The sequence below is a fragment of the Cyrtonyx montezumae genome, unplaced genomic scaffold (genome assembly GCF_038088225.1).
Source record: "Cyrtonyx montezumae isolate F1298 unplaced genomic scaffold, pur_monq_1.0 scaffold_17, whole genome shotgun sequence".
Taxonomy (NCBI): Eukaryota; Metazoa; Chordata; class Aves; order Galliformes; family Odontophoridae; genus Cyrtonyx; species Cyrtonyx montezumae.
Window position 1 is genome coordinate 17,080,219 of NW_027071903.1, and position 126,576 is coordinate 17,206,794.

Here is a 126,576-nt window from a genome sequence, read left to right on the forward strand (position 1 = left end):
GGAGTCTCAACAAAAGATCCCGGTTCATCCACACTGGTCTTTTTCTCCTCCGGCTTGACTTACGGGACTCCGGGACTGCCTGCTCCTGTGCCTTTAAGATTTCCATCTTGAGGAGCATCCAGGCTTCCTGGACCCCTTTACCCCTCAGGAGCAAGTCCCAAGGGACTCTTGCAACAAGTGTCCTGAACAGGTCAAAGTCTGCCCTCTGGAAGTCCAAGGTAATAGTTTTGCTAGTCACCCTCTTGACGTCACCCAGAATAGCAAACTCCACCATTTCATGGTCACTCTGGCCAAGACAATCTCCAACCTTCACATCCCCTACTAGTCCTTCCCTGTTAGTGAAAAGTAGGTCAAGCAAGGCATCTCCCCTGGTAGGCTCTTGCACCAGCTGTGTCAGGAAGCAATCATCCACACATTCTAGAAATCTCAAGGACTGCTTCCTCTGCGCAGTATTGTATTTCCAGCATATATCAGGGAAGTTGAAGTCCCCCATGAGAACGAGTGCTGGCCATCGTGCAACATCTACGAGTTGTTTATAGAACACCTCGTCTATTTCTTCATCCTGACTAGGTGGTCTATAACAGACCCCCACCATGATGTCACTCCTAAAGACTATCCCCCTGATCCTTATCCATAGACACTCTACTTTGTCATTTCCAACCACTAGCTCTTCAACATCAAAACACTCTCTGATATAGAGAGCTATGCCACCACCCTTTCTTCCCTGTCTATCCCTTCTGAAGAGCTTGTAGCCATCAATCCCAGTATTCCAGTCATGGGAGAGGTCCCACCATGTTTCTGTAATAGCCACAAGGTCATAGTTAGCCTGCCTCACAATGGCTTCAAGCTCTTCTTGTTTATTGCTCATGCTGCGTGCATTGGTATAGATGCACTTCAGCTGAGATATCTGCCTCGCCCCTTTCTCCAGCACAGCCTCCTTAGGCTCTTTACTGGTGAGCCCTGTTTTATCCCCTTCCCCCGTCACAGCTAGTTTAAAGCTCTCTCAATGAGTCCAGCTAGCTCCTGTGCTAGGATTCGTTTCCCCCTTTGGGATAGGTGCGCCCCATCAACAGATAACAGGCCAGGAGCCAAGTAAACTGTCCCATGGTCAAAAAACCCAAAGTGTCTATCTCTACACCAACCTCTCAGCCAGTTATTCATCACCTGTGTTTTCCTAGCCCATTCTGTGTCCTTCACCGCCCCAGAAGGTATGGAAGCAAACACCACTTGTGCTCCCACCCCTTTGAACTAATCGCCCTAATCCCCTGAAATCTCTTTTCATAGTTTGCAGACTTCTCTGAGATATTTCATTGCAGTCTGCCTGAACTACGAGTAATGGGTAGTAGTCGGTGGGGCGTATCAAGTCTGGGAGTCTTCTAGTAATGTCCCTGATCCGAGCCCCAGGGAGACAGCACACTTCCCTGCGGTTTGGGTCTGGTCTGCAAATGGGGCCCTCAGTTCCCTTTAGAAGGGAGCCACCCACTATGATCACCTTCCTTTCTTTCTTAGTAGCAGCAGTCTCAATGCACGGAGGTGACTGCCTTGCCATTGGTGACCTCCTGCGGGAATCTTCCTGCACTTCACCCCTTATCACCTCTTCAACTTCCAATGCTGCAAATCTATTGCTTAGGGGTATCTGGGGACACTGGGGAGGCAGAGGGGGAGATTGCCCACAGTACCGAGCAGGGACTCTCTGCCAGCCCTCCCTATCCCTCAGATATCCCCCTTCTGCCCTACGGGGACAGGTCAGGGAGTCCACCACCAACTGTGGGGGATCTCCCTGGTACCTTTCTCTCTGGCACTCTAGGGAGTTACTCCACCAGTCAATCTCCCGCTCACAGTCCCTGATGACCCTCAGTCTCTCAACCTCCTCCTTCAATTCAACCACCATGCTAAGCAGATCTTCCACCTGCTCACACCTTGCACAGGAGAACTGCTTAGCACCCTCATCTAGTAGTAGCAGGCTCTGGCACTCCTTGCAACCAGAGACCTGTGTAGCCACACTTCTAGGCAGACCTTCTGTCTGGGTCGCCACAGCCTTCTTAAGGCAAGCCCTCTGTCTTGTAGAGACCATGGCACAAAAAAAAATAAAAACAAGGAAATGAAAAAAATTGAAAGTAAATAAATAAATAATAGTTTATAATAATATGTATATAGATATGAATTGTAATGTGATACTTCGCTGCCCTCCCTGAGCCCTTCAGGGATATACCCCTTCAGCCCTATTCAGCTGAGGGGTGTGGGCGAGGGCGCTGAAACCCTGGCAACGCCTATGCCTCGTTAACGCCTACCTCGTTAACACCTGTGCCTCGTTAACGCTTCGTTAACCTCTCGCGAGAACAGCCGTTGGGACTGCCTGCTCTCACTCGGTTCCCGAGAGACTGGAACCTCCCGAAAACCCGCCCTGTACCTCAATCAGCCACTGCAGCTCCGGCTGTGCCGACTTCAAAGCAGTTGATCACGGCCCCTAGTGTGCAGCACACAGCCCGTGCTAAATCACAGTGCTCCCAGGACAGAGAAGGCAGCTCCCCAGCTTCCTTCCAGGCCTGAACAGAGCCAGCATGGCTTCCTGCTGCTTGTTTATTTACTTATTTACCACTTTAAAAAGCTCATGGTTGAGCAGGGCAGAAAGAAATGCGTTCTGCTTGGTGCTTCTCTGAAAGTCTGATTGGCAAACAAAAAGCCCTGGCTTCGGTTCCTGGGATTTGGGCTTTTTGTTGATGTGCAGCCAACCTTTTCGGCCTGGGGACTGTCGTTTTCCAAGAAGAAATGATTCTTGAACCCCCAAAGTCTCACTGAGGAATACCTTGTTTGCTCCCCAGATATTGTCCTCTTAAAAGGCAACAGCACCGTAACTGTGTGAGCTGGGATGGGACGCAGCCCCCTGGATGGTAGCAGCACACCAGCACAGTCAGATGGGGAAACCCAGGTCAGCTCACAGGGTGCAGACAGCGTGCCCAAACCAGATGGGGTTTCCCTGCCTATAGGGAATGAAAGTGGAGATTTGTGGATGTTCTGCTGGTTTAAGATGGATGGGGGAACCCCAAGCCTTGCTAAATATAGTTTATATCTAGCTGTGCTTCAGGGCTGTCCTCTCATATGCATGTCTTTTGTGATGGGAAACCTGAGGTTGAAGCAGCTTCAAAGTACTCCATTTCTAAAGATTGCCTGGATTTTTCAAGATGAGTTTTGTTTTCTTGCCCCATTCTCTTTGCCAGTTTTGTTCTGTCCAGAGGCGTTTTCTTCACGAGCTGGGATCAGAGGGGTGTTTTCTCTCCAACCTAACTCCTGATCTCTTTTTGGATTTCTGTCTTCCTTTCACAGGAGCAGTTTCTAAACCACCCTTATCTTGCTCCACTGGAAAAAATCCTGGCTTTCCTATATCTGCTGTACAAAAGCTGCAGACAGCCAGGGGAACATTACAGCCAGCAGACTGCCCTGGATAGCTGTCAAAAAGCTGCTGCTCCTCTGCTCTCATCCATGTGGGAGAAGGGTTATCATCTGCCTGTGCGAGCAGTTAGATCCTCTAAAAGACTTTGCAGCAGATATTTGGTTTTTTTTTAATAACCATCTTTCAAAGGAGAAAAAAAATAACAATAATGGAGAAAGCCAAGAAGCAGTTTGTTCAGGTCATGGCTTTTGCTGTTCAGGTTGGCGTGTCTGGTGTAGTGCTCTCATCCTGCGTGATGGAGGATGCAGCTGTGAGCTCTGATAACCCCATGAGTGCTCGCAGAGCAGGTGGGAGCATGGAAAGAGGCACTGACAGGTTCCTTTGTATGAACTGTTCCTCCTTCTGAGCTGTTCTGGTTTTTCTCTTTAGCTCTGTAGCCGGATGAGGGGATGCAAGGAATGTGTGTGGGGTGTGGGGGGGGAGGAATTCTGCTCCTCTCTGCAGTTCAGCATTACTGAAATGGAAGCGTATGTTTGTGCAGATGAAAAATACAGAAAGTCCCTGTAGCTGCAGGTTTCCGAGGTTCACAAGGCCGCTGGGTTTTGGTAGAAACCCATCAGATGAAATGTCTGCTCCCTGCAGTTTCAGTTCATCTGATCTGTGTGGGATGATGCCAGATTCACTGTGGGCTGCGAGAAGCACCGGGGTGTATTTGCAAAGGGGAGAAATAGTGACAGCCACTTCTCTGCCTGTCCCCAGCTGCAGTAGGATTCAAGAAGCAGGTGAATTACTCTGTTTGCCCTCAAAGCAATCCGCTCGGACGTTGCTGAACTAAAGAGAAGCAATCCTTGCTGTTGAGATGGCTGAAAACCAAAGTTCAGAGGCTGTCAGCTTTCCGTGTGTCGGTCTGTCTAGCTTGGGTGACCTGTGACCAGTGACAGCAGTGCCAGGACAGCCACAGCCCCTCCAGCTTTCAGACACGGCTGTACTGGGAACCAGTTGACACCTGCACTGGGAACCAGCAGTATAAAGAGCAGTCCCAGTACAGGCTGGCCTGCATCCCACCAGCTGTACCCCAAGCGCTGTTCAGTACCCATAGCATAGAAATATAGTTGGGTTCCCCTAGGCATGATGCTAAATGTTAGATGCTTGAAGGTTGTGTTTTGTTTTTGTTTTTAGTACGTAATCACAGTTTTTATATAGACATTTCTAAACAACCTGTTCCTTCCATTCTGAGTAGCTGCTCTTCTAATCTTAGCGTCACAATAAGTGGTGCTGCCCTCCTGTAATCTTTTTGTTTGTTTCTATGGCTGCCCTATATAAACAGCTTGATTTCTTCTTGTGAATAAGCAAATCAGAGGTTAACATTGGATATGTGACCTGAGCTGTGAGCAAAGGAAGCACTGACTATGGCAGGGTGGTTTCTGAGGTTGTAGGAGTAGGAATCTAAATCAATAGCTTTTAGCAGCCTCATAAATGTTTCGTTTGTTTTCCTCAGTCCAGCGTTATGGAGCTTTGATACTGGAATAAATATAAGCTCTTAAATTAGCGTTGTCCCTGAGCTGGCTGTGGATGGTAGAAACCATTTCCTCATAATGCATTTGGATCAGCAATGGCATTTTCCCTCCCGTTGTGGAGCCCTGATTGCACACCGCCTCCCATCACAAGTGAAACGAGCTTGGCAGCCTCAGCACAGGCTGCAGGATTGCTGCTGAGGAACGTGCAGAAGCCTGGAGAGACCCTTTCCCTGCACTGTGACACAGCCCTGAGGAATGAGCGATGTCTCGGGAGCACCAACCTCAATAATTCATGGCGGCCAGGGGGAAGGAGAGATATCTTTGCAAATATTTGTCCAATACGGGCTCTTTGGAGGCTCTGGAAAACTGAGGGGGGGTAGGAACATGTGAGCAGAGCATGATTCAGGCTGCTTATCTGGCCATCAGCCTCCGCTTGAGGTCATTGGGCTGCGGAGCGTGGGAGGGCTGTGCTGCTCCGGGTCTCGGTGAGGTCAGTGAGCCAGAGCTCAGCATGGGGCTGGGGATCAGTCCTGCTTTGCCCTTATCCCCTGCGTTGTCAGATGCCCTCTGCCGGGTGCCTGGGCTCATTTCTCACAAAAGGGAATTAAAGGGGTGGCATCGGGTTGGCAGGTGATGTGAAAAATCTAACTCCTCAGTTATATCTCAGGGTTGGTTTTTCTTCAAGGCTCATTTTTCAAACCTTGGGACAGTCATAATATATATAAGCCAATAGCAATTGCATTTCCTAAACCTGCAATAATCTCCATGAGAAACTTGATTTCTGCTGAGCCCAGAGCAGACCAGTGCTTTATCCTGGATGAAATGCTCTCTTAATGCTTTTTTCTAAGGAAAAATAACTGTTCTGCAGTTTGCCAATACCCTCTAGAGACACTGAGACGATTTACCACCAAGCTTGGGTTTTTATTGCCTCATATTGTTGCTCCATTGCTGAAACCAAAGGGCAGAGTTTCCTCCCCTCTTGTCTGCCCTGCTGGGTCACCTTTCAGGAGGACGCGTGGGGGGGTGCTGCCAGTCAGGGGGCAGGAGCATTGCTGCGGCTTCAGGTTTGGGGTCCACTGACAGCGTGTGAGGGTTGGATAGCAAACATTCTGGTGCTGGCTCAGTGCCTCGCATTGCTAAGAATGAGAGAATAATGGCTTTTCTGCTTGTTTCTCTGCAGCTGACAGATCTGTCATCATGTCAGTCAGCATCCATGAGATCCGCAAATCCCGGACGAGCACGGGCTCCATGAACATCCTGCTTTTCCACAAAGCTTCCCACCCAGACTGCGTCTTGTCCCACCTGAACACCCTCCGGAAGCACTGCATGTTCACCAACGTCACCCATTGGGCAGGAAACAGGTAGTTCCCATGTCACCGTGCAGTGCTGGCTGCCTCCAGCAGGTACTTCGAAGCCATGTTTAGCAACGGCCTCCGGGAGAGCTTGGATGACGAGGTGAATTTCCACGACAGCCTCCATCCAGAGGTGCTGGAGCTGCTGCTGGACTTTGCTTATTCCTCTCGGATCATCATCAGTGAGGAAAATGCGGAGTCCCTCCTGGAGGCTGGAGACATGTTGCAGTTCCACGATGTCTGAGACGCGGCAGCCGAGTTCCTGGAGAAGAACCTGTACCCTTCCAACTTCCTGGGCATGATGCTGCTCTCAGATGCCCATCAGTGCCGGCGGCTCTATGAGCTGTCCTGGAGGATGTGCATGGTCAACTTTGAGACCGTTCACAAGAGCGAAGACTTCAACAACCTTTCCATGGACACTCTGTTGGACCTAATCTCCAGTGACGAGTTGGAGATTGAGGATGAGGAAAAGGTCTTTAAGGCCGTCCTTCAGTGGGTGAAGTATGATTTGGATGAGCGGAAGGCCTATCTGCCAGAGCTCCTGAGGAATGTCCGCTTGGCCTTGCTTCCTTCTGAATGCCTCAAGGAAGCCTTGGCTTGTGAGGACCTAATCATGGTGGATGAAAGGAACAAGCTTGTCCTGGATGAAGCCATTCAGTGCAAGAAGAAGATCCTCCAAAATGATGGGATTGTCACCAGTCCCTGTGCCAGGCCTCGCAAAGCTGGCCACACCTTGCTCATCCTGGGAGGACAGATCTTCACGTGTGACAAGATCTACCAAGTGGATCAAAAAGCAAAGGAAATTATCCCCAAAGCAGACTTACCAAGCCCATGGAAAGAGTTCAGTGCCTGTGCCATTGGCTGCCATTGTACATCTGCCATTGTACATCTGCCATTGTACATCACTGGCGGCAGAGGCTCCGAGAATGGAGTCTCCAAAGATATGTGGGTTTATGACACTGTTCACGAGGAATGGTCAAAAGCTGCCCCCATGTTGATAGCACGGTTTGGGCATGGCTCAGCCGAGCTGGAGAACTGCCTGTGCATGGTCGGTGGACACGTTGTGCCATGCTTTGGCCTCGGGAAATAAACTCTATGTGGTGGGTGGTTACTTTGGGACTCAGAGGTGCAAAATGCTGGACTGCTACAACCCTATGTCAGACGCGTGGAACTGTATCATGACGGTGCCTTATTCACTCATCCCCACAGCCTTTGTCAGCACCTGGAAGCACTTGCAGTCATGAGAGGCGGGGCTCGAGGGCTTGTTTTCAGGAGCTCAGTAAGGTAGGGGTGTCCTCTAAAATTACAGCTTACTGTTTTGCCTCAAATGCATCTCCACACCCCACGCTGAAACCACAGGCTGCAGTATGCTCCCCTTTTATGAGAAAGCTGCGTTTAAAGGCAGGAGGGACAGAGCACCAGAAGAGAATAGTCAGCTCTGTGATACTGGAGGTCTTGCTAGCTCTGTGTTCAGGATGGTCCCCTCTGCATCTTATGAGATGCATCCTCATTGGTGATTGTGAGGAGGCTGCAGCCCTTCTGCATTCATTCTGAGCTACCTGGGTGTGCCAGCATCACCCATCAGAGTGTGGGTGGGGAGGGAGGGCAGAGCCCACAGGTGCTCTCATGGATACGACAACAGAATACACCCTCTCTCCATTTTGTGTAAGCGATTGTGGTATCTACAAGTAAAAGCACTTAAATTTGAGAGTGAGGAGATAGCACAGCAACTGGAAAACATCTCAGTAGTTTGATATTTTTGCTGGTTATCTGGGTGGTCGCTTTGGAGCTGATGAAGATGCAGGCAAGTGACCCTTAGAATGCTGGGGAATCTTGCATCTCTTTTTAAGTTCTCCATTTTCATTTCAGTGGGCAGCAGAAGCTGAGAAGCTGTGGTGCATTTGATGGTTCTGGTGTTTATTTAACATCCAAACTGTTGCTTGTTATATCAGTACTTCTGAGACTTCTGTGTGAGACCTGAGTGGGAGGGAAAGGGGTTTTGTAACCAGAAGAAAAACGTGTTTATTGGTGTTTAGGGGTGTATGGGAATAAGAAGATCAGTGTCCTGTATAATTCCAATGCTCTTGTTCTCACGTGCTCAGGAAAGGTACTATTCCAGCACAACTGGAAGAGGGCAGTTTGTTCCTCTTTTCCTCCCCAGTGGGATGTTTTGTTGCCATTCTGGTTACCATTTTTGTCCCATTTGCACATTTTCAGCAATCCGTACCAAGATATAGATGGCCAGGAATGGGTCAGAGTATCTTACTTTGCACTGTAAAAACAAATGCCAACCGAGAGCAAAGTTATCTTCTCAGGAGGTCTGTAACACCTCTGCTAGTTCTGCCCACAGGTTTGTGGGTGCCAGCAATGCATGCAGCCCTGCTGTGGTGGTTGGAGGTTGCCTCCCAGTGAGCTGCAGGAGCTGGGAAACCCTCACCCATGGGGCAGGATCAGAAAGCCTCAATTAATGTTTTCCTTGGAAAGTGAGACTGTGGGGAGGGGAATTCTTCCATATCTTCATCAAAATCCACTCAGTGATACAGGGAAGAAAGAATGCTGCCCAAAGCCTCTGACACCCAGCAGGTGAAGTTCCCAAAGTGCTCTGTTTCCCAGTGATCTCTCTGATGGCAGCTGGGAAGCCATGGGGAGCTCCTGGCACCTCCACCAGGTTTTTGCCCAACATAACCACCTGTTTGTCTCTGGTGGAAAAAGCACGCAGGGTGTTATTTATAACGGGCTTTGATTTGCAGAATGCCTGGCTTCGGCATGGGCTGCACCACAGTGAGGGCATGGCGACAGTGGAAAGGGCTAAAATGAGATTTCCAAGAGCTTTCCCAGCACTAGGAGATAATGGCCTTTCCAAATTCTCCTCCTCAGGTGTTGCCTAGCATCTGTCACAGTGGCTCAGTAATCAATTTAATTAACTGCTGCTCAGCTATTAAATATCGCAGCAAAGAGTGTGAGGACTCCATCATTTTCAATGTGGGCCAATGGGGCCCCCCTGCAAGAGCTGCCTTGGAGCTGAAAATTCATTTCCTTTGGTAGCAGATGTGTCTGAATATTAAAGCTCAACACCAGCCCCACTGCTTGGAGTGAGAATGGGGAACAGCTTGAGGTGAGCAGTTGATTCTTCAGCCACTGGATAAAAACCAGTTCCCCAAAACACAGTGCTTGTACTTTCTTCTCCTACATTTTTCCTCTGTGCCCTGTTTGGATTGGGGTTAGCTCCCACAATGGGAGAGCCTCTGCTGCGCTACCTGCTATGGGATTCTAATTTGGGAAGGGGTACCCAGAAGGCAGGTGGGCACTTTGTCCCTAAGTGCTCCAGGTGCTCGTGCACTTTGGGAGCAGGCAGCCACTGCTAATCCAGAGGAGAATGTTCCTCAGCTGGGGAAGGCATAAAGCAGCTCAGCTGGAAGCGTGTCCCTTGAGGCTCAGCCTCCAAACCTCCTGGAGCCAAGGGCAGCCTGCTGCTGGTGCACCTTTGGGCAGAGCTCCCAGTGCCCCTGCCAACCATGCAGCATGACATCAACACGGTGCTCGCTGCCAGCTGTAATTCCAGGGATCAAGCATGATTAGTGGCATAAAATGTGAAATCCTGGCCTCCTCCCACGTGTGGCTGCAGAGCTGGTGAGGGTGACTGCGGTGATGGTGTGAAATGGAGGAGCTGCACTGGTGCTGATGGGACCTGCTCAGATGTGTCCACTAATTGCAGACATCACCTGGCCTCTGGAGGCAGGAAGCTTGAGTAGAGGGTGTTACATTCAGGCTTAGCTGAGGGGAGGGCTGGCCCAGCCAGCTTCAGTGTTCCCCCAGGAATTAGGGCACGATGAGGCAAATGATTGCAAATGGGGAATGCAATACTGAGCACTCTGCTAATAATGGCTCTCTGTGTTTACAAACACAAGCAAAGCCAGGCCAGGAGCTTGGGGTGTGATGTTGGGTGGTGTAGTGATGTTCTAAATGAACAGCTGTGACAGCTGAAGGGGACAGCACTGCACCTCCCAAGAGGTGATTTGGGGCAATACCAGGAGCAGGTTCTGCAAGCTTATGTCTCCAAATTAGATGTGGCTTCTACAAACTGTTCTGTATGACAGCCTCATTTCCATGGGATGAGGTCACTGATGGGCTGGGGACTGGCTCCCTGGTGCTAAATCCCCAAACCAGGAGCCAACACTGCTCCTGTACAGGTGATGTGGTGACATCGGTCCCCAACACCTCCTGCCTGCCCTGGCTGAAGCAGCATCATTGAATGAGTGCTGGTTTTGTTCTGGCAATGAAAAGCTGAATTTTGGTCCCAAAGTGCCTGTGAGGATTGCAGCAACCTGCCAGGCCCGGCACTACGTTCTGGTACTGCCAGGCTGCGGTCACAATAAACATCGGATCTGTTCAATGACTCTTTTCCTGATTATTTAATTACAGTGGAGATAACAAAGCTTTTATGAGCACGGGCTTGGCTTTTCCTTCCTGGGTCAGCTCACGCCGTGCAAGAAGCCGCAGCCTTTTGCTGCCACGCTTGCAGCTGGCCACCTTGCCTTGCTAAGCCATGGATGCCTGCAGTAGCATTCAGGACAGCCCAAAAACCTGAAGATAGTCTCCCTGCTCCTAGCCTGTTTGCTGCTGAATTGGATGCTAGAAACCTGTTAGAACCTTGCTGTTATTGCCCAAAGTCACAGCTGGTTTCTGTCAGTGGCTCCTAGGGAATGCCGTTTGCATGCATGTAACAGCGAGGCAGGCTGAGCAGGGAGGGCAGTTCTGCTGCTGTTTGTCTCTGGAGCCAGTTTATCAGGCAGCGTTGGAAGGGAGTGGCTGGCCTGGGGAGGAAAGGCAATGAAAATCAGGCTTTTCCAAACCTGGGCAGATGGAAATATGTGCAGTGTGCGCTCAGCCTCAAACTGTGCTAATCAGCTCCTTGGAAATCACAGTCATACGGATGGTTTTGGAGGAGCTATAAGATTGCTGTTGGCAATGCCTGTGGAAGCATTTTTTATAGGGAAAAGGGGCTGGGTGTCAGGGGACCCCAGTAGCTGCCAACACGCAAAACCTGTTCTGTGCATGGCAACAGCTCTGCTCCCAACACAGCAGTTAACTCCTTTTTTTCTTTCCCTCCTCAGATGCCGGCATCACATCCACATCCCCTGCCTTGCTGCTGGAGCTGACACAGCCACTGAGTCCTCTCCTGTTCCCCACACAGGGTGCCGGGAGCCTCTGACATCCCTTCCAGCACCACAGGGGCACAAAGGACCACTTGGCTGGTGGATACTGGTGGCTCGATGTGAGCAAGAAGATGGAGGATGTAAACCAGGCTGTGTCCACCAGAGTTACTTCACAGGAGGGGGGAGGGGAACGGGATTAAGAGATTTTAATATTTTTTTTTATAGCAGTGAGCTTGCCATTGGCGATACCTGCTGTCTGGGTGACATGGAAGCACTTTTATAGGGAAAAGGGGCTGGGGAAGTGGGGGAAAGGGAAAGGCTGAGCCCAGCACTCAGCACCTGGCTCTCCAGCCGCATTGCGGAGACTGCAGCTGCCGAAATACTGAAGCGTGGGAGCTACGCACAGCTGCCAGCAGCACCCAGCGCCTCAGTGGGATGGGGCAGGTGCCTTTGGTTTTGCACTGTGGATCTTTTTTGGTGTTTTCCCTCCTTCCCGGTGCTGGGCCCGAGGCCAGGCTGCTCCCCGCATACATCTGCCAGGCTGCATGCTGCCAAAATGCCAGCACCACGGCAAGATGCTTTGCCAGATAAAAACTGCTGCCTGCCTGGAGCGGGGCCTCTGCTTCCCCTCCGTGTGCTCTCCCAGCAGTGTGTGGGTGAGGGTGTAATTAGCAAACGAGCAGGAGCATAGGCCTCGCTGCGTGGTGGGGCCTAGTCGGGCCTGCGGAGCAAGCAAGGCCTCTCGCCTCCTTTCCCACAACGCGAGGCCAAAGGGAAGAGGCAGCACAGGGCTGGCACAAAGTTGGGCCTCTGTGCCCCACGTTTGGGTGATCTCTGCACTTAGGGTCACACGCAGAGCTGCCAGCTCCCGGCTGGCCCGGTTCATCCCGCTGCAGACACCCCGGCCTGCCTTTCTCCCCAGGTGAGGCAATGCACTGCCAGACATCACTGCTGCTTCCAACAGCAAAGGCCTTTTATATAGGGGCAGCACTTACCCTTCGCTGCTGGCAGGAGAACACTTTGTGCACAGCCCTTCTGCAGCACTCTCAGTGACACTTACATTTTGTAGGGTTTTTGTTGTTGCTGGTTTTTTCTTCTTCAGCTGCCTGCAAACTTTAATAAAAATGATGATCTGGGAAACCATTCATCTGGGAAACAGCTCCTCCATGTGCTGCTATCCCTGTCCCAGAGGAGCTGCTCCGAAAGGATTCAGGCTCCAGATGGGAAACATGACAGCATTGCTGCAGGGCAGCTACTGGCACAGCAGGACCTTGCAAATTAGTATTTTCTACTTTTCTAACAGTGGATGCAACAACCAGAAAGCAAAGCTTTCAATGGGCAGCACGCACAGCGACTCAGAGGGGTTTGGAACCTGAATTTCAAAGCCGAGACCAGGAACACAGCCCCCTGCTCCTAAAACAGAGTGGGAACACTGTCAGTGGCCCCAAGCTGCAGAAATGAGTGCAAGGCTCCACAGAAAAAGCTCATTAACGAGCTCATTGGAAAACTAATTCACAGCCAGAAATTACTGTTGGATGAGCAGGGGAATGAAAAATAGCGGCAGTGTGCGAATGAAATCCCTTTCAGTTCTGTTGATTAACGTTTCATACAGGACGCTGGAACAGCAGCAACCTGTTGCTAAGGAATTACATGCAATGCAAAATACAAAGGTCTCTCACCAGCAGCAAAGTAAAAGGGGAGTGGGAAATGAACAGAGACGGAACAACGCAAAGCTGCAGCCAGCTCAGGCCAGTTTTTTAAACTGAGAAGAATAGGAAGAAATTTTAAAATGTAAATTCTAAAGATTGTTCTTCTGTCTTCTCAGTAGGTAAGGCTCAGTTTGGTGGCGTTCAGGGGCTCTGTGTTCCCACTGCTGCAGTGAAGTGCCCACATGCCATGGTCAGCCCTTTCTGGGGGTGATTCAGGTCCCAGAGCAGCCAGGAGTCCAGCCCAGAGATGACCACCGCATGCAGGGATCCGGCTCTTGCCCAGCTGCCTTTCAGCGCCACTCTGGAGCTGGGATTTGGTTCCCAAAGCATTTGGAGAAGAGCAGAGGGAAAAGCAGGGAGCAGGAGCTGGGTGCAGACCTCTCCCAGGCCCCTAGGCCAGGTCCCAGACCTCCTTCCCCAGTGACAGACCTTCCCCAGAGACAACAAGCCAAGGCTCCTATCTCTTATTTAAATGAGATTCAGTGCCTCGTTGGCTTTTAAATACGTGTTTTCTGAGCAAGACCCCAGCTGCCCTTGAAATAATACTGTTGTGCAACGAATCCCTGCGGGGAATTATCATCTGAGCTCATTTGCTCTTTTTCACTGGAGTCAATTAAAAGCAGAGTAGCTGGTGATTTAATACCTCCGGTGTCTGAGGAAGCCCCACATCCATACAGAGGTTGGCTCTGGCATTTTGCTGGCCTTTTAGACACATTCTTGGAATGGATAAATATTTTTTCCAGCCAGCCAATGTGGTCTCAGTTTCACCCATGTCTGTACAGAGCATTGAAGTCCTGTGTCCTTGGCCTTCTTCCCCTGCACGTTAATTAATTAATGCCCAGCATCGTGCATCCTCCCCGGCATTATTCCCAGGGCAAGCTATTCTCCATTCCCCATACACCTTCTCCCTTCACATAAACCCAAAGCACTTCAGCCTCTGAAGGGGGTTGAAGCTCCCATAAGTTGCAGTTATATTTCCAGGAGCAGCAGGTACCATTGCCATCAATTCCCTGCAACCAATGGGGAATTTTAAACGGGGTGAATCCCTCTTGTTCCAGTGCCACGCACTGGATGTGGCTGCTGGAGGCTCCCAGTGAGTGAAGGCAGAGCCTGGTTTGTTTGTCCCGTTACAGTTTCCCTCTTTCTTTCCACATCATGACCTCCTTATTTAATGTCATCGTCTGCTGTGCAAAACCATCAGCGCTGTTCGCAACGGTGTGACCTACTTTATCATTATTTTTGCTGACTTCCTAACCGACATCGCAAGCTTGGAGCCCACCCAAGCCATTCAGCATTTCTCATCTAAACAACAAATCCAATCAAGCAGAAGAAAGCCTGGCTTTCATGCTGTCAGTGCCTGCACATCTCACTTCCCCTCCTCGGCGTGCGCTGCACCGCCAGCGTCTGCATCTCACACAGGGAACCTTCTGCACACACCCACACCCGCCTCCAGATGCTGCTGGGGAGTGGGCTCCAGAGCACGGATCGTGGCTCTCCTGCGTGTCCTTGTGTTCCTCCTGACATCCCCTGTCCAGAGCAAACACTGTAGGATCCTCCTGCTCTCAAAGAGCGAGTGCCGTCAATTCCTGGCAGTGTGGGGCAGGTGCTGCTCCTGCAGCGAGACATAAATTCCAGTTATCCTCTTCTGGGTCACTGGAGGAACTGCAGAGCAGACACATGCACTCAGACGGGTGGATGCTTCCCAGGGCCTGTGGGTCCAGCCCCCTCCTCTGCCCATGCTGCTCCCTGCAGGGCTAGGGCCCTCCCGAGCTCACTGGGGTTTCCCACAGGGCTCTGCTAATGACTCAGTGCTCTAATTAAACTCCTGTCTAATTAGGCTCATCAGCCTGGATGGGAAGGTGCACCTGGTAGGAATCGGCAGTTTGGTGAAAGGAAGGCACAGGGATGGGCACTGGCAGCCATGTCCAGCAAAGGCTTCGTCTCTGGTCTCAGTATCTGTACTGCTCTTTATTTTTGCATGCATAGATTAAAAAAGTCAAAGCAACATCTTTTGGATCAGCACTTGAGTATTATCTTCCCCTTAATTGAAACGCGTTCCAACCCTAAACAAATCAACAGCTTGCAGTGTTTAACATCCTTCTAATTAACAAAACCCAGGTGCCTTCAATGGCAAAGCTAACTCATCCCTTTACCATTCAGGGGGTGACAGAAACCGCATTGCTAAGAGGGTGTGCAGCCACCACCTGCCGGCTGTCCCGGTGCTAGCAGCCTGCCTGGGAGATGAAGTGGCCGAGATAATGGCCGTGACACTTCCTCTTCTTGTTCAAGGATGAAAGAGAGTGGCTGGGAGAAAAAGAGCTGAGCATCACTGCGACCCTTCAGCAGAAGGTAAATCTTCAAAGAGGAGAAAATTAATGGGTCCAATGGGTGCGTGGAGGAGCCCTGGTGATAAAAGTCATGCAAACCTTTGATTACAGGAAGGGCTGCACTTATTCCTTCGCCCCCTTGTGCAACAAAGTCAACAGCAGGAATACCAGAGGGGTGGGAGGAAACCAGGCAGAAAACTCAGACTTAAAATCAAATTTATTTAGAGGAAAAATGACTTTACAAGAGGTTGATGCCGATAACTAAAAAGAAAGATAAATAAAAGCTCGTTGCAAAACCTAATGGTTTCTGGCAAGTTACAGAAAAACGGAGGAATTTTACAGTCAATAACCTGCTCAACGTTTTACATAATTACAAATAAACATACAGCAATTAGGTTTTACCCTCTTTTTTAAAAAAAATTCCTTTTTACCTTTTTTTTCCTTTTTTTTTTTCTTTAAAAATAAAAACAAAACTTTCTTGGGTTCCACATGAAAATGCAAAGCATTATATTTTTCTCTCTTTTTTTTTTTTTTTTCCCTAAGAAACAAACCAAAAGCAGAGGTATATTGGGTTGTTGTAATACACCTCCTGACACTCCGGGAATTACTCAAGTGCATTCTGTATTAGTACAATACCGTAGGCGAGCTGAACTGGACGTAACTTGTCTCCTTGAGTCACTGTTTCATATCGACAGAACAGTAAAATACTTGACAGCATGGAAACGATTGATACCTATAGATGGCTTAAATACACACAAAGCTCAGAGCTGTATGCCAAGCTGTGACCGTCATCCTGCCCCACCGCCCCCCAAGCGAAGGAAGCAGAATATATTTGGGCAAAGCATCAGTGATCAGTGAGACGTGTGTGGAAGGAAAGGCAGTGACCCCCAGAATGCAGGTGGGCCGTGAGCCAGCGCTGTGCTTCCCGTGACCCAGGAGCCAGAGGTGTCTCCAGTTCAGCTCGCCTATCTTTAAAGCTTTGCTGCATCGTCAGATCAAGAACTCATTGCTGATCGCTGCCCCTTCTGACGCAAGAGTTAGGAGCAGTAGGGGAGGGGGTTATTTTTTCTTTAAAAGGGTGCTTTAAATTTTGTCCAACTCTCAAACCTGGCCAGCAGGCAGAATAACTTCCGGAGTTCTGGTTAACGACGAATGGTTTGTGGGATTTAAGCAGATGCTCTCTCCTGTGCCCCCTGCCCATTCCTCCCTTGCTCCGTGCCTGACACCCTACACAGCCTCCTTGGTGTTCAGCCCCTGATGAACCTCTCCAGACCCGGTGGCAACAGGCAGGACTGGGTTTTGAGATATCCTCATACAGCAAGGCAGGTGCAAAGACTTCAGGCTCTACGGATGCTCTTGCCTTTGGGAGGCCATACAAACCTGCTCAGGCTCATGGCACTGAGGAAGAGGAGGAGGAGGGTGGTGGCGTGGGACCATCAGAAGCCAACTGCTCCACTCCTGGTGCCTGCACCTAAGTGCCATGGTGCGAAGCCAGGGGGCTTTGTGGGCAAATGACTGCTGGGCTCTCCCACGGGGAAAGGCCTCACCCTGCCTGCACTGGGACCGTAGTCACATTCACACTCACTTTGGTCTAATAACGATAAAAAACACGTGGCCCTTTGTCCCCTCCCAGAACAAGAGCAGGCTGGTGCTGGGAACACTGCTCTGTGCTGTTCAGGCCGTGCTGGGCATGCAGAAGGGAAAGCAATTACACAGCTGATTGTCTCCATGTAACCGAACTGAAAAGTGACACAACCAGTTCCATTAAAGTTTCCTACAACTGCACAGAGCCTTCTGAAGAGTGGCTGTAAATACAGTCTTACTCTTGAGAGCATGAGCATGTCAATGAAGAAGGACTGGACTGACATTCAAATGGCAGTGCTGTTCTGAAAATGAACAAACTCAGTAAAGCTCTCCGTAAACATAAGATCACAAGATTTGTAAGGGTTATTGTTGGAACTGGTCACAGGCTGTCACTGGAAGAGTTTTATGCCAGTGGGAGTAGAACACTGATTTTACACGAGTGAGTATTTTGAAGGACCTCTCTCTCAGCTTGGGATACAGTGGGATACAAGCACAGAGGGCAGTTAGGAGGTAAGGCAGACAGAGCCAAGCACAACATACAGGTAAGGCAGGTAGGGCAGGGCAGGTGAGGCAGGCAGGCAGGACAGGGAAGTCCCCTGGATCCCCTGAGTACCACCTTCTGGCAATGCACTCAACTGTCTGCCCACCTCCAACCATTCTGTCTTGCTTCACTTCCTCACTTTTCAAACTTCTACTAGAACAGTGGTTTCTGAAAATACTTTCATCTTATCGAAGCAGGGGAAGGTGGGATGCTATCTGTGGAACAAAGCAGGCCTAAAAAGAATGCAGCTGTCCATTTTTATTCTAACAAATATAAAAAATGGCATTTTCTACTCAGTGCAGTTATTTTCATTGCTTAAACATTAAGTTAACTCCCGTGTGCTAGATTGACCAGGACCCTTACACTTTTCCACTGTCACTGCCATCCCAGACCAGCTTGGCCAGCTTTCCTGGTGGTATCAGACCCCATATGCTGAGTGGCAGTTTCCTGAGGCCTCACATAGAGTGCAAAATGCTTGTAACAGTGAGATATCTAAGATATTTATCTGCTTACCTATGGCTGTGGTACATACTTGCTGTGTTAACTGCACATCAGATTAGGTATCTTCCTTGAAAGTTCTGGTAAAACCTCACAAAGCAGCTCTGCAGTTAGGGAAGTACTTTGGCTTGTGCAATGCTGGAGGTCTAGGGTTAAATAAGAACAGACTTTCATAATGATCCTTTTTGATCTCAGCACATTAGAGAATGGCTCTCATTAGGCACGTTCAAGAACAGGTTAGACCACCATCTGCCACTGGTGCTATCGACAGTGCTGAACTCTCTTTAGTGTTGATGATCTATCTCTTTCAGGCCTGTATTTCTGTGACAATTTAAGGGTTTCACTGCATAATGAAGAATAGTTCAACTGGACACTTGTGAGGACAACAGCCCAACAAGTCTGTATTAACTCTTGAGGAAAATAACCATATGTCTTAATTGAAATTTCTTAAGCAGTCTAAAACATCTCTTTTCCAAGTGACTTTGATGAAGATTCAACAGAAGAATTTGTTAAATGTTGTTGTTTACATGAAGCAGCAACTCTCATAATCTTGGCCAGGATACGCAAAATATATAAAAACTATGCAAAGGTTTTGGTCTTGAGGCATCCCAGGAGGAAAAAAAAAAGAAACAAAAAAAAAATCCCACCTACTTTTAAAGGCACATCTGTAAAGAGGAGGTAATATTCTCGGGTGTGGGGATTTAAGGATGTTGAACCTTGCTATAATGTATAAAGGAACTTTCCTTGTTAATCAGTATGTAGGTATTACTTGGCCGGAGTTATTTGGAGCTATTAATTGGTATAATGTTCCACCTTACCTTGCACTATTTTACATAGATAATGTGATAATGACTCTCAAATTAACTGTGTTTCTAAACTAGAGTCCAATTTTTTTTCACAGTAATTTTTGAAGTCTGTCAGTCTGATCAGGTAATAGTTTGCTAAGCACTGCAATCCAGATAGTGCAAAAAAAGGAAATGCTGACATCTAAAATCATGGATGATGTAGCACTGCAGTTTCCTACAGGTTTTAGTGCTACAGAGACAAAAGAGGAGAAGGAAGATGGAATTATGCAATTCCTTTTTTAACACCAAGCTCTTAATTGCTTTGGCTGAGCAAATGCAAACACTACTTTATTTAAAGCCTCTTCTGAAGACTTACCTTATGCAGGACATCAAACAAAGTACCACTTAACACTATCAAGTTTTGTTTCTGTGGATTAGGCTCAAAGTTGAAAGAAGTAAAAGATGACTGCAGTTTTCAGGGAGTTCTGAAGCCTGTAGTTTGTCAGTAAGCAGTCCAAACTACTGGTGCCTACTGTTTTTTGATTGCCCAACCTCTATGGATCTGGCACTGGATGAAATGAGCATTCAATAGCTCAGTCAACCTGATCCTTACATCTGCTTTTCTGCTTGATGCTGGATCTCACTGGGTTATTCAGATCAACAAGTTGAAACACCAGTTCAGGTGACCACTGCATGCAGTAGAGCATTTATCTGCAATGGCTGTAGGGAGAGAAAAGCACCTTCTGGACACAGGTAGCCTCACAATTCAATTAATAGAGTACTGTTTCTGTCAGTAACAGGCCACAGGCGTCATCCTGACTTTGCAAGGCCTGAGGCTTGTCAGGATTGCCTTATCCGAACTTGTCTCAACCTTCCCAGAGCTGTGCCTTGGCTTGTTTATCTGTGAAAGCAATTTTTATAATGAGTAGAAATTTCAGGCATAAAATGGACTTATAGGCCACTGAAGAAAACCCAAGCTGCTAAGTTTGTTAGCAAACATAAAAATACTCCTAAGAAAGCAAGAAAGAGTAAGGAAAAAGACACCATCAACATCACACCACCCTAATAAAGATGGATGACCCAGGGAATGCTGACAGATGGCATTATTTCCTGTCTACTCTCACTGCCAGCGACTCTTAGATCCAGAAGATCAGTGCAAGTGTGAGCAAAACATCTAAGAAAAAGGGGCAGATAGCAGGAGGTACATGTATATGAATTTCACCTTATTGTTTTTTTTTCCCTGAAGTAGTGTAGTAGCATTCTTTTCTCTCCTTTCATTTCTCCTCTCCTTCTCTCGTTTTTCCTTTTCCCCCATAACAATTAGATCTAGACTAATAATAATTAATACATTAGACTGTTAAAATTTACATTATACTAACAGTAATTTCATGATTTTTCATATAAGGGAGGTCACGTTTTTGATTACCACAAACCTTGGATTATAACATGAATCCAATTAGAAATGACCAGCATGCAGAAGTTATAAGCTGACAATGACATTACCAGATGGAATTCCAGCAATGTGTCCAAGTGCTGCTCGCACTGTTTGAAAACTCACCTCTGCCATGCTCAGCAGCAACTTTGTGGATTAACAACAAGCGCCCACTACAGATCCTGTGGCTCTTGCACATCTAATGAAACAGTCCTGCTGACATCCTTACTGTCCTGTTTTTGGACAAGGAACTAGAACATAGGAAAGGGTCCAAAGAAACAATCTGGAGAGACCATGTCTGGAAGAATTCAATGGTTATATGATTCTGCTACTAAATGATATGACAAATTCACTTTTTTGGTTCTCAGGTATCTAAATCCAGCATTTCAAGTGGAAAGGGTGAGTCTGCAATAGGATAGGGCTTGCAAGGGCAAAGTCAAAATATTTCCAGAATGATACAATATAAAATGGGATAATTAGAATCAGGTGGTATAGTTAAGAACCTGCCTACATTGCAGTAAGTTAATGTGTTTGAAATATTTGCTTTGAGGGAAGAGGGAAATGTCAGTTTTGCAAGATACTGTATGGTGCATTCACTTACATTACCTCAGCGCAATGTCTGTACAGACCCAGAGTGCATACTCTTTAGGCTTGACCTGGTTCAGTACAGATCAAGTACATAATAATAACAATAAAAAGATAAGTGGAATTCACTATGACACTGCTGTGGAGTCATGTTATTCTTAATAGTGGGAGGGATGTCTTCTTAAAAGGCCGTGTTAAACATGTCTCTTCAGAAATACAAATTCTGTGCTTGTATCCTTTCACCAAGTGTCCAAGAAAGCATGAAGGTGAGCAGGCAAACATGCTAAGCATTGCTCTGTTTAGTGTGCTCCAAATCTAGCATCAGCCTTGTGTGTGCATAGAGCCATATTTAAATCTTACCATGCCCGTTTGAGTAACATAACTGCCGACAGCATTGTAGTCTCTTCACATTTAATGGCAAAGGGGTTACCATTTCAATTCATCCAATGCAAGAGCACAGGAAACATCCAAGCCTGTACAGAGGACTTCATGGAAAATTACTGGCAAATGGTAAAAAAATAAACCTTGCTTAGAAATTGTTCTGCCCATTCGCTGCATAGGAAGAAACAGTAAGTGAAGAGTTTTTATATCCTTACAGTGGTTGTTTGGTATACTGAATTAATTCCATATCTTTTTTTATTATGACTTTTTTTATAAATGTTTTGCACTAGAGAAGAAAATAAATACAAAGATAAAATGTTGCCTGAAAACTACATGCCACTTAGTAACTTCATAATGTGAATGCTAAATAATGTCTGGTCAAACAAAGCATGATTTAATGCAAATTTTATGAACACAACGTAACAAGAGGCATGCAACACACTGTATTGTGGTCCACAATGCATACTGCTTGTTCAGCAAAGTGCTGAAAATCTGCATCCCTTTGTGTTTGTTGATGAATTAGTTCCTGGTGAGCATGCAGGCAAACAATAAAAAGGCATTGACAAATTGCAGGATATAGTTACCATGCATACAAAATACCTGTGTAGTTGCATAGAAAGGTAACACAAAAGTAAACATGGAAGTGAAACAGTCCCAAATGTCATTCTGTTTATATAAAATGACACGTTCCCTAAACTTGAATAAAAAAAAGAAGCCCTCATGAAAAGCAAATGTCAACACTGTTCTGATGACAGTGAAACCAGTAAACATGCTCATAAGACCAAACTGGCAAAAACGTATGGTAATGATGGCTTAACTTTCAGAAACATCTATGTGGTCTCCATGATCAAGCAGCACGGTAGCAATGCTTCAAAATGTAGTTATGGAGCATGAAAATATAATACAAATATAATACAAAACCTGTTACCATCAATGTATTTTAAAGACTCATATCAATCTCTGTATTTCAGTATTCAGTAGGAGGCATCAGCAGAGAGCACACCGAAATGTACATAATGAGGAGCTGATTTGGGGGTAAAAAAAGAAATTCCATCTTTTCAAAATAGAGTATGAATGAGTGTTAACTGTTAATGAGTTAAGCATAAACTTTTGACCAGTATTCTGCGAACAAGTAGCACAGCTGTAACTTATTTTCTTTCTTATCTGTTAAATGGGATGCCTTCCCTGCAGAGAGAGCTGCTGAATATTTAGGAAAACAAAACTCCTAAAACATAACAAGAAAGAATGAGGCAAATGAAAAATCATACTAATATGAAGAAAATTATCAAAACCTAGTATACAGAATGCTACCATTGAGACTAGCATGCTGGCCAACTGTAATTAAAGATGTGGATTTCCAGTCTTAGTTGCTGATAGAAAATACTTGCTCTGTAGAGATGGCTTTTTTGTTTGAAATTTCTTTTTGAAATTGACTCAAGGAAATACTTGTAGCTTCTCTTTTCATCTGTAGAATTTATTTCTTGTTTTGAGTGACTCACAGAAACTCTTGTTCTTGTGCATTGTCATAATGAAATTGCAAAATTAATTTGTCACAGTAGATTATTTTCAAATGCAGATTGGCTATGTTCTGATCTCACCTAATCAGAATACTTGGCCTGTTTGTTTTTTTCTCTTGCAGGCAAAACAGTTTCCTTCTTCTCTACATGGGATTCTATTACCCTGCTTATATAAAACACTAATTATTCTATTACCCTGCTTATATAAAACACTAATGTAGATCTTGGATTCATAGTATTAATCAACCTAAAATCAACCTACACTTTAAATACTGATGAACTCCCTAAACATTTTGAAAGAATGATCACTGTTTTTCAACAGTTTAAGGCTGCCAGAATGCTTTGGAGCAGAGACAGATATGATTCTGAAAGCAGACTATGTCAACCAAGTTCAAGAATATGCCTATGCATAGCATTCCAGGTCAGGTTTTTTCCAAACATAACTGTATTTTTCCACTCATAAGTATTCTATCGGGTAGAGCTGCTGTGTTCTGCCTTTCTGAAAGTATTGCTAAGAAGCATGCATGAAATAAGAAGTACATAACTCTTCCATGCATTCAACAGTTTTGTTTTGTTCTGAAAACACAATAGCCACGAAGAACCAGCTGCATGAGAATAAAAAAAAAGGCTGGATAAAAATTAGTGCAGTTTAAGAAGTCTTCTGATAAAGAAGAAAAAATATTTTCTAAATTGTTAAATAATTGTATTGTCCTTTCAAGAGCTTTTATAAAGACTCTATCAGTGAATGAGTTTACAAGGGAAGTGGAAATGGAGCAAAGAAAGATCAATGCTGTCAGCATCTGCAGACTAGCCTGGTTTTGTATCTGCCCCAAGAGAGTACCTCCCTTTCACTTGATCCAGCAAGAATTTATTTAAGAGCAGAACGTGTATCTAATAAGTCTAAAATGAAGAGAAAAAAAATGCATGCAACATTATCCTGTATAAATTTGTTACAAATTCCATCATTTTTTTCAATTAGTCGTGCTGCTTTTTTGGCTGTCAATAAAACAGGGGCTGTAAGCCATTTCAACACTGAGTTTCTGTGGACGCATTTTCTTGTCTAGCCTTCTGTTCTTCTGTTGCACTGCCAAATGCTACTACTAAGTTAGTTACACTAGTGGCATGTCCAGGTCTGTTTAATCTGTCCTTTATAGACTTGGCTTTCCGAGAGTGGCTGTGCAAACTCTTTGATCGTACTGATGGGAATCCAGAAGTCCTCTCTGGCTTTACTGACAACAAATTCTCTGTCTGAGTTTTGACAGTGGCAGGCATAGAGGCATAAGAGGCACTAATAGCTGCTTCACCAACATCACTGTCGTCGTCTGTGTCCATTTGTAACTGTTTCTGCTCTGCTTGCCTTTCTGCTTCAGAGATAATACCTGGGTATTCTGGAGGACGTTCTTGAGCAAGTTGCTGCTCAACTTCATATTTCCACTCTGTGGCCCACTGCTCAATTGTAGAAGGGCACACCTGATCCATGACGGTACTATATTCTGTTGTCCAGTTGTTTACCCCTCCAACCAGCTTCCCACCCTGTGCAAATATAAAGCTCCTTGACTTCGTCATAGTGGTTTGACAAGCACTGAACGTTTCAGGAGGAAAATAGCGCATTGCTTTAGATTTGTCCAAGGGATAAGAGATAGTTGCTTCTAACTTTGTCCGTTCGACTTTTAACTGAGTGTTCTGAAAATCTGATCTTGGTACTGACTGTCTGTTCATAATAACATCCATCTGGTTTAAACTTTGAGGAGCCTTTTCATCTTTCTTGAGAATTCCTTGGTTTTCATCCCCCAAACCACTTGAACCAGAATGGGGACTGGAAATATTCTGTGCAATGTCTAATGCAGATCTACTGTAATCTGCTGGGGTGACGACATTAGAACTAGAAGTATAATGGAGACCAGTATGGTGCTCTGGAACCAGCATCCTTGGGTCTGCTCCATCTTCTTTTGTACAGACAGAATGGGCTTTTTTACGTGATCCTATGGCTGGTGACATTGGAGTGCTGCTGTCATCATATGCTAACTCATCACCACCAATATGGTATCTATACATGCTGTAGCCATCAGAGCTGTTGACACTGCTTTGCCTTAGGAGATATGCAGCATCACATTCAGATGAAGCCCGTGAACGTGTATACGTTAGCTCAGATTTATCAATACCTGACAGCTTCTCAAGAGCATTCACCATCCGACCAGACAGTTCTTCTAACTGAGAGAGTCGAAGGTCAACTGTTTGAAGAGAAGCTTTCATAAAATGTTCTCTTTCATTCACTTCTTCTAGTCTCATTGACATATTTTCAACTCTGTTGGGTATAAAAGAGGAAGCATAATACACACAGTGGGGTGGTGCAGTAACCTGTTATGGGCACTAGCTACTAATTTCTTAATTTCTTTTCTTACAGCAGAAATTTGTGCTATAACTCATTACTTGTTCCTGTTCATAGCACAGTGCTTGTGCATTTCCCTTTATCTGTGCTTTCCTCACACCATATTAGAGGGCTATCTGAACTTTGCCTTTATTTACATGCCTTGACAGTACAAGAGTTGCAGCCCTTTGGGAGAGCCCACTTTTAAATTCCAATCTGAGTGTGCTACCTACTTCACATTCAGTTGTCCTCTTTCACTGTAGGGCACCAATTAATTATATCAAAAAAACTTTCTAAAGGCACATTCACAGGATGACTTAAAATAGCATCAAGGCATGTCGTAAAACACGTTTTGTGGCCGTATGAGCACAGCACATGCTACTGTTTATGGGATTACTTTATTTCTTGAAATACCTTCCAATTAAGTATCAGAGTAGAGGGGAGCAGAAGTATTTTTTTCCTTTTTTTTCATCATTTAGTTCATAATGGAATTGATGATACTAGAAGAATGCATATCAAAGCCAGGCATTAGGATGTGACTTAGAGAACATACAGTACTAAATAACTGTGGAAATTAAATTAACATTTTTTTGCTCTCACGCATAAAAGATGATGAAGCATTTGGAGCAAGAGCCATGAGAATTATGCAAATGTGGTTTGTGGCTACAAGACCATAGTGAATCAGTGAGGCTTACCAACCGTGCTTTATTCTCTGATACAATACCTAGGATTTTGACAAATTGCCATGGATAGTGTAATAGAAATGAGTTGATAACGTGTAGCAGATTTCATTTATTTCTCTGTTCTCAAGCCTCACATATAATATTGCAAGATGTTTACTGCTTCCCTTCAACAGGAAGATATTTATCTGTTATGAAATTAAATGGCTTATGGGCCAACCTTGTAAGAAATGTTAAAAGGAAGTGAGATATATACATAGAGAGAGAGAGAGGTTCATACTTTAAAAAAAAATACTGTGAGGAAGATTAAGGCAAAAGTGTTCAAGCTATGTACTGTTTCCATTACAAGGAGAATTATTCATGATTTCAAGGAGGTCATAAGAGACCTCATCCCCTGAATTACTCATGGCTACAACCAGAACAGGCAGAGCCTTCGGGAACAGTCCTGCCAAATGATACGATACAAAGGTCCTGCTGCCATTGTAACTGTTTGATTTCACATCAATATGCAAACATTATCTAGTCCTCAGAGTATTTGCACTTGACTATTCCCTGTCTTTTAGATGAGGAAGTTCACACAGAAAAACTCAATGACTTGTTCAAAGCTTCCAAGAGACTATGTGGCAGAGGTTCAAATATGGCACTTCTGAGTGCTGGACTGTAGTCCAAACCGTAGGTATAAGTGAAGAACTCCTAGTACTTTTGTCATTAAGCTCCACCACGTTTATTAGATTGAATGAGCTGCTGGAATCTCAAAATGTACTATTTTGCTCAAGGAGATAAGCAGCATAATTGTGATCTTAGCTGAGTGAGAGGGAAAAAATCACCCTGAACAAAAATGTTCTTACTGAGCAACGACATCAAAAAGCTTGCTTTTGTGAGAGATGCATTTGCACTGACATTTACCTGGACTCAGATTATCTTCCAAAATTGTTGTGGTTTTCTTAAAGGTCTGAAGCCTTTTGTACTTATGGTGAACTCTGGTTGTAATGAGGGACAAAAAAAGCAATATATTGATCCAGACAAGCTTTTTTTTTTTTTTAGTAGGTACCTTTCAGAGGTAACTCTGATGCGTTCATCATTAGATGATTGCTGCTCATCCTCTTTTTCCTGAAAGTATTCTTCTACACACTGCTCTTCAAACTCATACAGCTTTTTTAGCTCTTCATCATTTAGAAATAACTCTGTGAAACAGAAGAAAATGTGAGTTTCCTTTTTCTGAATTTCTGTCAGTCAATTTAAATCCGATTTAGTGGGCTATTTCAGACAGATGGATACTGCAGATACAATTGTACTCCTACACTAAAGGAACATATGATTTTGTAAATAGGGAATTAGCCAAAATGGCCATGGCTCTGAAAGCAACTTGGCTGTCCTTTTTCTTCTATGACCATCCACATTGTGCTGTATTTTCTCACAGACCTTAGAACTTTCGAACGGTAGTGCTACATCTTGAACAAACTGAGCAGATCTTACCTGGTAAGAAAACCTTTGCCAGCTTGATTGTTCCTTAATTCAAATATTGCTATAAAGCATGCTGGTTGTAGGCAATAGATAATCTGATATAACAGTTTCCCAGACATTCTTTGGCTAGGACATTAAAAAACTTCAGTAAAGAAAATCCAAGGGAAACATAAGCTCTTGGAAACATTTTATCCTTGATTTGGATTTTTCTCTTTTTATCTGTAGGAACTATTACATTTACTTTTTTTTTTCCCTCATTTTTCTTTTCCTCTTTTAAAACCAAAAGCATATCGTACAAAAATATAAGTACTTACAGGATATATTTCCTGTGAAATGTAGAAATACAGGAATAATTGTGAGCATCTGATTATCTCAGTGAGGTATGTAATGAAAATAGTAATAATTCCAGAGAATGTTAGCAGTAGAATGCTTACATCCTCATACTTCTCCTGTGAAATGACAGATAGGCCCTATAACATGGAGAAATGAAAGCGGGGATACTCTTAGACATAGGTTGCTCACAATCACAAGGTTGAACCTACAGATGACATTTGAAACTGTGGCTTCCTCTTTTCAGATTCCTATTTGCCTCTTCAAATGTATGAACTTCACAAGCAGTTGTTGAAAATGGAGTAAGTGAATGCCATGTCATTATTTAAAAGAAAGCATTCATTAGCAGTACAGCATCACACATTCTTAAGAGCCTAAGGAGGTCAACAGCTGTTAATCTGATATAAAATTTGTCTCATACTTCTGCAAATACACCAGACCAGAAACATGAAGAAAATTAATACTCCAACATTGGGAAAGCTACTCCTTTCTGCTAACATGCACAAAGAGCTGTATATAGAGAAGATTCACTGCATACTCAGTCCCCTGTCACGTTCATCCTGGTCTCCTTCACGCTTCTTGCAGCGACAGCAGACTCGCTTGATGATTATGTAGAGGTGGCTGAAGATTATCATTGGTGGAGGAAGAACAGGTCTGTCATGGAATGTCATGATCAGTTGGTACCGCTGGAACTTCCACACTTGGTTGGATATTGATTTTACTTCAAAGAAGGTATTGCTGAAAGAGAATAGCTAAATTTGTTTAGGCCTCTAAGTTTACTTAACATTTAACAAGAACTACATTGAAAAAAGAAGCAGCTATCTAACAGTATGAGGCCACACAACTACTTTGGTTCAGCTCTTTGTTGATGCAGCTGAACTTGAACTAATGATTAAGCAAAAATCATTTTGCTGCTCCGTTTGAGGGCAGCAAAGTAGGTGCTCTGCATCCCATATGCACCACCCAAAAGAGTCCTCCTCTTAGATTATTTGCTTCTACTATATAAAGCACTTTAGCTGTCAGTTAAAATAAGTTTGCACAATTTATGAATCAGATAACTTGTAATTTGGAGCTTAGTTATAAAGTATTTCTATTAATACATACTCATCTTTGATATTATACAAAGAATTAAATCCATGGAAGATATTTTGTATGCTAAATCTAGAAGAATGACATCTTTTTATTGTAACTTGCTAATCAGCTTTACCTACAGAGAAAACTTCTCAAGTTTTCACAAAATGTCCTAAATTTAAACTTCGTTCATTCAAACTTCTAATTTGAAAATGGTGGCAACTAACTCTATTAAAAGGAGCTGTTTGTGGGAGTTACAGCTTCATCAGTTCTACATCAGAATGACTTTTACTCTAAAGAAATTCTATTAGCAATTCAGTGGATATGAAGAAACAGAGAACTGTATTCAGTCCAGAGTGTATGGGAACTGTTGAATCACGGCCTGAACCACTGAACACCTGAGGTGAGCACTGAGTCAGCTGCAGGAGCACAGGTGAAGACAATGCACTTGTGTGACTGGAAGGGGTGGAATCTGGCTCCACCTCTCCTAGACCCTATTTAAGGGCTGACCACCACTGGGGAAGGATCTCTTTCTGGATATTCCTCCTTTGTGAAGTTTCTCCTGGTGAACCTTGGTCCTCAGAGGCAGTTGAGCATTTCTCTTTATGTTAGGAGTCTCTTTTCCAACTTGATGATCTTCTTAAATTGTACCATCAATAAAATACCTCAGCTGAAAATACCATTTGGTATTATTTATTTTGTTAGTTTTATACCTTATAGGAGACAACAATATTCAGTGTTAGAAATGCAAACTAAGAAAACTTGGAAGCTCTGTGTTTTAGATGATGTTTTTCAAGCTATTTTAAAATATGCTAGGGTAGTTCACTTCTATGATGATGATATTGACACTCTGTCTTTTTATCTTTCCTGTTTATTTCTTTTCTAGTTTTTCATGCTTTAAAATATCTATATTCACAGAACCAGTTAAAATACTTCTTCCAAAAATGGAGACATCTTGAGTGCACAGAGCACTCAAGTTTCTTTTTGCTAAGAATTCATGAGATTACTTACACTGATAAATGACAAACTGACTTCATTCTGTGTCTCCTGCACAGCAAGAATTCCTCAGCTACATTTCACCCCCTTGCAAGCAAGCTGGGATAGCAAGAGTTAATGTTATGACCTACTTCTCAAACTGCTGATTCCTTCATCTCTTCAGCCAATAATAGTTACCACTGTAAGATGCTTCCCCTTCCCCCTAGCAATGTGACTGGCATTTGGGTACTTTAAAATTCATGACCTTTTCAGCTAAATACATCAAATGAAAGACAGGCTTTGTGAGCTGTAGCTTTCTGGGCACAAAATGAACTATTTTTGTGGTTACTATGCTCATTACTTATGCCAGCGAGCGCTGAAACACTGCATATTTATGGGATCAGAACAGAGTCACCTGCTTTTCTCAATAGGTGTTTTGGGAAAATTTGACTAGCAAGGAGATACCTTAATTTTTCCTATTTTTATTTTCCAGTTCCTAGGTCATTATAGGAGATGCATACAACATAACGATTGTGTATAGCTGTTGTCAGAAAGTATGAGCAGTAGAAATGCATTTAGTTTTACTCCAGAGAAATCTAAGCATGTATCTGTGGAATAACATTATGAATTTGTGCAGTTGCATGTTGGTTGCATTGGCCACACATGCAGCCATAGGTCCTGGTAAAATGTAGACATCTTTTCTCTTGGTTTAAGGTAATGTTTCTCCTTTCCTGGGAGATAAAGGATCTCTGCAAGGCCTTTGTTTCGTTTTTCTAAATTAAGAGCAAAGTAAGAAGGAAAAAAAAGGAAAAGAAGCCAGATGATTGCATTGATGCAGTGGAAACATCTCTTACTTTTGATGTTCATATTTTCATTCTGCCAATCTACAGTAGAATCATGTTTGCTGGTGCTTGCAAGAGTTCTATCACATATAGAGTTTTAGTGGATTCAGTTTTCACCTTTTTGGAACAATCTTGAGGCCTGTCAATATCCATTAGATCCTAATTGTAGATAGTCATATTCTCTCCTATCCATCACTGCAACTGCTGGCATATCTGTACTAACTTTTCTTCTGCTCTTTCCCAGTGTATAAACAATTCCAAATATTTGCTAGTCATATTCATAGGGAAATTGAGTGTGAATGCAAACCCATGCAAAATCAGTTGATGGACTCCCTTGGAAACTTTATCTTGACAATAAGAAATTAGTGCATGATCATTTACATACTTGAAGACTGCAATCAGCAGGTTTACCAGCAGGATGTTTGCTACCAAGAGGTAACAGGCCATGATAGCAGGAGTGAGCCAGGCCCCTGGTATGCATGGAGGAAGACGTTTACCATCCTCATCATAAAGATTGTCCCCACAAGGAGCTGAAGAAAAAACAGGAAAGGTATTTAAATTTCCTGACACTTGAGAACAGACTCACTTAATGATGACACACATGTAAAGTTTAACAAACCAAACAAATTTTGTCAGTTTATTTCCAGTGGCAAGTATGTATAATTTCTAGATCAAATTCTGCTTCTAACTACATCATGCAAAAATAATTTCACATAATAGTGAACAGTTACATAGCTTGAGGTTTAATGTACAACGTAGCTTCCTCCCCAAATTCGTGTTTTTTTTTCTCACAGTAACAGTATAGGACAAGATTGTAATGTACATATGTATATTTTAATAACAGCATTTTAACAACATCTCTGACTAAACTTGTGTTCATAATTTTCCAAATACATAAATGGATTTATTTAGTGGTCCAAGATTGCTGATCATCAGAACTGAGTGTTTCAGTAGGCCTTAACTACCCTAAACAGCTTTGCCTGAGGTCTACACCTACAAGACCTACACATATCTGTTCTTTCCCCAGCTGCATCAGGTGTGCAAGCATCAGCTTGTCTTCCTCGATGGACTTTGGACCTATACTTTCTCCTGGATCTTCTTTTGTTCAGCTCTGTCTTTTCTTGCTGCAACCTGAACTCCCTAGACAGGCCTTGGATTATGACGTGCCTTGTCTTGTTAGCAATTAGCAGCCATCCCTGAGAGATCCAGTGGCCCTGTGGAGGGCATCGCTCACCGTTAAGTCCCTGCTCTCATCCTTAGGGCCAGCTCTGTTCTTGTTGCGTCCTGGCAGATCAGAGTGGCAAATCTGCCCTGAATATCAAGTACTTCTACATAGACAGAAACTGTCCATGATTTCTGTTTGTTTGTTTGTTTTTTTAAAGAGAGTGTAATGTTTTCCCTTGAAAAACTGTCATAAAGTTGTATGGAATTAACTTGCTCCTGCGTAGAAAACCTAAGTTTCTGATCTTTTTTATACCAACTTTCTTTATTTTTCACAATCATAGCTTTGTCTTAAGGAGAGTATAAAAGGGGAGTCAAATGAATCATAATATTACTCATGTGGACCAATGAAAGTAATGCTAAAAAACCCCATTAATGTAATATCTAGATAATCAAAGGGAATTATTTATGACACAACAATCATGCATGATAATTTTAAAAAATTATTACCTTACTGGCAATCAACTAGAAACAAATCATATTAAAACAGTTTTCCTCTTCTTTTTAGATGAAACTATTTTGGTAAAAAGCAGCTTGCACGTGAATATCGGATGAACCCTATAATTAAAGTGTCTACTGAACATACAGTATCTAGCGAAGAAAAAGGTTAATGAACGTATTCAGCTAAACGAGATAATCAGCTCCCCAAATAGACTTACGATTGATTTCCATGGCATAGACTGAATTGCATTCCAATGGAACGAAATAAAAAAGGAAGCAGGGAGAGAAAGAAAACAATAGAATAAAACAGGGGAAAGAAACAACAAAAACAAAAAGGAAAGAACCAAGCAAACAAGAAAGATGATTAAAAATACAGTTTTGCTGCCAAGAAAGTATAAACAACTCAAATGTCAGGACAGTGGAGACATATAGTTAGAAAGAATGTTTTTTTAAAACTGCATGGTATTCTGCAACTTCCTTTTCATTTTGTGTTCCCCAAATGTTACACGTGGCAGCAAATTCATGACATTAAAATAAACCACAAAATGCTGATGGCAGATGATTGTTTAAATATACAAGATATTTCAGGCAACTAAACAAAACTAGAACAAACACAAAACAACTTAAAGTTACCAGATGAAATAATTCCATCAGCTATTATGGAAACTTTTCTCACGTTTCATTTTTTATTATTATTATTTTAAGGACCATCTTAGCTTTGAGTCCTCTAGCTGTTTATGTTGGATAGCTAAGATACTATTAATAGTCATGATACTGATGTCACTAGAGTACGATATCACTAAAGCTCATTTCGATGGCAGTATGGGTACTTGCTCCCCAGCCCCTAAATAGTGATTATAAAAAGAATCACAACATTGAAAGACACTCAGCTAGGCTTCTCTATTGTTTGAAAATATGTTGCTGTTCATAAGTTCATAAGTTCATAAGGTTGGAAAGGACCTATAAGATCATCTAGTCCAACCATCCTCCTATCACTATCTCTACCCAACTACTAAATTAAACCCTTTAGCACCTCATCTAAACGCTTCTTGAACAGCGCTAGGGATGGTGCCTCAACCACCTCCCTAGGCAGGCCATTCCAGTGCCTGACCACTCTTTCAGAAAAGAAATGCTTCCTCAGGTCTAATCTAAATCTTCCCCGGCGCAACTTGTGGCCATTCCCTCTCGTCCTGTCGTTATTTATCAGGGAGAAGAGGCCCACCCCCTCCTCACCACAACCCCCCTTCAGGAAGTGGTAGAGTGCAATAAGGTCTCCTCTGAGCCTCCTCTTCTCCAGACTAAACAATCCCAGCTCCCTCAGCCGCTCCTCATAAGACTTGTGCTCCAGACCTCTCACCAGTTTTGTTGCCCTTCTCTGAACACGCTCCAGGGCCTCAATGTCCTTCTTGTAGTGAGGGGCCCAAAACTGAACACAGTACTCAAGGTGCGGCCGTACCAGAGCTGAGTACAGGGGGATGATCACCTCCCTGCTCCTGCTGGCTACACTATTTCTAATACAGGCCAGGATGCTGTTGGCCTTCTTGGCCACCTGGGCACACTGCCGGCTCATGTTGAGCCGAGCATCAACCAACACCCCCAGGTCCTTTTCCTCTCTACATTCTTCAAGCCATTCTGCCCCAAGCCTATAGCATTGCATGGGGTTATTGTGGCCAAAGTGCAGGACCCGGCACTTGGTCTTATTGAACCTCATCCCATTGAGCTCAGCCCAGCTGTTCAGCCTATCCAAATCCCTCTGAAGGGCCTCCCTACCCTCAGGCAGTTTGACACATCCTCCCAACTTGGTGTCATCTGCAAACTTACTGAGGGTACACTCAATTCCCTCGTCTAGGTCATCAATAAAGATATTAAACAAGATGGGCCCCAAAACTGACCCTTGGGGGACACCACTCATAACAGGACGCCAGCTGGACTTAACTCCATTAACCAGTGAACCAGTTGAAGAACACTAACGTGTTGATCATGGACATCTTCTGAATGGAGTGAACCAGACTGAAGGCAGCATTAGGAAAAGTGTTACCAGTAAGTGGAGGGAGGAAGTTATTCACCTCTGCTCTACCTTTGTGAAACCATATCCATACTAGCTTGCTTGAGTCCCCCAGTACAAATCTTATAAGAACATACTGGAGAGTGGCCAGCGAAAGGTCACAAAGAATTTTAAGGTGATCGGAGGAACTGACAAATGAGGTAAGACTGGGAGCTGGGATAATTTAGCCTAGAGAAATGAGGAGAGATTTTACCAATGTGAGATTGCACCTGACAATGGAAGAAAGTAAAGAAGAGCCAAATTCTTCTCACTGGTATTCATTAAAAGGAAAAATGGTAATAAGCACAGATAGAAAGAGGAAATTATATATAAACCAGGATGTACAGAGAGGTTGAGCACTCTTCATCCTTCAAGATAAGCAATACCTGACTTGGTAGCTCTCAAGGAACTACAGTGTTCCCTGCTCTGAGCAAGGAAATTGGACAATCTTTGGATGATCTCTGAAGGTGCTTTCTAACCCTTTCTAACCTCATGAATTCTGTGATCTTCATCTTTAGGTAGTATCTTGCCCCCTGGGAAATCCCAATGATCAAAATTCAACTACTTCATTTCTGGTGAAAAATTTGAGGTTGCTGTCGCGATGTGCTTACAGAAAGCCATGAACAACAACAGAAAAAATATGAAATGAAAATCTGTTATTGAAAACAAAAAGAACTTCAGAAGTCAGTGAATGGACTCCTAGACAGGAAAATTACAGAGTAACCTTAAAGGATTCTAGTATATATAACAAGTAGAATATATATATACTATAACAAGTAGAACTCCCTTCACGGCCACATCTATCCAACAACAACATGCATTTCAAAATTGGATTATGCTCAAATTACTAACATAACAAAGCTTCTGACATGGGAAAAAGGTTAGAGGAGCAAGTAGCTGAAATGGAGTGGTATAACTGGAAATGCTTTCACATTTCTTGCCAGAGATCTTTTACACTTCTGAAAAAGGGTTTCTAATGCAAAGGAGGTAAACTTGAGAGAGTTTGGGGATGTGTCATGTAACAGTCATCAGTGTTGCTGAATTTTGACTGATAAAGAGATCAAATTGTCTACACTGGCAAGTGTTTTTTGTTCAATGTGAAGAGAGACCTGAATGCACGTTACAATGAACACAAAGAACATCCTGTGTACACTGTTCAGAATATAAGCATCTTGTTGAAACAGCACGTACACAATGCTGGAATAGCAGCTTATGTTGTTTCAGATAAAGTGTAAAGTGTGTAATGCACATGAAAGCCCAGCTGCATGTCTGTACAAATTTCAAACACTAACACAAAACTACCAGTAATATGACAGTGTTCAGCTCCTCAAAAACAGATATTTTTTTAAGTATGTAGCTTTTGTACATAAAATGCTATTTCTACACCCAAAGCTAATCAAGCTGTCTTTTTTTGTTTTCGTTTTTCTTCTTTCATAGACATAGAAAATAAGAGCATGATTGATTTGTGAAGCTGAAACATTTCTGGAAAAGTAGATACATCAAAAAATTCCTCAGCCTCTGAAGTTTGTCACAAGAAAACCCTCATATGGACAACAATATAATCATAAAGACAAAAACAGTCTAATTCCAAATTAAAAGCAAACATTAATTTGGAGCTGATCATCTGCCTCATAAACAGGAAACAGAATCTTACTATGAATTCTACTCTTACGGTCTATCTGGTCTGCGAACACCTCTCCATAGATCATCCAGTAGGGCATGTAGAAGATGTTGCGAGCTAGTCTCCAAGAAGGTTCCTCATCTGGGTGCAGGATTGCTTGGCGTGCTACTCCAAAACTCATCAGAACCACAAGCATGATGACCACAAAGTAGAGCATGTCAATCATCTGCACAAAGAGACCATACAAATGTTCTTATCATCACCAGTAAGTGCAGTGACATCATCATACCTGTTTGCCAGAGTGCAGCAAAGCGAACAAGAAAATATCAGACATTTTCCTGAGTAATTTTCCTGATATTAGTCTTCAAATTTAACTGCTGCTCATGAATTAAACATATATAAAAATGCAGGAAGAAATCATTTAAAGTGATAATGAATTTATATTTTTATAAAAGTCTTTAAATGGTAAAAAAGTTGTCACCCTTTCTCTCTTTTGTATCAAGTGCACATTGCTCTGCTTTCAGCTCAGATTTTCTGTAGTGATAAAGAGATAGGGATCATTTCCAGTCCACAACTGATGTTTCTGTTAATGACATTGATGTATCGACAATCTTACACCACTATGACTATGAGAAGCAGAAGACAGGAAAAATGAAAATGCTTACAAATTAGTCAAGAAATAATAACTGAAATAACTATCTCCTTCTCGAATATCCTACTTATGTTTTGAAACAGTATTCTATCTCATGTGTGCACAAGATTCATATGGCAATTCTTTCACAGCCTTTAATCAGTCTTAGATGGAAAAAAAATCTTTCAAAACTATTACTTAAAACCATAATTGAATTTAGTTTCCCATTTAGTTCTGAAACACATAATTTACTAACCATCTTTCCAATCATCATGACGTAAGGTCCCAAATATTTGTTCACACCAAAGATATCTAGTACTCTAATGTACCAGAAAATTATATCCACACAGTAAATTACTCTTCCATATCCCATGTAAGGCTGGTTCTGTAGGCGAAGAATTGCTCCTATCATAAATACTGAAATAGCCACCAGGTCAGTAATATTCCAGTATTCCTGGAGCCAAACTTTCACTTTTTGACTCAGCTTTCCAGGCTCTGACATTAGAATCTGAAATAAAAAATAACAAAGACAAAATTAGGAAAAATGTGAATTTACCCAGCAAACAAAGGCTTTAAGGTATGAGAATGGGTTATAAATGAAAATCCCTGCAGTGACAGCCCTTTTGGGACTTCGTGGTTATGAGAATCATAGAATCATACTATAGTTATCTTCTCTTTTGCATGACTTTTTAACCCTCTGCACAAATCCATGTCATAATTACCTCTAAGAAAGAACTTCTATGTGATATAAGTATGACCAGACTTTACCTCTCTTACTTTCTCTAAAGCCAGCGTGACAATGTAGGAGATGACAATCCATTCCTGGACAGATGGCCACCGTTCCATCCGCACCAAGATGATGTAGTTAAATAGCATCAAGTAACCCAGGTATGATATCTATAGAGAAGAAATCCTTTAGAGACCTTTGTAACATTCATATGAACACATAGGCTATGCATGACAGATTCAGGTGCTGAAGACCTACTTGTGAAAGGAAAAAGCTTTTATTCTCTGAAGAAAGTGTGCTTACTGCAATGCTCTTGGTACTTGTATGGGAACTGTTGAATCACGGCCTGAACCACTGAACGATCACCTGAGGTGAGCACTGAGTCAGCTGCAGGAGCATGGGTGAAGGCAATTCACCTGCATGACCAGAAGGGGTGGAGTCTGGCTCCACCTCTCCCAGACCCCATTTAAGGACTGACCACCACTAGGGAAAGATGTCTTGTTGGAGATTCCTCCTGTGTGGGGTTTCAGGCAAGCCTCAACCATCAGTGTCAGGTGAGCCTTTCCTGATTTACTGGTTGTCTTTATACCATCTGGATAAGCCATACAAAAATAGACTGTCCATCTTCATTATTTCGTGTGGGTACTATTCTTTAGGGGTATTCATCCCACAGTACTATAGCTGTCATGCAAACTGGTACAGTCCATGGGCCTCCAGCACCTTGGTATGATTCAAGCAGCTACTTATTAGTTGAGATAAGCAGTATAATGACAAAATATTCTAAATCAGGCCCTTTTTTCCTGGGTCATTTTGAACATACTACAATAGAACTTCTTTACTCCATGAAATCATACATAATACTTCTATTTGAAATTCAGTAGGAATTTTTATTTTGAATTATTATCACTGACATCAGAAAACTAGATAACTATTCAGTGTTCTAAAACAAAAAAATCTACATAAGCACATACTGTATACCACAAGTTCTAACTTAGCATAAAGGGCACACAAAATTCATAAGCAGTAGCATGAATATTTCTTTATTATAAAAATGGATACATTTCTGGATGTGCTAAACAGAAAATGAGATTATTGTAGTTTAGATTGCTTTTACTTACTTATTTAAATAGGAGAAAAAAATTATCAAGCCTTGGGGATCTGTGCTTCCATCCAGATTGCACTTGACAGAGTGAATAGCAAGCTCTGATACTGCAGCATTGTTTGTTGGGTCCTAAAGCACATTTCAAAGCAGAACAGGATCCAGAAGCCTTTAGAAAGCAAGAGGATCTAGTCTAGCTTGAACTGAGGGACTGAACCATGCAGCCGCCTTTAAAAGGTGTGTAAGAGCTTTAGGAGGTGACAGCATAAGCTACAGTTATTGGTTCTGTTTTGCTATGTATTTTTCTGTAAGTTAAGAGAGTACTTTACTCATCACATTCCAGGAAAATCACTGTTATTTACGTTTTATGTGGTTATGTTTTATGTAGTTTATATTTTTACATTGCTATTGAAGTTTTAATTTCCTCAGGCATGAGAAAAGCAATCACTATCAGTTTAATCATCATGACTTACTGTGTAGAACCAAAATTTGACAATAGGAGCATTATAGAATTCATAGATCTTTGTTCCAATTGGAAGGCTGTTTTGTTTTTTATTTCCATTCTCTTCATCCCCTTTTCGGGAACCTGTATCCACGTTTGCATCCTAGAAGACCACAGTTGTCAGTTTACACCAATATGCAACATTAAAAACAGTAGCTTTTCTTATTTACAATCCCAACCATTAACTACCAAATGCTTCCTCTGGTCAACAGACCTCCTGTTGACGTTTTAAAATTACAAAAGCTATCAACTACAATAAATCTATGCAAATATACAGATAATTTATGTGCCCCAGAAGTCAACCTATATAGTCCTCACTGAACCAGTTCAGATTTTATCCATTGTGACCTCCAGCACAGAAAAGTTAGAAAACCTAGCACTCTTGAAGTGTTAAGACTTCCTGATGAACTTCAGTACTGACCACATTTTCCTCCTCCTTTTCTTTGCCTTCTTCATTTTCTCGTGATGTCTGGTAAGAATAATCATCATAACTGCGAAACTCTAGGAAAAGGATGGTTGGAGGGAAAAGAATCCCCATTATAACCTGTACAACAAGAAAGAATTCAACTCAGAATGCAATATTTATTTAAACTTACAGATTGATTATCAGATTTGCCTTTTTATTAAATCTTTTCTTTGGCACAGCATTCAAGGTTCTCTGCATCTCCAAGCCAACAAAAAAAAAAAAAAAGAATGTGTGGTAGTTAAGAAGCATCATCAATAATCTGTTATTCTGGAAGGCGTTCTATTTCCATGAATACACCACGTGTACGAAACTGTGCTCCAGAATTAGAGTTGATGACAGAAATTCCATGGAATGATACAGTGGCAGCTGAAGCAGTATGTCAGGTTTCTCACTGAACTTTACAATTACTTTAGTCAACTACTTTTTTTTTTTTAACTAAGAAAAATTTAAAACAAAAACAAACAAAAAAAAACTCTTGTGAAAGAATAAGCTTTGGAGATAGCACCCAGAGAGTTCTACTATATGAGAATGCAGAGATGTAAAAACACAGGCATAGGTACAGAGAAAGAGTTGAAGAGAGGAATGTGGGTAACCAAACTAGAACTTTAGAAGGTTGATTAATGCTTTAGAGATCAGTGAACAGATTTAGAAAGCATTATGATGCAATCTGAAAGGCAGGACATGGGACTAAATATCTTAAATGAGCTTCCCTGGGAGGTAGGGGAAAGTGGAAAGAAGTTAAAAATGACAGAGTGTGCAACACGTATGTCAGCAACCCTGGGAGCGTGTCCTAGGAAGGTAGGCATGGCACTCTATCTTAATGTGGAATAAAGGAAATAAGGAGGCAAGACTAACACTGGCATGACAGATCTTCAGTATGACAGCAGTTACATTCTTTGACAAAGAAGAGTATATCCACCTACAAACACTGCTCTGTTTTTATAACAGTGTCTCAGTTATTTGTATTTTGTGACAGCCTTCTCACATGACTTTTTGCTGCAGATCCACTGATCAAGAAATATAAAAATTTGTACAAGGAACAAAATAATATAATCACAGAAGACAGGAATAATCACATGATTTCACACAGGGTGATTTCATACATTTCATTCTTTTCAAAACTGAATCTTAATTCTGTGTCTTAAGTAATAACTCAAAGTAGAATCTGTCCAAGTCTAGATTCTTTTCTCTCTAACCCCACTCTGTGTAACTATAGGGAAGAGTTTTTCAACTAATTTTTAATCTGAGGTTTATGTTGTTAATGAATAGATTTCATCATTCATTGAGAGCTACAACTTTGCTTTTAGATTATAATCATATTAAGACTTTCATAGGTCTTTGACAAGTCATTTCCCCTTGTCCTGCTATGATGTTCCTTAGATTTCCTGAGTTTGGGGAAAAAAAGATTAAAAACATATGTTCTTAAACCATCTTTAATAATCAATTTTTTTCTATGCATGCATTATAAATTATTTAGTATTGTGTAACAAAGTGCATCTTTGAATGCAGAATAGAAATACCTTAAGACCTGGGTTTTTCCGCATACGTAGTCGCCCCATCCACATATCTGTTAAGAGCATCTGACTGCATGTGTGAGCAATGAAGTCCCTGTGTTTAGCTGCCACGGCCAGTTTTAGGCAGGTAGAATTACTCCAGTTTTTCAGTTCATAGGTCAGTAGCTTCATGGCAATCTGCTCATCATGTTTGTAGGACTGATCCAAGAGTTCAACAGCCAGCTGTCCAAAATCTCTGTAACATGTAAGGTAAGTCTGGTGAAGTTTGATTTAGAAATCTGTGTTTGCTTACAGTTGGGATTTTCATTCTGTTCATATGGGTTATGTTTTCCTATACACAACAAGGACAAAAGCAAGAGTCTCAAGCTTGATTTGGGATAGTTTGGCAATGCCAAACAAATTTTCAGTGATTAGAGAGAATCAGTTAAGATCAAATGACATCTTAAGACATTTTAACTGGATCATCAGATGACCCTTAATTCATGTGAGCATATCCTCAAAAAAACTTTGTGAAGTAAAACTAGCTAGTTTATACAGAGAAAAAGGTGAAGAAAGAATATGTACTGCCAGAAAAAAAAACCCTTAAGTCTTCTTGCTAACATTACCTTTAGAGTCTGAGCCACAAGTTTAGTTTGTTTACTGCTGATAAACAGGCTCCAGATTGCATTCTTTGAACCTGCAGTCTGGAAATTAACTGTACTCTACTAAAAAATCAAGCTTCTCAGTAGGTCAGACAATTCCCCATATCAGGTAGACATGCACTATGTTCTGTATCTACTAACTTTGAGTTGTTGTCCAGGTCCTGAGAGATGTCATCTACCAGTTCACTTTCAGAAGACTCATGTGCCATGGATTTGTACAGCTTACAAGCAACGAGTGCTTTGGCCATAGTTTCCTCCCCTCGTTGCCAAAGGAAGAGTGCCATCTTCTGCCTCTTCATCAGCACAGCCCACAGCATCAGCTCATGAAATGGATACTGAAAGCGGCTCACTTCTGGGTCATCCACATCAATATCGATCTCTTCCTCCTTTTTCTTCTTCTTCTTCTTTCCTTTTGTAGGAGGCTCATCATCCTGGGAAGAAGAAAAAATCTTAATACCAATCTTTATCATCTAATTTGATTACACCATGAACAAAATGCATATTGAGAGGTTATGATATTAATAGTTACACTTTTGTTGCTTGCTGTATTGAATGCTAGTAGTAATTAAAATACAATGAACATGTGACAAAGCATGCTTTGGGCTAGCACAGTTAACACAGGTTAATGTTTTATTCAGATAACCACTTCTTACACACTTAAATATAAGTCACTCATCCTGGATACCTACAGTAGAACCCTGTTGTTCTGAAGCCATCACTTTACACTGCACTGTAAGTGGATCTCTAGTGCATGTGCATTTGCATCAGTCGAGTAACAAGGAATTAGTATTTAATGAATTCTTCTGCAGTGTAAACAGAACTTCATCAAGCCTGAATTGACTATAAAGGTTCTGCTCTGATATGTCTGTATCCATTCTTGAAGAACAGTGTTGCATAACTTACAGGTATCAAAGCAGTCTTCAGACTGACGTGCAGGTAGAAATAGTGGTTAACATGCAAAGGGGAAAGGCAGACAGATAGCATTCTTAAGAATGAGATACTTAAGGGAGTGTTCACCTTTGAATAAGCAATCTCCTCTTATGTATGCTGAGCAAACAGAAGGTATAAGTATCCTGTTTCTTAAAGGGATAGAGAGGATAAGCCATTACTACAGGAGCCAACATGGGAGTAACTGAAGGGAAGTACTGACAATGAAGCAGGATCCTGAAGGGAAAAAAACCATGATGGGGTAAATTAGGGTTTAAATAATGTAGGAAGAACATTGTGTATACAGGAGCAGAGAAAGAGTTTATCACCTTTGTAGGACTTGTTTCCAACCGAGAGGACTGTAACTAAATCCATTCCTACAGAACTTGATCTGTTCTGATCCAAACCATTCTATGAATTAGTTTCTGTTCATATAAGTAATCTTGCCTATTAATCTTAGCACTATTTTATTACAGTGAACAAACTTAAACCCAAACTCAGCCTTTGGCCTTACTCCTCATATTTCAAAAAAAAAAAATCTCCAGCTCAACAATTAAGCAAGCATTTCTCTTTCAGCAGTTCCAAGAACTGCAACTTGTTGACCTCCATTTCTTACAAAAAATTTAGGGAGTCCTTAACTTCCTGCAAGTAAATTAAATTTAAAGCTTCTTTGAAGAACAGAACATAAAATTTCAAGTGTAGGGCCAAAAATTGGGTCTTCTCTCCACTAGGAAAATCAAGTCAAAATTAAACCCTGGGTGGGAAGGACAAAGCACTAATTAGTCTAAACTTCCTGTTTTAAAGCTGTTAACTCAAGAAGTGAAAGACAAAGAATTGGAGATGCATCAAATTACCAACCTCTTCAACAAAAGAAAAACTAATTTTTCATTTTGATTTTTTCCTTTCTCTTGGAAGAAAGGAGGGAGCTACACCCACTATCAAATGGAAAGAAGGCTTCAATTTGTGCCATATAAAATATTTCCCACTGGAAGAAATAGGAAAAATCAAAATGTACTTCTAGGGAAGCACTAAGTAACCTACTTGTGATCAACAATGACCAAACAGGGCTGTACTTCTTAGGTACTGAGTTTTTCTGCTTTCATCCATCAAAAAATAGGAAGTTGATCACAGAGATTAAATGCAGCTTGGACTTTGTTGAGAAGAAAGCTGCTTATCTGCTTGGAGAAATAAAGGCTTTTGTGCACAGGCTGAGTATGTATCAAAGGTAACACAAGCAGTATGTATGTATATGGTGTTCAAATACCTTCGAAGAATTAATAAAAGTATACTTAATAGAGAAATATTCCTGGGTTCTCTATTATATAAACACCCTCCCACTGCATATTAGTACATTTTTCAGAAAAAAAAGCATCTGCCTCAAGAATAGAGTGAGCCTTTAGGCCTCATCTCAGACTTTGAATTGATCAATTCAAAATTTTTGCAGGCATGCAGGAAATTGAGGCAGGGTTTTTGTTCAGTTCCACCTCATATTTACAAAGCAAGGTGCCATCGCTGCTAGCAAAGACCTTCTATAAGTGGAAAACAGCATTTAACATGCCACAAAACCACATACAACATTTTTTTTTTCACTCCATGCATTAATTAATACTTCATGGTTAAAGAGGAGTTGACCACAGGCAGCACTGCTGGGCTAAGCCCTTTCATCAATATCATCAATGCTCACGTCTGAATTATTTAATCTACAGTACATTCCAGCAAATAATGTGTTATTACATAATAGTGCTGAAAACTGCCTATGGATTACTAAGCAAAGCTTTAAGCAGCTCTCAGGACCATACCAATAAAAAAAAAGTCAGAACTACTTTACAGGCTGCTTGAAAAACAGATCCTCTCTAGCTGCAACTTTCAGCCACAGCAACAGTGAAGAAGCTAAGAGCACAACTGTACCAAGAAATGCACTGATAAAACCAGTATTTTAAAATAAATCCAACTTACCTCCATCCCTAGTAGTTTAAGAGCTTTTGGCTAAATATTAAAATAGAAAAGAAAATTAGTTAGATAGGAAGCAAAACTCAAAAATAATAATAAAAAATAAAAAAATAAAAAAATACAAAAGAAAAACACATATTCATTAAACTTACTATTCTAAATAACTGTATCAATAATGGTACAACTAATTAATCCTCTCCTTAATTGTATTTGCTGGAAGGCAATGGTTTAGAATTTTTTTTCCATCCTGCGCTCAGTTGAAATCTGTTGATTCGGTTGGAAGAGTTAAATTAGAATAGAAGTCATCACATTTTCACAAAAAGTGAAAAACAAAATAAAAATGATGTTTCCAAACAGAAATAGGTAAATGTACTCATGGGAAATAGTAAAAAGCACAACATGTCTTCCATAAAAATACTTCCTCTATTCTGTTATGAAATCTGATTTATATTTTCTGTAAAAAGCTTATTTGTATGTTCAGTTAGATAATACTAGATATATATGTATACATACATACAATATCTTGGCTACAGAATAGTTTATTTTTGGGTTTCAGTGGCTTTCTGATCATCTGAAACAATTGCTTTTTGTAAGCAAGCTTCACTTGATCTTCAAAAACCCCAAATTCAAACAACAACAAAAAAAATTAAATAAGTTACTGAAGAAAATTACTCTAATTGCATAGAATAAAATGTTTAACAAGGGTCCATGCCTGATATTCTCATAATTGGTCCAAGACTCTGAAATGCTTTACTGAGATTGCAGTGGTTTCTGTAAGATAAGGTTTATGCTCTGAGCAATTCCTTACAGGAACTTATTTAATAATTTGGAAAATAGACCTGATGTGACCAATATAGTTTACAGTTCAATTTATAATGTCAAGTTACAGCTTAAAGAAGGAACAAGTAAATTTGCAGACATGGCAGTTAGTTAGAAATACTTGGATAGTAAAGTACTGAAATAGGAGCCAGTACACCACCACATCAAAGTATTTAGCATCTTGGCTTCTCCTATTAACTAAGGTGTTTAATAGGATCCTTATATAATTTCACTACTAGAGGTTCAATGTCTGTCTTACACCATTTCTTTAGCATTGGTCATGTAGCGTTTCACAATGATAAAGGAACAAGGCACTAGTCATTTTTACCATTGGGCACATCTAGAATTAACTCATTCTTACCCTCTTTGGTCCAAATAAATTATTATAAAGTGTCCGAAAACTTTTTCTAGTATAGTTGCAGCGATAAGCTCCACCCATGAGATATTCAAGTACAAGACCAATATCTATTAGGCTGATATGATAATCTGGTGGAAGATTTCCCTACCAAAAGCAAGCAAACAAACAAACAAAAGAACAAAATAAATAAACATGAAATTTATATTGGTGCAGCAGTAATATTTATAGACACTGGTCTCAGTCTCTGAATACTTATACAAAAATAATGAGAACTGATTTACATGATAAACATTTGGAGGGCAGATTGTATTTTGGAAGTATTTATAATTGAGGGCAGTTTTTCATTTGTAATTTACTTGTACATTAAGTCAGCATCCACACAAGCCTATGGTGTTTGCAAGAGCTATACTGGTGAATTCAAACTTTACAGTGATCATCCAGTGTAAAAGTATGACTTGCTCAATTTCATGATGAAGATCAAATGCACTCCACATTTTATAAAAAAACATATTTTGTTACAGTATTACCTATAGGGTTAAGAACTCTGTTCAGATCATGATTTAGATTAATATGTAGCCCAGAATTAAAGAAAAAGCCTATAATTTCCACAATCACAAGAGCTAGATAGTTGCATTAGTTCTTCTAGAGACATGAGCTGTAAACTACTTTGTTGCTTGAGCTATATCCTACGACAGCACTGAGCAGTTGCTACGATGAAGGAACTATATCCTAAGCAAACACATCACCTCCATGTTAACCCAACTGAATCCCCGAGACTGCCGCTGAATGAGTGAGCCATGAAAACACAATGAAGAGACAGACAGAAAGCAGAATGTAGAAAAGCATTAGTGACAATCAAAAAGACAAACACTGAATGAGACAAGTAAGTTTAGCTATGTAGTATATCAATATGAATGATACATTAACTCAGTACTGCAAGATTCCCACATTTAAAACTCCACGGATAAACTGGAATTTCCTTTCAATAAAGGAGGACTACTCCTTGTAGTTAAATTTTATGAAATTAAAGGTCCAAAACCTCAAAGAAAGTCAATACATAACCCTGTCAATAGATAATGGACTAATTAGCATGTAGTGGAAACCAACAACATATTTTGGATTTGTAGCACTGAGACAGGACAGTTTTTCCCAAGTAAAAGTAGGATTGCTTGGGAGCAAACTAACTAAAAAACATGCAATGAAACAAACAGAAGGAAAGAAATTCTCTGCTGGGGAGTGCAGCTTCCACTAAACCTAGCAGGTCTTTCCTTTCTAGGAAAAAGATGAAGTACTACTTCTCCATGGAGTAGTACTTAATTCTAGAAACAGATGGAGTCCAAATGGAGTACTTCCATTTGGAGTCTATTATGAAGAAGTGACAACATCAAAATCTTAATACAATACATTACATGGAGCTTTTGAACTACCAGCAGTATAATACAGCCACCCGCAAATTAGACTGATATAATTATTTACCTCAAGAAGTCATTTGACTTTCCTGTTCTTAACAGCTATCATCTAATTTTAAATTTCTTTCATGCCATGCTTGCTTTTACTTTTGACTCATATCATTAATGTAATTATGCAGACATAATGCAGCTTTTAAGCTTACCTTTTTCACATCTCTAACTAGCAAATGCAGTGTATTTGGAGGACCCAATCTCTGAAACAAAAATTAATTACTGTCCATTAGAGGTTCAGTAATTCATATTTTACACAAACAAAAATGTCACTGTAAGAACTTAAGGCAACTATGTGCCATCACATTCTACAGGGTCAAAAACAAGGAACTAGGCTACGGTGACAAACAGTATTAATCAGGAGTTGCATAGTCCTTTTCTTATAGCCTTTTATGTGTCAGTTCAGGAACTTTGATTCAAGTCACAGCAGTCTGTGGTACTGTTTGAACTTGTGCTTCCTGCAGAAGCCATAAGAACTACAGCACTCAGGTTTTATCTTTTATGAATGCTGCCCTAGACTACTTTTCACTTAAATGACGGGAAGGAAAACACTCTAGAAGTGGTCACATTCCTGTGGTTTGGGTAGAGGGGTATTTGATTAAAAAAGCATGATGTTCTGCAGTCTATGGAAAAACATTCTGCTTTGCTAGGCTGTAAAAAAAAATAATATTGACTTCTTGGTTCTTTAAATGTTCCTAGCATGTAAAGACATCCTTACATTTTAAAGCATAATATCTTCTGAAAGCTGCTGCAAGCTCAGGCATTAGGAATGTGTATATGTAGGGAAACATCAGGATACTATGTATAACAGCAATGGCTCCCTCTAATGCTATTCACCTTCTATGTACCTTCAGGGTTCAAAGCTTTTTATAAACCAAACCACTTCAGAAGCCTGTATCAGAAGGAAGAGAAGAAAAAGAACGCTCCTATACAGTACAAAAGATATCACAGGATATTTTTTATTTCATTTTTTATTACTCACTCACAGTATTATAAAGTTCTTCCAGCCTAGGAATAGTGAGGAAATGTTGCATGTTGACCCCATTCTCAATGAGTAGTTTCACAAAGTCCACTCGGTCCAGAACCAGTGCATCCAGCATAGCCTGCTCCAGTGAATTCACCTGAATCACAGAACAGACCTTGAGATTACACAAGCAGAGAAGATGTGGCTGGCCAACAACCACAAGTATTTTCATTACTTTAGAGATCCCCAAGTTCCTAAATATGGCAATTATGACTAATCATTCAGGAAGGATCACTTCCTCCTCCTTCACCAGCTCATCCATTGGCTTTTGAAAACGTTGGCCAGAAAGTCTAATGGATCATCTTTTAATATGGTCTGAAAGGTTAGAATGCAGTGGGAGAGGTGAGAAGGCATGAGCAGCAGGCCCCTTGACACGTGATCCTGAATTCAGACAACAAAACACTTTAATCTATTGAAAATGGAAGATGAAGCACTTAGAAAAGGTGATATTTAAGCTGCCTACACTTGACAAACGTTTTTATTAAGGGAGGACGAAAATGTTCACTAGTGTCCTCGCTTCATTCTGATAAGTGCAGGCCAAAAGATGCAGCAGATAGGCACTGACTTAAACTGTTGTGGAATGGCTGCATGTAATGCACAGGGGATGAGAAACATTCCTGGCTCAAAGACAGAACAGCAGCACTGCTGCAGAATTCCACTGCTAACCCTATGGAAATGTGCAAATGAGCATTCTGTGGAGTGAAAATGTGCGTTTCTCTCTGTTCTCAAGGATGGTTTAACCACTTTGGCTCAGAGATCTGAAAACAGTTCACTCTTGCATAGAACATGGATTTTTCAAATGGAATATAAAGGTGAATCTGGGAACTACTAAAACCTTCTGAGGAATTAAAAATGATCATTTAAAACAAAATTCTTAAACTTCAGACACCCTTTCCATATTCTTATCACGATGCTTTTAAAATACACGTGAAGTCTCTCACTATGAAATGCTCTAACTATCCAGAAATAACATATCTTAGAACAAGTTAACTCCTTTTATATGGATATAAATACCTATATCTTTCATATAGATGATAGAGTCCCACTTGCACCATTTTGCATGACACTTAAAAACTAGTACTGTCTGGATAATTCTGTCTCCTGTACAGTTTCACAGAAGGGTAAATCCCACCTTTGCAAGCTAATGGACAGACATATACAGAGGAAAAAAAAAAAGCAACTTTTTAACAGTTTTAATACAAGCACTTCCACCTCACCCAGTTCAAGAGTTCAAGCTTCCTTGGATCTGTTTCTTCTTCTGGCTCTTCTTTCACTTTTCCTCCTTTTTTCTTCCCTTTTCCCTTCCCTCTGGCTGCTTTAGTCTGAACTGCTGGAGATTTCTTTTCCTTCTCAGGGGCTGTACCATCACTAGCTGTAAGGCTTCCTAAAGGCTTAATTTAATAATACACAAGTATTAGAAATCTACTCGATTGTACCATGACTATTTCATGAACACACTGCTACTGAACTTGCTTCTCAGTCACCACTTCTCACATGCAACCTACTTAAAATTATCAATCCCTTAAGTAAATGAAACCTTTTGCTTTACTTGTTAAAAAAAAAAAAAACAAAAAAACACCTGTTATCTCTGATGCAGTCAGTGACACTGAAAATCAAAGTAGTGATGTAGGCAGTCTGTGGTGAGATTTAACCTAGAGGTTTTCTCCCTCAAAACTCAGTGCAAGCGGTCCGGGAAAAGACACTACTTGATTATGTGACCCTTCAGCTTCTCTCATCTTAAGGAAAGTTACAGTTCTCAAAATAAAAATAATAAAAAAAATAGCAACAAGGAGGATAAGAGCTTAACATAATGCATAATGCTAAACTGCATCCATACTGCAGACGCAGAAAGGAGGAAAGAGAGCTCCTGACTAGTTAATGTAGGATCTGCAGACAATATTTCTGTTTCTACCTCCTCAGACACATCTAGTCTCTGCTAACTCCTCTTTTCTAATCAATCTACCAAAAACAGGAAGGCACACGTGCAAGTATCTTAAAACTACTTGTCTGTGATGTGAAGGCTTAAATCATCCTAGCTAATTTAGATTACATAACCTCCATGTGCATGAAAACCAGTTTACAACCATCTGTGCCCCGCCCAGAAAACTAGAGAACCAAGGCTGCTGTGTTTTGTTTGGTTTTAATTTTTAACAAGGCTTGTTTTCTCTTTTTTTCTTACCTTAAAAAATCCTCCCTCCTTAGCTACCATGGAGCACTGATAAGCCTGGACAAAATTGCATCTATCAGCTCACAGAACATGAAGGCTAAATCTTCCTGACCGAAAAACATCCTTCATGGTTTAGAAATGACAGTGTACCACAATTAGTTGACACTGGATCCACAGAGAGTTGCAGAGGATGATTATGAAATAGGACAGTCAGTAGCTGGATTCAGTTGCCAGGTGGTACTTCTGAATCTAAGTGAAATACTATTCATTTCAAAAAAATGTTTTATGCAAATAATACTTTATAAAATTTAGGGTCATTTAATTCTCTCTTTGTATGCATTTCAATGATCTTTGAACACCTTACTATAAGGAATAAAACAATATCTGCATTTGTTAGAATTTTAATTACACAGGCTTCATAAGTGAAATGAATCTCAACACTATATGAAGCACACACATGAATAGTGTTCATTTTATTGTATAGTTTCAGGAAAAATATCTAATTAAAAAAAAAATCCTTGTAATGAACTCTCTCATTCAGGCTGATTTCTTCCTGATGGTAATTCAACACCAGATGGTTCAAGCAGTAAAGCAAAAAGTGTCAATACTGTGACACAGTAGTTACACTGATAAACAAAGGCACCACAGTCATTCACCATTGATTTGAACAAGTGCAGCACCACGTTCTAAGATTTTGAGAAGGAAAATTCCACTGCAGATAGTAAAGCTTTACTAAACAACTGCTTCTAAGTTTGTTTGGCACAGCACTGCCAGAGGTGTTTTGAGCAGTGGTTTCTTTCAGTTGTTTAGATTTTGCTTCGTTAATCCAAACGGAGATTTTCAAAGCTGTTAATGAAGCAAGACACACGATTCCTTCAAAGCATTTCCATGAAATTCAGCCTTGATGCATACTTGAACAGGTAGCTAGGCACTTCAGCAACAACCAGCATATATCAGATAAAAACCAAAGTTGCTTTTCTTTATTCAGTATTTAAGTTACTCTTAAGTTTTTGCAAGTGGCAACCTAACTATATTTTAGAACAAATAATTCTTAATTAATGAAATACCTGCATCAGCTCATCAGAAACAATAATTCAGTAATATTCTTCCTGCCAACAAAATCCAGGGAGTTATTATTTGACAACTTATTTTCAATTTTTAACAAATAACATGGTCTTACTGGCCAGTGGTGTCCAAAGACAAAGATTTGGCTGCGTGCAATGTCAACACGATTCCAGGCCAAAGCCAAGCTGAGCTGGTCTGGAGCAGATGCATTAGTACCTACACAGAAACACACACCAATATTTGGTATTTCATGCACGACAAAACAAAGTTGAACAAACCTTCTACAGTTTCCTTTCCCAAGAATTATTAACCAGCAAGCCTATTATCACAAGAATAATTCTACTACAAAGCCGTGGATGCACCAAACTAATTTACAGCATCATCCATTTGACCTCATAATCCTAATTTCAAAAGGATTAACCAGATTGTCTCTCTATTTCTCTTAAAGCTCACAGATTGACTTTCTATTCTCTGGCTAAAGATAGACATTAAACTGTTCTAAACTACTCCTTCTCTCAGCTCCCTTGGCTGATGCTGTAGATATGAGCACAGTAATTCCTCTCTTTATCTCTTACTTAGCATTAGGGACTACAGTGTTCCCATACCGAGCCTGTTATCAACTATAAATATTCAGACAGAAAACAGATGTTGTTTCAGCAAACATAACAAGCTCCAAATAAACTGAGAACTGATCCTAAGTTTTGCCCTAAGGCTTAAAAAGTACAATCTGTGGTCTGGAAAAATCCAGTCTTCTAATCTTCTTACCATTTCTTCTATATTTATTCATATATGTGCAAGGACTGTGATAAAATGCACTGAAATATCAGCATAGCTGTTGGTAGCACTTCCATTCCAGGCTCTCAGGTGAGGAAAGCCACATAAAAATTTCAGTCTAGATTTTATACTGTGAGCTGATCTGAACTGCAATCGAGTATTTTCAAGTTAGTACTTTGAATAAAAGAGAACAAACCAAAATCTTAAGTATTTAGAGTTACCCTCAGGCAGTGTACAGACTTGATATTTAGGCATCAGAGTTAACATCCTTCCTTGTAAAACCCACCTTTGAGGAGAGCAGTTAAGATAGACATCTCAATGTCCTGTTGCCCTTCAGACCCCATACGGAACACAGTGATCTAAAGGACAGCATTAAACCAGAACACAGAATTACAATACATGAGACAGACACTAAACATACAGATAGGAAAAAAAAAAAAAAAGCAGAATGATAAAAGTACACTATTTTCTAAGGCTTGAAATTTTTCAAAATGTCTGGTTCCACTGATTTTTTCAAAATTTCAAAAAAATTGCAAGTTCACAAAAAACTTTGATTCCAACCTTTTCAAAAAAGCTATCCTAAATAATCTCTACATAGCTAAATGTGATAAACTTGCTGAAATTCTTCACCAAACCCCAGAACTTCACACACAGAGACAAACTGTCATGGCAAATTGATAATTTTCTCATATTTTCCTGTAATAATAGAAATGCCAATTTGGAAAAAGGAAACATTAATTACCTGAAATAACTATTATTGCTTTACTTCTACTGATCATAACACGCAAATATTTCTGAATGATGTGGTTTGGCACATACTGACAAGCAGAAGAGAAACAATTTAAAAATCAGATATTTCTAGTCATATTTGCTTAATGGAATCCATTCCAATTCACTGCCTTTAAAAACAGCAATTCATATAAAGCTGAACCACTGAAGGAACTACATATTAAATGATGAATAATTGAAAAGCAGAATAACCTTGTATTCTATGTAAGTAAAATATGCACAGATGGGTATCTATTTGATTGCAGTACAGAGTTGCATTATTGAAAACTGCAGCATTTGTATTCTGTTCCAAGGAGCATTGGCAGCAGGATGAGTCCTTAGAGAATTTATTTCTGACACAGGTATTTAAATATATGCTGCAACATTGAAATCTGGCCTTTATGAACTCAAGAAGTAAGTATTATCAAAATATAATTGAAATCAAAGAACAGAAATGAAACTCAAATGGTCCTTCCCTTCTTGCAGGAATCCCCCAGTGCTGAAGAGAATAAAGCATCAGTGAGAAGAATATTGGAGAGAACAGGGGAAGGAAGAAAGCACAGTTAGGAGAACAGACTGCTATTAGATTGTACAGGACATGAAAAACACCTAGTGGACACTTAAATATGAAGTTATCTTGAAATGTATAGATACATAAGCAAGTATTCCTTGTCAACTGAGATGATCATTACATAGATAAGTTAGAAGCATGAGCCAATACCACGCATAATCTCAGGAAAAAAGCAGCTTTTTGGAGAATGCAGAGAATATGAAACAGGTAGAAGCACTGCAAAGAACTCAGTGAGTGCTCAACACAGATGCCCACAGTCCAATCCTATGTCATTTCAGGTAACTTAAAACTCCTTCCTGAAAGGGGTCAGAAAAGGCTTTACAGATGAATCTTGAGAGTGACTGGACATGTTTTTTCATGCATTTCTTGACTCAGCCCAAATCTCCTAGTGACACTAATTTGTGTGGGCTTTATGCCTGAGAAAGTAGGCTCCTAATGGTTTGTCTGCAGATAATACATTGGCATTATACTTTAAGAAGTAATTTGTCTTAATGTTTGAAAAATGTCAGAACAAATTTAGTGTCCATATTTCCAAAGCAGAAGAAATAAAAAGTAGTAAATATTGTTAGGCTTCCTCACAACTTCAGCATTCTCTATATTTCAAATTGTTTGCTAGTTGCCCTTTTATTTATATGGGAATTAAAGTGTTGAATAATAGATCTCAGAGAATCAGAGTTCATTGAGTGGAGATGATTATCTAAATTTCTGGAGGACGTGTATGCTCTTCTTGACTGGGACACCAGGCATAATTCTAATCTGATAAAAGTTATCTCCTAATTTCCATCATTTAACTACTTAAGAAAAATGTAAAAACAATGCCTGTTTAGAACTGTCATCACTGTAGAACTGCCCATATAAAATGAGGACCAGTGCAAAGCTTGATGTACCAATTTTCGGAGGTTTCTTTGTATTATAATGAGAATCATAATGCTGAGTTTGGCACCAGCTGATACCATATATGCCATACTGTCATGTTAAGTAAAAAGCTGTTGTGGTTTAACCCAGCAGGTGGGAAAGCACCACATGGTCAACTGCTCACTCCCCCCTTCCCAGTGGGATGAGGGAGAGTATCAGGAAAAAAGTAGAACTTGTGGTTGAGATAAAACTGTTTACTAAGATAGAGACAAGGAAAAGGATAAAAGTTACAACTATACAGAGCTATATGAATGTATATTACAAATGATGCAAAAGCAATTGCCTACCATTCCCTGACCAATACCCAGCTGACCCCTGAGCAGCAGAAGAGAAAAAGATCAGCTCTTATCCCCTTGAAAACTCCTTCTGCATGATGCTGTATGGAATATCCCTTTGGCCAGTGTAAGTCAGCTGTCCTAATTCTGCTCTCTCCCAGCTAATTGGACCTTTCGATGAGAGTGGCCTTGGGTCTGTACCACACTGCTGGGCAGCAACTATAAACATCAACGTGTTATCAACATTGTTTTCCCCATAGAAACAAAAACATAGCATCATACCAGACACTCCAAAGAAAACTATTCCATCCCAGCTGAAATTAAGACACGAGTAAATATTCTATAGAAAAAAAAAAAACAACTTTCTTTTCTTCCCTCAATATATCTTTGGGTAAAAAAGCAGGATTTTCAGTTTTTCACCAAACAATTAAACTATTACTTCTATCAAACAGAAGAATAATTCCCACTGAAAAGAGTACATACTGTAAGGAATGTTGTTTACTGTTTATTTAAAATTCTAAGAAAAGTTTCACATCATTTATTGAGTACTATATTTAACTTGGGAAGAAATTAGTGAATGATTTGTCTCCCTGCTGACCACAGACAGAAAATGTGCAGTCTGTGGAAGGAAAATACACTTAGTACTAAGGGAGTATGAAACAATTTTCCTAAGAAAACTCTTTTCTCATTTTTATAGAGGCCTGTTTTATAGCCATCACTTCCCTAGTGATACAGTCAGGCAACCCAAAGAATAAAACTGCCCCATTTCTCATGCTTATATTCAATAGCAGGCTGTTACCTGACTCCTGAATCACAGTCTGAGAGCAAAGATGTGGTAATTCTCTTTGTTTCTACCTACAGAAATATGCAACTGTGTCAAAAAAGATAAAAATGCCAGCTGTAATTTGAAAACCATAAAAAGAATTTACTGACCTGTTTGTGCGCTATGAAAAAGCAGTTGCTGGAGATAAAATAATGAAATGGAATTCTATCAGGACTCAAAGGAAAGGTCATATTTACAGAAATTCACCAGGACGATTAGTCAAACCACTCAAACTGCAGAGGTACAGTGAACACGGTTTTAAGACTATTATCACAAGAGATGTGAAAATTGAAGATTTTCTTTTCCTGAGAACACTTTTTTTCTGCAGCTGAAATACGGTAGACAGGTATGAATCTTACTGAGTGGTACAGTACCATAGAACAGGCCTGCAATAAACCAGGATCAAGCTCAACTGGGATCACCAAGAATACTTCACAGTCCAACTTCTTTTAAAGACTTGAATAGCTCATGCTATTGGCATTGAAGGCCAAAAACTGTGATGATGCACCCTGAACATTTCTTACTCTTAGTAATCCTGTTAGTAATTCCCTTAGTAATTCTTACTCTTAGTAATCTTTCCTCTACTTTTTGCAGTTGATGCTTTTTTTTAATGCATTTATCTGAGTGTCTTATTTTACTTTTTAGAAGTCCATACTTGAACCTGGGGTCTTGTGGAAAAAGACTCTTATCTACTTACACACGAGAAGAATGTGAAGATGGTTTTAGAGGCTCTCCAGAAGTCTCTAAACAAAATCTCTATTTCTAGGTGTCTAGGTTTATGAATGCATTATTATGTATACTTGTGGTCTAAAGAAAGAACAAATGTTGAAGTGTAACCCTGGAAAACTCACACTTCAAAGTACTTTAAAAAGTCTCTTCGGAGCAATTATCGTCATGAAATACTTTCAGCACACTTACAAGTTCCTTTTTTTTCATGCATTCCATAAGAATGATAAACAGCTGATGAGCTTGATTCCTGTTGTAGTTGAAGGTTTTCTGGATGGTTACTAGAAGCTGATCCCTGAGAGATTCACTTATTATCCTAGATTATAAAGGAAGCATAAAAAAAAATATGTTGTCAGAATTAATATATGTAAGAAAGGTCTGCTGCTTGAGAAACATGATTTTTCATGCACCAGTGCAGTAATTATAATTGAAAATAAATAAAAACACACAACATCTATGCATTCAATATGGGCAAGGTTGTGAAGTTTACAAAAAAGTAACAGGAATCAGGTGATTTGTACCCAGACTGGCTCTTGTGCATCTCAGCCCTTCAATACTGATTTAAAAACTGGCAAGGAATTTCAGCTATCCTTTTGCCCTGGAATGGAATGTTTGTACTATAAGATGGCTCTTACAGAAATGGAACTGTTTGATCTCTCCAAGCAGTTTGAAACAGAGTCCTTCAATCTTCACTAATTTCCTAATAAAATACATGTATTTTCAAACACCAGCAGGCATTCAAATCAGTGAGACAACTGAACTTGCCAAGTGCAGTAAAATTCAAAGTTCATTGTGAACATATGACAGAAGGGATACCAGAAATTTCTCACTACAGACTTGTGTTACCAGGTGAACACATCATTATTGGAATGGAAAACTGGATAATGTAACACGCACACTGGGAAAGAAAGACATGCAGCAAGCAGATCTCAGACAGACTGATACTGATAAGCTCTTTCAGTTTCTGTGAGCTGATAAAGAGGGATGGATGAGAAAGAAAAACGTTTGATCTAATCTAAGGAGGCTTGGTCATCGTAGAGAAAGATGTCACATCATAAATTCTGTTGGTAGGATTAAAGCTGTACTACATGTAAACCCAAAAATCCAGCATCAGAGCTGCTTTCCCATTCCAGCACATAACATCTGCACTACTTAAGAATAACAGTTATTTGGTTAATATTTAAACCAATATAAGCTCCAATTTCAATCATGGAAACTATTTCTTCAGAGGAAGAGGGGTGTGATATACTCTAATAACAACCATACAATTTTTTCCTGATTCTCTATTAACCATGGGTATGGAGAATACATGTTATTTGCTTGGGAGAAGCAAACAGAAAATGCACTACTTTGCTTTCACTTGGAGCATCTGTCAAGAGAGATCTTATACTCTGCAGAGGAGATTTATGCTACAAGTATTGGCTTTTTGTCTTTAAACAAATTGCACTCTCTACCAACCAAAACAGAAGACAACCAACTGTAAAAATCACAGATTCCAGAAAATTGTGCATTAGAAGCCATTGTTACAGGTTCATTTGGGCAGTGGACAGGAGGCTGTGAAGCAGAATGCTTAAGACAAAACTCATGGCAGCACTACTCTGAAGAAATATCAAAGACACAAGAAACAGCAACAGGAAGGGAAGGAGGCAACAGGCCTGACATTGTTCAGTCTGTCACTCTTGGAGCATAAATATCATTAAAACAGCACATCAGATGCAGGCAGTACATATTCTGCAAATACATGAACCATTAAAATTCAGCCCTGGCCTGAGAAAAGGAGTAATACTCATTAATGCCCTGAATAAGATCAAACAGGCAACGAAATCTGGCAGCAGAATACCTCTGTTAGAAGCATTTTGTCTCTGAGCTTTGTTTTAAGGAAAGCAAGGCATAATCCCTCATTGTCTCCCCTGAGCAAGACACAGCTTTGGTGAAAGTCTCACAGTCTTACCCTCCTTCTTCTGAATATTTGTGTGCAAATGACAGAATATCAGATGCTCTTCCACTGCCATCACAAATCACTACAGGGAGAGGAGGTTCTTCTCGTAGACACTCCAAAACAATGGAGATAACATTGGGACCACCTTCCACAATAAGCCCAACTACAGGAACACCTTGTCCCAACCCTGAAAAAAAAAAAGAAACAGAAGAACAGAAACAAAAAATAACTGTAATTGAAACTGAGTTTAAGAAGTTGATATGTTTTGAAGGGATGTGATTTTCTGTGTTATAGCACCACTTAAATCAGAGCAGTAAGGAAAAATTATGATTACTTCACAGCCAACGCCAAGGAAAGATGCCTCTATGCTGTTTCAAAGACTCAGAGAGAAAAGAGCAAGTCTCTTTTTCCATTATGATGTGGTTTAATCCAGTAGGTAGCTGTGCAGCACACAGCTGTTGACTTGCTTCTCTGCCGCAGTGGGATGGGGAGAGAACTGGGGTGGGGAAAAAGGGGGGGAAAAAAAAGAAGAGATACAAAAACCAAGTGATACACAACACAATTGCTCACCATCAGCCAAATGATGCTCAGCGTGTCCCCCCAGTAATGGTAGCCAAATGGCCAAATCCCCCCAGTTTTATGTTTTAACATGACATCATGTCGTGTGGGATATCCCTTGGTCAGTTTGGGTTGGCTGTCCTGATTCTGACCCCTTCCAGCTTCTTGTGCAGAATGAGAAGCTGAGAAGTCCTTGACTTAGTGTTAAACACTACTCAGCAACTTCTGTAGCATCTGTGTGTTCTCAACATTATTATCCCAAATCCAGAATACAGCACTGTATCAGCCACTATGAAGACAATTACCAGCTGAAACCAGGACACCTTGCTTTTCCATCAGCTCCATCACTGTTCATTTGTTCACTCAGTGACAGAGACTTGTTTGTAATTTCTTTCAATAGACACCATGCACAGATAAACCAGCTAAACGTGATCCTACTATTACTTCATTAGCTCCACTGTTATTTGGATGTCTCCCTGCTAAATGTGTCTTTGACACTTTTACTCCTCATTGGTTACCTACAGGAAGTCTTCAGTAAGGTGACATTTGCCTATGCTTTCTCCTAAGAAAAAAGTATGAATTTGGTCTCTTTACCATGAGGATGAGAGGGCTGGCCGATGGAAGAGACGACAGCTGAGCATCCCTTTGCTGTCCCTGCCTCACTGTGATCTCCAGGCATAGGATGACAAAGGGAAGCCCACAGGTCACACAATCTCAGTAGTCTCAGTCACAAGATCACTTGGGGAATTGAAGGACAAAACATTACCTGAAGGCTGACTAATCCCCCCATTATAAGCATCTGAATTCAATTCATAATCTGAAAAATGACCTGTATTTCATAAGTAAGATGTAATTTTTTTGTACAGCCAAGTTCATATTTTTGTTCCTCTTTGAAGAATGGGAACACCATGGATAGTAACAGCAGAAGCTTCCTGACATCCTCCTGTCAGTACACCCCAGCTCTGATAAGAAGTCACAGAGCATTGGCTGGCCTCTGTGTCCATGAAATCCTTAGTCATTACTGCTGAAATCTCCAAATGAGGTGCCTGTGCTTGAAGTGATTGAAAAGAGACAAGCCAACTCCCTGTATGTTTTTTTTTAATAGTAAATGTACTGCAAAGCTTTACAGAATTCAAATATCCTACATGTACTCCGAACTTAGCCCCTCTTGTGAAAAAACTCTTGCTTAAATCAGAGCTGATATCCCCAGCCTGAAGTGGTATTAAAAGTTGAAACACCTTGCCTCTGGGCCCTGACTTCCTTATCTTCCAAGCCAGTGCCCTCTTTTTAATGTTACATCTCTCCCAGCACTTCTGCAGAAGACAAAGGTTATAAAACCATAGCTGTGTTCACCATCTCAGATGTCAGTCTGGGGGACAGTGTGAGATACAGTCTCCATGCTAAGAGGCAAGAACATCATTTTGGTGAGTTAACTTTCTTAAGCTAACTGTAGATATAAAGCAGTATTTGAAGACTTTCCACAATACTTAAATATCTTTTGGCAGATCTCTACATGATTCTTTAGTCTTATCCAGTACTCTACTTCATTTTTCTGTTCTACTGTAAAGAACACTTAAACCCTATTAGAGACTTCTTACAGTATGATGCAATTAGCATCCTGAACGCTTTGTTTTTCTTATTTTTATGGGCCTATGCAGCTTCTAAAGGCATCTGTCAGAAATCAGGAAGTCAGCTGGTAGAACTGATGTCTATTTCCCTGCAGCTTTTAATTCAAGCACAGAATCCAAGACTAATACATTTTTCTTTAACATTTCTGATTTTTTTAACATACTGGAAAGCCACTGTTACTAGCATTTCTTATCTATTTCATCTGTATATTTTTAGTGACAAATGAAAATTTAAAAGCATTTTTCTTAAGTAGTGATGCAAACAAATCTAGAAAATTGTTTTAGAGAGAACGTGAACAGCTGACATAAATTTTTAAAACTGCATGAAATTCAAAATATAAAAGCACCATTGTGAAATTATCTCAATAATTGCTTCATTAAAAATAAAAATGCTGAGCTTGTCTGGAAGATCACAGAATTTTAAGTGCAATATTTCAAATGAAACCAAACCACATAAAAGAGAAAAAAAAAACCTTTTGTAATATCACTTGGAATTAGAAGCCACAGAGATATGGAGGATTTCAGGAAATGGGATGTGCAGAGAATCACCTCATTCTGTGCAGTTACTGATGCATAAGGATTCTTTCTAGAAATGCATAAATATTTTATATTTTCCTTTCTTTAAATTTTTACTGCTTTGAACCTTCACCTCACTATTATTTTTCAATTTCTCATCCTTCTTTTATGTAATCCTCACTTTTCTGGGTTTTCTATGATGTTAGATGTGGGCTCTTCCATGACTATTCAGACAACATATGTCTAGCCTAGTCTCACAGTCCTGATCAAATTCCTGCTAGGAACAGCTGGCAGAAACATTTAATTTCAATACCATAAATTATTTCTAGCCCCTCTATCCTCTCTTTCCTTAATGTGCTATGTTTAAAATCTGCCCCACTGTACTTACGTGTATTAATTTTCTGGAGGGAAATGTGTTTTTCCAACTGACGCCGTAACTTTACTTCAGCTCCATATTTACCTAGTGTACCATTGTCTGCCAGAATGAAGTGGGTATGGGAACTGTTGAGCACAGAAAGCTTGCTTAGGGGGTTTGACATTGTTTGGTAAACACGTGTTACCTGTCAAAAGAATAGGTGCACCTTGTTTAGAACTATGAAATAAACATGAAAATCCTCCACAATGTTCAACATCGTACATACCATATCAGGAAACAACCAACCAGATGTTTGTAACTGAAAATATAGGAGAATGAGGAAAAAATCTTGTTTTCACATTCAGAACTTCAACTCTTCACAGCAGTGTTCTCATTGGAAGACAACAGTCATGTTTGTACATTCTCCTACATTTTCACCTTCCCTCATTGATGTACTGTCCTCGATAACACTCTTTCTTCCTCTCATTGCATTAGCATTAGAGCATCCCTACTTGGGGTCATAAGTAATTAATATGCCACTGCTGAATATCGTTCTATAATAAATGCAAGTCTTGTACACATAAAATAATTAAATGATTTATAAAATAGTCGGTGCAGACACACTGACAGTTGAACCTAAAACAAACATTCACCAGAGAGGACTTTAACACTGAAAGTAATGGAAACTTTAGTAGCTCTGAGTGTACTTTGCAGTCATACACATACACACACATACACACACACACACATACACACACATACATATATATATGTAATCCTGTAATATGTTTTTAAACAGCAGGTTTTCTTCAAGTTTTCTAATTTCAGCAATGCTTAAGAAGTAGTGAAAATTAATTACAGAATTGTAGGGGATAGAAGAGACCTCCGGAGATCATCGAGTCCAGCCCCCCAGCTCTCTAGCCCAGGTTGCACAGGTAGGCATCCCAGTGGGTCTTGAATGTCTCCAGAGAAAGAGACTCCATCCACCACCTCTCTGTGCAGCTGTGCCAGTGCTCTGTCACTGCACTGTGAAGAAGTTCCCATGCACATTTGTGCAAAACTTCCTATGCTTCAATTTCTGGCCATTTCCCCTCATCCTATCACCACACACTGCTGAGAAGATATCCAGCCTCGTCCCTTTGCCTCCCACTCCTTAGATATTTATAGACATGGATCAGATTCCCTCTCAGTCTTCTTTTCCCAAGACCAGACAGACCAAGGTCTCTCAGCTTTTCCTCATAAGAGAGATGTGCCACGCCCTTTGTCATTCTTTTAGCCCCCCACTGGACTCTTTCAAGGAGGTCCCTGTCTTTTTTGTACTGGGGTGCCCAGAACTGGACACAGTATTCCACGTGAGGCCTCACCAGAACAGAGTAGAGGCCCCTGTAGCCACACTACTGGCTCATGGCCAACATGTTGTCCACCAGGACATAAATGGATAGCCTATTTCATTACTTAGCTGACATTACTAATTACACGTTAATTTCCTTAAAGACTTACATCTTTTCCTATCAGATCTTCCTTGTTTTCTACAATGCCCCATGGAGCGATTCCTATGGCACAGATTCGTCCTCTGGATTTTGAAGAATGGTCTTTCAAGGCATCTCCCACATGACGAATGACACCTAGAGATAAATTTAATTGAATTAAATCTCGTCCCTCTTGAGAGAGATTACCAAATAATGAATTTTTCCTCTTACTTCTGAGATCCCTGTCTTTCTGGGCTGCATTCACTACTTAAATTGGAATCTATTTATAATAGAACACACAATGCAGTCAAACCCATGTGTGTATTTTGCATTTCCTGTATGTATACCTAGTGGATTTTTTTAACCACATCCTTATTCTGAATTCACTCATGTCTCTGAAAGACTTACCCATTTATTTAACTTGCCACAGTGTTTTTTGAAGATCAATTATACAATCAATATTAACATAAAATGAATTAAAAATAATAGCACCTGAAAAAACACCAAAAGTGAGAGGCTAATCAAGCACTGAAAAAATGTACCACGATTAGTGGTAGATTCCTTGTTACTAAATTCAATGACCATAATGTTTTTCAGAGGAAACACTGAGTAATTAAAATCAACACTGACCCAAGAATATTTTACAGTCTGGGCTGGGTAAATTAACACAAATCATTACAGTTCTAGTTTTTTAGTCCAGTGGCTAAGAACTTGCTCGTAAATGCTTAAATCTTATACCTTTGGGAAAGAATAGTGACTGACAGTTGCTGAACTGCCAAGTAAACTAAATGTGCTGGTAATTGCTTACCTGTACTAACACCTCCAGTGAAAATCCAGGCTCCAGTGGTCATGGCAGCCTTTATCAGACCTTTTCCAAACACTTGTTTCAGTTTTGGCTGCATTTCAAAGTTCTGGAGGCCTCCATGGACAGAGATTAAAAGTTTGGGCAATTCTAGTTGCCAGTCTTTTACCATGAGATGCAGCAGAGAATCTGGTTTGGTGTCATATGACACACGGATATACTGAAAAGATCAATGCATAATATTATCTCTCCATCTATTCTGTAAATTGTCCATTGACTAAGTACAGAATGATTATACTAAGCCCCCCACCCTGTCAGAAGAACTTTACAAATTCTAAGCGACAGGTTTTATTTTACCTGCTGTTTCTATATAGTAGAAATAAACAGGTTGAAATGTATTGCTGTTTGGAATTTAATGGTAGCATGATGAATTTAAAAGAACTGCACTCTTCTCCCTTCCTTTAAATCTGACTGTGAATTTTTGCAGTGAGCTGTTTCAATTGGCAGTCTTAGCAGAGAGATATGAAAGCAAATACAGAGAATAACAAATCCAGGTTTGGATCCGAGTGGCAAGACAAAGACTTTTCATGAAAATTTGAATTGCTGCTACTTCTACTGCTTGGAAAATGTAAAGGTCCATTTTCCAGCTCTAAGAGGCTTCTGTCTCTCAGTAAAGCTAGATTCATTCCTATTTTTATTGGACATGAAACCTTAAAAAAAAAAAAGTATATTCAGACTGGGTTATTTGGCTCACAATATCACAAACCTAATGAAAACAGAATTGTGGGCATTAAGTGCCTTCCCAGTTGATATTTACTAACAGTGTTCCTTCAAGACATTTTAAGGTGCTTTCTAGGTAGGTTTTTTTTTTCCTTCTCATTTCTCTCTTGTTTACTCTCGTTGCCCATCCCGTCCATACCTTTCTTAGGTAGTAAAGAGAATTCCTTTGGTTTCAACAAAATATTTACTGTGCGAGCTGGAATCCCGGCATGTTTCTATTAAGCTACTGAGTACCATAGAGTAGCCTATGGCCTTACCATGGCCTTATTTGAATGCCCTCCTCCCTGGAATTCAAGGTTTCCATAAGCGTCAGTTGGGTATGTTTGGGTGTGTTTGCTGACAGACCATTTCTCTGGCTGAGCTTCCACTTGCTTTGTTTCTTCTCCATTTTTATTAGCTGTTGTACTTGTAGGAGGTGGAATATGCTGGTTAATGAGCTGGCCACAGCAGCACCTGAAAGTTAAAATTTTAAGTAAATTTGAACACAATATCCTCAGAATCATTTTGTGATTAAAAAAATTAATCATAAATTCAATTTTCAGCTGACCATGCCTTTCTCTACATGGACCACAAAAACACCCTTAGGTCATCTCTGCCATGTTTATGTTTACCTACATACAAATGCCAGAATTGCTAGCCCACAAGTGTTTCTTTTCAAGCAAGGACTGTAAATTTCACTTCACATCACAATGAATATATATATATATATTATATATGAGGATGGAATTTCTACACACAAGAGCAGGAGAAGATGAAGAGTGCAGAACAGGAGCAGTGACTATCTGTTTCACACTGAAAGGGGACAGCTAGCATGGAATGAACAGTTACATTGTCCAAACAGCTTGGACTACAATTTAGATAGCTCACACAGCATCAATTCATCTTTGAACTAAGAAACCCATTCCTCTGCATAGTATCGTTATTGGTAATGCTATACATCCAAAACTGTGAAGAACAGTTATCATTTACATCACAGCACACAATACTGCATCCTTACTTTCAAAATTCCATATAAAATTATACTCTCATCTGCAGTACTAGGAACTAACAGCTCACTGCCCCTCCTGCACAACTTTAACATCTCTATATGCTATATCCCATAGCTCTGTACGGACTACCTTGAGGTAACGCCCGGCACTTTTGTTGTCTGTCATCTCACCTTAAGGACAATAAGTAAACTTGCTCTCACTTTCACCTGTCTAACCACATTACAGTCCAGTTTCATCATTAACTTTTCTGTTGGCTAATGCAAAAATTTCAAATGTTACCTGCTAACGTCCTTGTTGTTGGCAATTACATAAATGCATTCTCTTTTTGAAAAGGTCTTCTCTATCCAAGCTTTCTGACCCTTAAGGAGAGAAAAAAATAAAATAAAAAATAAATATTTCTGACAGTAACAGAAAGAGGACAGTAACATTTCCATTCTATTTTTTAAACACAAGCACTGAATTCAGTAAATCAACTTTGAACACAATATACATCTGCCTTGAAGCAAGTAAGTGATGTAAATTTTCTGTTACTTGGATAAGATTCAAACTTCGAATGTGTGTAAAAATCTTTAAATAAAAACATGTTCATCTTGATGGTACAATGAGTATCCAAAGCTCTACCAAAAATGCAGTTGCTCCTCTCTATTTTAGCAATTAAATAAACTCAAAGAAGTAGAGAAATAACACAGCATAAGCTGTGACATAAATAGATTAATAGTATTTAATCGAAATAATAATTCAGTAATATTCTTTGTACAAAGAAATTACTTCTGAAAAACTCTTATCTAGTTTGTTTAAGGATCTCAGATTCTTATTTTCCCATTTAAAATAAAGTTCTAGTCATTCCTAACTCAGCAACAGCATATGTCTTGGGAGGAAGAAAGAAAAAGAATATTTGATAGAAAAAATACAAACTCTTCAACTACAGTAACAACTGTGACACAAAATGAGGGAAACGGCCATGAAGACAAAATAAAATTCCTAATTTAGTGTGTTTGTAAATTAGTTTAAATTTGACCAATCTCACAACCATTACAAAACAAAAAAAAACAAACAAAAAAAAAAAAAACATGAGGTGTAGGCAACCTAGAACAGAACCATAGATTTGTGAAATGAGGTTAGAAAGTCTACAGCAGAACTGCAGTCCAGTTAAGTCTGGGAATGCTGCAGGTTGTGGGTTTCAGAAATGGCTGCAGGCCAGCTTCTCATACTTTCAGGCTTGTCCATCCATTATCAGTAAGGCAAAGTATAATCATCACGATTGCCATACTAAACAAACATTTCACAAAGAAAATTCAAAAGGTACTGCTAAATTAAAAAAGCATAAAATACATCAAAGCACACTCACAATTCAATGACGTAGATAAACTTGCCTTGCTGATGAAAATTGTTTCTTCTGAGTTTGAATTAAGGAATTAGCATTAATTCATCTTTCAAATGGTAAGCAAAAGCCATGTGTTCTGTTTTAGTTTTCCCTAAAAGAAATTTTTGTAGAGACAAAAAACTAAAAATGATGTGAACTTCCAGGGCTCCATCATCAAAAAAAAGGGACTTCCTTAGAAAAGCAGTACAAACTTTACTGATTTCCCAACAGAAGTGAACAGCAGATTTCTGACAGAAGAAAACTCTGTCAGCCTGTCTGATAAGAGCTTAGACTAGCCCCCTAACTGCTGCACAGCCTACAGCATGATGAATAAACGAATCCCAAACCACACACTATCCAAACTCACAGCCCTTTTCCAGTTATGTTCAACAGTGTTGTGTGCTAATGCACACCATACTAGCTTATGGACTTCAATGTTATAAAACAAGTTTAACAGGATCCTCATACAGGGGTTACATCATTTATCCACCTTTTTTTTTTTTTTTGCCTTATCAAATAAACTCTTTTTTTTTCTGTCTGAATAAAGTTTTGCACTTCTGTGTGCAAATCACTGACCAATTGATAGAAATGCCCAAATCAATTCCACAGCACATGGAGCATTCTTCAATATACAGCTGGCAACAGATGCTGCATGTTTAACTCTTATGTAGAGAACACTGGAGAATCTAAGCTAGAACATCAGAACAAATTGGATTTCCACACCACAGCATTGATTGCTGTTTTACCTCACAGCTTATTGAAGAACAAATTTTCCTATTTCATGTGCTTCATATAAAGACAACTACTTAGCTGCTGGATTAAATCACAGATTTAAAATTCGTGTTTGGACAGAAGCTTTTGCATCTTGGTATCTAAAATGAGATCTACAGTACAGCTGAGCTCTCAGCTGTGCATTCATTATTAAAAACCCTGTGATAGGAAATCTATTATCTACAGCAATCCTGAAAACATTACATTCTCATACCTAAAAACCCTGCTACAGCTCAGTCACTATAGGAACTACAGTTGGACAATACATTATGCTCCACTGGTTTATTTTTTCAGTGCTAATGAGAGGAAGGCAAAAGCAAGCATTACAGATCACGAGAAATAAAAACTCAGCACATTTCCTTGGCCTTTGAAGTTTCACTGCTTTTGTCTGCTTAATCTGCTTAACCAAAGCTCGATTATAATCCAGTGCAAATACTTGAGCAGATATTCAGTGTCAGAAAATGGGCAATTTCCCCACTTGTTTGATACAGATTCTACACATGTCTCTGTCTGGGTTGAAATGAGGAAAAATGCAAGTATACGCACCATCCCTTGTGTTTTTAAAAAATAAGCATTTTTTAAAAGCCTCAGAATGGATGGGGTCTGAAAGAACTCTGGTTGATCAGCTACAGTTTTTAGACCAGGAGCAGGAGCATTGGGTTGCAAGATAAATAGATGCTAATAGCAAGGTAAAGACACCAAAAAACACTGCAGGCTTTCCACAGACCTCTGAGGAACATTAAAAAAAAAAAAATCACGACCCCAACTTGCTGATAGTAGTGAAGTTCAACCCTGCTTATTCCTGCAAATTCTGAATGTACCTACCAGCACCTGATCTTAGAAAAAAATCTCACTGCAGGTATTCAGTAGCATATTTGTTCTCTCTTTTGAAAACTGACAACGGGTCTCCAAATTATGATCAAAATCAAATCAAAATACTGATAATTCTTGGTCTTTCACCTAGAAATAAACAAATTGCCAGGAAATGATATTAAATAATACTGGGTTTTGTGATCCCTTGTCATGGATTTTTTTGGTGCCCACAGCATTGAAAAAGGGCATTTGTGTCTTGCAGAAAAGACTAGAAATTACTGTTGTTTGTAGATAAGTTAACTAATGAGTAAACAAAACTAAGATTCTAAAAGAATATCTCCTTTAGAGCTTGAGCATTAATAAACACGAGAATTAGTTCCACAAAGGCTAGTTGTTCCTGTAATATCACAAGAGAACTCCATTCTTTGCTAGGAAGTGAAGGAATGCTGGGGGGGAAAGGCGGACAGAGATGAAAGTTGCAGTGTTGTTGGAGTACACACAAAACCCAAGCTCAACCAGACCTAAAACCACTGCAATCAGACTTCTCAACAGTCACGTTCCCCAAAAAGTGATGCTCCATGCAACGTGGATCTGCTTTTGCTGGACAGGGTGGCAAGCCTGGCTGGCTGGACACAGAATGGGATGGGGCTTTGTACCCTGTCTTTCAGTTAGCCTTCTCTGTAGGACCCCTCTTTGGCACCTGATGCCCTGCTGTAAGAACACATGCTCCCAGCTGCTGTGCTCCAGTGAAGCTCTGTTGTGCTGGGCACAGCTGGGCAGTAGAGAAGCCAGCCTACGGCCAGCAGCACCTGGAGCACAGAGCCATGAACACAGATGCCATGAGGGAGGAAACAAGGGGTCCAAAATGTGTTAGGCATAATACAGGCTAAAGTAAACAGAATAATGTAAAAATGGAGTTGCTTGGGCAGCACTACTCGCTAGAACGGTTTCTACTTTGAGCTGCATTGAACAGCAACATCCCAATTACGCTATTTAATAGGCTGGTACTTTTCAGAGGGTCATAAATGGGGCATCTGAAAGCACCAGTGTGGATGCAGTGCCATGCGTACTCAGCTTCTCAGCAGAACAGGCTCATATCTGGCCAGCAGTTCTTGTGCTTGTTCTCATTTACATGCACTGAAGCACCATCCCTAGATCAATACTTCTCTAGTTTTCCACTCTTCCAGAAAGAAGCATCTTCATTTCTTTGTAGCTGAAGAAATTTGCAAACAGGTATATCTGAGGTGCATTTTCAAATGCTTTTACCTCAAATCCACCACAAATATCTACGAGGGCTCCTCTACATATGCGGTTTGCACGGGTTCCTGCTGAATTTGCAACAGACTCTGCTTTCCAAGGCTGATGGGGTTAGTTCCCTTTATTACTCCATCTCTACAATGCTGAGACATTACAGAGAACATGAAATACCAAACAATATTTGCAACAAAGGGATCTCCTATGTTGTTTGCTAACAAGCATCAAAAAGGGAGTAAAATAGCTCTAAGGTTTTTTCAAATTAAAGTATGTTTTGTCAAGACAATTCTTGTTCTCATCCCAAGACAAGTTTCACATGATTCAAACTGATCTTGTGTTCTTCCTGCAAGACTGCCAGGGAACCATTAGATCCGTGAATGAAGCAAACACAACACAGGCAAGACAGCAGCACAAGCTAGCAAAACTGTTATCACAGAAACAAGGAAAAAACCTGTTATCTGAGTTATCTCAAACTCAGGCTAGAAACCACTCCTGCTGATGATGTGGAAAGCCAGTAAGTAGTGTTTCAGGCCTACACTGTGCTGTGTGTTCCAGACTGGCTGATGAGGCAAGCAGCAAATATCTGCCAAAACAATAGGAATCATTTCCTGTCTACTTGGATTAGTTTACAGATACAGAATACAAAAAGGAAATAACGAGCTCTCTCTTTTCCCAGATTTCCACAATTCTGCCACATCTCTTGGAGATGCTGCATTCCTAAAGGCTTTGGAAAAGTGAGCAATGACTGTAGCCTCAAAAACCACAGCAGACCTGGCTTGCTCTGCCACAGTTGGCTATATCCAGCTCCAGCACACAGTCTGTGGAGTAAAGTGTGCAGGCCAAGCCCAAATAACCAACTGAGAGGCACATACAGCTGCTTGGGTACAGCTCAGCATCAACATAAGGACACAGCTAGCCCAGCTAAAACAAAGCAACTCAACAACCATTTGGAGAACACAGCTGAAAAACTTGGCCCAGTGCTTGCCTGTATAGAACATGCTTTGTGTTGTTTTGCAGCACTTTCCCTTGCAGAACAGAGAAAAGTTCTAGGTGATCAAGTTTGCACCTGCCACATTTTAAGACAGCAAAAGCATTCCTACAACAGCTTTGCACTGCCCCTTATTGTACAAAATTTTGAGGAAGAGATTTCCTAAGAAATTGTAACATTAATGTTAATTTCCATTTATTACCTATTTTACTTCCATTGTTAAATATCCAAATCCCCCTGTGGTCCTTAGCCTGTTCTGGAAGCTGTGGAGTTGGGAAACACACATATTTGTACTTAACCACCTCTCAAAGATCCAGTTTGGATGTTTCTTTTCCCAAGAACCCTTCAGTTTGTGGCAGACACTCCTGTTTAACAACTAGCAAAATTAAGGAACAGACACTGAGATCGGAAGGTGGGAAGTGCTGAACAACTTTATCTATGGCAGTGGAATAAGCCCTGCTACAAGTAATCATTCTCAAGCAGCCTAGAGTAGCAAAGTGGATGTGTAGGAAGAACAAGTAGCTTCAAACACAATGCTGGCCAAAGTTCTAGGCAATTGCTACTTTCCATTATTATTTGCTATTAATTCTTACTTGAAGTTGAAAGACAACCCTTCTGTTCAGGTTTGACAAGGCTCAGAAAAGATTTTAGTGCACTAATTACATGCCCTCATGTAAAGGCTCTTAGCCAGGTATGTTATTAAAGGAAGTTGAGACACTCTCAAATTGCATGTGAGACATCTTTTACAATACTGTGAATCCTGAGCCTTTGATAAGGGCTATTCTAACCTGAAATAGAGAAGTGCTGTTATCTAGGAGTACTTGCATGTTTCAATATCCTCAAAAGCAGATCTCACTTTGTGAAACCCATCAATACTTAGGAAAACATAAACAACATAAAATACTTCCCTTGTTACAATACTAAGCCTACGAATAGTTCTAACTAAAATTGTTCACGTGCTTAAGTCTCCTGCTTATTTGAGGCTCAGAAAATTGTAGCAGTAGAAGTTAATTACTATGCCATCAAAGACTAACTTGCACTTCGTCATGCTGATGCAAAAACCATGGACTTGGACTGGAATTACAACTCAATCTGATAGCAATCTGAGCCCTTTCTGTTCACATTATCCAACATAATGACTACTGGAGCAAAAATTATTTAAAATGTTTCATTAGGTAAAGAGGTTAAACATTTAAAAAAATTGTTGAAAGATGTACAAATTACAAATTCCAAGATAACTTCTATAAAACTTCCGATAAGTCAGTTAATAGTGCTGATTTGTCACATGTGATACCATGGTACAGTTTGAAACCTCATCATTTTTCTCTGTGAAATACTGGAGATCATGGTTAGAAATATGTGTTGTGTGAAATATTGCATATCTATAAAGTGTTTGTTCTAAGTGCACAGTTCTAACTACTTAAAGTGCACAGCACACAAAAGATGCAAACTTGGATAATTTACTATATTCACATTTTCAATATGTGGAAAAAGAAAGCCATTGTTGAAGATAAACTGCTAAACATATTAATGAAATACTTTAAAATAACTATGAAGTAAAATTTCTATAATCACAATATAATACAATATATATATGCATATCCCAGAAGCCTCTAAAATCTGGAGATAATAAATATTATCTATCTTTCCTACTTTTTTAAATACACGTTTTTCTTGCAAATATATATATATAATGTAATAGATCATCAGTTTAACCCTTAGGAAATGAACATCATTTTGTTGTACATACAGCTTTCCTGACACCAAGATTCTTCAGGTAGGATTCTGTTAAACAGTTTGAGCTGTTGGAAAATTGCAACTTGCTGTGGGTAATTTTACACTCAGTAAAGCAATTACTTTCCAAGCGTCAGCTGATACGTAAGCTTTAGCAAAATGCACCACAGTGCAATCAGCCACTTTCTGTACCCTGCTGCTTTCTGTCAATTTCAAAAAAAGAATGTATTTCCAGGTCATTTAACTTTTGGACTGCAGGGTTGGTACAGAAATATTCTTTATAATCTTTTAGAAATCATTATGGAAGGATTGGAATTCGAGGGTTAAATTACTTCCTAGAGAGAATAATTAAGTATGTTTAAAATACTTCTTGTATTAAATAGGAGTTGCCAATATTCCCTGGGAACCTTTTTAAAACATGAGTGCTCTAGTACAGAAAAAATCACAAAGGGCAAGAGAAAAATGGGAGACTTCAAGTGCATTTATAGTTGCTCATAAATAAGAACAGTTTTCAAAAAATTGGGTCAATTTTCTGTTCAGTTCTTACCTCATATAAAACTGCCAAATCCGTGAGTGAAAAGAATTAGTAGATACCCTTGTATCTGAAAATATTATCTCCATTGATGTTTCACCACTTTTTCTCTAACAGAGAGGAGATCCAATCTGTCTCCAACAGATAATACAATCCAGAAAACACAGCACAGAAGATGCTCTGTCTATACTGACATAAAGTATCATTCACAATTGTCAAATATTATGCGTAATTTAGGAAAGTATTTGGCTTTGAATGTTAGCTGCAGTGTACCATTTGAATTAAACTCAAGTTATCATAAAATTTCAAACTTGATTATGGATGTAATAATTATCTTTACAGTCTTCCATAAATATAACTTAAAATTTTGCAGTTCATGCCTAGAGTTTCCTATAATTCCTACATTTCAAATTTTCTGTGGGAAAAAATCAATAAACTTATATGTACCTACATGTCATTACAATTATATTACCACAAGCATGTTCTGAATGGTGTCAAGTAACACAAAATGAGGCCAAAAAGTGGTTTCTTAGCGTGGGTCATATTGCATCAAATGCACAGTAAAGGTTTCACTATACACAAGGTAAAATTTGGCTCTCTTCTCCTGGGATAGGGAAAAAATGCAGAGTCCACTGCACATGGAGACTTTTGAAGCCTGAATTAGGGAGTCTCAGAGGCCAGGAGCTCTGTAGTTGTCTCTGGCCTTATAGGGGAACGCAAGGATATGTGTTCTTGGAATTATTGTTGCCCTGAGATGTCCCTCCTCAAATCCCCAAGTGCACTTCAGCAGAAGGGTTGGAATGCCAGAGGAGTGGATGGGAGTATTGTCCTATGGAGTGAAGAGTTGGGGGTAATAATGTCAAAAGCTTCTTGGTGCCCCAGTCATCTGAACAACTGGTATGTGAATATTCAGGGACAGGTTGTAGGTTGGACCTTGGTGAGGAAGCCTTCAGAGAGACTTTTGATCTCAGAGCCCAATATGCTTTTCAGAAAAAAAGCACTGCTTCAAATGACAGCAGCATTGTTGATACAAATGTGATGGGGCTGCTGCTAACAGTTATAGATCTTTCACAGGTAAAAACTTTTTACTGCAGACCCTTGCTGGTGTGAGGAAAAAGCACCACAAATCACACCCTATTCTGTTTCAAAATTTCAATAATGTCTGACCTATTATCAGCCCATGATAAATCAGAAACAAACGTTCACAGAAAGAGGCTTGCAACCAACAGTGAGTTCTAAAGAGCATTACTGACACATTTTGGTATCTAAAGAACACAGAAACAAAGCAAAGACTCAACCTACAAAACAAATAAACCATAAAATCCATCTCATTTTCTGCAGAGATTTGCTCTACTAGCATTCAAAGCACCAAAATATGTAATGTTCCCACCCAATCTCATTTTGTCAGCATTTCTACTTATTACAGTCTTACTTGAACAATTTTCTACTTTCAAAATCTTTTTACACCTATTTTAGAATTTGAAAACTAATTCTGTCTTCTTACAATTAACGCTTCAAATTGTCTTTCAAAACAAAGAGTGAGAAATCTAGGAAGTAGTCTAGACAGAGTACTACTATTTCAGCTAAATTTTTCTTCAATCAATCATAGGTTGCTTAAACATTTCTTCATCACAGTTTCAATTATGTATATTGATGCTAAAGAAGGTAGCAAAGCAGAAGATGATCAGGAATGAAACAAACAAACATTTAAAATCTTGTCCTACCTGCTTGTCATTGAAAGTGTTTCAGAGTTTAGAAAGATGACATATTTAGAATAAATAAATTACATTAAACTCTGAGCTTCTGTCTCATTTATTGTTCGGACTTCTCACTCATCTTACTGGTAGGACTTCCAGTCACTCTGAAGTTCATGAGAATTCCCAAGAAGATGGGTTTCCACCACTTTAAGAAGAGAATCTCATATGATAAGCATGTGAGCAGCTTCTTTGTTCAAACCAATCTCATGACTCCCTTTGAAGGTAATCCTTTACAAGTCTCATGACCCATCTCCCTGCCCAGAGGGTATTTTCATCTCATGGTGGAACAAGGCACAACAAATCTACTTTGATAGTGCCCAAATCTCCAATTTGTTAAACCTTCTTTCCTCTCTTCAAACAGTGGATATACTCACTGTAAAAACGCCAACACTGCAGAAAGGCTAAAGCAGGAGCTGAAACTTTTAATTTGAAGTAACCCCTCCCTTCTGCTAAAATATCAATGTAATTTGCATAATTGAGACAATTGGACATAATAGTCCTTTCAGGGGTCCTCATTAGATGTACAGCTCTACATTCTTTGAAAAGAAGAAAAAAGGAGGTCATACAGCATTAATTATATCTAATCCTCTTTGGAACAATTTGAAGTTAGGCAAAATGCTGTATTAAAACAGCTGAAGTCATAAATAAGCCATTCATTTTGTAACTTTATATATCACATGCATTTTCAAACTCTGATGCTTTTGTCAATTTAAGTAATTCCTTTGCTGTGGAGGGCTTCCTCCAAATCTTCGCATACTTTAAAACTACCAATACAGTAAAGGACATAATGAGTTGCAGGTAGTTACTAATTCTGCTCAAACTTTCAAAAATCTACCTTGCTGTGCTGAGTGCCAACAAAGAAACATTTAAGGACTGCAGTTAGGAATTATATTATTTAGAGATAAAGGCAGTTGATCTCCTTGCTTCTGCTGCAACGTGTTGTTCAATCAAGAAGTCTGCTACACTGACCTTATTTCACTGTTCCTATGTCTGTTTTCCAATGTTTATGCCCAAAGAAATATTTTAGAGGCATACTTTCAACTTTTGACTTGCCATAAGTGCCAAAGTATGCAGCCGGAAACAGCTGTATTTTAGAACTAGACGTTGCTCTTCCTAAAGAGACAGAAGCTCCTTCTGACTTCAGGAAGGACAGTGATGGAAGGTGAAAGAATTAGACAAGCCCAGAAAACTACAGCGCAAAATGAATTTTGGACTTTTCTGCCTGAGAAAACAGGTCAAGAAAGCAACAGATTAGTAAGAGTATGAAGTCAAAGAAAGAAAGCACAAAAGTCTGTGAGGGGTTCAGCACTCCGTAAATAACAGAAGTACAGTTTTTTTCTCTATTTAGGGAATTTTCTACTTAAAGCCTTCATCCACAGTTCACTAAATACAACAGGAGACTATTAATGTTGTTCAACAGACACCAAAACAGGGCATATCACAACTGTACTTTACAGTTACGTGAGTTTATTTTCCTGTGGTTTCAAAATCAAGTTGTTAGTTCTGACCTCTGAAATTACATCAGGCTTGAGATCCTGCTGTTCCAGAATCTGCCTGTAATCTTGCTCAGGGGAAGGAGGAGGCTCACCACTCTCAAGAACTCAACACTGAAATGGAGGGTATATGTTGAAGTCAACAGATGTTTCTTTTTCCAGTGAAAACCACATTTCAGACTTAGAGGAGGCATCCATAAAGATCACTATCTGGAACAAACTGACATACTGAGCAGCAGAAAGAATTATTACCAGAATTATCTAAGGCAGAAACTCCATTCAAAATGTTAATTGAGCACTTGAACCCACATCTGAAAATGGAATATAGGCAGTGTGGTTCTCCTTAGAAAGACATAATGTGACAATGTGAGCTACATCTATGGAAGACAAATGGAAGACAAATCATAGTTTAAGAACCAATACTGAAAATATCATGTCTGTGTCTTTTGTTCTTTTGTTTCTTAGCTCAGACTGAAATAACAAATATACACTTAGAAGAACAAATCGAAATGTAACTGTCACTGAACTTTCCCTTAATGTAAATGGGATAGTTCTACAGTACTGCAACTGCTCTGTCACCTCAGTTTGAGTAATGAGACTGATGAAAGGTAACCAGCCATGTCTTTTGTCTACACAAATGAAAAAAAATCCAGCTTTTAGCATGTTCAAAGGTGACTGACATCAAAGATACCATCTACAGACAATATTTTCCTCCCTCACTACTGCAATGAAAATTTTTGTTTTGAAACACAAATCCTATGTTGGATGTTTTCAACAAAGCTGAAGCTTGACAGGATGCCTGCAGTCTACTGAAAATGTTCTGAATAGTATTTCAGATAACACAAGATAGGACTATAAGCATTCACTCGTACAATCATATTTTAATAATTACATAATAGAAATAAACTAATTTGTTCCTGGTGTGCGTGTATGTGTGTGAAACAGCCATGTAAAAGCAAAGGAACTTATGTGAAGTGTATATAAAAAAGTACAACTGAGTTGGCTAAAATCCTATTAAACTTTCAGTGTGAAGAGCAAGCAGCATACTCTTGGCTGCATTTGCTATCTGAAATGCCTATGACAAAATTCTGTACGACAAGAAGAAATCACTGACTTCTAATTTCAAATATATAGTTCTGTCAGCTTCAGCCAAAGTGCTCATTCAGAGCTCAAAGGAATAATACACGAGTGAAAAAAAGACATTCTCAGAGAAAATGCCACTACACAAAAGATAGTTTTCATGGATGCCTGCACTCATACTATGGGAAAGCTCACAGTGCTTGGAGTTGGTTTTGTGACATGGCTTGATATAAATGCACTGTGAAGGAAAGGGATAAAGATATGCATCTCTTTGCTGCCCTCACTGTGACCGTCTCAGAAAAATGTTCCCTTGGTTACCAGTAGCACTGGGTAACTACTTTTGGATGGAGTAAGTAAGAATGATGAACAGATATTAGTTAATCTTCCAAAGGGAACACATTCTTTATTATTATTGCAACTGATGCAAATCTACCAGGGCAATCAGTTATATCTATGTATGAATAATTGAGATCTCATTAAACGTAACAAAGCATGTAGGCTGGCAGATTTGAAAGCTCACACATTTTATGTAACTAATAGCATTTTCTTACATGAAGTTAGATAAACAGTAGCTCAAAGAATCCTGTATTTCTTCATAGCTATATTAGAACCTAAACCAGCAACTAATATTTCATATAAGGCGACACTACTGCAGACTACTAAAACATTTTATGAGTATTAATACAAATGTCACTGATACACATGTCAGAATAGATGAGCAATAGCCTGAGAGGAAACATAAGCTCACCGAGGCTCAGTCCAGGATGGACAAAGACAAAGAGATAGATTGCTCATGACAAGCTTGTTCACATGAAAATGGAATAGGGTTATTTATTCATAACCTTCTTAATAATACAGTTCTGTAGCAGTAAAATTCATGACTATTCACTGTGATGCCTTGATTGGTGACATAAAATTCATCCAGTGAAGCAGTAACACACACAAAAAGACAGAATCAATCATGTAACTGCAGACCTTGCTATTCAAAAATTTAACCATTTTTAAAAAGTGGACGTCCCAAGAGATTCTGATTCAATAGATACCACCTGATGCCACTGCTAAATCTGCAAATGAACTGTAAGAGGACTGTCTGAAAAATGCAAAGGCAAAAAAAATAGATAAGAGTACCTTGATGTCTTGGGCTTAGATCACTGTGTACAGGACTGAATTATTAAACTAGACTCTGAGTATCCCTAACTACACTCTAACTGTGCTTTTATGGAGGTAGTGGGTAGTATTTGGCCATAAGACTTCAAGTGGAATAAATCAATAGCATAATCCATGAGCAGTAGTGAGGAGAAAAGGCTTATGCCAATAATTCCAATAAGGGAAGATACAAATTTTGAAATGCAGTAAATCTTGCACAAAATGGACGTAGATATGCAACAGAATTATCTGCTTAGTCTGAAGTACAGGCTATTATCCCCAGCAAATTTACTATGATCTTGAGTAGGATCTGATGAAAACATGTAGAGCAGAGGCAGTAAAAAGCATTCCTTTTGCTCTCCCCTTTGTAGAAGTTCCCAATCTGCATTCCATTGAAAACACCGAGTTCTTTTAAAAAGGAATATATTGCCTTTTATGCAGGGAATGAGTGCTTTTCTATGAACAGGATTGTAAAATAAAATTGTCAGCTTTTTTTCACTTTCAAAGGTTACCACTGTGCTTTTTTCTCCAAATGACATAGGTGTATAAATAACTAAAAAAAAATCCTTCTTTACTGCACAAGTTCATCTCTGGACTCATCTGTACCACTCCACCACAGCTTGTCAAGTAGTCAGAATTGTAAAGAATATTTTAAAAGCAGAACAGAAGAAAACTGACACAGCTTATTTTATCTGTTGATAGTGCAACATCTGCTGCATCCTGTGAGAAGTGTAAGGGAAATGGGTTATTTTTGGCAAAAATTCACTGATGCTTTTGTAATCTGGTAAACTGTTGTAAGCATGAGTTATGGAAACAAATTTTACACAGCTTCATTGGCCACTGCATGTTTCTTAATTCTCCCCCTCTCCTTTATTTCTGTGCATTTGAAGGGGTTTATTTTGCAAAAGCAAAAACAAAGCAAACAAACAAAATAAAAACAACAGAAGAAAACAAAAAAACCCCACCAGCGTCAGACTGTATTTTACTTAAGTACAACTGACATCAAAGCAAGCTGTAACAATGAGAAAAAAAAGTACTGACGACCCAAGGCAACAGCAGGCCAGTGCCAATCCCATGCCAGCCCTACCACCACATGCTCATGCTTGAGCTTCTCTCCCACTTACACTTCTCACATCCAACCTTTAATGTGAAGGTGTTCACTTAACACTTGATTCTGAGACAAAATTTCTAAATAATCTAATAATCTAAATTCTATTCAATTTAGCCTTTCACAGTACATAGCTACTTACCTTTTCATTAAGAAAAAGCGTGTGAAGTCCTGAGCCAGTTTGTAGGTGTTCTGAATTCATAGAATATTTGAATAGAAATCTAGTGTCATAAATGGGAGTCCTGCTGATAAGTCTAGGGCTTGAGATAAATTAAAACCACAGTAAGTTGCTGAAGCAGTATGAGGCACTGCAGCTTTCAGCTTTGTCAGATTCATTATGTTCCTCACACTAATTAAAACAAATGTAAGCAAGCAGTAAATACACTTCACAGAGATTCTGAAGTTAATAATTCTAAGAATTATTAGGGGGAAAAATTCTCAAATTGTATTCACCTTCTTCAGCTGCACAACTGATAAAAAACGATTTAGGAATATTCTCCTCAGTATATTAAGTTATGAAATTTTACACAAATGCATTCTCTGCTAACACAGCATGGTAGTGACTGAACAACAGTGATCCTGACTTTTCATCACATGCCATGAGATGCATGAACAAATAATCCTTCAAACTTGTACTTCCAGAGTCCTCATAACATTTAGAGGAAAGAAACATGGGGCTTACAATGCCATGATTTCACCTGGAAAAGCTGCACAATTTGAAAGCCATCATGAAAACGTATATAAGGGACATTCTATTTTTCTATTAAAAGTTCTTTCTGACAAAGTCCACATTCCAAAATGGCAGCCCCCAGCTTTCCTTTTGGAAAGATTACAACCTAATGTACTTAGTGATTCTGTGCACCATTAAAAGGTGGCATAGCACATCAAGATTGGGCCCTGGAAGCACAAAACATGTCTATATAAGAATCAATTAGAATGGAAATCCAAAACCTACTAATTAAGCAGCAGCATCTGAGAAAAACCGCAAAGTTCTCCAAGTAAAACTTGCTCAGCCCATAGAACATCAGCACACAGATTAACTGAGAGCCCAAAGAACAGATTTGTTGGAACATCTCTCTCCTTTCACTAATACTCCTAGGATACAACCGAGGTTTATTTGTTACATTTCTCTTGCTAATCACACATTACAGCACCTACTGATAGATTCATGGGCTATACAGGTGCCATACAATAGTTATTGTCCTGACAGGTATAAATCAAAACTGTAACTGGAAAAACAAAAGAGTGATACAGAAACTGACCTGCCTTACAGTCAAGGCATAGACTTCATCTTGTGAAGCATCTCTCTCTAATGTCGGAATTGATTTTTCAGATATATATCAAATATTAGAAACAGTATGTGCACTGCCCTGCTCCAGTGCCCCCAGCTCAATGACAAAAATAGCCATTTTCAGATTTCTGACCACTTGTCACTGGCTGCTGCTTCCCAGGTATGTTTCTGAGTTTAAAAGAAATGGCAGCTAGCAAGTGCATGTTGTCTTTAAACAAAAGAAATTAAGTGGAGTATTTTAGCCCTCAAAAATAATATTCATTATGATAAAGGACAGATTTATCAAGATAAAAATTGCCGTGAATTGGCAAAAAGAGGAAAAGGGCAACATCTGTTTTCTCACGTAGGCACCAATAACAGAAAAAAATAATAATGCCATGACATTTTAAAATTTTGTGCTGTAAAACTAAATCAATAAACATATTCTTAATAAAATAGAATAAAAATGTTTACCCTCAGGGTTGTGTATTCCGATTATGGGTTGGATTCACTCAAACCAGAACAACTTTTATTAAGAGGAGATAATTAACCAACTATAATTTTTTAAGGACCATTTACTATCTTAAATTGATGCTGAACAAATGTGTATTTTCAGTACATCAGATTACTCTCAATGGAAGACTTCTTGTTCTACATGGTTAAAATGTTTTTCTTTGTGAAAAAAGGGACTTTAAAGAATAGAGTCTTTCCATTTACTGTCTTAGTGCTACTGACACATCCAACAAAGGAGTGCGCTTTTCTGATCTGTCTAGCATGTGAGGGAATTTCATCAAGCAGAGAGTACAGCTTTGGAATACAGCAGAAGTTCTGACATTTAAAATCAATTTAGGAGAAATAAACAGCATTGCTAATGATAGCTCTGTAACATTCATTGTATAGAAAGATTTGATCGTATCTCTGTACCTATATCCACACTGACCTTATAATCTCATCTGGAAAAACTGCAAGGGATCCAGAGCCCTTCCAAGAAGGTCTAGTACCATACTGGATCTGGCATGAGGATATGAACACTAAAAATGTGGAAGCACAACATAAGTGATCAAAGCCATCAATCCCAGCTTCCAATCATTCACTGGGATTGTAGCTGAGAATTTGCTGAGATAGAGGACTTTGTTTGTTTGTAAAAAGCAAAGCATAAATAAGTACCTTATACATATGAATTAAATTACATGTGCAGTATATGTATACATATAAAATAAGTACACATCTTTTTAAAACATATGAAACCTGGTAATCTAGCTGTAGCAATCAAATCTATGTTGCTTTCATGTAGTAGACTGAAATCTGGGGCTTTACCTCCTTTCTAAGACCTATTCTGTAATAATCCTATTGGAATGTACAGAATGCATCAACCCTCTTAGTCCTCCTTATAAGAGTGAATGCTCCTCATTTTTCACCAAAGCTATATCACAAAAAGTTACACTTACAAAACTGCAATGATATGGTTAATCAAGAAGCACATTTCTGTCACTTAACTATATTCTTTGGCTAGAAATCATGGACATTTTTGCAAGATGGCTTTCCTGCTTCTTTTTCTTTCATTCTGGAGCTTGTACTTACCAAACCTCGTTAACACAGTTATACTAATCAATTAAGTATCATGGTACTTGTTCATTCAGTGAAGACTTATTTTTTCTTAGTCTCTTTCCTTAAAAGTAAAACAAGGGAAAAACCCTAATACTGATCTGATCTTTCTCCTACCTGAGCCTGCTTAGGACTCACCTCTTCTCCAGTTTGACATGGGTTAACTTTCGCTGAAAGCCATTTAGAAGTTCTATATTAACTTCTGGCTAGACTTGATAAATACAGGTAGGCTTGAGTGAGCAAGAGAGGTCTCTTAGCTTGCAGTTATGAGAAACAAACAGGGTGTGAAATGTACTTCTGTACATCCCACTACATTTCTCTCAATATCCAAGACCCTGTTATTGTTTTCCTAGCTTGTCTAGTATTAAGACTGGCTTGGAAGATATGGGCTGGTGTCCCTTTTTATCATGAATCCTCTACTAGCCCTAGACTAAACCATGCAAATACATTAAGACTATGCCAAAAATAAAATAAATAAATAAATAAAATAAAAAAAGCCTACTCAGGGAACATTAGAAAGAATCAGTGTATGCAATTTATTGGATTTGAATGCTGGACATTCCCATGAAAGATTAAATAAGATGATTTGCCTTTTAGTTGAAAAGTTCAGGCTAAGCTGGATGCTCTGAGGACACATTCTCAGCACTGTCAACTGCTGAATGTGCAGTTCTATGAAGCTCTGACTACTAAAGAATCACAGCACACTGCCATAAAGCATTAGCATGAGATTATACTTTTTCCTCCCCCAGCTGCCATTTGAGAAAGGCACAGGGGAAAGAAAACAGTATTCTAAAACAAATATGATATAGAAAACTGATATGAAAAAGTGCAAGTTATTTAAAACACTGACAGCAATCTTGATTTTATTTATCACAATACTATTTCAGGCTTATCAGTGAACAAGCTCATGTACAACAGCATGGGTTTGTTTTGACAGGGGAAAATGAAAACATTCAGGACTCTGCTTTTTTTTTTTTTTTAACTATGAAACTAAACATGCTTGATTTAGTTATATGCTGTAGGTTAGGTGAGTTCCTCAAAAGATAATGGGAGTGTGAGCAATGTTTTCCAGCACTCAAATGCAAGGCCTTATAAAGCAGAAGTAGACCCAAAGCCATAAGCAAAAGTTGATGAAAAAGCACTGTAATCTAATATACTGTACTGCACAACTAAATCATAGATACCAGACATCTCCTTCACTTTACGAACACTGAGCACTGGGATTTGTAACTTTTGAGTCTTTAATGGCTTTAAATGTCCAAGCTTCTGTGGCATTTTCTGTTCTATATGCTGTTTACTTTCACAGACTGACAGAGTTCCTAGATTGCACTATTGTAGATATCAAAAGGAGTGCAAGTGAAATGTGGAATGAAGAATCAGCTGAATGTGTAACTACATTCTCTATTTGCATGTATGCTTTCTAGCTTTCTACAGGGAAAATTGACATCAAATTCATAGTATCAAAATGAGCAATATACTCAAATTATCTACTATAATAAATTAATTGCATTTTTAGAAGTTACTAAGCAAACTTTTTGAAAAATCCAGATTTTTGTGACAGTAAAAAATACTTATAAACCAATGTAAAGAAAAATGTACATGAATGAACGGCATTCTGAGCTTTTGCTTTGGAAGCTGATGTCAGCCTCCTTTCAGCAAAACAATGTTTAATTTTCTGATGAAGAGAAATAATTTATGAATTACTGTTTACAGTGTAGAATTTCCATGTGAACTCAAAAACTGAAAAGCAAAAGAATCAAGAGTTAACTGCAAGGAAGGCCATCCTGCATGCTGAGTTGTGATATGAAACATTCAGAAGAATAACTAAGCTGATGATAATCACACCACTCTGGCAAATTTTCACCTACTGTTTCCAAGAGAGCTTACAATGCTTTCCAGACGTTTGCCAGCCTCTCATATTCGGGATCTCTTATCACTGTGGGGCTCACAGTTGTTCAAAGATTCAACATTGCTGCACACATCTCCTCATGTTGCTAACCTCATTACGTTTAGCTCATTTGTTCGCCCCCCCAAAAAAAAAAATTCATTTGATGGTATCTTACATTCTTTTCTTTAGATGCCATTCCAATTGAGTTCAAAATATAAACTGAGATAGTAACTGTGTCCTGCAAGTCAAACACCAACAATTCTGTCTAAAACTAGCAGTTAAAAAAAATAGTAAAGGAGGATATTTTGTTTGTTAAAAGATCAGTAAAATAATCATCATGCCTCTCTACTGAAGGTGTTAAGTAGGCTGAATGTTTCCCAAGATGTACAGTAGCTGCCAGTCATTATCTAAACAAACATCAAATCAGTTTGCATATAATCCAGAACTGTTCAAGATCTACTTGCACCAGGGCTCATCTACCTTTTGCTGATCACAATCTCAAATACCTTCAGACAGAAGGATTAGCTCTCTCCCCCAGAGATGAGATCTGAGGCTGCTACAGCACACTGACTTAGCGGGATTTTCCCTAAGTGAATCCTTTTCTCTCAGGTTTCCTGAGCAGTAAGATGCAGCCTCAAGGGCTGGTAGCTAGCTGGACAATTTAGTCTTCCTTTTACACTGAAGATTTGGCACTGACAGATAAGAGAGGAAATCAATCCAGAAAAACAGAAAACTGAACCATGTTTGAGAAGACATAGTACATGCATTTTGATAAAAGCCACGTGCAGTTATCTGAATAAAAATGCATCAGTTTCCAGACCCACAGACCCTCACGCTCACTCCTCACTTCTCAGTGAGAGAGATGAAGTATTCACATCTCCTAACAACGTGTTTTTCTTTTAAAACAGGTTTCTCTATAAGGATTTAGAAGCAAAAAGTCATTTTGAAAATATTGTTATTAAAAGCACAATATATCTGTATGGTTATAGTATATACCACATACTACAATGGTAAGCTTTGTAACTACCTATGTTTCAACTGTACACTACTGTCTGCCTTCTTCACACAAAGATCATTAGCATTTAAGACTGATAGCTTAAAAATCTAAAAAAAAAAATCTAGTGAGCTAGACTCCTTAAACATGAGCAAGCATTAAATTGGTAAATTAAGAACATTTCTTTAAATTCCCTTTCTTAACAAGAACAAATCCAAAGAAAAAAAAAAAAGGGAGGGGGGGGGGAGGAGGAGTGAAGAGGAGGGGAAAAAAGAGAAAAAGAAGAACGATTTATTTAGAGAAAGACATTGAGAATGAAAAAAAAATAAATAAGTGCTAAAACCACTTGGCATGAGGAAGATACCAGCTGTACTTCACTAATCCATGGCTGATCCTTGGAGAGAATCACAAATCCACTCAACCAGCAGGCTGAGTGTCACTTTACTCACAAGAACTGAGAACAAAATGGAATCAAATAAATAGTCATAACTCTGGCTACTAAAAACTTTGTGTGTACCCGATAAAAATAAAGAGATCTTAAGTCATAACTCAGCCACAGAAAATGAAGAAGTAAAAACAGAAAATGGAGTTTTTTTAAAAAATGCTTCATTTCTCTATGACATGAACACACAGTACAGCACTCAAGTACTGCACTTTTGACCTGTTTCAAGGAGAGCTAAGAACATGCCACTAAGAAATATCCAGAGGTATTTCATTCTGTTTGTTAACAGAATGAAATTCTGTTTGTTAACAGAATGAAATAATCAGTACTGCCAGTGTCTGTGCCATGCCTGCATCTGCTGTGAGCTCCAGAATAGCACTGGAAAGCAGGTGGAGAAACTGCTGAAGGTTGGGGGTTGTCTAGGATCCACACATTTACCACCTCCCCACATCTCCTACTCATCTTTGTTTTAATTGTACTGTATTTTGAAGATTCAGGGATTTAGTACAGCATTTGTACAACTCTGGCAAACAAAATCCTGAACAGCGTAAAGGTCAGTCCTATCATTAGTTGTTTTGCTACTGGGCTTTTATAATAAAAACATCTCCAATAGTAAGTCAAAAGTAAATTTACTACTATAAATGAGAACAGCTGTAAAAGTGAATCCAGAAATCATTAAACAGAACAATCTTCCTTTAATTCAGAGTTACGTTAGATACTACATTTAATTCCTTGTCCTTGTGGTTATGCCCATTTGACTGATACATGAACGCTGGTCAGCACCAGAGGGACAAAACAAAAGAGGAAAATAAGGTAATGAGTTTTTCACTTTTAAAGTTCCCATTCGCAGGGATTCTAAATCGTTCTGTGATTAATGCTTGATTAAAAATTAATTGTTATGGCAGTTTAAAGATATGACATACCAAAGACTTACTATAATGTATACTCAGTTCTATAAGTTATACAACTGTTCATGATCTTTACAGTACAATTATAAGGAAAAGGCTTTTTTTTTTAACTTGGAGAAAAATCTCCTCCCCTCTGTATTTCTCTTGTGCAACAATTAATCCTTATTCTGCCTCTGTGCTACAGAAAACATGACTTCCAGCGTCAAACTTCAGAGAGGTACTTTCTGTTTAGCATAGCTCTATCTAGTGGTTGATTAATACAAGTGCATGTTGTTAGAGAAAACTAAATCACGAGTTTGATGAAGACCAACAAAACCTTAGGAAGGTGACACTTGTATTCCAGTCTAGTCACCTACCTTGAGTAAGCCTGGAAATACACCCAAAAAGGTTGTATTACTAGCTAAATCCTACTTTGCATACACCATTGAGTGTAATTCCATGGATAGTTCTTGCAATCAACTCTTTTTTCAACATGATTGGAAGGAACAAACTAGGGGTCCCAATCCTTACTCAAGCAAGGTTCCTAAATACTGGCATGACAGCTAATATGGCTGGCGTTGAGATTAGGTCACTCTGATCACTGAAAGTTTCAGCTGTAAGATATGTAGCCATGTATCAAAGACATCCTCCCAGGACTAGCATCCCACAGGCTCCACGAAGACCTCCTCAGGAGCTAGAGGTCAGATGGGCTGGGAAACTGCAAGAACTGCTTACATTCTGGTATCTCATTAGTGTCCTTCTGTGTTTCTGTTAATAATGCTTTTCTAGAGGAAAGGGTTCAGTTACAGAAAACAGAGAAAACATGGCTCTCCTTCAGTGCTCAGGAAAATAACTTCTGAATGTTGTAACTGAAAATAAAAACACTTAAAACGCTGTTGAGTGTCACAGGTAGGTTGGCATCAGAAAGTTCAGGGACTGCATCATGTTTTTACTTTTTCAGCTACTATAGCTTTACTTACAGCAAAGCATTGATACCATGGGATTTATTCTGGGGAAGGCAAGTAATGACCAAAATTAACTAAAACATAGATTGAAATTGAGCACTAAAGAGTAATGTAGTGGTCTAGCCACTTTTGATATAGCCAGTTACTTTCCTACATTAGAAGATGCTATGCAATTGCACCACTATAATCCAGAGCTCCACTGCCCTGCTATGCTGCCTCTCAGCATGGGTTCACATTTCCAGAGGCCTGAATGAACCAGGTCCCACACACACTTAAGGCTCAATCTCTATTCAGAACTCCCCTCAGCTGCTTCAGCCCCTCAGGAATCAGGCAGACAACCACAGGCAAGACAAAGTGCCTAGACACAGAGATAAGGTTTTCTGGGTCACTGGAACCAAAACTGTGTGTACACGGGGGGGGGGGGGGGGGTGGGGGGGAGCAGCAACAACAAAAGAATACTTTCATATGAGGTCAAAGAGCTTGGCCACCCTTGGATCACATTAACAGGGCTCTCCTACTACTCTTTTGATATACCACAAAGAGATCTACATGTAGCAACTTGTGAATGGCAGCACTACTATTTAAACCGAATATAAACACTGTTATTTGATTCCAAGCACTTCCTGAGATGGTGGAGGTGTTTCTCAGGTAAATTAACTTTTTTTTTCAGCCTTCTATCTCCAAAAAGTTTGAGATTCTCTAGGATAAAAGACATTCCTAAAGAGCCTGCCCCACTTGTGCTTTTTCAAGATATGCCATGATGACAGTGCTTTGACATTTAGTTAGTAACTTAGGAAAACACACAAACCTTCCACTTTTAAGGCTGTCTGTTCAAACCTAGGTCTGACAAATACAATGATGCCTTCTACATTTTTGAGAACTAGGGCAACATTTTTATTAATTAATTTATTTTTTAAGGGAAGACTCAACAAAATTGTTTAACTGAGAACCAAATATCAAAAACAAGTATGGAAGTAAGAGACTAATTCAAAACTAATGAGCTCAAGCTGGCTTTCATAGTCACAACTACATTGTAGAACAGTGTACACAGCATACTGTGGATACTAAAAGGCAACAACTTAATTTCAGCATATTACCTTTGGTTCAAGCAGTCCTTTAAGGCTCACTGGCACAAGGAGCAAACTGCTGGAGAAAACCACTGATAAAGTTTTTGTTTTTCTTAAACATAATATAAAAATCTCTACAAAAATGTAGCATCAGATGTAGATATTTACTAATTAATGTGAACATGAAGGCAAAAACTGAACGCATTCCTCTTTACCTATGAATTGATGTGCAACGCATTAATAAATGAATCAGTGTAAAAGGTAATGATATACTGCTTAATTATGCCATTAATAGTTTTGAGTACTTCGCATAAGAAACGAAGGGATGAGCCACTGAGCAAATGTTGCAATACATATTTATAATACATGACCTGTGAGAGAAAATTTAGGAAGGGGAAGAAATAAAAATGAGCTAGGAAACCTAGAAACGTAAAAGAAAGAAAATTTCACTTTTAAATGTCAGTTCTGTTAAAAAAAGACACACAAAAAAACCCTCTACGAATGATACATTTATTAGAGCTTAGTAACCACTGCTTGCTTTCCACTGGTAGAGGCTTAAGCCATACAGCTATTAATCACATGAAAGCAGATATTAAGGAATATTAATCCACACCAGCTGTTACATCTTTTACCATGCTATTATTAGAGATTAATCTTTATACCACAAGGCTGCCTTTTCATGTCATTTCCAAGAGGACACCATACAAGCTGGTACTGTTTCACAACACATCTGCATGAAGGGGTGGAAGAAAGCAGGAGACAGTGGTGAAATTACCTTCATTTTCATCCTTCAAACCTAACGCACTCATGTTAAGAAGATAAACATCACAGTAGTCAGCTGATTAATTAGTTTTTACTGTGACTGTAAAAACCACTTTTGCAGTCTTTTATTCACTTAAACAAAAAAAAAAAAAAACCAACACCAAGGATATGTACTGATAATGGGTGTTCTCTCGTGGAAAGTTCACAGCCACGTCATTTCTCTTCTCTTGCAGCAGGGAATGAACCAGTTAAAAACAACAAATACAATCTAGTTTATGCAGTGTTAGTGAGGATTATTTAGGATTGTAACAGTATTTTAACAAATCAGAATCAACACTGAACGTAATATTTTCCAATGCAATATACCAACCCAGTTTGGTAAGCCAAGATTTTACAGGAGCAATTGTTTTCACAGCCAAATGCATTTGCAGACTCTACAGAAAGTCCCATTGAATCACATGTCAGTGGAATGTTATTAAAACCACAGCAACTTCACCCTGTGCATAAACAGTTAGGTTACTGGCAGAAAAGGCCAGAATTATCCACTGAAGATACAAAATTACCACTAAAAATAAGCTTCTAATCAGTTTCTTGAGTTTTGGATGAGACTGTATAAGCTAACCTAGGGAAATCAGTTGAATAGTCACAAGAAACTCCATATCCTCTATATCTGCCATCTCCTTATTTTGTTAAATATGAAGTTCATTCAGTTTCCTCTCTATTATGTTGCAACTGTTCATCGGGGTACCTTTGTTTTTTACTCACTTGGACTGTAGTTAAGTCTCAGAGAACATATACACACCAGCGTTATAACACAGCCTAAATCATGAAGAAAGTCTGAGATTGCATAAATCACTGTTCTCCCACTCTTCCTTGCAATTCACACATTGCTTCCTCTGCAGCCACTGCTTTCACACTCCTGAAACTTGCAGGTTCTCAGTGGCTTCCTATTCCTCAGTCTGCCTATACCTCATCTGGGCAATCTGATCTGCTTCAGTTGCTCATCTTCCTCCTCCAACGTGGTTCCCAAACCTGCCTATATCTTTGACAGCATGGCACGTACAATTGCTTTCACAGCCTCTGCTACTTGTTCTAACACTCTCCACTCTCATCTTTATTTGCTGATGAACATTAGTTTTCACTTCTCGTTGCTTTTACTCCTCCCAAAGAAAATGTTCCTTACTTTGTCATTATTTCACTTTCCCCTTCATGTCACTTCCTAGCACAAACCAGCTTTCTCATTTCACCCTACTAATGCCTGTCTGCAGGATTCTTCCCATCTCTACAACGAATAGGCGAACCTGACAGTGACACTCCCACACGTCACATCAAGAATCTTCTTGCTAACAACTAGTAACATGACAGAGATAGAGCTATTCACAACACAAAAGATTATGTACATATTAGGCAGTAAAACTGGGTCACAAATATAAGCCTGAAAAATATTTCTGCAAAGTAGACAAGAGACATAGGATATAACAGGAAGCATAGGGGAAGTGAGTTGCCCAAGTTCATAAAGTAGAATAGATGGCAAATCTTGTAACAAAATTGAATCTAAGCTGCTGATTCAATCCACTACCTTGTCTATGAACTGCCTCTTTTCCAATGCTCTCTCATTGCTCCAATACTGTCACTTATGTTTTCATCTGACTTGTAAGGACTGACTAAATGACAAGAATCTTCATCCCTTTTGACAGATGCTGCAAATGCAGAGACTGAAAGTAAAGAACAAACAAACAAAAACAAATTCTATTCATGGAAACAATATCTGATTGTTCAAACTAATCAGGAGAGCAGTAATCACCATAACCAGTATCTGTCATTACAAGGTCAATTAACCCACAATCACTTCATAAAATATGAAAGGATGCTGTTTTTCTGTAAATTGCTTTCAATTTATCTACACAGTTTTCTAGAAGGGGTAATCATCTGGGGTAGGATATCACTCACAGTCACACTCTGTATGTCTCCTGCTACTTTAAATCCTCTCTCTATCTCTTCTTCTTACGTAACTACTGGCTGCTCTTTACATTTCAAAGTCAGAGAGCTCTGCAGCACACATGAGCGTTTGTTTCAGTTTTTATCAGGCACGCAGGCACCCATGGCAAGCTTCTATAAAACTGCATTCAAAGTGAGGAATAGCTTAAAGCCTTCTGCTCTGATTTTCCCCAGTCTGAACTGAGTAAGGTTTGTTTGCAGGCTTCCAGTGACAGGACCCAGGGGGAGATGCACTGGCAAGAGATGAAGTGTGAACTAAGCCTCTATGGCGGGATTGGTATTCTAATCAGAGTTGGAGTTCTCTGCTGGGAAACTTTCACACTTGTGAAAGACACGGATAGATGTGAATCCCGCATTTGCCAGAAATTGTGAGGTTTACACAGTATTTGGCCAGACATACGGCTGTTCTTTGAGATGCACACTTTTTAAGTAATGCTTATAATCAGTTTTTAAAATTTGCCATGTCTTTTGGCTCAAACTCACTGAAGGCTATCAAAAATGTCCAGCAAAATCTATGACACAACACAGTAGTTGTACACAGTGTTTCAGACAGAGGTACACAAAGTTCTAACAGTTAATGCAGCACAAGAAGCATTACATCTGATTCCACACTGATAGCCTGCCTTGAACAGCAAGCTTCCAGCCTTTGCAGTAACATTTCGTTCTTGCTACAGGTCACACATTACTTGCTGTATGCACACACCATCTGCTCCTGCAGAAATGTCTGCAGTATATTGACCTGTGGAGAAGGTGCTTACTGCAACACTGCGTGCCCAGCCATGCCATGACTCCTATCTGCAGAACAGATTCAGCTCCTTATAAACAATTCCTGGCAAGAAATAAGAGACTACTAAAACCTGAAATGTACATCCCAGTCCTGAGAAGTTTACAGAACATCAGGTTCCTAGCAGAGCTGCATTTCAAACTGGATAAATCCTCTGCAATACTGATATTCTTCCTTTGTATCATGTGTTACAGCAAAACAAAATCTTTATAATTCCCTTGACTGACTGAGTATCCTGGTGAGAGGGTTAAAGGACTTATATCCAGTTCCTGCTGAGATCAGCTGTCACTGTTCTCACATCTCTAACACATCCTCTCTGTTACAGAGCATTTTTTGCAGTGCTCTCATCCAATTTGTTGAAGAACATTAAGACACCAAATCAACTCTAAACTGATTCATTGTTGATTCAGCAACATGGTTCAGTAAAAGAGCCAGCAGGTTCCTCCTTGTAAAACAATGCAAACTACCTTCTGACCTCCATCACACATCTGATTCCCTGAACTGAAATAAAAACAACATAGCAGTTATCTCCTGAGTCAATGAGGCAGTAGCCAAAATGTTTGTAGAACAAGAACTTCTTAGTGACAGCAGAAATTCTGGGGAAAAAAAGAAATACTGTAAAAGAATGATTATGAAAATGATTCCATTGTTGCCATGTGATCTATCTAATCATAACCTTAATATTAAAGAGTTGCATATAACAATTATGCAAGTAAACCCATTAACTAATCTTTTATAAACCACCAACAGGTAAGGTAATTTGAAAAAAAATGACAGTTTCTTCATAAAGAGTTCAGGAGCAGAAAGTAAATTCATCCTATTTATCTTCTTTTTCAATTGGATGTTAAATATTAACTTAAGCAGGAAAACAAAGCATGTAATGTAAGAGTAACAAGTGCAACTAGCTTCAAGGGATTTATACTAATTTACAAAACATATGACAAATTGTTAGTCTGAAGGTCTAAGAATCCTCCCCCCCTTTGTAGCCTGTAAAAGCTTTCCTAATAATTCATTGGGTAATACTGTGATGCCTTTAAAATATTAATAATAGTAATTATGATACTATTTTCTAAGCTGAGTTTTTAAAATGTAAAGTTAAATATATCATTATATAACACAGACAGTATTTTAAATAAATTTTAAAAAATCTAATAATTATTTTTAGACTTTTTTTTTCCTTGCAATGCATTTGATAGTCAGGAAGAGGATAATGATGTGAGCAATAAAGCAACTACAAATATATTAGTGTCTCTATAAAAGCTTGTATCTGAGCCTCTGGAAATCTTGTACTTAGTAGATTCTAGAACAGATAGTTGCAGAGAATTTACAAGCACGGAAAAATTACATGCAAGCAGAAATAACAGGCAGAGCTGGTTCCATGAAACATTTTTCTATTCAGAAGAACAGAAAATGAATCACTGCAAGTACACTTTCTCAACAGCTTTGATCACTGAGGTACAGAATAATGCCTTTAATTGCATGGCAAGCAGTGATAGGTATTTGTGTAAAACTGCTCAATAACATCATCTTCCTCTGGAGCGCTGCCATCAAAATCAGCACAGCAAGTGGGAAAGCTGAGCAGAGTAGAGATGGACATTTGAATTACTCTTGCTATTCAGCCCGACTGCAGTAAAAACGGCATCAAAATCATGCACCAGGGCCACACTGTTACACACTCATCAGAAAAAGATCCATTTGTGTTAAAGGGGAAATATATGTGAAATCATCATTACAAATCTGTATGTTTAAGCACACTGTATAGTTTTAATTATTTCCTGTCCAAGATTTTTCTAATGGATCCAAAAAAAGCACTAAATCCTTTCAAAAAACACACATTCTGAGTAGTTTCATTCCTTGTTGTCAGCTATACCATTAGCAAAACTTCACGCTCACTGCAAAACATCTTCCCTGCGCACAAAACCATCAAAATTTCCTTCTAGAACATGGTAATTCCCAGAGATGCTGACTTCCACTTGCATGTATACTGACAGTGCACAGTCTCAGAGCCAACAGACATTATTTGTCAGAAGAACAACTCCCAGCCTGTTACATAAACAAAAAACCCACATTATCAATTAGAAATCTTCTCACGTAATTTCCTTGTTTTCCTTCTTGAAATCAGCATTAAGGCAAATGGAATCATTGAATGCTTTGGGTTGGAAGGGACCTTTAAGATCATGTAAGTTCAAGTCCCTGTTATAGGCAGGGACATCTCCCTCCAGCCCAGGTTGCTCACAGCCCCATCCAGCCTGGCCTTCAATGCTCCCAGGGAGGGCATCCACAACCTCTGGGCAACTTGTTCCAGTGTCTCACCACCCTCACAGTAAAGAATTTCTTCCTGATATTTAGTCTAAATAAACATCAACAGAATTAAGAAGACAGTAACAAATAAGACATGATGGGAATTTGCAGCTTTTGAAAAATGTTTAAAAAAAAAATAAATCACAAGATCCAGCCTCATTATGGAAAACAAAAACTGCACCATGTTCTTCCTGTCTTCCTTTGTTTAGCCTTACCTACCCAAGTAAAGGGACAAAATTAGGCAGTTTTCATATGGGTTTTTCACTCTGACTTTATTATATTCAGGAAACTATGTTGTTTGCAGACAGACTTGTGAACATGGAAAAAAAGCTGACTGCACCTGGAGCACTATGCATGCATATGGACTTCCTATTATGATCTGTGACACTGAATATAGAAAAGAACATTTTAAAGAAGAGATTCCAAGCTTTCATTTTCTTTATAATTGTTTCTTTGTATTACTTGATAAAGTTAACAGTAAGAAGCTACTGTTAATATCTGAAGTTATCTGGTTGGCAAAGCAATACAGTTGTTCCTGAGAATAGAAATGTCTTGGAGGACAGCCTGTTTTTTCACACTCTATACACAGCCACTAGATATCTTGGGAAGTAATGGTGCACATAATGAGGAAAGTTTAACAAAGCAACTCTTTAGCTAAATATTAGCTGACTTTGTAACTGCCTATCAGCAGAGAAAAAGAATGAACCCACTGGAAACGCTTAGAGACGTTTCTTTATCTTCCAAGCATTGTAGGGGTTTGGGAACAAGAATGTCACGGCTGAAATATTTTTTTTTTTCCTAACACTGATCATCTGTAATATGGCCTATATAATGGATATTACATGCAAACTCTTCAGCAGTCTGAATAGTTAGGGTCCTAGTTATTTTATAATTAATTCATCCTACTCAACACTGAGTGTTCACCTTGCACATGACCATCAATCTCTGCTGATAAACATAGTCATTCTTGCATTAATAGATGACTAGGGCCAGTATTTCATACTATATAGAACAATTTTTTTTATGTTAATTTTAACAGATAGTTGCTTGTGTCAGTAGGATGCTGCTAGACGTTTTCTTCTCTCCGTTTTACTCCTTCAAACTTACTTTCACCCTTCTAATTAGAATCTGACACATAAACATGATGATGATCAGCAGAAATTAAAGGTAAGAGGGCTAGAGAGGTTAGAAGAGAAGATAAATTTATTTCTCAGTATTTGAATAGAGTAAATTTGAGAAAGGTCAGTTAAGATGCAATTTACATAATCCTGAGTTGAAGTTAAGTCTAGATTTGTTCCAAATGAATCCATTAATACATGGTCAAGAGAGATATTCAAAATCCCTTCACAGCTAAAATCTGAGTAGTTTGTTGGTTACCAAAAAGCCTTAATATTCTTCTACAACTAGTAAGCTTGAGACAAGGACAGAGTGAGGGTACATATTATACAAAGCAATCATCTATCTTTCTCCCTCGTTGACTTTTTCATTCATATACCGCAAAGCACATGATCTAACCACAAACTGTATGTTGTACAGAGTCTGTCTGCTGCAGATATTCAGTGAATCACATCAAAATTCTTCATACGCCCTATCAGATTTCTCATTGATTGCACCTAGACTTAGCATGAGCAGCAAATATCAGTAATCATTAAAATATGTTTTTGCCTACATATAGGAATAATTAAACTAGTCCCATTTGATGATATTAATCCCAAAGATCAATAAGGCAGCATGCACACATGAAAGAACTCCCACTGCAGGAGTAAGATTCACTGCCAGAACCAAACACAACGAATACCTTTGGAAGTTAAAAAAAAGCACAGAAGGAAAGAGATTCAATCTCATTTAAACTAGTAACAAAGGGCAAACAGACAGTGTGTCTCCAGCTGCTTCCCTCACCTTGTGCTATTTGGGTAATTGCAGGCTTACCTTTTGAGATCCCGATGCTGAGCCCTTAAATGAAGTGCGTTTGAAGGAGCTGCTCATCCTCCGTAAGGAACCTGTGAACTTTCCTCCTCTTCCCTTCATAGTCCCCTGGCCCTTACCCTCCATAAGGAAGCCAGTACCCCACTACCAAAGAAAACTCTAATTTTAGTCATACAATCTGAGCAGCCTTTATCCTAAGACCAACAATCATTAAGTTACACCTTAAATAAAAAGAGTCACAAATGCATAAAACAAATTCAAAGCTAAGTAATGAGACTCCTGTTCTGACACGCACCCTCTCACAAGTGTTACCAGCCACCTAGACAAGCAGAAAAACAAGGCAATGTACTGATACAAACTGCTGTCCCCCTCCCTCTTCTCTTTACCGTCTCTATAATCAGGCTTAATGCACGCAGCTTCTGCAAGCTATGGTTTTTAATGGACAGAGATTTAATAAATGGTGATTGAAGGTAAATCTACTTTAGAGGCAGCAGCCCAAAAGGTTTTTATTTGTGCAAAGCACAGGGCAGTCAGATGGAAATTATTTTGGTATCAGTAGAAAGGCACATGAAAAGAGCAGATGGTCCTCAGCAGACTATAGGTTACAGGCTTGGTGTGATGCTAAAGGCTAACTGCTGATGGAAAGAGTGCCTACAGTACACGTAAGGACAAAAGAGGAAAGTTTTTAAAAGCAAGCAACTCATAAAATCACAAGTTAGATCTCAGTCAACTAGGGCATATGGGTTGTGACAAACAAGGTGTGCCATGTATTATATTTACAGATTCCTATTAATATCTTGATTCATCTTTTTTGTACTATTATGCCTAAATATGCAGAGTGAAAGCAAAAGAAGACAGTTATTAAAGAATAAACAAGAAATGAGGATGAGACAAAGTGCTTTAAAGGACCAGTGAATTATTATCGAGTAGGTTTTATCTAATTGGCTCCAGTAAGACTTGTTTTCTCAGACATGAGTGAGGTATCTGTAAGAAAGTCTGGTTTAAAGAAGAACATGGACAAAAATGAGGAGAATCAAGAGAGACATTTCAGAAATATACACAGGGAATGCTGACCTGCCTGGTCATGCCCGTAATGAAATATCAATAATACAAAGGAGTTGCACAATCATACTATTCATTCACTTAGTGTTTCTAGCTTCAACCCCTTCGTACCTCTGTAAAGACAGAGTGAGTGCCAGGCACACTTCTTCCAGCTGGTTAGAGGACACAAAGATAACTGTGTTCAAATCTAAAACAAAAAGGAACTGGAAGAGATTGATGGACTGAGATGGATTTATTTTGATGTTCTGGTTAGCTCTGCCATAATAAAGAAACTGAAACTGGATGTCCCATGCTGGGAAAGACAAGAAACCGGCTACAGCTGGGTTGGGAAATGGGCAAGCAGAAGTTCTGTTCTCTGCAGGAGAATCACTTCTTAGATTAGTTCAACTAATTTGGAGATCAGATTAGTGGAACACAAAGTGGAGGGCATGGGTACTAAAGCATAACAAAAGAGGTCTTTTTAACAATTCTTTAAACTCAAAAAAAAAAAAACCAAGAAAATTAGCATTTTTGACAAGACTTTTGTTAGCAGCCAGAACACAACACTGCTTTAAGACAAAGATTGGCTTCAGTCACAAGACTGAAATAAAAGCTAGCAGATGTAATATAAAACTTCAGCAAGGAGATTAAGAAGATAGAATATGAACAGAATAATCTTAAAGGGAGTAGTGATCAGAAAAGCTACATAGTGAAATAGTGCCATATAAATTCCATGTACAACTGCACTCCAAAAAGTCTCTGTTTTATCTGGTCGCTTAGCAGCAAAGCATCCCAATTAATGTACTGTCTTCTACAACATATCAAGGAAATCTATTTACATCAGAACTTGATTTGTCCAGTCCTGCATTTTTCATTCACAAAAATGATCACTACATTCTGGGGCATATTCTCAGACTGTGGTAGCTGTCACAGCAGTGAGTTCTATCAGCTCTAACCGGCTTCATGATCTGACAAGAAACCTCCTGATCTAGCATCTTATTTGATAATTATAAATAAACCTGAAAAATATTCAGATAATATCTCATGTTTGAAGTCATAGTATGGAGAACACTTTCATTTTGTATGTAGTAGTAATGTAGTTTTAACAAATCCATTATGAATACTGTCCAGGAGCAAGAAAACATTTGAAGCTTCTTTGCAAAAATCCTTTATTTTTGGCCACAACACATGTCCAGATGCAATGAATGAATGAATGAAGCTGAGGTGTTGGTGTATCCTAGATACTATTTGTGATGTTACCTCACAAATTGGCATCACATCCCAGAAGCACAATTCTCTGAATTGATATCGGGCTGCATTACGTAGAAGATGGCCGATGGTATTCTGCTAAAGGACAAAAATGAGCACATGCTGACTGAAGATTAAATGCCTCTTACTTAGCAACTGAAACTTACTGCATGAGGATTTCACAATCTCTAAGGTTCAGCACTCCAGGTGGCTTAAACACAAAGGTTGCCCAGCAAACACTGAATGCAGAAGATAGATTTTGGGGGAAATAGTCCTTAGACATTTTGCTTAGAAATAGCAAAAAAAAAAATCTGTCCTGGGAAAGGCAACATCTGTCATGCTCTAATGTACAAGAATGTGACCCCACTGCTGTAGCATGAGGACTGTGCTCCTCTTTGTTTATCCAAGAAGAGCAGAGTATGAAGTGGTGAGAGCAATTCATTTCAGTTCTGTAAGTAAATGTGTGCCAGTTTAACCATAAGAAGTTTATCTTCAACTCCCATTGAGAGCTGTCCGCTCTCAAATAAGTAATCCTGCAATAACCAGGAGCAGATAGCTACCTACAGATGCCAAGAATGAAACCAAAGAAAGCCAGAAGCATCAGATATGGAAGAGGAAGCTAGAGCTGATTTTCATACTCAACTTTCGTTTCCCAGCTTCTCCTCATTTTATTTTTATTTTCACATGCTCTGTTTTAAGCAGTCTCTAAAAACGCTGGAAGTTAAAATCCACAGGGCCATTTTTGCTACAGGGAGATATTATCAGTGTCAAAATCACTTGTAAATCACTTTACTTCATCAGTTGGAGTTCTTCCATTTTCTCTCAGTCTGCAGAAATTCAGAATATGATTCTCTTCTCCAGGATACAACATAGAACGTGAAAAACAAATTCATTCACTTTTTTTTTTTGTCTTGGATCTGTGTTTCTAAGACTCTTTTCCTAGAGCTCCCAGTACACTCTTTTTAATATATTTTAAGGATCATGCTGGATTTTTACAAGTCATCAGCACCAGGAGGCCTTCCAAGAACCTGGTGAAAGCCCATCAACAGTCAATGGAACAGAAGCTGCAGAATACCAACCCTAGCTGAAAAACCAGACAACTAAGTTTTGCTGATGTTCTTGTACCCACTGTGCTTATTTAACACTGTGGGGGTGGATCCATTACACTGAAGGAACAGAAACATGCACCATGCTTGCATTTTCATCAGCTGTCATGATTTAGAAGGACAAGTTTAATTGATTTTCCAAAACAGCATGTAGTTTTAGGACTGGTCTCACGTTAGCAATCCCTTTAAACAAACACTATTGCTGAAGGTTCTTGTCTCTCCTTGGAGTTTTCCACTTCATCAGTTGAGCTGATTTAACAGTTTGCGTGGTCTAAATCAGATCTGTATAATGATCTGGCTTAAATTAGCACTGGAGGAGGAAAGAGTTGTAATCTCTAGCAATAGGATGTAGCTGGCAATGGATGAGAATCTGGCAAGTGAAAGACCCTTACACTGGTTCTGTATCTGAACAATCCATGGCAGTCAAGATAGTCTGAAATCACTGTGGTGCTGCAAATTAACTATTATTAGATAAAAGACTTTCAAATCTTCAGAAACCCACCTGTTTTTCAGTTACCAGCAGGATAAACACGCTGCTCTCCCATTCTGAAATTAAATGGAAATGTCAAAATTGTTCTTCATGAATATTTGATCCAATTAATCCACTTATATACTCCCTATGAGTAGGCTGGCTTCAGAGCCAGTTCAGTTATTAAAAATCTGCAGGGGAACTTTTTACAGTTTTGCCAGTAAACTCCACAGTAGAAGATGGAGGGCCCACTTGAAATGAGACGGAGCAGAAAGTAAAGAAAACTATCAATCAAGTCAAGAGAAAGGAGCAAGAAATTCACCCAATGAATTAATCTGCTTTCCAAATCAGACAATGTGCTGCAGTAAATTCACTTCTGAAAGACGAACAGGAAAACAAAACTAACAGACATTACTCTGGAGCCCTGAGTGCTTCAAACAGTAACGATCAGTTTAACATCTGACAGATTATTACTATTTAGTCCTACAGGCTTCTCAGTGATCTAACAACAGCATGTCCTACTTTTCTCATTTCCTCAGACAGAAACATTTTCCAGCCTCCTCCACTCCCCTCCGCTATGTATTGTGATTCACTGATTGGGAATCACACAGAACAAAGAAGTAGTGCCTTACTTTTATGCACTAAAAACAGAAAGCTGTGAGTCAACTGCTAGGTCTCTTCATTAGCCAAAATAAGCAGAAAGCCCCACTGCAAAATCACACTCCACTATAAAACCTACTGCTGTTAGAAATAAAACATTTCTCCTACTTTTTTTTTTTCCATGGTTTTCTTCCTTGTCTTTACTAAAAACAAAATAATCAGGCTCTAATTTTTTCTTTTTCGGTCTTTTGAATGCTTCTGCACTTGTACTATAAGTGCTTTCAAATATCTAATGCATAAAGAACAAGGGAAAAATGGAAGGGATTCAGAGAAACAGAATCTAATGACAATAACAACAGCACTGTCCAACAGAAATGCAGAACAGGCAGCAATAATGCTTCACAGCCAGGTACAATGACTTAATACCAAACAAGAGAGAAAGATGTTGAGGTCCAGATGATGAGAGAATGGAATGGAAAATGGAAAGGAAAAAAACAAACCACCTTAAATGATTCAATTTTATCATGAAGATCTACTACAACAACTATTGTCATTCAGTTTCAAAATCCCTTTTTTTCTTACTCTGTGGTCAGTTGATGACGTTAGGTTCAGAATTAAAACCTTTTTTTTTTTATTTTAACATTATAGGCAGGCCGATTATTTCCCATCTTAATGTTAACCTGAACAAGACCTAACAAAGGAGAAAGTTTGCAGCATTCAGATGTGGAGGGGAGCTAGAAACCAAACCAGACAAACAAAAAATTCCAAAGTCATACATCTCTCAACACAAGAGACAAAGTACAGAAGTTCTGAATGTTCATGTTTTGAAGATACTCAAGCAATTCACGAAATAATGAGATTTTCCCTTGGAAGCGTTATGGTTTTCTAGTCAAAGTGCACTGATTATTTGCAAAAAAAATCATAATTTTGCAATACAGAGCATGGCATCTTTCTTAGCTCTGAATAACTGCAACTGAAATAATAAAGCGTATGTAGAAAGTTAAGAGATTTTTATGGAACTCGATTTAAAACTTTCTGTGCACAACAAAACTCACAGTGGGAGCATCATGCCTTCACACACAGCCCAGTTTTACACTAATGTACCTAACTGTTTTACTGTTTCAACTGCTCCTGATCCTTTGATTTCCATCCCTAAAATGAAATACAGACAATACTGTTCAACAGCAGTTACCTACCATGAGAATGAGTATACTGAAGGTTGCTGGGGACTGTTATCTGCAGGGTGAAGAAAAGTCGATGTCTTTTTCTGTAAACTACATATCCTCAAAACAATGTTGTTGTAACCTAGGCAAAAAAATATTTTGATTTTAAATGTTACAACTTACACAACAAAATTCAGACAACTTATAACTGACACGTGACACCTTATTTCTGTCTTCAAAAAGGTGAAAACCAGGCAGTGGTTTCCCTCCCTACTGCATCGTGTTCAATTTCCAATCCAAATGACAGAGCTGGTGGCACATAGATAATCAACTTGGGAGTGCTCTGAGGAATCACTTGTCACATCCTAGCAGTCTGTAAATGGCTAGGTCTTCCAGCTAGGGAAAGAAAAATGCATTTGTTGACTTCTGTTTTTTTGTTTAAAACACTGGAAGATAGAATCTGAGGTCTAAGAATGTGGCTATGTAGATAATTAAAGAAAGATTTTGTATGCAAATAAAACTTTACAGCTGTGAAAAGACAATTGAGTGACACTAAAACAGAATAAACAAAGCCCTACAGGGAAAAAATAATTTTAAAGACAGAAGTAGTTCAGTTTGAATGCTGGGTTCAGATGCCAGGTTACCAGAGATTAAATGTAAATGTACTGCAGTTCTCAAGCTATTTTATGGGCAGAAGGTGGAAAAAAAATTCAAGTCGTCTTCTTCCCCATGTCTATTTATTTCTGACTTGTATATGAACAGGTACAGAACAGTGCCAAGAGAGTGAAAACAATCTGTCTGCACAGTGCATCTACATAATGCCTGGTTCTGCTGCCCTGTGCACCTAGCCACTGAACTAAAGCACCAACTAGTGACATACGTAAATATGTCCATATAGAAATGAGAAATGGAGACAGATCCAAATCAATTCACGTTAGGTACAGGGCAAATACTGGAAATTCAAGGTTTGAAATTTACTGCAAGTACTAGTAGAGCTAAACCCAGACACAGTTATTCCTCATGAACCTGAGAATACAGTAAATCTTGGTAGAACTGACTAACCCCCTTCCAACAAAAAGAAAGGGATTTATAATGCAATGCATGGATTCATTCCTGTACAAAAAAAAAAGGCAAAATTTTCATTTTATGATTTTGTGATTCCTACAAAAGTAGCATTTCTGGTGAAATGCTTTGGTTTCATTTTGGGAATGTTTCAAAAAAAGGTTTCAATGAATATGGAACCTATTTCTGTGTGTGTTGGGGGGGAGGGGTAAGTTGCTGTATTTACAAATAATTCTCTAGTAACGTGCATCAGGAAGCAAAGCAGTTTACTATTCACATCATGTTCAAAACTCAATTTAACATGCTACTAAATTGTTCATGACAGATGCTGATGGAAGCAGATGAAAAGTGTCACCTAATGGCAACCTAATGTGAATAATTACACAACAGAAATTACAATTGGAAACGACTGACTTGTTACAATAGGAGTAAAAACCTCCTACTTCTCCTGTATGTATAATTTACCTCTGGAACTGATGAATTTATAAACTGCATCTGTTCAGTTCCTTTGAAATGAGCATGGACAGTTTTTCTCCTATACACGAGACTTGCTCAAGTGATCAGTCCCTTTAATAAAAATTAAAAGATAGCCCTTCTAATGTACCAACAAACAGGAGCTGGATGGAAGCACCAGGAATTGTGGGTACGAGCAAAGTGATCCTATATCCAAGGTTCAGGAAGACTGAATTTCAAAAGCAGAAATGTTGAACATTGGTGGTGAGACTCCATTAAAAAAGTTATACACTGAATAAACTTAGACAGTAGTCAGTTTCAGCATCAGTCTTAAAACCAAAGGGAGTTTCTCCACAGATTTTGTTGCGCACTGGATTTCAAAAATTGTCATAATTTAAGCATCCAGTATGCGACTTCTTTCAGTGCCATTCTGGGGTTTCAAACAAAGCTAGTTAGATATATTCACCATGTTTCATTGCCTACCACAACAAAAATAAACACTGAAAGAATCTCTCTTACTGACTTAGTAACAGAGGACTTGAAAAGACAGTGAAGGAGAGAGATGGAGAAATTAAACCATAAAACAGAAGAATTTAAATATAAGTTCTGAAGCCTTGAACTTGTATCATTAGATACCAATCCACAAAACTCCACAGATTTTGTGACTGTATGAATAAATCTAGAAGGAATTAACTGACTTTCATTCCTCATCTCAAGACAGCACCTACAACAGCTGATGGAAGTCCACTCCTTGCTCAGGGAAACAAGGAGGGATTGAGCAACAGGAGAGCTAGAAATCTGCTCACTTGCAACACACTAAACAGTGAAAACAAAGCCTTCTCCTGTACTCCATTGGTACTTAAGACTGAGGAAGAAAATGTTGGACAGTCATTTAATTGCTCCTAGCTCTACATTGGGAAGGTACTGCCTTCCATTAGATGCTAATCTATCAGTGCTCTTATTTGTAGAATTATGTTCCATTATGAAATGCCAAATAAATATTTAAAAGTACCACATCCATTTGGTATATTCAATGACGAGTACTTCTTAATACCTTCTGGCTAACTCGCCACTTGTTCCTGATGAGACTTTTTTTTCTTTTCTTTCTCTTTTTTGAAGTACCATAAGCTCCATCTGGTGGATATTCTGAAGAATACGTTTTCTCAAAGGTGAAGGATAGTATTTTCTAATACTATTTTGTTTTTCCTCCTTTGGAAAATGAGAGTTAAAAAGTCTAATATTAAATTCCTTTGACATTATATTAGCTTGATAAAAAGGTCACAGATCTGCTGAAATGACCATCTTGCTTTGAAAAAAAGCAACAAAAACAAACCACTGTAAGAAATGGAATATAACTATCTCGTGATCTTTCCTAAACCATAATGTACTGGTATCACAAGTACTTTGGCTCTAATTGTGAAAACTTCTTTTTAAATGAGAAAACTAAATACACATACCATAAATTTGGTCTAAATAACGGCAATTTTTATTACAGAAGACCTGGAAAGATAAGCAATATATTTTGATATAAGAAGAAAGAGAATAAGAAATAAAGATCAGCTGCAAGTCAGAATTAAACATAAAATACAGATGTAAATATCTCATTCTGTTCCTCTCTTCTAGGCCATGACTCTGCTTTTCTATAGGATCAATGTTCAAGTTTCTCTGTTGGAATTAAAGAAGCAATCATATAAATCTGTGCAAAGACTCTTAACTCCCTGGTATTTGTAAAATCACTTAGAGCCATTGGACAGATGGAAGTATGTTTTTTGTTTGCAAAATACTTGAGCAAACAGCACCTACATTTTCACAAGAACATTCTCAACTGAATTGATGAGCCCAAAGGTCTTCATAGCAATGAGTTTTAGAATGTCAATAAATTTGATATGAAGAACACTGCCAACATTACTGAAACTTACTAAAACAAAAAAAAGTTGTTGGGAACATCATTTCCGCAGCTGTTAACAGACTGCTCACTTGTGTGGGTCTGCAGTAGTCTACACAAACCAATATTTCATTTCAGAGTTCATATATAACCAGAGATAAGAAAAAAGGAAGAGAAATATAAATACAATAGCATTGACCCACCCTTGCATTCTATCCCTAGCCATTCTACTGCTAAGTTTACCTGTCACAGATGATAGTTAGGTAACATAGCCCTGTAATCTCCCACACAGTGAGTAATGATTCAGCATCTCCTAGATGGTTTCATCTGGCAGAGCTTAGCACCTCTCACTGTATTGCTGATCCTCATTTATTCTCAATACTTGTTCACTGGGGCCTGTGACAGTACACCAAGTTTTAGCTTTTCATTGGACATGCACTGCTTTACTTTCTGTTGACAGGAATTTGTTAGGAAAAGAAGCGTGCTTCAAAGTAGTGGAATCTAATTAAATTAAGGGAGATATTAATAAGCCAATTAGGAGAAAATTCCATTACTCTCATCTGTCTACCAAGCACTAGATAATAAACGTGACTGCTTTTTGCCAACAATCTCTATAGAAGAACAGAATAAAACCCTTGAGCTTTTATCTTGATTTCCTGGGGACTGATGAAGACAGACAATACTATACATTCTCAGAGGCACCTTATCCCTCTTATCTGCTCATTAAGAACATTAGATTCCACTCACGCTCAAAGGTGAGAGGTGCCATTAATCACTGGAAACAAAAAGCTTCTAGTCAGCTATAGATCTAGGTCATGATGGTAGTGATCTAACAGCCACCAGCCTGCCATGCTGTCTTATGGTAAGAGGCAAATGGAAGCTAGTTGCAGTAGACACATAATCCAGCCCTTTCTCCAGCAGCAATTTCCAACCTTTCCCAGTTTCTTTCAGTTACATGTTCTCTGTTTCTAATAGGAACATTTATCACAGTAATGTGACAAACTCATGTTACACAAATCCCCAGAAATCTGACATGATGGTGGAGTTTCTTTGCAACTGAGTAAAGGCAGAGACCCTGGGATGGTCCCTATCCAGGGTGGTTGTACAGAGAGGTCCCCTGTACATGTACAGGGGGGGGCCTTGATTGAATTTCACAAAATTAGTTAAGGAAAGGAACACTTACTCCAGAGGTAGAGATAGTTACTCCAGAGGTAGAGATAGAGGAGTGGTAGGAATAGGCAGAACTTGGGAGGAGTCTGCTAGAAACGGGGCAAGGCTTTTGCTTATTGATGACACATTGCTAGGTGGTAGATTCCTTAAATTCCAGGTCTGAAGCTTTCAGATAAAAAAAACTGGAGAAGGGATGCCATATTCAGAAAGACCTACCCATACACAGCACACGTCCAAGAAGGAGTGGAGAGCAAGAAGACATTCACAGAATTAGTTAGCATAGGATGACCCATTGACTAGAATGAGTTAGCATTTCCCCCTTTGTAGAATCATTTATACCATACAAGATGCATAATCATATGTCTGCTTAAGTGCCACTAGTTGGGCAACTGGGGCGGTGTTGCCCCGTGCACCAGTGTGCACCTTAAACTAATAAACCACCTTCATTCTGACTCTCTGCGAGTCAGAGTGCTGTTCTGCAGGTCACTTCTTCCCACACTGCAATCTTACATCGATAAGGAGATACCACCATGGGATAGAGGCTCTATTTTTCCTTTTACATTCCCTTTATTTGTCAGTGTCCTTACATTTTTATGGTTGGGATTGTTTCTCCTTCTCCTGACTACAATGTCTCAGACACAAAGAAAAAAAAGCTCCAAAGCACACGAGCTAGAGTCAAACAAGAAATCTAGACAATCAAAAATTAGTAAAATCCCACCTGACCTTGCAGTAATAGGATCACACCAAGATTAGGCTATGTCACAGACTAAGCCCACAGAAGTAAACTAATCTTTCTCCAGTCAGCTAAGGCTGTATGTTTACTTGCTACGCAGGGAAAAACTCCAATGTGCAGAACTTGTATCTGTTGATTAGACCATCTAGATTGTGGCTACATCCACGATTGGCACATTTACTGCTATACCACTGAATGGACCTGAAAGGGCTTCATAAAGAAAGAGCTCTGTAAGCAGGTTTTTAAACTACACTGTGGACATTCGTGAAAATATAAAAAAAACATACATAAAAGACAGCAGAACATCGTTATACTAGAGACTCCTACAGATTCTATGTGTTCACATTCATGCAGTCATTTTGTCTGAGCAAAGAGTGCAGAGAACTTCCAGAAGAGAGAAATTCTGCACATTAGCACAAAGATGCCTAGGACACCCTCCCTCTGGCTGGCAGAGAAATACTGCACTTGGACTGCAAGCAACAGGAAGCTGTGATCTGGGGAAGCTCTGAGAAGGAACAGCACACTCACTGTGCTTTTCTGCACATGAATACAGCGGCTGGTGACTGCTTAACTGCAAATCTAACTTGTCTACTGCCCTCCTGCTGGTAGTCCCTGTGCACTGCAGTCACCAGAGCACCACGCTACAGAATGAGTGCTTGTTCCCTTCTCAGTGTCATCAAACTTCTTTCCTAGTCAGTGGCATTCGACTGTCTGCATCCGGGAAATCAAGCACATCTGGGAACATCCTCTTCCTCATAATAAAGTCTTTTAGTGCATTCATCACACTTCTTCCCCAGAATTGTCTGCATGCCTCTGGGAGCTGCCCATTCTACCATCTCAGTTAAGTCTTCTTTCCTTCACCTCTCATTAATTAAAATGTATTCTAGGATTTTCAACCAAACATCAACATCTGATGGAAAAGAGGAAGTGGGAAAATTAAGACAATTTTTTTTTTGTAATGTTTCCTCATTGTGGTTTCTTCCTAACAAAAGCAATCACAGACCAGTCTCTCCAGATAAGTCTAAAAGAAAAACACACTAACCAAGATGCTGATTAAACATCAGAGAGAGTGTTTTACTGAAAACACACTGCAAGAGGAACCAAAAGGAGACTCCACAAGCCTCTGGATAGTCACCACTGCAAAAGTGACAGAAGAGGTCCCTGCAGGGGAGAGTAACTGATCCTCCATGGGCCACCACCACACTACTCCACCACACTACTGCTGCCTCTTTAACTTACAAAGCCAGCCTACTTTAATACTCAATTCATAAAGAGCTCTTGAGCCAGAAAAGATGAAGCATGTCAGTGAAAATGAGTACACTCAGTCAGTGTTTGTACAAATACATCTAGTTAATAAATTCCTACTTACTGATTTACTCAAAACACTTTTCCTCACCTGCCTGTGAGAAACTTTGTATGCAACAGGACAATAGAAGTGCACTGAAAGAAAGCCTTCAATATTCTACAATTAGACAGTGACTTCAGAGCAAGTTTGTAATACTAGTCTGACAGAAGATGAAGAAAACATCAGAAAAAATTTTAGTTCACCGAGATGTACTGTGTTTCATGCTATACAACAGAACACTTTAGTTCTTTGTTTTTCCTTTAGCAACTACTGGCAGCTTTCTGAGCCAAATCCTACATAACTTACAAGAGTGGAAATCCCCAAGTCAAACTTACCACAGCTCACAAACAAAAGCAGTTCATGTTTTAGGACTTAGAGAAGAGTTAAGCACAGTCTGGCATTATGCCAGCCCTCAGCAGTAAGCTGAATTCCACCTTTAATGAAGTTGGCATGAACTAGGCTTTTCCAGAACCTGGAGGATAGGGCCCATCATCAGACTACCAACTGCCATTACAGTGATTCACTACAGCTAAGTAATTCTCAGCATACGCACATTCTAACTGAGAATGAAAACTGACAAAAGGACAAAGTAATGATATGACATGGTTGTCATTTATAAAAGCTATGTTATAATTGACCCAGTCTAAGGATTTAATTTAGCTGTTTGATTATACTTTGATACATCATCTCTTGCATTGTACTTGAATAGCACCTTGTTCAACAGGGTGCATGTCTGGAATCATGTAAGAGTCAAGATCCAAGATCCCTAACAAAATCCAAGAAACCCAACACCAAAGGCATATTTTATCAGGACACATCTAGTTATAACTGCACATGAAAAAATCCCAAACTGAAACACACTGAAATGGAAACCCATTTAGTTACCCATTAGTATTTTTGCAGTTATAACTTGACCTTAGGTTAATGGACAAGGTTTTAAACTATCTGTGATAGAAGTCTGGCAACCATATTGAAATGGGAACAAGACTAGAAGCAACCATTCATAGCTTTGAATGTGTACATGTGCAGTTATGCATGATGACTGCACTCCTGACTGACTCCATTTGCAGACATCCTGAAGATGAGTGATTTTTTTGACCTTTGCTTAATCCTCATTGTATCCCAAACGTCCACGCAGGATGGATAGTTGCAAGACCAATGTCTTGCCACAATTTTCTTTTGAGCTTTTAATTTTCAAACATGGCTGTCTGAGGAAAGAGCGATTGCAGATTATATTCTTCAAATTGATATTATTACCAGAAAACTGTATTCCAAGTAAGATTTCTACAACAAAATTAACATATGTGAGCTGTATTTGTTACAATGCATATGACTGCATTAATTCCCAGCAAAACAGTCTTCACATCTAAAGCACACATAACCACGATAGACTGAGGTTTTATTGCTGCCACTGATCTGTTTGGTTTCCGTGCATGCTGATAAGTACAAAGCTGGCAAGGCCAATTTCACTTCCCAACTGCTGCTCACTGAGTTACACAAAGCTTCCAACTTCTCACACCTCTGCAGCAGCAATGAGGCGCAGGCTTTTTCTCATCCTTGAGGCACTCAAAGCCTGGCTGGCAGCTAAGCCAGCTGCCAAGCTCCAATTCAGCAGCAACCTAAACAGTACACATTCAAGGGAAGCTACTGTGTGGATATCACTTGGTTTTCTGTTATGCATTCACATTAGATTGTGACAATCTATTACTTTAATCTATTCAACTAAAATGACATTCAAGATATTTTTCTTGACAGAAGTATGTCTGACCTTTTTTTATTTAGGAAAGGAAGTCCCTTAAAATTTCTAGTGATGAGTTATAAGAATCATTGCTAACATTTTTTTTTTTAGTGGCCAGAAAGGGAAAGCTTGCATTTTTAAACAAAAGCTGTCCTGCAATGGATCATTTTAAGCAGCAGACTGACATTTAAATCTCTATTTACTGTGAGATACTGGAACAGTAATGGATTTTAGATGAAACTTTCAGAAAATAGGAGTTTGAAAGCTTTGGAGGTCAGTAGTGATCTGTATCACCTTCAGCAAATGCATGACCCTCAAATCACTTGCTCTATTGAGACACTTCAGCACAAACTGACCCTCAGACCTCATAATGAGCAAAGTGGAGAATTTCAGAGTTCTTCTCTGTTTCAAACGAACTTGACTACAGAATCTCAGCGTGGCTGGTAAAGTGAGATGAACTGCAAAGGTTATGAAACATATCCCTTTGGTTCAGGTCAAGGGAGACTAAAGAGATCAATGTGAGAGCTCAACAGGAGGAACACCAGTTAGATGCAGTTAGTTCATTTAAAATGTTGTACTTACATTTTGTGCTTACAAAGCATCAGCCATTTTTCATTCATGTTTCTTTCGCTGCACTACTTATAAGCAATGATTTTAGTCTACATGTATAATTAATACTAAAGACACCTGAATTTTGGTATCACATATAGAAAAAACATATCAAAAGATACATGCACCTCCGTACAGCTCCCTCAAACACATTTTGGATGGCTAAAAATTCGTTTTCATTATTCTTGAAATCCTTAAAAAAGGCACGTCTCTTCTTTCAATAAATTTAAGTCAGACAGGGAATATCTTTATTTAGTTAACAGATTCCAGGTAGTTAATATGTTATCAAATTAAAAGAATAGCTCTGATTTAAACTGCTTAAGATGAATTCAAGTTCAAGTTCCAGAAGATATACTGAAGAGTTGTGCTTAGCATTCTACCACTTGGATTAGAAACTGGCAGTTCTCAGTTCACTTAAATGAAGAATGAGCACTTTTAGCATCCCACTTTGCAAGAGACCTTTGAGTCAAGCAGCCACTGAAACAACAGAGGAAAAGAGTATATCACATTTCTTTTCTCAGCTGCATACAACCTGTTCATTTTGCCTTACTGTTTTCCTTAAAACAGAAAAATGAGAAGCACCTACCTTGTCAGACTTGGAGAAAGTACCATTACTTTGCGGTGTTAGTTAGCTATGTCAAGATAACATCTAATTTAAAAGCAAAGTCTTCTCCATAGCCCTTAGAATGCAGAGGTTCCTCTAGCTCTGCAAGAGGATGTTCAAACGACTACTAGGAGTATTAGAAAAGGCTAATTCCTAATTCCTTCTACTAAGCCTGCTTGCTGCTATGGACTACTACAGGCTTTATTCCTATTAGAGACTTACTGGTTGCCCAAGGTGACGGGCTATGTCACAGGTAAGAAAAAGTGATATGGCAAAGGGTTTCTAAAACTCTAGGTTTGAGTGAAAAGATTAAATGATTTTGTATGCACATTTTGAGCCTAAAAGAACAGATAGCTGTGCTTTACTTTTCTAGCACTGGCTAACATGAAATAACATCATGCTCTCTTTGCTTTCACATGTCACCATTTGTCATTTGAAGAATCAACGGCAGAAGATTAGAGAAGGCTGATACTAACCCTCATATGGCAATGATTCTAAGAAGAGAGGAAGGTCAAAAAAAGGAGCACGTTCACGCTCGTTTTTAGAATTTGGATGTGTGCCTTTAAGACTTTTCTAATCATTTAACTTAGAAACAGGCTGATTACTAAACAATAGAACAAATTCTAAGAGAGGTCAACACCTGTAATTTCCATCTGCTTCAGGAATAAGAACAATGGTATTGGTTGGAGATATTTTGTTTCATTCTTGCTAGTAGGAAAAGAAACGAATATCTAGCAACATAACTGTAATCACAATAAAATCTGGTTAAGCAGCTAAAAATGCTGTTATTCAGCAAGGCATTTCCCAAAGCATATTTAAGCAAAGATGTGGAATTAACAGTATTTCTGCAACAAAGTCACTTGAGTCTCTGTAAGGGTTATGAGGTACTTTAAATACATTTTGATAAATATTAAATGAAGCATTTGGGGTTTAGTTGTGCCTGCACCACGCTGAAATATATTATTTAAGCAAAGTATACGGAGACATTTGGTATCAGATAAGGCTGACTAACCTGGGCTCACTTCAGCTGCTCCTTTTCCTTTTAGTATCTGCAGTTATCTGTCTGCCTACTCTCCTTGGTCTCTCACAAAACAGAATTTATCACCTAGTTGAATTGACAAGATGCTTTCCCAAAGTCACAAAACCACAATGTGACGTGAGCTCCTCATTAATCCAGTTCTGGAGAGGATGTACATATAAAGTTTTTCATTCCATGACAAATTTCACTATAAACTTTGACTCCCACAAAGCAATTTCTTGAACTGTTTGTTTACAGTGCTTTACATTTCTGTATCTAACAGCCTGTTTCCATTTAGGAAACTCTTCTCTTTAACTTCAGAAATATGGTGTTACTACATCTTCTGGAAAATTAAACGATTATGAGACATCCTATAGCACAACCTATAACTTGCAATTAACTACATTCAGTTAGTCCACAGCATTAAACTATTTACTCTCAGAAGTTATAACTATTAGATTGCACAGCAATTCTATCTACTGAGGCTAATCTTTGCCTATTCCCCTGATACCTGAATTCCCTATGGCTCCATTGTGGAGAAACTTGGAATCATGAAGAAGTTTTAGAAGTTTCCTTCCAGTTATTTCAAGAATTTGTGCAATCACAGTAGGAGAGAGAGCATGGAAAGCAAATACATTCTCATTTTAGTCACTGTTTCCATGGCTTCTCAATTTGTCCTGTCTGGTTTTAGAACATTGAAGCTCCCTCAGATACAGACAGATGTGTCACAACAGCAGCATAGGCCCTTTTCAGTGTTAAGTACCACTGCTCCCATGAAACACACTTCCCTTTTTTGTTTCTTTTCCCCCAAATGATGTCTCATAATTACTTGGTTAAAAATGTAAACTTTCTTGAACATATTGAGCATCTGAGCTCACATTCACATCTTAACTGTTGACAATCACATTCTTAACCGTAGGTATGTGATGACTTAATCTGTGCAGGATAGAGTGCCCAATAAGAAGCTGCCTTGTGAGTAAGTTTTTTCTCTTACCTTTTTTTGAGGACAAGATGTATTTAAGGGACAGCTGAACTTCAACAAGGGCAACCAGAGAGTTTTTGATTGGTTTTTATTGTTCTCTGCATCCCAAATCAATTAGAAAAGCCATAATTAATCTAACTCCAAACAAACCATTAGTCTTTACACTTATGCATTCTGGGGACTGATGTTCCTACCTTGATTCTCACTGTCTCCATGACACACACACAGTGCTTCAGTTCTAGGCATTTCCTCCTTTTGTGTCCAGCCAGGCTTCACTGTGTCATTCACATCTCCTGGGTCCAGCAGATGGAGCCAGCAAGACACTTGTTTGGCTTAGGCACAAGGGACAGAGGCATTAGGAGATCATTAGGCCATATCACTATTTACTTAACAATATTAAGGAACTAGCTGATAATAGCTTATATTGTGCAAATCAAATACTCCACCACCATTCATTCTTGCCACAGTAAAATAAAAAGTAGCTTCTTCTCTACTCTCCTTCCTCAGATTGCATTCCAGCATTTAGTTTCTCCCTTCTTCACAGAAGCAATAAGGACCGAAACATACATGGAAAGTTGGAAGGTAGCTCTGTAAGCATTTTCTATTTTCTTGACTGAAGTCAGTTTACCAGGGTTATCAATTCCCTGCTTAAGATGCCAAACTGACAAACCACGGATCTACCTTCAACTAAAAAAGAAGGGAAAAATAAGCATTTCATTTAGATCAATCTGACAGCAACTTAAATAGGCTTTCAAAGTCAGAACACTTCTTGTTAGCACCCCTAGAACAAGACTCAAATAAGAAAAAAAATATTATGGGAGATGAGAATTAATAAACTGAACTTTCAGGGGATCCTCGCAGAACGCAACGAAGCTTCCACCGTTGGAGATAAAGCAGCAGATTCTCTGCAAATTCCTCTTCCCTAGCTGTACCCTAGCTACATTAACCACTTACATAGGATGTGAGTTAATAGCACAATATGTTCCAGAACAATGGTGTAAGGTGAATAACACAAAAGAATACTACACACAGAAAATAATAGAGATGGATGGTACATTTCACATAGCTTATCTGAATGGCATAAAGACAACCAGTAAATAAGGAAAGGTACACCTGTTGCTGACAGTTGAGGCTCACCCACAACTCCACAGGGGAGGGATCTCCAACAAGAGATCTTTCCCCATTGGTGGTCAGCCCTTAAATGGGATCTGGGAGAGATGGAGCCAGATTCCACCCCTTCTGAGCACATGGTGAATTGCCTTCACCTGTGCTCCTGTGGCTGATTCAGTGCTCACCTCAGGTGATCAATCAGTGGTTGAGGCCATGATTCAACAGTTCCCATACAAATGGTAATATCCCCTAAATTGGTTTTCCACAGAGCCTTTGTTAAAGATTATACACTGATAAATAAATAAATAAATACATAAATCAGTCCTGGTGCAACACCAGCCTTTAAAGTGAATCTCTGCAAATGGGAGCTATGAGCCTTAAAAGGATATATAATTTCCCGCTCCCTAATTCAAGTAGGGTTGAGACTGTATAACAGGTCCAAACAGATAATGTGACCCAGAAATATTTTTTTCTGCCTCCCCATACAGGTCTGACTGTAGCTCTGCTCTTCACACTATTTAATTTTATTCCCCTCTTTTATCTATTAGGCCACGCATGTAGACAACAACTGCGAAAGTGCAATTATACTAACAAAGTCTGGAGGGTCCAGAGCAAGAGTATGTACTGCACGGTCAACTGACTACATTATTTGACTCAGTAACTCTTTTTGATACATACAGACAAAGGCTGACTATTCCACAGAAGTTTGTTTTTCACAGAAGCAGACAGTTAAATAAACTCCTGGAGATTTTGTTTATATTCATTTTAAAATGTAATGTTTTGGTAACTCTATTTTTAATACAATCAAATTTTTATCAGCTGGTGGAAGAATCACTACAGCAACTGAAATGAGAGTAATACAATTCTTATCAGATGAAGCACAGGTTTTGTATACTCATCTGTTTGACCTATATGCTGTAAGGCTGTCAGCAAATTGATGTAGCAACATCTATTACAAATGAGGAAAGCAGGTAAATATTTTTGTGAACAAGTACCTTGACCAACAAAATGACATTTTACAAGACCAAAAGAAGAATTTTCTGGCTATCTCCACTATCCCTTTAAGGCACCCTGAAACAAAGAAAACTGTTGAAGCCAGAATAATACCATCAGCAGCATCTCATTAGAAAATTGGGCTTAAAGCTGATAATAAGAGACTCTTAAAAGTATTAATGTTATTAATACATCAGCTTCTGGCAAATATATAAGTAGATCTATAGCTATCATAAAATATGTCTGCCTCACTGCTAAGTATTACCCAAAATGAGCATTAAATAAGATTAAAGTAGAACTAAGAGAAAGAATTCAAGATTTTGATTGAGGCTTTGCTTTTAACTAGCTCAACTAAAAATATATATATTTAAAAAAATAATCTTTGTTGCTTGTTTCAGTTAGTGTTCACAGATTCAAGCAGTGTTCAGGCAGTGTTCCAGATGTTGGGTAATTAAGATTAATTCAGGTTAAAGATCCCCAGGTCCTCAAACTTCTCCCAGAGCATCTGCCAATTACCAGTAAAACATTCAGAATGTTCCAGTCCCCTTACTAGACCATCTATCCCACCCCCCAGCTATTCTTTCCTTACCAAAAGAGAAAGCAGGTGCTTCACTGCATTTGAACACAATTGGAGAAGGAAACAGATGATTCCTAAGCCAAGGGCTTATCTATGAGAAAACCTCACTGGCATAACCATATGATCTTACTTCTGAAACCCAGGTCTACCTTTTATGCAGCTAGCCCACAGACTGCCGGTACCACTTTGTGCTTTTGTTCTTAAGCTTGTGTAGGGAAGAATTTTTAAGTCACCACGTACCTCATATGCAGGGACAGCTTGGCTCCTATCTGCTGTAAACAGACCGTGCTGTGGTCTGCACTGGATCTTGGTGTTCCAAGCTGAAGGCTGTCAGAGCGTGTAGTGTTCCTAACACCCCCACTGCGGCCTGTTACAGCCCAGGTTGACAGATACGCTGGCAGAGAGCTATTATCTTTTCTAAGAAACAGTAAAAATAAAACATATGGTGCCCTTCTGGAAAGTCTTCCTAAGAGACAGATTCCAAGTGCCTATCCTTTCATGTTGCCAACATGGAACAGAGGGACCACATCTCAAATGAAAGTTCATCTCAGGCATTCTCACCTATATTTATACTTTTGCAGGAAACATACTGAGGTGTGAACTGAGAAGTCCGTAAGAGTTCATCTGGACCCGGGCAACAGCTTTGGCCTTTTTCACAAAGCTGCAAGAGTTATTTGGCACGGAATTTGAATACCAACAGTCTGGTTCCTACCACAGTGAGGTGATAAAAGAAACAGGGAAACAGTACAGGATTTATTTGCTCCTTTCCCTCCCTGGGGGATCCTTCCCAATCACCCTGCAGGCCACTGCTGCACAGCAGCTTTACCTTACATCCTTACCACAACTCAGTGTTGCAAGTAAGTCATATGGGATGTATGTGGCAGTACTTATCTTCATTCCCTCCAGAAACAACTGTGTTCAATATTAAGAGAATAAAGCAAAGAGGAAAAAATAGCTCAAACTCCTACACATTAATTAGTTTTCTACACATTAATTAGATTTCAGATCTCCACTGAGCATCTGTTTTGACATCTCCACAGGGTTTAATCTATGCTAGAAACTAATTAAAGTTATGAGGAAAGATTGTTGCCCATACCTTAGCACATTTACCCAAGATAAAGGGGGCCTGAAAAGCCTGATGTCAGGTGGAGAGCAAGACGCTGTCAATTTCTCAGGACCCCAGACACAGCTCATGTTTAAGAGGTATGCCACAACAGGACATGGGGCACGATGCTGATGATGTGTCATAATTGAGATACTGTCTACAGCCTGTAAATCTCCCTAGATGCTGAAGCTGTCTAGAATCAGAAAAGTAGGGAAGTCAGGTAAATCATCTCCCTCCTTGTTAGGTTGCAAGTGTTTCGCTCTGCTTCTTACAGCTGTCACTGTATGCCCACCTGACCTTCTAAAAAACATGACTGAACTAAAAGGCAGGCAGATTCTTATAACAGAGATAAACAAAGAAAAAATTAGCATTTGGATTCCCAAGTTCACACCTTTGTTCAATAGTGTTAAGCAGAAGCTACTGTAGTAAAATAAATAAAATAAAATAAAATAATAAAATAAAATGTGTGATTATTACTGGGATTACTAAAAATAGAGTGAGAAGGAATACAAAGGCACCCTTATTTGAAGCAGTTAGTCTCTCTGTTTTATGATATTAGCTACAAAACCATCAGATGGAGTTTAAATGGGACATTATCAATGGTGGCAGACCCACACACATAAAGGACACAGAATTCCACATCTCTTTGTACAGAGCTTGTAACCCAGAAATGAACAGATGACTACATCTACTTCTGATCTCACTCTGATGTCTCGACTCCAAAAGCAACATTTCCTTAATTGAAATTCCTTAAACAGCAGCCTACTTTCCACTCTTACATTCAGACCTAAGTCTGGATGAAACACAGAAATACTGTACAGCAGGTGTACAGATCAAGATCATTGTTCCTACTGAAATAGGTGGGGCTTTGTGTTTTAACTGTGCTGTTAAGAAATTAACATGACTCACTGCCTCTCCTCTTTCCTGCCTTTCTAATGGCCTTGTACTGTACAAACAGGGGTGTGTTTGCAGAGGTGGGGGGTGGGGGAGGTAGTAGAGGGAAACTTAAAGAGTCCCTGCAGAGATACTGATGTACCTTGGTGATGTTTCTGACCTTGATTTGGAACAATACCTAAGAAGTTACATTGCTAATAACGGCTATAAGAGAGAAAATAGATGACAGTAATTAATCCCAGGGAATCAGAATCACAAACTAAACAAAAAGCATCCAAGCTAATCTTTTCTGATGTTTGCACTCCAGCAGTTCTTTGATAGCCAAGGCAGAAATAATAATAAGCCAAAATAATAAGCCAAAATAAATCTCTTAGGAGGAGGAGGCAGGAAGGGAATGCAAGTTGTCTTGGTGGAATGTTATCAGATAAGAATTAAAATTCCAGTCCTTACTGAGGCTTCCCCTGGAATGCACAAAACACTGGGTGCATTCCCTTCATACATACATGTGTTTTATCTTTCTGTGCCACACTGCTTAAAGGCTTACAGGATTCACAGCAATCTTGGCACACAGTCATAGTGACATCCAAATCTGCACTCCTCAGCCTTAGATGAAACAGAAGCCATTTCACCCAGGAGTAAAAGAAATCTGAAGATCCACACTCGGACTATAAGGGAACTGCTGTATGGGATCATCCTGAGGTGTAATTCGTATCCTGCCCACCGAAGGCTTCTCAAACATGCTAACAAAGAATGTTTAACAAATCTTTAGTGGTCAGTTGTGGGGCAGCATGAGACCTGGCAAAGCTCTCATTTCACTTTCAAATGCTTAGAATTTGGCCTATGCTGTTAAACACAACTGCTAGTATTCATCATTGTATTGCTGATGGCAGTTGTTATCCAGAGCACTTACCTTTCATAAACAACAGAATACTTTTTCCAGGATTTGAAGAGTAAGAAGAGGAAGAGGGCAGTTTTCTTCCCATGGTAGTTTCTTAGAATATGTAATCTTAATACCACAGACAAGAAAAGGCCTGTAGAGAGAACAAACACATCCCTTCAGATAGGAGTGCTCCACAATTCGCACCAGAATTATATGAACGAATTTCCAGCTACCAAACAAACAAGCTATGCACCACTCATTGGGAACAAATCTAAAATAAAAGAACAAAAAAAACCCACTGTGTGATAATTAAGTCACAGAATTGCAGAATATCCTGAGCGAGAAGGGACCCACAAGGAACACTGAGTCCAACTCCCTTGAAGCCTTGGATATTCTACAGAGTAATCAAATGCACTGTAATATTTAATGACTACATTCTTAAGCTTCCTTCCATCAGTTCTACAGAATGGACTGAAGACTCAAGTCAGATGCCCATTACTGCCTCTTTACAAAGACAACAGCAAAGTTCCAAGACGTATAAGCAGTGAACTGGAGCTGGATTTGTTGAAGAACTTTTTGAACAGGTGTTTTACAATGTAGACAGTGCTTCAGAAAATATCACTGTGTACCTAATTCTCACTTGTTTTGCTGAAAATCAGTGAGATTTACCATTCTAAAAGTCTCACAAAACACCATGTGAATTTCTAGGAGCTTATACAGCACTGGAAATATCCATTCACATGTGACATTCATCTTCTACAGGAGCAAGAGGATGACAACTCCATTGGGAGCTAAGGTATATTGAGGCCTGTTGGTGTGATGAGTAGGAAATCTCATCCTGACCACATTCTTTAAGGTTGCACATCCATGTTATCAATTTCTGTTGAAGTTCAGAGGCTAGAATGTAACTCCCAAACTAAAGATGAATAACAGATTACAATAGAGAAAGACAGGTTCAGTGTAACAAATACTCATAGGCACTGTCAAAAAGCACATTTCCAAAAGCCCAGCAGAGCCACAGGACACACTTCTCATACAATAGCTTTCCAGGACCTAATACTGCCCAGTTAGCAAGGGCTGGCAGCACAGTGCTCTGCCCATGACACTAACTGCAGTGAGTCATCACTACCTACAGTTTCTGTTGGATTCACTGAGAGCAATTAGGCCAGCAGTCAGGTTTACATTTTAACTTATAAATACAAAACGCTGCTTTTCTAGGTGTATTTTAAAGGTACTCTGTGTTCCACAAGAAAAACTGTTTCCACTGCAGCAGAGTTCATCCAGCACTGAGTAAATCAGAGAGCACTGCAGTACACATGACTGCCATTACCCAGCTTCTCAACCAATCCCTGAGTTCCACTAGCACAGGAGCTAACAGTCAGTTTTCTATGGATTTATATTCATGATTTTGCATGATGATACACAAACTTAAGATACAGCTGTCACTCAGAAAACTACTGTGTCTATCCCATCCTATTGCCCTGTTTAACCTATTTTCAGACACTGCCTCTTTGGTAAAATTAGCCCAAACTTGCTGGGGGAATCCACAGAAGACAGACAAACAGCACATTAACCCTCAGTGATTGAAGAATTTAAGTCAAAAATAATGGATCTTCTACATAACTGTGGTTAAACTGCCATACTATCAGGAAAGATCACAATGAAAAAGCTCTCAAAATTCTGAGCACTTTTGCTCTTCTTTCAGAATACAGAAATCAGTGTAAATTCTTTTGTATAGACCAAATTCCAGTCAGCCTAGGAAAACATGGGATTCCTTGCATCTCATGCTGCCTGGTGTCAGCAGAACATTGCCCAAGTCACATTCAGGGAACAGAGAACAGTTCCCAGGCCTATAATCCCAAATTCAAATAAACTCAGTCACTTTGAAAGTTACTTTGGAAGTTATCATTTAATAGTTCTGACCTTGGTTACTGAGGCAATCTGCTAGTTTCCTCACCACAGCACAGAGAAAAGCAACTTGTTTCATTGCAAGAGAAATTGGAGCGACGAGACCAGACCTTTGTTTTCAGAAAATTCTCCCAGGTTCTCTGTGGTTGCATTTCCACCCAGAACGTTAGCAAAAACAAACAAAGAAACTAACAACAACAAAAATGAACAAAACGAACCAATTCCAACCCCAACCAATCAGCCAAAAAAAAACCCCCAAAACAACCCCCCCTCCAAAAAAAAGCCAGGACGGGGATAAGCTTTAAGTATTAAAAAGACTAAATGGTAAGCTGTGTAAGACATGCTAACTTACAGCACCAGTACTGCTACTAAGCCATTATAGACCTCGCTAAAATCATCTTCTTCCCCACCATAATTTGCCTGTTGAGTGAGTCAGTGGTATATAACGTCATTTCCTTTAAATTATGTTTTGAAGATTATTTATTATCTGTTGAGATTTGAACATGCAAGTGGCCAAAGTGAACTAAACACCATTCTTACATCTTTACATCAAGAACAGAAAGCTGAGCACATTTAATAGGTAATCTGAAGCATATGTGAGCAGATATTTTATAGCTTTTATATTCACTTTCACCACTTATTTTTCTTAAAAGTGTCAACAAAACTACTTGCATTTTTCTCAAACAAGTCTGTTATTTAAAAAGCTCCTTATTAAACTACTCCATGAAATCCTGAAGCTAGAAAAGCTCATAGTTGTGAAATTTCTTTTTGTCACAACTTGCAAGACAGACTCCGCTTTTGCATTACCTGATTATTTGTCTCTTACCCACTGAAAACAGTACAGGTTCTTTCAGTTGCTTTGGATCAGATCTTTGCAAAAATGTAAGACTTCAGTTTAAGAAAAAATAATCCTGATTTACATTAACAAAAGTGAAAGAAGAATACAGACTACAGTTGGATCTACATAAAGAGTATGTATTTCAGCAGGTATGACAAGGGAGCTCCAACAACGCTCACATCTGTACCTATTATCAGCAGGTCTTATGGCTACACTGTTCAATACAGTGATGAATGTCAGGCACATCTGTTCATGTCTTAACGCCTGCATAATTGACAACATTCTATTACTCTGTTTCTCACTAATATTTAAATGCATGTAACATCCACTTCATTTAATTACAGCAGCACAGAGAAAATTAAACAACCCACAGATGAAATAGCACACTTCAAGACAAGGTAAGATTATATGGTTGCAAAACCACTCAATCACAGACATGACCCAATCCAATTACTGTCTAAGCTACACTAAAAACAAAAAACAACCCACAGTATGAGGCCAAGCTTTCCAAACTCATGTAATTAGTTTTATAAAAGAGAAAGGTTATGAGAAAAATGTACTATCTGCCATGCAAAACCTATTTAGCCTATGCAAACTACAATCTAGCCTATGCAAAACAGGTTAAATGATGACAGAGAATTATAACGTATTCCCTTCTGTGGTAATAGGCATGTTTGAAAAAGCAGTTTAAGACAGATATTTAACTATCTCCAGGCTAGGATTAAAAGTGAAAGGACACATGGCTCTCTCACTCTCACCAGTGAAATTTCAACCTCAGTAGTTTTCTCTCAACTATAATCTCTCTGTGCTTTTTTCTTGCTTGTTGTATTATTAATTTTTTTTCACTTTGCATGAGTATGAAGAAATTTTGCAGTCTCTATAGCTTCTACATTGTAAGCTCTGAATGTCAAATGAAAAGTAAAATGAAAAGTAAAAATGAAGCGAAAAATGCATTCAACAAAAATCATCTTATGTGTTCTCCCATCAAATTCAGTGGAACCACTTGTTTGAGTAACAATCAGTATGACAGAAAAGTCTGAGTGATTATGCCCTTAGATTGTCTGCTATTTGGGGTGTGAGTTTAAGCATCGAAGTGTATTTCATAGAGTGAAAAGTCAAATAGTCCAAAAGCTAAGAATACAAAGTGAGTCCAAGAACAAAATGTGAGAGTTTATGTATTTGTAAGTGCAAAGTACTAAAAAATAGACCTTCTCTGTAGAGTCACAATTTTTGCACTGTGTTTACACCGCTAGCTCACTGAGCATCTTTATTAAGTGTTTTGGTGTGCTGGCAAGATAGTTACTTCTCATTCACATCATGTTGCACAGCTAGTTCGTACTTGAGCGATGATCCCACAGAGCTGCCCACAAAAACAGGCCAATCTTCATGGGAGGCTTTAATGCCACTGAGTCAGCAGTCAGCCTAAGATGCCAGGGAGTTCCTGTCTGCCTGCCAGAAAGCTGCAACTGGGCAGGAAGTGTCCCAAACTTCCGCCACAATGAGGCACCAAGAGACAGCTGCAGTAAGCCTTAAAGTGCTGTAAAAAGTGAGCAAAAGACAGGGGAAAACAGCAGACGTGTCCTCTCCAGCAGTTTCCCACAGTATTTAGAGAGCCTAAGTAAAAGGTGCTGCTGAACCCAAAGGCAGAACGTGGGTACGCACAGAGCTGGCAGGTCTAACGGTCATGCAGCACAGATATTCTTACTGTAACCCAAGGCTGACCTAAGCAGCTAAACTTTTTTTACACTCAGGATCATAATTTCATATTTCAGCTTTGCAACTGACTGATGACAAACTTCAGATCAAAACTCCCCATGCTTCAAAACAAATGTCAGCAGAAAAGTCCTCTCTGCAGCCTCCTGAGAGTATTAGTCTCAGTACAGTGACTGATAGTGTACAGCAAATAAAGGTCTGTGGACACACAGCCCTAGATTTTATTAGGTTCAGCTGTGTTCAGTTTGTTAGCTATTCACAGAAAAGATGATGCTCCAGAACACGTATACACAAACAAGGCTGCCTTTTCATGACTTCCTCATTTACCCTGTTCATTTAAAGACATAAGAGGCACTCAGCCCTCTTACCAGTTTCAAACAACATTGATCTTTTCATTTGTTCTCAGAGCTGTGCACTTTGTGTGTGTGTGGCTTGAGAGACCTTTAATCATCAGAACAAATCCTGTCACAAGATACTGTTTGTCCATGATTATTTACTGTGTTGTGGCAGAAGCCCATACTGCAATGCAATGGGAATTTACTAGAGGACACCTTTGAAGAATAACATGATGCTGCAGTCTCATGAGATTCATAAAATATTTGCAGAGCAAATCACCCCTCCAAAGAGCAAAGGGCAAAAGCATTACTAATGTGCACTTGAGACTCCTGTTCTAATGCTGTGGTTTAAAGTGCTGAGGGCGTTCCTGCACTTAAAAGATTACTTTTGCTCTCTTCACCTCAGACAACCCCCAAGGTAAACTCTCCCTGCCACTGGCTGATTTGTTATATGTTAAAGGAGCTGGGATATGGTAGCAATGGAGGTGCACAGCATTTGTTCTGAAAACCAAGAAAATCCACTAATACCGAGTGAAGTTATAAATGGAATGTTTCAAGGACACTCCCAACTCAAATTTAATGACTCACGTTTGTTTGCTGTAACATGACTTTGCTGGCACGGGTTATAAAACAACTGGCCCTATTTTCAATGTACATCATTCTCCAGGCTGTTGCTGATCAGAGACAGCTGCAGAGCTGGGAGCAGTTGGGTGGCAGTGCAGGCAGCAACCTGCTGCTGTTCAGATGAAAACTGTCGAAGAGAAGCAAAACTGAACACATTGGATGTGGACACTCTCTCTCTCCATAGGGCTCCTATACATGGCAGCTGTTAAGAACTGCTCAGGAGACAGGCAATCTGAAAACTACTTGGGGGAGTGGGGTTGTTGCCACACCGTAACAGTCTTGAAACAAAGAAACTCATTTTGTAATAGCTAGCAGGAGTATTTCTCATTGTATAGAAACAAAAAGGCCAACAGACAGTAATTCAAGTTCCAGGGAACAGTCCCAGGGCTGAAACAGCTTCAGTGCTTCTAAAGGAAGTCACGAAAAGGGGAGCTGCACATTCCCTTCCTCTGCCATGTCCTCCTCTGGCTAGGCTCGCACAGATACTCGAGCAGACGGATCTCATCCACACAGGCAATTCCTATTCCTCATGCAGCACAGCCTCTCTTTTCCCCTTGATTCCAGGGACACACAAACGCATTACGCTGTTACACGGCCCTTCCATGGAGACAAAGGCTTTTCACTGCTTGCACAAAGTACGGTTTGTGTGCGGTAATGATCCCCCTCAGTGTAAGCTCCATTCCTTTCCCCTCAGCTCAGAGCGTGGGCATGCCGCTGCCAGAACACACGTCGGCGTTCTGCACGGCTCCCATTCACCGCGCGCAAGGGGGGGTGGGCTGCCATGGCCTCGGGAGCAGGTGGCGATCCGGTGCCAGGGCTCAGATAGACACGCAGGCCTGCCCGGCTTCGCAACCCACGCGCGGCCACCGCCCGCCGCGAGGAGGGGGCGGGACTCGGCGCAGAGCCCGCCGCGGCCACGCGCGTCCCTATGGGCGGGGCCCGCGGAGCCGCGCATCGCGTGTCAGGGCCGCCCCGCCCGCGCCCCGCTATTAATAGCGCGCTGGCGGCTGCGGGCTGGCCGCGCGGGGCACCCGAGGACAGCGGCGGCGCCGGCTTAAAAGGGCAACGGCGCCGCTGCCTCCACGCCGGTGGGGCCCACCGCAAGCACCCGCGGGGCCGCGGCTCCGGCTCCCTCCCTCCCTCGAAGCGCGTCCTCGGGGCGCAGCCCTCCCGAGGAGCAGAGGCCGGGCCTGCATGTGCTGTCGTGTGCGTAGATCCGACTGGCAAAGCAGGATAGACTGGAATTGGAAAGCAAATGCACCCAAATTAGCGTTTCAGAAGACAGATGCTATTAGCGGCCAAAACGTGAGAAGAGCTGAAACAATGCCCCCACCATCCCCACAACCGAAATTGTGGGATAGTACGGCACAAGCAGACAGCTCAAGCAGGCGCTAGGAGGCATTTCCCACATGTTCTCTTTCACATTGCTGCTGCCAGAAATGAGAAGGTATCTAAACACCAAGGAATGGAAGTTCCTCTGATTGCCTTTTCCATACAAGTACTTCTGCCACAACTCACCAGGAGCCGGCCCAGACCACCACTGAGCATCCTGAGGGCAACAGTCCTAGCAATGGCATCAGCCAAAGACATTTCTGTTTGACTTTGTCTTGGTTTTGTCAGGAAGAATGTGCCTGGAAAGAAGAGCTTGCCTTCTCACATATCTTCGCCATAATTTAGAAACAGAGGCCTTCAATGCCTCTTAGTTTCTGCTGAAACCAAAAGGACATTACCGTGTATCTCCTGAGTATGTACCCATGCTTTACCTAAGCTGAAAACTTCTAGAGGGAAGGGCCGTGATCCCATACACATTCTGGTTAACAGGTAAACACCTTATCCAGCTGACATCTGTACCACAGCAAGGATCCAGCACACTTCTAGTGTACCTCTGATTTTGCAGCTCAATGCAAATTTCACCAGAGGGTCAACAAGACAAAGAATCAATCTCTGGTAGAAAGAACTACTGTGACATGTGGATGCACATCTAGCTCACCAGAAACCTCTTCACTGCTTGTCCTCTTCCCCACAACAAATCCTCCTCTTCCTCACAACAAATCACAGAATTTTCCTCTACTGCATTCAGTCTTGAGGGTTGAATTATTATTGTCCTTCGCAATATCTAACATTCTATCATCTGTTTCCACCTTGTCCTTGTTGTCTTCACTGTCCCAGTGGACTTTACACACTTTGCACAAATCCTCATTTTGAGGGATCAAACCCTTTACTCAACATGAGCCAATACCCACTCTGGATTCATGCTTACAGAAGCAGGTGTGATACTTCTTTTCCCCCAGCCCTCACAAAGCTCTTACCACAATGCCCTGGGAGCAGACTACTCAGTTGTGTAACCCTGTTTATCACATGTGATTTTCTGGCAA

At 39.6% G+C, this 126,576-nt stretch overlaps 1 protein-coding gene and 1 pseudogene across 1 annotated transcript; one reads left to right on the forward strand and one right to left on the reverse strand.

The window, feature by feature from the left end:
• The window catches only part of LOC136047146 (kelch-like protein 25), an 11,562-nt pseudogene extending 4,212 nt beyond the window's left edge, over positions 1–7,350 (forward strand).
• A 15,633-nt stretch (positions 7,351–22,983) lies between these two features.
• TRPM1 (transient receptor potential cation channel subfamily M member 1) lies at positions 22,984–64,422 on the reverse strand. The gene is made up of 24 exons (XM_065733501.1): positions 64,339–64,422; positions 63,308–63,521; positions 62,531–62,655; positions 61,064–61,235; positions 57,986–58,160; positions 56,227–56,350; positions 52,243–52,315; positions 51,298–51,398; positions 49,168–49,341; positions 47,913–48,047; positions 47,079–47,129; positions 45,470–45,610; positions 44,296–44,325; positions 41,554–41,843; positions 40,778–41,006; positions 39,213–39,335; positions 38,763–38,894; positions 37,232–37,360; positions 36,720–36,971; positions 35,884–36,058; positions 30,891–31,035; positions 28,156–28,355; positions 26,875–27,007; positions 22,984–25,080 (listed from the first exon to the last, which is right to left on the reverse strand). The coding sequence occupies exons 1-24, from the start codon at positions 64,339–64,341 to the stop codon at positions 23,802–23,804; spliced, it is 4,605 nt and encodes a 1,534-aa protein (XP_065589573.1). The 5' UTR covers positions 64,342–64,422; the 3' UTR covers positions 22,984–23,801.
• Positions 64,423–126,576: the final 62,154 nt, after the last annotated feature.

Bases quoted from the DNA above. Each gene is read 5' to 3' on its own strand.
- TRPM1 (XM_065733501.1), bottom strand. The intron at 61,236-62,530 runs GTAAGTCTTTAA...TTCTTTTGACAG, and splicing joins AAGATCTGATAGGAAAAGAT to GTAACACGTGTTTACCAAAC. The intron at 44,326-45,469 runs GTAAGAATGAGT...TTTAATATTTAG, and splicing joins ATTTATTTGGACCAAAGAGG to CCAAAAGCTCTTAAACTACT.